This window comes from Hyla sarda, chromosome 12 (assembly GCF_029499605.1).
Source record: "Hyla sarda isolate aHylSar1 chromosome 12, aHylSar1.hap1, whole genome shotgun sequence".
NCBI lineage: Eukaryota > Metazoa > Chordata > Amphibia > Anura > Hylidae > Hyla > Hyla sarda.
Window position 1 is genome coordinate 64870942 of NC_079200.1, and position 144179 is coordinate 65015120.

Consider the following 144179-nt stretch of genomic DNA (forward strand, 5'->3'; position numbering starts at 1 on the left):
GTCATTACGCACAGAGCGAACTCGCTCTGTGTAGTAATGAAAGCACAGTGCTGCAGCAGTGATCCCGGGGGTCCCCAGCAGCAGGACCCCAGCGATCTGACATCTTATCCCCTATCCTTTGGATAGGGGATAAGATGTATAGGGGCGGAGTACCCCTTTCAACTTTAAACATGACTATGGGATTCTACTAGGGAAATCATGTTTTATAATAAATGCCCCTTCCTGGATCCTTCCACTGCCCTATCTTCAGCAGCAGATCAGCACACAAACTGTTCAATACAGTAGACTGTTGGCTTCCCAGCCAGTAGTCCTGTGGTAATGACATGTATGTTGCCTTTCTTTCCTTCAAGGAATGTATAAAATACATTCGCATATTAATACAGAGGAGTCGGAGTCGGAAGTACAGAAAACTCTGGAGTCGGAACATTTATCTACCGACTCCACAGCCCTGATGGGAACATCCAAGAACAAATGCCAAAGAGCTGCAAAGAGAGCTTATCTTCTTACATTCTGAGTGACTTTGGTATATGAATTGTAAGTTCCTGATACAAGAATAAAATGTTTCCAGTTCCCACATTTCTAGATACATGATTTAGCAAGTGGCTTTCTGACTTTGAACTTCTTTACAAATTTTATTTGCCAGTACTTAATAGATTCTATTCTTAAATAGGAGTGAACACACGTTTATTGCATACTATAGTGAGGAATGGACAGCACCTGCTCCTATTGACTACACGTCTGAGGGATAGACAGCTGTCGGGATGGCATGGTGTGATCAGAAAGATAGCCAGGCTACTAAAGTGCCATAGCCTGGCAAGCCTTACTGCTTGCTCAAACACCCAAGCCCCTCCTTGACTGATATACAGAGCCCTGGGTGGTGAGAAGAAGCAAAGAGGCTGGTCAGGCTGTGACACTTGAGCAGCCTGGCTCTGCCTCCTTGACACTTGACTGAGTAATAAAAAAAAAGAAAAAAGGAGAATTTATAAGTATGGCAACCACTATCAGCTGCTGCAGTGGCACAGTTAGCTTCTTAATATATTTTCTTTTGTTATTGTTTCATGTATGAAAGTTTAATGCATTACTGCATCGTATGTCTTAGGGGGGATTAAACTGGCAGAGTCACTGGTAGAGAAGGATCTGGGTGTACTTGTAGATCACAGACTACTGAATAGCATGCGATGTCAGGCTGCTGCTTCCAAAGCCAGCAGGATATTGTCATGTATCAAAAGAGGCATGGACTCAAGGGACAGGGACATAATACTCCCCCTTTATAAAGCATTGGTACGGCCTCACCTGGAATATGCTGTTCAGTTTTGGTCGCCTGTTCATAAAAGGGACACTGCGGAGTTGGAAAGGGTGCAGAGACGTGCGACTAAACTAATATGGGGCATGGAACATCTTAGCTATGAGGAGTGATTAAAGGAGTTACAATTGTTTAGTCTTGAAAAGAGACGTTTAAGGGGGGATATGATAAACGTATATAAGTATATAAATGGCCCATACAAAAAATATGGAGAAAAACTGTTCCAGGTTAAACCCCCCCAAAGGACGAGGGGGCACTCCCTCCGTCTGGAGAAGAAAAGGTTTAGTCTAAAGGGGCGACAAGCCTTCTTTACCGTGAGGACTGTGAATTTATGGAACGGTCTACCTCAGGAACTGGTCACAGCAGGAACAATTAACAGCTTTAAAACAGGGTTATATACATTTCTGGAACAAAATAACATTAATGCTTATGCAGAATTATAAAACTACATCCCTTCCCCTTATCCCCTTACACCCTTCACTTCAATTCCCTGGTTGGACTTGATGGATGTCTTTTTTCAATCATACTAACTATGTAACTATACTGTGCCTTTAAAATTGTGAGAAGCAAACCTCATGTGACCATGTGAGCCAATAAGACCCCAAAAGTCCCCTCTGTATAGTGAGGTACAGGGGAGGAGTTAGTCAGTTCACTCTAGAGTCTAGTTCAAGCTAGTTCACCCAGTGTTTGCTCCTGAGCAACAGCCAAGCTCAGGTGTTGCTCGTGTGTCCTGAGTTGAGGCCTACTTCAGTTTACTACTGGTCATCCTACAAGTTATCACTCGCGAGAGAACTACATACTCCTGCAGAATAGTCTACAGTGCCTTGGAAGGACCCTTGCTACCAGAACCACAAATTATACAATTCTGTCTGGTGAAAAGCACCACAAGTCTCAGAACGGCAACAAGGCTCGCAAGAGGTAAGCTGAACTCTCACACTTAGACCAGCTGTTTGTGTTATACCAACTTCACAAGCTCAGTAAAAGTTAACCGTAACCTGATGTCGGTGTGTTTATTGACACATCGTGTCTGGCCCAAGAAGACTGCTTCCCACCTTCAGACCATGGATCAGATAAACGGTGCCCTGGTGTCACAGAGTGAACAAGGTATGTCCTACTAACACCCAGTGGACGCCACATCTACAGCTCTTGGAAGCAAATACAGCTGAAAGGTTCCCAGTAAGGATTGCTCAATGAACATGTTATGAGGGGTTACTGACTTGTAAGGTACGGATTGACCAAATTTCATAAAAATGTGTTCAATAGTCTAGGAGCTAAAGCCTCCATCAAGTGGGCACCCTGTATTTATTATTACTTGGGTGTAGGACTAATCAATATATACAGATTCTGATACACCAGGACCTGTTTGTGCGCTAGACAGCAAAGCAAGACAAAACAAAGTGTAAACATCACAATGAAGGGTGCCTACATTTATCCTCTGTGCCACTATTATTATGGCATCACAATTGATGATTGATAAACAGTTGTAGATCTTCTTTTCTGTCAGGGCAATCCATACATGGCTTACAATGGATAACAATGGTTTCATGTCAAGAACAAGTGAAGCCCGTTTTTATTTCAAAACCATAGAAATCTGTCGTAAGCTGAGTGCACTTTTTGCTATGCAGTTCTCGGTCATGCAGGAATTACCACACACAACAACTGCGTGTATAGAAACCCTCATACGGATCAATTACTTTTAGGATTGCTCAGAAAAACAAGCAAATCATAAAAGATTTTTGGGGAGTGTAATTGGGCCTTTACCGGGGGTGTATTCACACTTCGTGCCAAGGGCAGTGTGAGTTGGCTATATGGTAACATCACAGCAGACTTTGGTGCTCTGGTTGTCGGTCCAGAAGTGTCCTTTGAAGGTGCCTCACCTGAGCTTCAAGTTCCTGCACCTGAAACAGAACATACAAAACTAAGTTTCAACAGATTGACCTATAGGGGTGTTTCAGGCCATGAAGCATTATCTCATTCAAGTCTTATCCCATTACCATGCACTGCCCCTTCTAATAGCACCTCATTGCAATAGTAAGCAGCAGTAAACTACAGCGGCATCTACACATAAGCATCAGGGTCCTGTCAATCATTTCAGTGTCGGGAGTTGGGACCCCACTGATCTCATATTCTTTCCCTGACAATAAGCTATTCATTTTTTAACGCTGGAAAACCACTTTAAAAGGTCCTATCCAGGATAGAAAATATGGCTGTTTTCTTTTACAAACAGCACCCCACCTTGACCATGGGTGGCATCTGGTACTACAGCCATGTTTTTCTAATTCTGGACAACCCCTTTAAGCCCGATTTCCACATGCTTTTCTTCCTTTTCGATGTTGCTGGCTACTGCTGCACAACAGGGGCTCTGAGACCCCAACCAACTATTTATAGGCAATACCATATGGATTACAGATATTACATACATTTCTGTTCTTGGATTACCTATTTAATATAAATGTTCTGCACAGTGGAGAGATGTAAGTACTCAATCTATAGTGCACAGTGACCACTTTAACAAACAAAATAAGTTTGAAGTATTCCTATTTCCTGGTCGTGACAACTTTACATACAGTGGGGGCAAAAAAGTATTTAGTCAGCCACCAATTGTGAAAGTTCTCCCACTTAAAAAATATGAGAGAGGCCTGTAATTTCCATCATAGGTATACCTCAACTATGAGAGACAGAATGAGAAAAAAAAATCCATAAAATCACATTGTCTGATTTTTATAGAATTTATTTTCAAATTATGGTGGAAAATAAGTATTTGGTGAATAACAAAAGTTCATCTCAATACTTTGTTATATACCCTATGTTGGCAATGACAAAGGTCAAATGTTTTCTGTAAGTCTTCACAAGGTTTTCACACACAGTTGCTGGTATTTTGGCCCATTCCTCCATGCAGATCTCATCTAGAGTAGGGATGTTTTGGGGCTGTCGCTGGGCAACACGGACTTTTTACTCCCTCCAAAGGTTTTCTATGGGGTTGAGATCTGGAGACTGGCTAGGCCACTCCAGGACCTTGAAATGCTTCTTACAAAGCCACTTATTCGTTGCCCAGGTGGTGTGTTTGGGATCATTGTCATGCTGCATGAACGAGCCACATTTCATCTTCAATGCCCTTACAGATTGAAGGAGGTTTTCATTCAAAATCTCACAATACATGGCCCCATTTATTCTTTCCTTTACACAGATCAATCGTCCTGGTCCCATAGCAGAAAAACAGCCCCAAAGCATGATGTTTCCACCCCCATGCTTCACAGTAGATATGGTGTTCTTTGGATGCAACTCAGCATTCTTTCTCCTCCAAACATGACTGTTACGCCGAGCGCTCCAGGCCCCTGCTCCTCTCCGGAGTGCTCGCGGCGTTCTCTTCTCTGCAGCGCCCCGGTCAGACCCGCTGACCGGGAGCGCTGCACTGACATTCACGATGGGGATGCGATTCGCATAGCGGGATGCGCCCGCTCGCGAATCGCATCCCATGCCACTTACCCGTCCCGGTCCCCGCCTGTCATGTTCTGGCACGCGCGGCTCTGCTCTCTAGGGCGCGCGCGCGCCAGCTCTCTAAGATTTAAAGGGCCAGTGCACCAGTGATTGGTGCCTGGCCCAATCAGTCTAAATTAGCTTCCACCTGCGCCCTGTCCATATAACCTCACTTCCCCTTCCCTTCCTTGCCGGATCTTGTTGCCTTGTGCCAGAGAAAGCGTTTAGTGTTGTCCAAAGCCTGTGTTTCCAGACCTTCTGCTATTGCTATTGACTACGAACCTTGCCACCTGCCCCGACCTTCTGCTACGTCTGACCTTGCCTCTGCCTAGTCCTTCTGTCCCACGCCTTCTCAGCAGTCAGCGAGGTTGAGCCGTTGCCGGTGGATACGACCTGGTTGCTACCGCCGCAGCAAGACCATCCCGCTTTGCGGCGGGCTCTGGTGAAAACCAGTAGCAACCTAGAACCGGTCCACCGACACCGTCCACGCCAATCCCTCGCTGACACAGAGGATCCACATCCAGCTAGCCGAATCCTAACAATGACAAGTTGAGTTTTTACCAAAAAGTTCTACTTTGGTTTCATCTGACCATATGACATTCTCCAAATACTCTTCTGGATCATCCACATGCTCTCTAGCAAACTTCAGATGGGCCCGGACATTTACTGGCTTAACCCCTTAAGGACTCAGCCCATTTTGGCCTTTAGGACTCAGACAATTTAATTTTTACGTTTTTTCCTCCTCGCCTTCTAAAAATCATAACTCTTTTATATTTTCATCGCCAGACTAGTATGAGGGCTTGTTTTTTGCATGATCAGTTGTCCTTTGTAATGACATCACTCATTATATCATAAAATGTATGGCGCAACCAAAAAACACTATTTTTGTGGGGAAATTAAAAAGAAAAACGCAATTTTGCTAATTTTGGAAGGTTTCGTTTTCACGCCGTACAATTTACGGTAAAAATGACATGTGTTCTTTATTCTGAGGGTCAATACAATTAAAATGATACCCATTATTACATACTTTTATATTATTGTTGTGCTTAAAAAAATCACAAACTTTTTAACCAAATTAGTACGTTTATAATCCCTTTATTTTGATGACCTATAACTTTTTCATTTTTACGTATAAGCGGCTGTATGAGGGGTCATTATTTGCGTCATGATCTGTACTTTTTTTGATACCACATTTGCATATAAAAAACGTTTAACCCCTTCCCGCAGAATGTCATATATAAACGCCGGGTTGTGCAGTGCGTTCGCGCATCCCGGCGTTTATAAATGACATGCAGTTAACCCGGCGATGCGCAGCATCGCACGGGTTAACTGGCAGAAGTCCCGCTGTTTCCAGCAGGGGACAACTTCTGCTTCACCCCCAGGACCATCAATTGATGGTCCTGGTCAGCGATCACTGTGATTGGTCCCTGTGGACCAATCACAGTGATCTGGGGTGAAAGTTCAGATCCCCCGCACTGCCCGCCCCTGGAAGTCGGGCAGAACGGGGGACGATGGCTGCAGGGGCTCGCGGGGACCTGCGGCATTCGGGGGGAACACGTGGGGATCGGCGGACTTACCTGATCCAGCAGCGCGGGACCGGCCACGTGGACGAGCAGCGACGGGTAAGTATGTAGTCCTCAGAAGCAGCAGTGAAGATCTTCACTGCTGCTTCTAGGAGTCTGAAAACTACAACTCCCAGCATGCCTAGACAGCCTTTGGCTGTCCGGGCATGCTGGGAGTTGTAGTTTTGCAACATCTGGAGGGCCCCAGTTTGGAGACCATTGTATAATGGTCTCCAATCTGTGCTCTTCCAGCTGTTGCAAAACTACAACTCCCAGCATGCACTGACTGTCCAGGCATGCTGGGAGTTTTAGTTAAGCAACATCTGGCCCTTCAGATGTTGCCGAACTACAACTCCCAGCATGCCCTTCAGCTGTCCGGGCATGCTGGGAGTTGTAGTTTTGCAACAGCTGGAGACACACTGGTTGGGAAACATTGTTTCTAACTCAGTGTTTCCTAATCTGTGTGCCTCCAGCTGTTGCAAAACTATAACTCCCAGCATGCACTAAAAGACCATGCATGCTGGGAGTTGTAGTTTTGCAACATCTGGAGGGCCCCAGTTTGGAGACCATTGTATAATGGTCTCCAATCTGTGCTCTTCCAGCTGTTGCAAAACTACAACTCCCAGTATGCACTGACTGTCCAGGCATGCTGGGAGTTTTAGTTCAGCAACATCTGGCCCTTCAGATGTTGCCGAACTACAACTCCCAGCATGCCCTTCAGCTGTCTGGGCATGCTGGGAGTTGTAGTTTTGCAACAACTGGAGACACACTGGTTGGGAAACATTGTCTGTTTCTAACTCAGTGTTTCCTAACCTGTGTGCCTCCAGCTGTTGCAAAACTATGACTCCCAGCATGCACTAACAGACCATGCATGCTGGGAGTTGTGGTTTTGCAACAGCTGATGCAAGCCCCCCCCGCCCCGCCACCCCCGTGAATGTACAGGGTACATTCACATGGGCGAGGCTTTTACAGTGGGTTTCTCGCATCTTGAGATGCAGCAAATTTTGCGCTGGGAAACTCGCTGTAACCCCCCGCCCATTTGACTGTACCCTAAAAACACTACACTACACTAACACAAAATAAAATAAAAAGTTAAAAACACTACATATACACATACCCCTACACAGCCCCCCTCCCCCAATAAGAACGTCCGGTACACCACTGTTTCCAAAGCAGAGCCTCCAGCTGTTGAAAAACAACAACTCCCAGTATTGTCGGACAGCCGTTGACTGTCCAGGCATGCTGGGAGTTTTGCAACAGCTGGAGGCACCCTGTTTGGGAATCACTGGCGTAGAATACCCCTATGTCCACCCCTATGCAAATCCCTAATTTAGGCCTCAAATGCACATGGCGCTCTCACTTTGGAGCCCTGTCGTATTTCAGGGCAACAGTTTAGGGTCACATATGGGGTATCGCTGTACTCGGGAGAAATTGCGTTACAAGGTTTGGGGGGCTTTTTCTTCTTTAACCCTTCATGAAAAGGAAATGTTGGGGTCTACACCAGAATGTTAGTGTAAAAATTTTTTATTTTTTACACTAACATGCTGATGTTGCCCTATACTTTACATTTTCACAAGAGGTAAAAGGGAAAAAAGCCCCCCAAAATTTGTAACGCAATTTCTCCCGACTACAGAGATACCCCATATGTGAGCGCAAAGTGCTCTGGGGGCGCACAACAAGGCCCAGAAGGGAGAGCGCACCATGTACATTTGAGGTGATTTGCACAGGGGTGGCTGATTGTTACAGCGGTTTTGACAAACGCAAAAAAAAAAAAAACCCACATGTGACCCCATTTCGGAAACGACACCCCTCACGGAATGTAATGAGGGGTGCAGTGAGAATTTACCCCCCACAGGTGTCTGACGGATCTTTGGAACAGTGGTCCATGAAAATGAAAACTTGTACAGCCCACTGTTCCAAAGATCTGTCAGACACCAGTGGGGGGCAAATGCTCACTGTACCCCTTGTTACGTTCCTCAAGGGGTCTAGTTTCCAAAATGGTATGCCATGTGTGTTTTTTTTTGCTGTTCTGACACCTTAGGGGCTTCCTAAATGCGACATGCTCCCCGAGCAAAATTTGCTCTCAAAAAGCCAAATATGACTCCTTCTCTTCTGAGCATTGTAGTTCGCCCATAGTGCACTTCAGGTCAACTTATGGGGTACCTCCATACTCAGAAGAGATGGGGTTACAAATTTTGGGGGGTATTTTCTGCTATTAACCCTTGCAAAAAGGTGAAATTAGGGGGGAAACACACATTTTAGTGGAAATTTTTTTTTTTTTTTTTACATATGCAAAAGTCGTGAAACACCTGTGGGGTAATAAGGCTCACTTTATTCCTTATTACATTCCTCAAGGGGTCTAGTTTCCAAAATGGTATGCCATGTGGGTATTTTTTGCTGTTCTGGCACCATAGGGGCTTCCTAAATGCGACATGCCCCCCGAGCAAAATTTGCTCTCAAAAAGCCAAATATGACTCCTTCTCTTCTGAGCATTGTAGTTCGCCCATAGTGCACTTCAGGTCAACTTATGGGGTACCTCCATACTCAGAAGAGAAGGGGTTACAAATATTGGGGGGTATTTCCTGCTATTAACCCTTGGAAAAATGTGAAATTTGGGGGGAAACACATTTTAGTGAAAAAAAATATTTTTTTTTTACATATGCAAAAGTCGTGAAACACCTGTGGGGTATTAAGGCTCACTTTATTCCTTGTTATGTTCCTCAAGGGGTCTAGTTTCCAAAATGGTATGCCATGTGAGGGTTTTTTGCTGTTCTGGCACCATAGGGGCTTCCTAAATGCAACATGCCCCCCAAAAACCATTTCAGAAAAACGTACTCTCCAAAATCCCCTTGTCGCTCCTTTGCTTCTGAGCCCTCTACTGCGCCCGCCGAACACTTAACATAGACATATGAGGTATGTGCTTACTCGAGAGAAATCAGGCTACAAATATAAGTATACATTTTCTCCTTTTACCCCTTGTAAAAATTTAAAAATTGGGTCTACAAGAACATGCGAGTGTAAAAAATGAAGATTGTGAATTTTCTCCTTCACTTTGCTTCTATTCCTGTGAAACACCTAAAGGGTTAAAATGATGACTGAATGTCATTTTGAATACTTTCGGGGGTGCAGTTTTTATAATGGGGTCTTTTGTGGGGTATTTCTAATAAGAAGACCCTTCAAATCCACTTCAAACCTGAACTGGTCCCTGAAAAATAGTGAGTTTGAAAATTTTGTGAAAAATTGGAAAATTGCTGCTGAACTTTGAAGCCCTCTGGTGTCTTCCAAAAGTAAAAACTCGTCACTTTTATGATGCAAACATAAAGTAGACATATTGTATATGTGAATAAAAAATTTTTTTATTTGTAATATACATTTTCCTTACAAGCAGAGAGCTTCAAAGTTAGAAAAATGCAAAATTTTCAAATTTTTCATCAAATTTTAGGATTTTTCACAAGGAAAGGATGCAAGTTACCAAAAAATGTTACCACTACGTTAAAGTAGAATATGTCACGAAAAAACAATCTCGGAATCAGAATGATAACTAAAAGCATTCCAGAGTTATTAATGTTTAAAGTGACAGTGGTCAGATGTGCAAAAAACGCTCTGGTCCTTAAGGCCAAAATGGGCTTGGTCCTGAAGGGGTTAATACATTTTTTTAAATATAAAATGTATTAAAAAAGTAGCAATTTTGGACTTTTTTTTTTACGTTCACGCCGTTCACCGTACGGGAACATTAACATTTTATTTTAATAGTTCGGACACTTACACACGCGGCGATACCAAATATGTCTATTAAATTTATTTTTTACGCTTTTTGGGGGTAAAATAGGAAAAAAACTGACGTTTTACTTTTTTCTTGGGGGAGGGGATTTTTCACTTTTTTTTTTACTTTTAATGTTACTTTTTTTTTTTTTACACTTGAATAGTCCTCATAGGTGACTATTCATAGCAATACCATGATTGCTAATACTGATCTGTTCTTTGTATAGGACATAGAACATATCAGTGTTATCGGTTATCTTCTGCTCTGGTCTGCTCGATCTCAGACCAGAGCAGAAGACACCGGGAGTGTGACAGAAGCAGGTGAGGGGGCCTCCGTGCGGCGTTCTGAATGATCGCGGGCGTCGGCCATTGCCGGCGGGTCCCTGGCTGCGATCAGCAGCCGGGATCAGCCTGCGGTTATGTACAGGACGTAAATGTACGTCTTGGTGCGTTAAGTACCACCGCACCAGGACGTACATTTACATCCTGCGTCCTTAAGGGGTTAAGCAGGGGGACACGTCTGGCACTGCCTGATTTGAGTTCCTGGTGGCGTAGTGTTACTGATTGTAGCCTTTATTACTTTGGTCACAGCTCTCTACAGGTCATTCACTAGGTCCCCGTGTGGTTCTGGGACTTTTGCTCACAGGGTGACAGCTTGCATGGAACCCCAGATTGAGGGAGATTATCAGTGGTCTTGTATGTTTTCCATTTTCTTATAACTGTTCAAACAATTGATTTATTCACACCAAGCTGGTTGCCTATTGCAGATTCAGTCTTCCCAGCCTGGTGCAGGTCTACAGTTTTGTTTCTGGTGTCCTTCGACAGCTCTTTGGTCCTGGCCATAGTCGAGTTAGGAGAGAAACTGAGGTTGTGAACAGGTGTCTTTTATACTGATAATAAGTTCAAAGAGGTGCCATTAATACAGGTAATGAGTAGAGGACAGAGGAGACTCTTAAAGAAGAAGTTACAGGTCTGTGAGAGCCAGAAATCTTGCTTGTTTGTAGGTGACCAAATACTTTTTTTCCACCATAATTTGCAAATAAATTCTTTAAAAATCAGTCAATGTAATTTTATGGATTTTTTTTCTCATTATGTCTCTCATAGTTGAGGTATACCTATGATGAAAATTACAGGCCTCTCATCTTTTTAAGTGGGAGACCTTGCACAATTGGTGACTGACTAAATACTTTTGTGCCCCACTGTATCTTCAAATGTCACTGCCTATGAATGCAGGTGGTTTTATGGTAAATTGATATTGACTGACATCACCTTGTTCTGCAGTGTAGAGATCACACTCTCCAGTCTGGGCACATGATCTTCTGCAGAATAGTCATCAGGCAGACCGTGCAGTCTGTAATTAAGTTAAAGAACATAAGTGGGATTATGATAATAATTCTCTTGTGATGTCATCAGGGTAAAGAACACGACCCACTAATTTCCTTATACACCAGTAAGGCTGGGTTCACATATCAGGTACAGTTTCCCTCCGGCATGCATCGGAGGGAAACTGATGCTAGAACTGATCCCATTCATTTGAATGGGACAGTTCACAATCATCTAGTGTCTCAATTTTGCCACTAGATGGTTGGACACGCTTGCTGTGTTCCCCTGTCCACTGTCCAGAAACAATGGACGCCAGATGCCATACAACTGAGGACAACTTGTCATCAGTTATGGCATCAGGTGTGTTAAGATCTAGGCTGAGTTCACCTATGCCGGATGCCAGCCATATGTGAACCCCAGAAAACTCAATGATATTAGACAAGAGAGTGCCCTGTCTGTACCAAGTTCTGTAGAGATTTGAAGGGTCACTCTGGTTAGCCCCCTGTGGAAACCATATCAGGGCACCCCTGCAGGGTCCGTATCAGGGCACATACTCTATGAGAATAACTCTACATGATTCATAATGCATTTTATTGTCCAAATAACAGTGCTATACAGAACCTCAGTAACATAACTTACTTAGACTCCTCCGAACTGGATGTGTGAGAATTATCTTCAGGGTAACTGAACTGCTGCTCCCTCCGGCTTCGGAATTGTAGAGAAAGAGCATCAAACTGACCTTTGTTCCCACATCCTGAGTAAATATACAAACATGCAAGGGACAGGCCATAAATAAAGTGTCAGAATAATCTGTTATTGCTCCTTTATTGTTGCATGTGGTATGCCAAGTCGCTGATCTTAGTCTTCCAAAACATAGGCAAAAAAATTTCTAACTCCATCCTGCTCACCATCACAGCACTCCTTCCAGAAACTTAGGTCTACCCGCGGGATGTCCTCACATTTCTGCATGCCATGAGGAAAGGAGGCTACACGAAAAACATCATTTTGCACATGGTGGATGTTGTCCCCATTATCACAAAGAATCCGAGCCAGTGACGTCTGCTTTATCTGGGTGAGCTGAGCTGGAGCGAAGACACCTGGGTTACTATACCAGAATCTGCAGGAAGCACAATGAGCAGAAATCCAAACAAGTTAATAAACTACAAAGAACTTCATAACAACCTAAAAAGGTAAAACTGTTTTCTAGTATTTATATTCCTGCACAGAACCTTGCAAAAGTTTTCACCTTCGATTTTTCTAAATTTTGTCATGCTATAACCACAGATTAAAATGTATTTTATTCCAAATAAACAGCAGCATGAAGACCAAGGAGCTCAGTAAACAGTTTAGGAATAAACCCGTGGAGAAGCACAAAGGCACCATCTCATGAAGCACCACAAAATCCATCCTCAAACCTACCAAGCAAACCTACGAAGGCAAGGCCGTCCACCAAAATGGACAAGCCGGGCAAGAATAAAGTTAATCAGAGAAGCAACCAAAAGGGCCATTTGTAGCTCTGGAGGAGCTGTAAAAATCAACAGCTATGGTGATAGAATCTAAGATGTTCTCCACAAATCTGGCCTTTATGGAAGAATTATTCAAAATAAGCCTCAAGGAAACCTGTGTGGAGTTTGCTGCAAGCAAACTGAGAAGACGCTGTAAACATGTGAAGGAAGGTGCTTTGGTCAGATTCAACTTTTTAGTCTCAGTGCAAAACACTATGTGTGACAGAAACCTAACACTGACCATCACCCTGAGCGCACCATCCCCACAGTGAAACATGGTGGTGGTAGCATCATGCTGTCTTCAGGGAAACTGGTCAAAATTTATAGAAATATTTTAAAGTACTTAAAATCAACATATAAACATATTCTTTATTACTCAGGTGCTTTTCCTATCAAAGAGCCATAACATCATATTTACCTGTCTCCATCTCTGAGTCTTTTGAACTGAGTCACTAGCAGGCACATTAATGTGAGTCCAAGACGACTTCCTGGCACCAAGTCCTCCACGATTAAGGCAGGGAAAAGGTCTACATTTTTAGGTGTCCCATATAAGCTAAAAATGACAGCAGTGAGGGTTCCATTACCAAAAACCTAACGTACATGAATAAATATAAAATATTAGGGATGCACCGATATATCGGCGGCCGATACATATCGGCCGAAAATAGCCATTTTGGGGAAATGCCGAAACAACAAAAAATTTGCCGATAATGACCCACAGCACAAGTTACAAACACTGCACCGGCCACAACATCTGTGGCTGCAGGCGGGGGCAGGCCAGAGCATATAAAAACTAATACTGTATGTATACTAAAAACCAGGGGGCCTCCAGCTGTTGTGAAACTACAACTCCCAGCATGCCCGGACCGGCAAAGTCTGTCTCGGCATGCTGGGAGTTGTAGTTTCACAACAGCTGGAGGCCCCCTGGTTTTTAGTATACAGTATTATTTTTTATATACTCTGGTCGGCCCCCGCCTGCAGCCACACACGGGAGCCAACCCGGGCACATAAAAAGAAGTATTCCTATCCCGGACATCCCTGTGTCCCGAAAAATCTTTTCGGGACATAAGGATGTCGGCTGGTCACTCACCATTCCCCGGCGTCCTCCTTCGGTCCTTCGCCTCTATGGTTGTACGCACGGGACATCACTGACGTCCCGTGCGTACAACCATAGAGATGCAGGAGGAGCGCAGGATTGTCGCAGGAGAACGCGCGCTGGCCGGGGCCTGGTAAGTGACCGCGTCATCTTCTTCAGTGTTCCGGTCACCGCTCCCCCGGTCCCGGAACCTACTGCTATGGTCCATAGGCCATAGCAGTATATGTGACCCTGGGCCGGAGGAGCGGTGACCGGAACACTGTGGGGGCAGCAGTACAGACATACAGCCTCCAGCCATACACTGTATATGGCTGGAAGCTGTATGTCTGTGGGGTGGGGGGAAGCTGCCTACTATTGTGGGGGAACTGCTGACCTAATGTGGGGGGAGCTGCCTAATATTGTTGGGGGGGAGCTGCCTAATATTGTGGGGGGGAGCTGCCTACAAATGTGGGGGGAGCTGCCTAATATTGTGGGGAGGAGCTGCCTACAAATGTGGGGGGAGCTGCCTAATATTGTTGGGGGGAACTGCCTACTATTGTGGGGGGGGGAACTGCCTACTATTGTGGGGGGGAGCTGCCTACAAATGTGGGGGGAGCTGCCTAATATTGTGGGGGAACTGCCGACCTAATGTGGGGGGGAGCTGCCTACAAATGTGGGGGGAGCTGCCTAATATTGTTGGGGGAGCTGCCAATATTGTGGGGGAACTGCCTACTATTGTGGGGAACCTGCCTACTATTGTGGTGGAAATGCTGACCTAATGTGGGGGAGCTGCCTACTATTGTGGGCAAACTGCTACTATTGTTGGGGAGCTGCCTAGTATTGTTGGGGAGCTGCCTATTAATGTGGGGGAACTCCCGACCTAATGTGGGGGAGCTGGCAATCTAATGTGGGGGAATCTAATCTAATGAGCGGAGCGCTGCATTTTACCAGAAGACGGGGAGAAGTCATTTTCGGTATCTGTTTCGGCTGGACATTTTTTTTTTTTTTTTTTTCGGTTTAGTTTCGGTTTTGAAATTTCCATTTCGGTGCACCTCTATAAAATATCATAAGTAATCCTATACTATTGCCCACCCATAACGTTTATAATGTTGTGTGATACAGCTTAAAATGAATATACAAGACTGGAGTAAACAAGACAGAGAGGATATGATAGAAACTTTTATATACATAAAAAGAATCAACACTGTAATGGAGTAAAGTATATTGAAAAGAAAAATTAGAACAAGAGGACATAGTTTTATACTAGAGGGACAAAGGTTTATACAGTAATATGAGTAAATATTACTTTACTGAGAGAGTAGTGGATGCATGGAATAGCCTTCCTGCAGAAGCGGTAGCTGCAAATACAGTGAAGGAGTTTAAGCATGCAGGGGATAGGCATAAAGCTATCCTTCATATAAGATAGGGCCAGGGACTATTCATAGTATTCAGGATATTGGGCAGACTAGAGGGGCCCAATGGTTCCTATTTGCTGACACATTCTATGTTTATATGTGATTTGATTTTGACATTATTTCCATTGTTCCCTGATAGAGCTAATGTCATCGACCTCTTTGAACAAATTTACATGAAGTTAACCACAAAAGAGAGCACTAAGGCTTGGGTTAGAGTCAGCATTGTGTTTGGCCTAAGGGGTAAAAATTGTAAAGCTTGTGGAATCAACCTAATATTAAGTCTGCATATTAAGTCTGAGTGCCTAGAAAAGCACCAGCTGAAAACACAGCCCTGACTATCTTATGGTATAAGATTTTGGGATTGTTTAAAAAAAAATATTTCTCACCTACGAAGCTTCTCCCTTATATCTTGATTCTTAATTTCGTCCTTAAAATCCTCAAAGTCCTGGGCTGATGTAAGATTGCAGAAAACTCTGTAGTCATTGTAGGGGGGAATACCATGGTCCCGACCACGTTGGATATTAATAGCAGCCAGATCTAAGGACACAGTATGTACAGAAGAGAACAGTTTCTCTGTAAGCTCCAAGTTAAGTAGTTCTGTGGGTTCCCTCATCTTCCCAGGTACCCCATAAAGTCCCCGAAGCACTGGATCAATTCCTCCTTCCTGGACTAACCTAAAGGGACTAAAGAATGTCTTGTGCAATGGAAGATGACCTTGCTCAATGGGTTGAAAGCTTTCATTCAGCCGATAAAGAATAGGGTTAATCAATGTGTGTCCAAATCTAAAGGCAGCAGTGGCAAAGGCATTAAAGATGGCACTATTGACACTGGGGTCATAGCCTTTGTATTCCCCCAGCATGCTCATTCCAGTTTCTCCTAAGATTTTAGGAAGCCAGTGTTCGTAGGTGATGTGCTGCATTTGTGCACCTACTAACTTCCGGGCTTCGTGGTAGACCTTGTCCCCGTTCCAGTGAGGATTGATTTTCAGCAGCTGTTCTGCTATACGATTATGTTCCCGAAACCAGAGCGTGTGCATAGAGGTGAGGCCAAGTTGTTCATTTGCTCGATGGTCTCCTGCAAGGAAACAAGGAATAGAACTTTCCCTTTCATCCCTCATACACTCTGTTGGAGGTCCACTGGCAGAAGGCATCAAGTGCTTTCCGGATGTAGGCACCACTTGGCCAACTTTTAACATTCCCTTCTGGTTACTGAGGTCTCTTAACTCATGGGATTCCTGTTCCATACTTCCATAAACATTGGAGGCGTCCAAGTATGATGTCAACATGTTTACCTGTTCTCGATAATAGGTAGAATCCATTAGAAGGGAAGTCACTCCACTCCCACAGACCGGACTGGATCGGGCAAAGAACATACATCGTCCACTGCTCCCACGTCGGTCATTTTCAGGTATACTTATAGGAAGGCAAGGAGGGTCATTTGTGCAAACTTGGCTGCAAGGTAAAGAATCAGAAAACCTGGACATACTCAGAGCTGGGATAGTTTGGTCCAGATCATGATCCAAGAATTGCCCCCATTGCATGAGCATGTGTGTATACTGAGAATCTGGAGTGATGGTCTCCGAACCAATCATGGTTGTGGACACCAGACGAGGTAGAGGTAAAGGTAACGCCCCTGATTTTTCCGAGGCTCCAAGTCCACGAGGAAGATTGAATCCATTTTGGTAGGTGGGTTTAAGAAGACGCTGGAAGGCAGTGAGCGAGGCACCCCATGTTGGATGTTGGATGTTGTTACAGGTTCCATCATGCATCCGATAGTGTTGGTGAAAACAGATATCAGAGCAGTTAGGAGTCCGTCTGTGAGCAGAACAGCCGGACACATTTGAGATCATGCTGATATAGTGTGGGGAGACCAGTTCACTGTAGTGGTAGCCTATAGAAACAATTAATAGATGAATAAATAATCAGTCCATAGCCACTGCTAAAGAGAAAGTCCACCCATGATATATATAGGGAGATAAAGCAAAAATGGACAACAATCAGTACCAGGTCAAACAGTCACATGACCGGACTGAACAGGTTAAGATACTTAAAAAGATCAAAAACGTAAGATCACTTAGAGAAATGAAGCTTGCCTATAATCCATAAGATAATATATATATATTTTTTAAGCAAAATAATAAATGAACATTCATTAATAGAAAAACATGGATCACAAGAGTAATCAACCGATTTTGGTGTTCCCGGCACCCGAGACACATTTAGACTACAGTAGCAGACATGGACCAAATGCGATGAATAGTTGAAAGAAAAACAAGACGGCACATTTCCGAGCGGCCCTAGCGCCAGCATGTTGGGAGACTGTCCACATGGAAATTTTCAGTGTGGACATTCTCCCGTGTGAACATTCTTTAGGGTGAAAGCTGGTCTGTAGATTGTATTTTGTCCTTCAGAAAAACATTCTTTTGGAGCAGATAACAATTGTTCGTTATGATATTTTTGATCTGTGCTGACTTGCTCTAGGTGGAAATAAAAATTGACACAATTGTGATCTTGTGGATCAGAGGTGGAAAAATGTTATCTAACTCTAGGCAGTCCTCCTTCCTGCAGTTGGTGACTCTTTTATACACTTGAGTGATACATTTTTTCATTATCGTCTCAACAAGAATCGAAAAAATATTAAAATCGTACACACAGTGTACTGGAATGCTGCACCTTGGAACACCCAGGAGAACCAGTTCCTTTAACTATCTTGCCCATAGATCAAATCCCTGTTGAGGTCTCCAATAGATTTGAACAACTACAAACGTGAGAGGTGTTCTGGATATTTAAAATGGATATGTTCACTTCTAAAGGGCTTAATAAAGTTGTGGAAACCATTATAGAAACCCTTTCTGTTACCCTTTGCATTCTTATTGCCATTGTAATACATAGCTGCTTACCATTTTATCAGTGCGAGCCTACTGTTGCATTGCATGGATCTGCGCAGTGTGATTTTTGGTCCATGCCAGCTTCTGTAGTCTTAACATGTCTCGTGTACCGAGCATACCAATATTAATGATTAATATTGTTATCCAGGGCAATATTTGCCTATTATTGTTTGTTCGTTTATACATTCATTCATTTATCTATCATTATTTAGTAAAAAAAAAAAAAAAAAAAAAACTGAAATATTATCTTATAGATGAAAAGCAAGCTTCTTTAAATATTTATTTTACTCTGATCATGTGACTGACATTTGACCGGGTAGTGATGATCTTCTTCTCCCTCTCCCTCTCCATATATACATATACTGAGCTTTTGATGTATACAGCATATCCATGTAATTATTTTGTGTGAAACGTGTTGTTGTTTTATGGAATCAACTTCTTTTATATGCATGTGGAATAAGCGCCATTATTCACCCATTTTTCTTTACAGATGATGACCTGATGAAGAGGCGTATAGCCCTTCGAAATACGCTGTCGACAATTCTACCAATTGTTAACAATGTTGGTACTGTACTCCTTGATTCCATTCTTGACTGGCACTAAACCAAAAGGTACCCTGCTTTTCCATGTGGTCTGAGGAGCGCTGCTCTGACAAGCTCTTCTATATTATCTTATTTTTCTTCACTCTGGTTTTACCCCATTTAGTTTCAATTGGCAACCGGTCTTCACTGAGGGTGAAGGAAGACAGAAGGCTTGCAAACCCATCTAAACAGTGATTCTATGTGCCTGCAGAGGTGTTGTGTTCTAAACACAACACCATTTGGTAAGCTCAATACTTTACTTGCATGAACAATCAGGACCATCAGTGTTACACTAGCAGTGCCCCCCAATTTTCTAAATTTTTGTACAGATTTCCTCCAACAGTAGCTCTTCTCTTTTGATACCCTTAAGATCGGTTATTACTTAGAACTTCAGTTATCTTCTGGCTGGATGCTAAAGTAGAAATTATAACAAGGAGGAGGGAGCGGGGAAGCTCTCAATACAGAAATCTCTGTGCATCTGACTTCTGCTAAAGGTTTCCACATCTGCCGATGGTATAAAATCCACAGCAAATTATATATATATATGAGAACATACCTTATAAAGTTACCACTTACTTGTAGTGTTAAGCTCTTTGGGAAGTCCGTGCTGAACGTGTTCCTCTATGAGTTTCAGCGTTATTTCTAATATTTCTGCTGCTCTTACCATTTCGATAGCTTGAGGATCTCTGGGATAGCGAGAAAGTGCCATAAGATCACTGGGAGACTTGGGGAGCCTGTGTGAAAAAAGGAGTTTTGTTGGAAAAAACACAACAAAAAACTATATAGTGATAGGACCACCACTAAACATGTGAACTCAACAAAGAAAATATGGAAATTTCAAAATGTGTGAATTTTCTACCCATTGAGATGCCTAAGAAGCAACTCTCCTACCAGCTGAACAGATGTCTGTGGGTTGAGTTGAAGCTGGCATTGACACTTTGTATAGCTTCTTGTATGGACATCTCTACATAAGCATCTCCAATGCGCACCATGTCTGACAGGAAACAGATTGTTAACAGACTGTTATAGAAAGTCTTGGGATTCTCAAGGAAACACATTCTTTCTTCTGGACTGGACAATCTTACCTTGTGACTGTACGTGGAGCTGCACTGACACTGAGCTCACCCCCATTGAACTTGTAGCATGACACTCATACTGGCCTCCATCACGATGGCTGACCCTCAGTATCTGGAGAGTCCCTGATTCCTGAATTATGTGCCTGCCATCATTCGGCAATTCATCTCCTGATGAGAAAGGAACAGAAACTGGTTGGATTTTCCTTACCCATTTATGGGTAGTCTTGATATGTTAGCTCTCTAAGGCCGCGTTCACACAGCGGAAATTCTGAGCAGACTTCCGCTTGGAATGTCCGCATAGAATTTCCTCTGCAGCAGAGTCCCATTGAATTCAACCGGATTCTGCTGCTCTGTGCACACGGTGGAATTTCCATGCCAGATGTTTCTGCATGGAATTCTGCATAAAGATTCTGCATGAATTTATAGCCAATTCACTTCAAGGAAATTCCTGCAGCAGAAATTCTGTTGTGTGAATGGGACAGCAGAATCCCATTGAAGTGTATTGGCTATAAATTCATGCAGAATTTTCATGGAGAATTCCATGCAAAAATATTGGCGTGTGAACATAGCCTAACACTTTTCAAGGTGTTTAGCTCAGGCTGCAAGTCTAAAACATTTTAGAGATGTAAGCGACTACTCATTTTACTTGCAGTTATTTCAGGACACTGCACTGTATCATGTGCCTTATACCCTACCGAGGGCCGGCTGACCTAAAATTCTAAAACTTGTGGCTCAAAGCCCAAGCCGGGATCAGCTGAGATGGGCTCCATGCCAGAACAGCAGTGTTATAGTGTAACTCAAAGAATTCCACCAGTATGGGCTTATTGAAGAGAAATTCTAGGTTCAGCACAAAAAATTGTTATTTAATTTTCTTAAATATTTTGTGTAATAATTATTCACAATTTTTGATAGCTCTGCTTGCTTTTATGGAAAAGTAACCCTCCCCGGTCATGTGATGATCACAGGGGTGCAGTCATAGTACATGTGAGTTCTTCATATGACCAGGACAGAATGTTATCCACTGGAAACAGAGAAAGCAGAGATAAGTGTGAATGATGTAGACTGTATAGTTGAAGGTTGTATAATTATTGCCAAAAGACCTATGTTCAGGTGGTAAATGTTGGAGTTTGCTGTATGGCATAGCACAGGCAGCAGTGCTATTCCATATAGTTCATAACCAAGACTGAAACACTATAACAAGATTGATATAAATTAATAGAAATCCCTCTTTACTGAAAAAATAAAGAAAACAAAAGTAAAAAACACAAAACAACAAAACAAAAGAAGGCACCAAAAGTCATCTGTAACATGATGTAATAATACACTATCAACAGGCTCAATATAAAGAAAACATATCCTGGTAGAAATATTCAAAATAGCTGTAACAGTAAGATATGACCCGAAAACAATCCTTGAATGCTGACCAAAGAAAATGAAGCATGGTTAAAGAATGGGAGCCCCAATATCTGCCATGTACATAACCCTCACTAGGGTGTGTGCAGACCCCAACATAGATTTTGCTCCTGCTGTATTTTTGTTTTTGGAGTTATATTCCATATAGCTGTAAACAGTGAAAAACAGTATACATACTTTATAATATGGGTGCTGATGTATGACAGATGGCACTCACATCTGCTTTGGCTGCCCCAGCATGCTGGGAGGTGCAGCTTTGCAATAGCTGGAGACCTATAGGTTTGAGGACACTGATCTAAAGAAATTGTCTGCAACCTATTGCTCTCCGGGGGGCTGTCAGCGCCCAGTAGGCAAAGCGCTCGCATGACCAGCGGCCATGAGTATTGAAATCCAGCTGGCGGGTCCGCCTCCAGCACGCAATTCATCAAAGACAGAAGAGGATCTTTAGAGGGACACCGCGCTGGACTGCAGGTATGTATATTAGTCAGAGAACCCGCATCGGTCTCCTGTTCACCCGCACTATAACCCGGTGTATTGGGTTTAGTGTGGGTGAACGAGTGACTGTTTTCCTTTAAGCAATAGCCTCCAACCCATTGTTTTCTGGTGGGCTCTAGATTATGATGGGAGTTGTAGTTGACAACAGCTGGAGAGACAAAGGTTGGAAATCTCTGAGGAGAAAGGATGATTTAGTTACCTTGTTTGGTCCAGGTTATGACTGGAGCTGGTCGACCACTTGCAAAACATGGGAAATGGGCATCTTGACCCTCAGTCAAGGTCTGGTCTTGAGGAACCACAATAAACTTCTGCTCTTCTAGAAACAGGGGTTAACGCAGTAAGTGTTTTTACCCCTGGCAGTAAAGCAATAATTTTCATATTGTACTTTATCACAATTTATTAAGGAACAACAGTAAAACTGGCGCTGTCCAAAGAATAAAGAGTTGAAGTATACCTTAAGAATATAAAGTTGATAGTTGAAGTAAGAATATAAAGTTGATAGTTGAAGTATACCGTCCGTCTGCTTATTTTTACCTTGCACAATAATAGAAGCAGACGCCTGTATGGAGCCTTCACTGTTGCTGGCATGACACCGATAGAGCCCCTGTTCAGAGAAGGTGACGTTTTGGATGTACAGACCTCCAGAGCTGGTGATGGTAATGCGATTATTTGTGGAAATGGGATCTCCTGTGTCTGTGGTCCAGGTAATACGCGGCTGAGGATCTCCGGAGACGCCACATTCAAGTGTTACACTGCTGCCTACTAGGACCTCTGTGTTCTGGGGCTGAATTATAAAAAACGGCTTTGCTGTGAGAAAGAGACAGATCTTGAACAAAGTATTGAAGACCCTGGCTGTTACTTAAAAGAGAATTTGTGATTCTGAGAAAGTTGAGTGAGAATCAATATGGTAGCCATTACAGTTCACACAGCTATTTTGGGATATTTTTTCATCAAAACCGGCAATATTATGTTCAGGACTTTAAGAAAGCCTAGTGACAACTCATACTGGTATAGGTTCTTCACCTGCAATTCTCCCAGTCTTCAATCTATGTTACTCACAATGGCTGCTGGAGTAGCGCAGAATGGCTTCCTGTGTGCGCACCTCACCGGCTATGTTTTTGGCTGCACATTGGTAAATTCCTTTGTCTGATTCCTGTGTATTCTGGATCATCAGGGTCCCATCATGTAAGAGATTCAGACGTCCATCATAGCTTGTATCAATCTCATTTCTATGGAAAAAAACATACGACAAAGTATATGTAGAGCATAACACCCATGCCCTGACAATACCATACACACTCCCCTCATCGACATTCCATGCAGTGCAGATAGATGTATTATAGAGTAACAAGATAATACCGCCACACAATGCCCCAGTGATAACATATTGTCTCAAACAGTGGCATCAAAGAGGCAAATAGTACAACAAAATAAAACTATCATGCGTATATCACTAAACATTATCATGCAGTGTCCAAATACCACCAAACAGTAGACAAAAACAGTAAATACAGTTCTTAAATAATAGCACCATATGCTATAAATATAATGTCCTTATACAGTGCACAAATAACTATTATAAACTGCCGAAGTAATAACACAATATGCGGCTGTTGACTACTATTATACAGAATGAAAAAGTTTACTATCCAGCATATTAAATAGTACCTGTCACCAAACTAAACTTTTAATATATGGTTTGTCATATAATTATAAGACACTTTGCTATTTACTTGCTGTTAAAATTCTCAACCTTTATATGCATTATCCTTTTTTAATGTGAAAATTGCCACTAGGTGGCTCTGTTCTGTTCCCTGCTGAAGCCAAACAATTAGTTTGGTCTCCTCCGGTCCTGGCAGGAGACCAAACTCACCATGCGGGGCATGGTGACGCACAGCTCTCGCAGGCTTCAGTGACATTGTGCGTGATGGGAATGCCCATTTTCTCCTGCCAGGAGCTCACACAATGTGAGCAAGGGGAAAGGAATGATACACAGCTTTTTAAAGCTCGGAAAAAATGTTTAAGGGCAGGAGGGGTGTTAGGAGTAGTTAGGGAATATAATCTAAGTTAGTTTAGAAAATATGGCTTGATGACAGGTACTCTTTAACAGTATTATCATGCAGTGTTCTAACAACAGTGCCCAAATATAATACAATATAGTGCACCAAAACATTGCCCAAATAATACTACTATGACACCCTATAGTGCACCTTAATAGTACAGCCCCAAAGTGAGCTACTACCATCATGAAGTGTACATTTCTTGCATACAGCTCATAGTACAGACTCACTTATTGTGTAGCCAAATAATATCTGGTTTAGGGTTCCCTTCTGCCCGACAGGTGAAATAAACAGTGTTCCCAAGAATGAAATCTGCATCTTTGGGTTCCGATATAATACGAGGTACCTCTGAAATGAAAATATTTTCTATTAACACAATTATAACCCAACCATCAAGATGAGAAAATCACTACTAGCAGCCATAACAGTGCCTACAAGGGAAATCTATGATTCTATCACTGATTCTGATCCATTCTAAAATTCTATTCATGAACCAGGCAACTCTGGATGATGGGTAAGATAGGTATCTAACTTAATATGTAATAAAATCTTATGGCTAACCGCAGTTGAACTGGTCCTCAGACAATGAGCTCACCGACGTCCCTCGCAGGTGGACAGGGTGTTCGCATGTTGCGGCTGTGTGCGTGCTGCTCCTCTTTTTAAACGTACGGAGAAGATCCACCAGCCACATGAGTTCACAGTCACAGAACAGAGGATTGGAGTCCAGCCGTCTGTCCATACAGAAAAGTCAGTAATGTCTCATCTAGAGATGAGCGAACTTACAGTAAATTCGATTCGTCATGAACTTCTCGGCTCGGCAGTTGATGACTTATCCTGCATAAATTAGTTCAGCTTTCAGGTGATCCGGTGGGCTGGAAAAGGTGGATACAGTCCTAGGAAAGATTCTCCTAGGACTGTATCCACCTTTTCCCGCCCACGGGAGCACCTGAAAGCTGAACTAATTTATGCAGGAAAAGTCATCAACTGCCGAGCCGAGAAGTTCGTGACGAATCGAATTTACTGTAAGTTCGCTCATCTCTAGTCTCATCCCCTCATTACACATACAATACAACTGTATTAATCTAACACTTACAACCGGGTCAGAGACGAAAGCTTAGAGAAGGTTCCTGGCTGAATCCTGGTGATTCGATTATTGTGCAAGAACCTGTAAAGGAAGCATTAAAGTGGAGTTTAGGGGAATTGAAACTAATTATATAACAAAGTTGCACATCTTCTCATTCGTGTTATACATAGTGGAGGTCTCTAGAAGGCAGGGCATGTCACAGCAACACTGAAAACACCAAAGAAAATCACTATGTCATGTTCCTTCCCCAGAGTCCTATCTAGACTGTTCCTTTAAACAAGAAAAAATTGAACCTAGCAGCAACTAATCTCCTCCAAAAATAGGGTTGTCTTCTGCTGCACCTCATTCAGCTAGAACCAATGGCATTTTATGGTAAAGTGGTCCCTCAACATCCTTTCCAAATGGACCATCGTTTGTTAAAACCATCGTATGTTGAGGGATCTGTGCAATGTAAAGTATAGGACAGTGGCCTACAACCTGCGGACCTCCAGATGTTGCAAAACTACAACACCCAGCATGCCGCATGCTGGGAGTAGTAGTTTTGCAACATCTGGAGGTCCGCAGGTTGAAGACCACTGGTATTGGAGGTTGTACTCACGTGTCCCTGCCGATCCGGACCGTCACCGCTGCCTTGGATGTCGCCTTCCATCACTGTTGCCGCGTCCCCAGGGTGTCCCCGACCCTCCAGCAAGGCCTCTGCTTCCCCGGCATCCTCGCTCTCCGTCACCGCCATCACGTCGCTACGCACGCCGCTCCTATTGGATGATAGAACAGCGTGCGCAACTACGTGATGAGGACGATGGAGAGCGCCGGCGATGCGGGGGATCCTGAAGAGGATGCGCCGGGGCCCCGAGAACAGGTAAGTGATCGTCAGCGGACCACATGGGGCACCGTAAACGGCTATCCGGTGGCAGCTGAAGCAGTCTGCGCTGCCGGATAGCCGTTTATGCGATGGCCCCGACATACAAAAGCATCGTATGTTGATGCTGCCTTCAACATGCGATGGCCTCTGAGAGGCCATCGCATGTTGAAATGATCGTATGTTGGGGCCATCGTAGGTCGAGGGGTCACTGTACACCATTGTGCAGTAAACATATGACTTACAGTCTCTCCAGTTTAGGAAGATCTCCAAAAGTCTCAGCATCAAGGGTATCCAAGTTATTGAAGTGAAGATACCTGGTGCAGGGAAAAATACATAAAGGTAATACACATTAAGAGTAGTGGAGACTCCATAGGTGAGATGTGTGTGACTCATTGCTTCTTTAGCAGTCTTATACACAACGGGGTTCATTACTGGACTAGATTGGGAAGGTGGACTTACAGCTGCTCCAGCGATTGAAGTCCATTGAAGGCATTCCTCTGTATACTGCGGATATCATTCTTGTAAAGATAACTGCATCAAAAGAGAGCAGAACATCACAGCAAGCAGGTACTGCATATAGTAGAGAACAGGACAATCAGTATAAAGTAGAACAGCTACAATAAAACCTAATATTGTGTAAGTTCCCTTAAGCTGACTTCTCGAGTAGTGTTGCTTGCGAATATTCTCAATTCGAATTTTATTCGTGAATATCACATATTCGCGAATATAGCACTATATATTCGAAATGATGAATATTCGTTTCCCCCCCCCCCCCTTCACAGTACATATCACAGTGATCATCCCTTTCTGCTTCCAGCTTGTGTGGTGTAAAGAAGGCTCTAATACTACTGTGTGAGACCGCCGGGCGAATATTCGCATATGCAAAAATTTGCATATGCGAATATTGATCCCTCCCTTCTGCTGCTTCTATCAAGTTACACTGGTATACTTGCTATAAAGTTCATAAATTTTCACATATGCAAATTTTCGCATATGCGAATTGTTACGAATATGCAAATTTAGCGAATATATGACAAATATTCGACGAATATTCGTCCATATATTTGCGAAATATCGCAAATTCGAATATGGCCTATGCCGCTCAATACTAAGAGTCCTTGACTCCACTAACTGTAAAGGGGTCCTGTTGTAATTGCACAAAGACTTCAGAAGCAGATCCTGCAAGAGGTGGCACCAGCACAGAGAGTGAGTGACATTTTGGATTCTGAGCTCTCACAGGCGATGTCACAGTTCTGACAGGCTTACCCAGGTACCCCGACCATCCTCCAAGGAAGCTCATAATGTCCGTCATAACACTCCTGGTGGAACAATTTGAACTACCTGTGGTTTCCCAGTACCAGAGTGCGTCCTGTCAGGTAAACATTGCTTCAGGTGCCTGGGCTAAGCCCTGCTGCTCAGGTGATGCTTTAATATTCATTGTAATCTTTGCCTGTTAATTTATATTGTGCTGCACTGTACCTTTAAGAAATGTACAGGATATTTGTGAGGAGGTATGATGCAGAGTACTCATGTGACCCTGATTGCCCAATGGAGGGGGGTAGGGGGGAGGAGCTATCGAGTTCACGTTTAGTTTCAGTTTAGGAGTTGTTGGAAAGTATGTGTTCAGTGTAAAGCTCAGTATGAGCTGCAGTGTGGAGAAGAGACAGCAGGAGTATGAGGGGATTCCAAAGAAGCCTAAAATAAATCTTCAAGCAAGAGACTGTGCCATTCTGCAAGTGTTCCATAGACAGGAGGATTCCGAATTGAGAACGTAATAACCGGTGAGTTGACGGGTCAAACAGAGATAGTACATACCCTGGTAGTGTAACATTAATTGGACACTATCAGAACCCTAGTCAGCGTGGGAGGCCCCAGCCTCAAGTCTAAAATCCCAACCACAATACTGCAAGTCTACAGGGCTCCCAAGGGTTACACTGCATCTCCTCTACTCTAATCTGCGCTGTGAGGATCGTAACATCTACTCCTGCCTAAGTAAAGACAGCTACCCATAACCTGGCATTGGTGTATTTCTTATCCCATGCCTAGCCCAGGAGAAGCTGTCCCATCCTCAGACCGTGTAGGTTAACGGTGCCCTGGCATTACGATCATACACATCCACCCGGTACCCCCAAATTGGGGGCCACAATTCCACAAGACCTTACATTCTGTAGATGCTTTGATCCAGTTGTCTAGTAATCTCAATCCGCCCCAGTTGTCTAGTAATCTCAATTTGTCACAGCAGCCTAGATCCATACTCTCACCTATTTTGCCTGCTTCCAACATCAGATAATCCATGTTGTTAAATTTAATGTTATGGCTGATCAGTGTGTAGAAGAGAGCAGTATAGATGATAGGGATCAGTAATATGCTAAACTCACTGTCTGGGCTCTGTAATGTGATTGGCATAGCCAGGCTTGTCACATTGTTTGTAACAAGAAAAGCCTGTGGTTAAATCATGTTTTGCCAGCTGTTGCTTATAAAACACAATCTAATTCTTATTGCAATGCATTTTTTATGCATTTTCTCTGCAGTTCTCAAAAGCAAATGTGGAAACACAGCTATGCAATATGAGGATGTAACAGGTGATGCTAAAATCTGCACATGATCAAATTTTCAAGCACCTAGTTCCAGTGGATGAGATGCTTCAATGGTATAAAAGCTAGATGGAATGCAATATTTTAAGCTAAACATTTTTTTTTTAAATGCTTCCTGTTTGTCGACATGCCAGTTATTGCCACTTGTTGCAAACTGAGAGGAACAGAATCCTTAACCTGAGAGGCCTTGGTTTATTACTCCGGCAGATTGTAAACCGAGATGTTGGCACTGTTCAAAGTTGCGTGTCCTAATTGTTGAGACAACAACAAACTAAAATGACAGAATGAGGTGCCCAGAGACAGAATGGCACATTTTGTACTGCAAGTGAAACTGGATTTCACATACCAAGCCCAGGGTGTGGAGCAGTGTCTACATCAGGCATAGGCAACCTTCGGCACTGCAGATGTTTTGGACTACATCTCCCATGATGCTTTGTCAGCATTTTAGCTGCAAGAGCATCATGGGAGATGTAGTCCAAAACATCTGCAGTGCAGAAGTTTGCATATGCCTGGTCTACACAAACCATCTGAAGGTGCTTGCAGGACACTTGGATACGAGCCAAATCCCCTGCTACAGGGGTTTCATTGACCTCATCACTCTCATAGGCTATCATGGTGAAGAGCAAGACAGCAATGGAGGCTGGAAAGGAGGCCTATACTCTTCAGCAATGAGTCCCACTTTTATCTTGAAAGCAAATAGCCAGAGATTGGTCTGAAAACCACATAAGCAATGCCATAAAGAGGCCTTCACAAGGGATCATCACACAAGTTCTATGCCTGACTATGGTGTAGGGTGGCATCCTGTATGGTAGTTCCACCACTTCTCTGAACTGTCCCACGATCCATTTTTCAACTTGACAACACCAGGGCACCTGTTGTCAAAAACATCTATATTTGTTTAGTATTGAGTATGAATATGTGTATGTACTTGGGGTTCATACTTAATACTAAACAAATATAAATGTATGTAATTTTATGCATATCATTAGCATGTCTATCGATTCTGTGATTTCTAAAAAAAGACAACTTTTCCTTTTTCAAGTTGCAATTTCAAAGTCAAGGAGTGTATATAGGTGTACAGGATAATCATTCACTCACTTTATTTATACACATATTTCTTTCACACATACCGTATGTGCTCACTCTACATTACATGTTCATCATTTATTATGATTTTTTTTATTTTTAGATTCATAACTTTTTATTTTTCATAGGGTTCCGGTTTTGTTTGCCATTGTCGGTGGTGGGTGAGTGTTCTATCTTTTCTTTGCACCTCTTCCATAACTTTCTTCATTGACATTGGTGCTCTATTTGTTATCATTATTACTTACCACTATTGTGTATTTAGTTGCTGGGCAACTCCTTCAGTGACACACAGCATCGGCGCACCGGTTGACTCCTGTCACGTGATGCGCTGATGTTACATGTGTCCTGCAATGCTGCGCACAACCACGGCGCTGTGCTAATACTAGCGCTGCTGCCGGCGGGAGTCTCGTTCATCGAACTGTCTAGATGACGTGCATGTCAGGTGATCACGTGCACGTCATCAGGAATGCAGGCAGTCGTCTCTGGACCGCGGTCACAGGTACAAGTGTGGATACACGTGAATTAATTATGCTATGTTGCGCAGCGTTATAACCTCAATGGCGAAACTCACATGGTACAAAACAGTGTTTCTTATTGGCTGTCTTTGCACATTTATGGTTGCCCTTCCCCATCCGAGACACACCCCTTGACAAAGTCATCTGCGAAAACGCATTCGGGGTGAGGTGAAGTTTCATGAGTGAGGGTGCATGGCTTGGCATTTATGTTGCTTTATAATCCCATTTTCCTTTAGCCAGCATTCCTCCTGGTGAACACCTAGTGTTGTTTAATATCCCAGCCTGATACACACAAGAGCATCATTGTCTTACTGATAAGTGATCTCACGTATATACTTACCTGTTCATTTATCATCATTTAGTTTTTTTTGCATTTATTTCCAACAGGCTCAGTTTAATTACTTGAATTACTTGAATGTGATATACTCACCTCTTTTTCTTCAGTATGTGTACCCTGTTTTACCAATACCTGTTCAGTATCTCGTATGTTTTTTTTTTAACATGTGTTTATAAAGATTATCATTATTGTTACCATATTTGGCCTCATTGTTTGGGGAGAGTGTGTATAGCGTAAAAGGTAGAACTCACAGATGTTTGAGACCTTTAAGAGCTAGAAATGAGCTCTGGGAAATCCGTCTGATTTGATTGTTGTTCAATAATCTGCAAAAATAGAGGGTTAGTTTAGACAATGTTTGCTATGTAGATGACTGATAGTTGCCAATATAAGGAGGGTCTTACAAGGTATGGAGGTTTGTCAGCTTCTGAAGAGTATCAGAGTTTACCTCTCGGATGCGATTGAAACGCAGATCACTGTAGAAACAGAAAGCGTGAAGTGTCATGGATTTACATAATTGCTTCTTCTGCAAACACTTTTAGAGCTGTATTCACTTTTCTGTTGGCTGTCACCTGAAATTGGTCATCCATGAGCTGAGTGCTACATCCATGATAACTTTGCATTGTGAGAGATATACAGGTTACATCTCCCATGAAGTGCGAAAGCAGAACAAGTGACACTCAGTGGGGGATCCTTCAACATGAGAGCTAGTAAGAATTAGGGCTTGTTCACACTTTTTAGCAATCGATCCGCACCATTCAAAATGGTCTGGAATTAGCACTTATGTTTGCTGCAATTTGCCCCATCCAATTGACAAAACACTGATTATTCTTCCAGTAGAATCTGCCAGAGAAACATGTTTAATCTTCCTCCAGAATTCAATTCTTTGTCTGAAGTTCTGCTATGGAATATTAAATGTGTGAACTAAGCAGTGGAATTCCTATTGAGATCAAAGGGAGCCTATTGCAAGCAGAACATCTGTAAGGTGAGCAGTATACAGTGGAAAAGAAGCGGAGGTGGCGCCGGGTGCGGTGTAGGTCTTAAGCCGGTATAGGGAGGTACCCAGGTGGGGGTAGCGTATCCCTTGCCGGCGATGGTAGCTTGGTATGCAGGCCTGCAGCATGTGGACAGAGCCCAGAAGGTAGGTCCGTATGGAGCATGCAGAAGAACAGGAAAAAAAAATGTGCTGTGGCGCTCCCAAGGAAGTAACCAGAAGTCGTGGGTATATGGTGTAGGTAATTAGTTTATTTTTACAGCATAAAGAAATCAAAGAAAATAAAAAACTTAATGCAAGACACGTTTCGGGAGTCAAAGCTCCCTTTCTCAAATGCAGGTGGCGGGTTACTTCCTTGGGAGCACCACCGCACATTTTTTTCCTGTTCTTCTGCATATCTGTAAGGTGACCAGACCCCTAAAGAGGAATTTTGAAAGCAGCTTCGGATGCAACTGAAGTACAAGATGTAGTGTAATTTTTAGAAAAAGTTACGCAAACTATTTGAAAAATTACCTTATCATGATAGGTAGACTGCACCTATCACAGGGTTGTACAAGTAAACTGATCTGCCATGGATGTACAGCCAGCCCCATAACCTCACATCATCATGAAAGAACATCTAGAGACTATTGCATGGAACATTAGCATCCAAAGCAATGTTACTGTGTGACCTGTCCGCTCTTCAAGTGATTCAACTATTCCTGGAACACGACCCAGACAATAATTTGTGATCATCGCGGGGCACGTCATTGTGTACAGACAGCACCCTGAACAAGTCATGATATCACTCCTGAAAAATTGCAACCAGAGGGTCTGCGCACGAACATGATCTCTGTCAATTGCAGACAGATTATACCGCTAGCCAACTAATATTAAAAGGGTGGCCAAAAGTCACGGTGGACATAACTTTCTGCCAAAACTAACATTTTCAGCAATGTTTTCCAACCTGTGACTATCCAGCTGTTGCAACAGCTGGAGAGAAACAGGTTGGTAAATACAGATTTACAGATTCTTAGGCCGGGTTCACACTATGCAAACTCCAGAAATTTAGTAGCCAGAGTTTCCAAGGGCGGACGATCTAATTCAATTGGAGCTAGGACCAAGCAGACATTGTCAGTCCCTATAGATGTACAGTGACCCCCTGACCCACGATGGCCCCGACATACGATCATTTCAAGATACGATGGCCTCTCAGAGGCCATCGCATGTTGAAGGCAGCATCAACATACGATGCTTTTGTATGTCGGGGCAATCGCATAAACGGCTACCCGGATCGTCTGGGACACCCCAGGGACGCGGCGACAGCAATGGAGGGAGACATCCAGGGCAGTGGTGATGGTCCGGAGCGGCTGGGACACGTGAGTACAACCTTTAATACCAGTGGTCTTCAACCTGTGGACCTCCAGATGTGGCAAAACTACAACACCCAGCATGACCGGACAGCCGTTGGCTGTCCGGGCATGCTGGGTGTTGTAGTTTTGCAACATCTGGAGGTCCGCAGGTTGTAGACCACTGTCCTATACTTTACATTGCACGGATCCCTCAACATACGATGGTTTCAACAAATGATGGTCCATTTGGAACGGATTACCATCGTATGTTGAGGGACCACTGTATAATAAATGTATTCCACTGGAAGAACGAACAAGATCATTGTTTTGCTAGAGACATTTCAGTTAATTTTTTAGTGTGCAATGTGCAGACGAATCTTTTTGATGAGACTCTTCCGCACCAGAATTGCTGAAAGGAATTTCAGTCTGCTCCAAAACCCAGCCTCATTGATCATGTCTGACATTATCTATAAGCTGCTGAAGAAAGGACAGTTGTCCTGAAATGCATCCAGCTGTTTGATATTAATACCATCCTGAGACCACACTTGCTTTTTTACAAAGTATCTTTGGTAACAATCATTTGAAAGCTCCCGCCAAAAAAAACCCACAAGGTTCGGCGTTCGGAACGAGCCACTACCACCCTGCACCAATTACACAGGGAAACCGATACTGGGAGCCTACTCCTGCTGAAGAGGGCTAACTAAACGGCTACATACAGAGATCGATAATGCAGAGGATTGCAATAGAGACTGTTTATTTACATCTAACAGCCAGCGCACTGCTCCTACCGGAGAAGGATAACTAACTCACCATATACGGTAAACGATCCAGCAGGGGATCACAACACAGACTGCATTTACTTACAATTTCCATGAGTCGGCAGTGGGGTAAAAGGTGATGACACACCATACCATTTAATCTAAGAACAATTTCAACAACTTTAAATACTGAACTGCTTAAAGAGGTACTTGGGTGGAAAACAACTGGTGCCAGAAAGTTATTTGTAAATTATATTTGTAAATTATGTACAAAGGAAGAATGAAGGATGGCACTCACCCAGATGGAAGCTTCACATGTTCTTTATTTTACAAACACGGTGGCGGTGGCGGTGTCAGACAGGTGAACAGACCGGAACGCCGAGGGCCTCATCGTGTACGCTGAGGCCCACGGCGTTCCTATCTGTTCACCTGTCTGACACCGCCACCATGTTTGTCAAATAAAGAATATTTGAAGCTTCCATCTGGGTGAATGCCATCTTTCATTCTTTCTTTGTACATATTTGGATTTATCTACCATTTCTCGATTGAGCACCGCAAGATTTGGTATTTGTTTCTCACTCTCCCCTGTAGCTGCCTATTTGCTGTATATACAGCAGTGCCGGATCGTGTATCTACAACTTGCTATATTTGTAAATTACTTCTATATAAAAAATCTTAACCCTTCCAGTACTTAGCTGCTGTATGCTCCACAGGAAGTTCTTTTCTTTATGAATTTCTTTTCTTTCTGACCAGTGCTCTCTGATGACACCTCTGTCCATGTCAGAAACTGTCCAGAACAGGAGCAAATCCCCATAGCAAACCTCTCCTGCTCTGGACAGTTCCTGACATGAACAGAGGTGTCATCAGAGAGCACTGTGGTCAGACAGAAAACAAAAATTCAAAAAGAAAAGAACATCCTCTGGAGAATACTGATCAGCAGCTGATATGTACAGGATGGATAAAGATTTTTTTAATAGAAGTAATTTATAAATCTGTAACTTTCTGGCACTAGTTGGAGTTAAAAAAATGGTTTCCATCGAAGTACCCCTTTAATAGTCACTGGTTATTGGCAATTTGAGTCACAGGACTTCACCCGGATTACTACATTTGAAACAGGACCTTTTATCCTTTTGTTCATCATTTAAGTTTTTATGTCTAAATACATGTGTTAGTCCTATTTGTAATACTTTTATATTGCATACAGTATCGGTAATTTGGAGTCGCAAGGGCCCTGCGATCCCTATTTACATAAGCATACTATATTACATTTTATAAATAAATCCATATATTCTTGAGGACTGTTATTTTGTTATGTTATAAACCAGTTTTACTGAAGTTTCCTTTTGCTGAATCATTTGTTTTGATAAAAAATGATGCCTGTGAATTAGCCAGAGAGGGTCAAATTATGGAGTTTAGCTTTCTATTACACGTTCACAGACACTTTTATAAGGACTTGCTGGAACTTTTAATGCAACAAAATTCTTGTTTTGCAGCTGCTATTGCAGAGCTAGCTACACGGAAAATATACGCTAATCATACTGGCTCCCTATCAACAAGAATTTCAAGTGACAGAACGCACATTTCCAGCCACCTTACGTCATGCATTCTTTTACATATTTGGCCTCAGGACACAAAACAAGCAAGTCCAATGGCAGTGGGCGTCTGTATGTAATCAGGATCTCTAGGCTGAGAGAGGACAATCTGTGGGAATTTATGGACCATCGCGTGCATTTCTACACTTACACTATAGATCTGGAGCTAAGAGTCAGGATGCAGCTCTCGGAGAATACCATATTTGACTATAAGAGCAGGACAACAATGCACACGAATATATCTATTATTATACTGTACTCAATGTACAAGAATATAACTTCTACAATACTGCCTCCTATGTACAAAAATATACATTACTAAAATACTGCTCCCTATGTATAAAAATAAAACTACTATAATACTGTCTCCTATGTATTAGAATATAACTACTATAATACTGCTATGTACAATACAACTACTATAATACTGCCTCCTATGTACAAAAATATACCTCTACTATAATACTGCTCCCTATGTATAAAAATACAACTACTATAATACTGTCTCCTAGAATAGGAGATAGCACTAGAATATATCTACTATAAGTGTCTCCTATTAATAAGAATATAACTATTATAATATTGTCCCTATGTATAAGAATATAACTACTATAAAACTGCCTCCTATGTACAAGAATAAAGCTACTAAAATACTACCTCCTATGTATAAGAATATAACTACTATAAAACTGCCTCCTATGTACAAGAATAAAGCTACTAAAATACTGCCTCCTATGTACAAGAATATAACTACTATAATACTGCCTCCTATGTACAAGAATATAACTACTATAATACTGCTCTATGTACAAGAATACAACTACTAAAATAGTGTCTGATATATACAAGAATATAACTACTATAAGTGTCTTTTATTATCCCCCATCTACAAGAACTACTAACATACTGCCCCCTCTGTACAAGATACAACCACCTTTCTTTATGTGAATAGTGAGTGTTGTCACATGCAATAAATACATTATTACACAGGATTATATAGAAAACATTTCCTATATACCTATACACACACATATACCATGACTAATAAATAGTAATGACTCACAGTACAGTGGTCTGTATGGGGACATCTGGGATTGAATCCAGCATCAAATGCATGCACCTGACAGTGGTCCGAAAGCACAAGCACCTGCTGGGACATGCTACCCCCTGCTGGAGTGGTAAAAGCAGGAGAAGCATCCCATATAATCCCCACTGCATGCTCATAACTGTGTAATGTCCCAATGTCTGATCAGCAAGGAGCAAACAGAGCCTTCCAAAATCTCTGTAGGAGGGAGTGGAGAACATGTGTTTCTTGTTAATATCACTCACACCCCTCTACCCAAACACATGCTCCCTCCTCCTGTGTTCTATGGAGTTCTTCATATTCCAATTTGTGCTTGGACTGATGTCAAGTAATTTACTAAGACTGTCAAGCAGACTTCCCCTGGATTAAGGGGGGGGGGGGGGGTTTAGGTCTGTTAATGGGAGTTTTCTGCTGCAGTCTTTTTTGGATGCATTGCCCACTTTTGGGGCTACTGATGGGGGGGGGGGGGCCTCTATATAGATGCCCTTTGTAGTCCTTTATACACGTACACTACACAAGAGAGCAATTACAGCTTTTTTTCTTTTTTGTGTATATTATATTTTTGAGTTTAACAAATAAAAAGACTATCATAAAAGGGCAAAGAACAATCCCAATCCTTCCCATAACCACTAGCCACCCCTTTCAACATGCCCTTCAATGTTTTATTGAACCTTTTAACCAGGCCATTAGTTTGTGGGTGATACACAGAGAAACATAGATTTAACATCTCAACCATCCCAGATCCAGCGGGACATTCCCGGTTTTGGGGTGATGTCCCGCCGTCCTGACACGGCCCCATATGTTCTGCATTTAACTGTAAATGCCTCTTTATGAGGAGTCTACAATTAAATGAGGCACTCAGTGAGAAGTTGGACAGGGTGAAGAGTCATTGGCTCCTCACCCTGTCAATCACTCACAAGAGGCCAAACCCTTCCTCTGTGCACACAAGTGACGTCAGACGCCAGAGCGCAGAGTCAACTCTTCCCCAACACACCAAGGGGGCATCATTATGGTTTGAGGCATTATAGGTGCTGGAAAAGTGCGGAGCCTGAAATTTTTGTCTGGCAGGTTCTGGAAGAAATCATCATGACGGATGGAGGAGAAAAAGGAAAGTAAACAACGTCACCAGCTGTTACTGTATGTAATGACTGTAGTGGTAATGATGGTGACTGTTGTCAGTCTGTTACCTGTGTATCAGAGGTCCTCCTAAAAACTTAGGCGCCATCAATCTGACGAAGGGGGATTTAATCATGTTCAATCCTCAAGAGCTTCCACATTTCTTTCATGATCAGATGTGTTGCATTTCATAGGCTCAGTTGTCAAGGGACTAATTGCAGCTATATGCCCAAGTTCACAAGTTGGCGCATAAAAAGTTGCACATGTTGGCACAATGGTTTAAAAAGTCACACAAAAAAAGTCACAGAATAGGAAACAAAGTAAAAAATATATAATAATTTGTGTGGACATGCTGGGAGTTATAGTTATGGAACAGCTAGAGTGTCATAGGTTGGAATTTTCTGCCCTAACAAGTGTCTCTCTATATGGTACAAAAGTACAACTCCCAGCATGTCCTAAGTTTTAATAAATGGGAAAAAAGCCCCTACCCCTAAAGAAAAATCGGTTACCCTCTTTTCCCATTTTACAAACAAAAATAAATAAAAACAATATTTTTGTATCACTTTGTGCAGAAACTATAAGTAAAAGTAATGTCCAAAATTGCTGATTTTTGGTCACATTACATTAAAAAAAAATGCAAAAAAAATGAACAATGTCACATACAGGTGAAACTCGAAAAATTTGAATATCGTGCAAAAGTAATTTTTTTTCAGTAATGCAACTTAAAAGGTGGAACTAATATATGCGACTTATTACATGGAAAGCAAGATGGTTCAAGCCGTGATTTGTCATAATTGTGATGATTATGGCTTACAGCTCATGAAAACCCCAAATCCCCAATATATTATATGATTTGGGGAGCCATGTCATCTGCTGGTGTTGGTCCACTGTGCTTCATTAAGTCCAGGGACAACATATCAGTCTACCAGGAGATTTTGGAGCACTTCATGCCTCCTTCCGCAGACGGGTTGCCTTACTGAAATAAATGAACTTTTGCACGATATTCAAATTTTTCGAGTTTCATCTGTATACGCAAAAATTGTAAAGTTAAAAACTACAGATCATGTCGAGAAAAATGATCCCTCATACAGCCCCGCATGTGGGGAGAAAAAAAAAAAAGTTATAGGTGGTCAGCAATGCAATACAATACAACAACACACAGCACTTTACACAGCCACCTTTTCCTTTTAGTGTACAACTGACTAGTGTTGAGCGGCATAGGCCATATTCGAATTCGCGAATATTCGCGAATATATGGACGAATATTCGTCATATATTCGCGAATATTCGCATATTTGTTATATGGCCGTTTTATTTTCGCATATGCGAAAATTCACATATGCGAAAATTCGCGTATGCGAAAATCAACATATGGGAAAATTATCATTCGCGATAATTCGCATATGCTAATTTTCGCACATGCGAATTTTCATGCGCCAGTCTCACACAGTTACAGCCTTCTTTACACCACACAAGCTGGAAGCAGAGAGGGGAGATCACTGTGATGTGTACTGTGAAAAAAAAAAAAAAAACAAAAAAAAAAAAACGAATATTCGTAATTACGAATATATAGCGCTATATTCGCGAAATTCGCGAATTCGCGAATATGCGATATTCGCGAATAATATTCGAATTGCGAATATTCGCGAGCAACACTACAACTGACTGTGCTGAGGTAATTTCCCCAGCTGTCTCTTGCTCAAATTCTATCATATGTTGTGTGCCATTTTATAAAATTGACACACGTCAGCACTTTCACAGCAGAAATTTGACTGTAAAACACGTTTACCACAGACAATAATTATTTCCCCCCGTATGTGGCTCTAGTCTCTAACTTGAGACCTAGGTTATTGTTTAAATGTCTCATTGAGTCTGGGCCTAACTGCATGCTTTGAGGATCTCTGGGTTCTAAAATCCCATGGACAAAAAAGCAGGGAGATTCTTAAAAAGAACCTGGGACACGGCAGGAGCAGCCTTAAAACCCAACATAGCCGGTACATCTGTAGCCCGTTCTATGATCTTATGGATTGACCAGCTATCTGCGGATATTTAAAATGACACTAGCAAGGATCAATTGTTGGCATCCCTACCAACCATTAGGAAGGCAGCCGCATTTCTGGTGGACTCTTCATCAGATGCCCTAAGACTTTCCGCCATATCTTCAGCTCTAGCAAACTCCGCCAGAAGGGCAGGGGAAAATAGTTCTAAAAACAAATTGTGTGCCATCCCATGTGAGGGGGAATTACTATTTGGTTCAGTACTTACGCACATCTTAGAAAAAGCTGGAGACAGGAAGAAGAGGTTCCCCTTTTCCCAAGCCCCTAGACAGAATCGGCCCTTTCGTTCTAGGGGGAGGGGCCAGCAATACAGAGGGGGTCAGTCGGCCAGGTGGAAGTTTTCTAAAAGGAGTTCAGGCCTCATGTTCAACCAACCCTCCACCTCAAAAAAAAAAAAAAAACTGTTCTCAATGACAGGTTGCCACGAGTCGGCGGCAGGTTGCAGGAATTCTTTCCCCAATGGAAGGAGATAGCCGGAAGCTACTGGGTTTTAGAGACCATAAAAAATTGTCTCATTCCAGAATTCTCCAGCCTGCCGGCATCTCGTTTTGTAATAACAAAATGTACATCAGGTCCTACAGGATAATGTCAACTTCAGAGGTTTTATCTCTACTTCAAAAACAAGTCTTAGTGCCAGCTCCCTTAGAGGAACTGGGTCAGGGGTTTTATTCATCCTTTTTCTCATAAAAAAAAAAAAAACACTTTCAGGGTCATAATAAACCTAAAACCCCTCAACAAATACCTCAAATACAAGAAATTCAAGATTGAGACACTAAAATCAACCATAATTCTCCTACCAAGCAACAGTTTCATGGCATCCTTAGACTTAACAGATGCCTATCTTCATGTACCGATTCACAAAGATCAAAAATATTTAAGATTGGCCGTTCATAGACTCTCAGCTTCACCACTTTCAATTCTGTGCTCTTCCATTTGGCATATCAGTCGCCCCAAGGGCGCAACACATCAGAGAAGGGAACAGAAAATTTGTACCCTACCTGGATGACTTTCTACTGGTAGCAGAGACAAAATGAAAAAGGTACTGTCCTTTTTAGAGCATATGGTTAACATCCTTAAAAAGATGAATTACTTACTGGTAATCTGTTTTTCGAGAACCCATGACAGCACCCCTGGAGAGGACCTCCCACCGTGGGGCTGGAAACCTGGATAAATTTGGACCTCCTCTTCTTCACCCTCAGTTCAATTATAAAATACTCCTACGGAGCAAGAAAAATACTAAATATACAAAGTAAAAAGGGGAGGGATATCCGAGGGGTGCTGTCATGGGTTCTTGAAAAACAGATTACCGGTAAGTAATCCATCTTTACCCTATCACCCATGAACGCACCCCTGGAGACTAGAATAGAAATAACTGGGAGGGGGGGGGGGGGGAAGAGTCTGAAGAACCTTGCGACCGAAACTTAGATCGGCAACTGGTTCCAGGTGCAACCTGTAGTGTTTCAGAAAAAGTATGGCTAGATGACCAGGTGACTGCCATACAAATTTGGTCTATGGAAGAGTCAGCTTTTTCTGCCCAAAATGCTCCAACTGTTCTTGTGGAGTAAGCTTTAAAGAAAGAAAGGGGGGGGGGTCCTGATTTTTGGTCTCATATGCCATGCTATTAGCAAGTTTAATCCACCTACTAATAGTGGATCTAGAGGCAGCTTTACAGCTATTAGGGCCAGAAAACTGTAAAAGAAGGTTTTCAGATGAACGAAAACTTTTAGTGGAATTAAACACCTTCTTGCATCTAAATTATGAAAAAAAAATTCTTGATCATTAGCAGGATTATCACAGAAAGAAGAGAGAATAATGTCAGACACTACCTTAGGTAAGAAGTGTGGTAATGTTCTCATTACAACTCTATCCTCAAGAATTTTGGTATAAGGAGTAAAGGCTGAAAGGGCATGCAATTCCCCCACCCTTCTTGCTGTGGTAGTGGCCAAGAAAAAAGTAAGTTTAATTGTTAAAACTTTAACGGGAACAGATTCCAAAAGGCTCAAATGGAGGAGCCATGAGGGCGTGTAGAACTAAAGTAAGATCCCATGGAGGGACTAAGGACCTAGTCGAAGGATGGAGTCTGGAGGCTCCTACCAGAAATCGTTTAATAAGAGGTCAGCCAACTTAAAATTTAAAAAAAAGTCGAGCAGAGATTTGAACTTTGAGAGTATTGGGACTGAGGCCTAACTCTAATCCTCTCTGTAGAAAACTGAGAATAACAGGGATATTAGGTTCACTCAGAAGGGTAAACCAGGGTCTCCTGGGCCAGAAGGGAGCAATGAGCAAGACTTGGGCATGGTCCCGTTGACTCTCTTAGGACTGCTGGGATTAGGGGGAGGGAGGAAAAGCGTACCCTATTCCCCTTGTCCAGGACTGAGAGAAAGCATCCACTGCAGATGGATGATCCAGAGGATTTAGAGAGTAGAACTTGGGAAGCTTTTTGTTTAGTTTTGAAGCAAATAGATCTACTGAGAAGGCTCCAAATCTGTGATTTATCATGCCGAAGACCTCCGGATTCAGTGACCATTCTTACTGGCTCATCTTGTTTCGGGTCTCTGCCCAGAGAAAGATCTGAGATTTCAGGTCCATAAGTTGTTTGGACCTTGTTCCCCCCTGCTTGTTGAGGTATGCCACTGTGGTTGTGTTTGTATAGATTAAGACATCCTTCCCCCTTACTTGGTGTGACAGGCAAAGAAGCACCTGAAAAACTGCTGAGAGCTCTTTGTAATTTGAGGAGGAAGAAACCAGATGTGGATCCCACTTCTTCTGAAGAAGACTGCGATCCACATGAGCTCCCCAGCCCCAAGGACTAGCATCTGTTGTAATTCTCACCAGTCAGGAGGGAAACCAGGGAAATCCTTTGGAAAGATTTTGTGGGTTTAGCCACCACCTGAGGGAGAGTCTCGTTTTTGAAGATAGAAGGAACTTTTGGTTCAAGGATGAACTTTCCCCATTCCAATTGGGTAGGATGTCTAGCTGTAGCTCTCTTGACCTGAACTGGGTCCACCTTACCACAGGAATTGCTGCTGTCATGAGACCCAGGACTGACATTGCCTCTCTGAAAGAAGCAGTGTGGGATAGAAACAGATTTAGTGCCTACTCTTGGAGCGATAGCTGTTTCACTTGAGGCAGGGTTGACATTTGAGAAGTTGAGTTTAGGAATATTCCCAAAAACTGACAGGTCCTGGAGGGAACAAGACGGGAATTTGAGGATTGAACTTATAGACTGTATTTGTGGGGTAAGCAGATCTTCTGAACTCGCCACAATAAGAAAGTCGTCCATATATAGGACTATAAGAATGTCCTTTGTTCTGATGAAGGCAACTGTCTCTGCCATCACTTTTGTAAACACTCTGGGTGCTTGAGATACCCCAAAGGGTAGAGCTGTATCCTGAAGGTGGACCCACTCAGAACACCGCCACTCTGAGAAACTTTTGATGTGAGGAATGGATTGGGATGGGATAGTAAGCATCTTCTAAATCGATCGATGCCATCACAGTGTTTGGGAAGAGAAGACCGATAGTTGACTTGATTGATTCCATGCAGAATTTTTTGTAGGTTAGGAACTTCTTCAGGGCTTTGAGAGTGAGGATTACCCTGAATGCTCCTGAGGGTTTTTTCACTAGAAAAAAGGGGAGTAAAAACCCTGCTTCTCTTAGGATTAGGGAACTGGGACAAGAACTCTCTTTTGCAAGAGGGACTTGACCTCCAGACACACTGCCGATTGTTTCAGCAGATCAGTCATTACTCCAGTAGGGAAAACTCTGTCCGGGGGAATTGCTTTGAACTCCAGAAGGAGTCCCGAGGAGATGGTATTTAGGACCCAGGGGCTTGAAGATATAGTTCTCCAAGCTTCCACAAATCCGGACAGGCTCCCCCCACTGGAGTAAAGGCGTCATTGTTGAGAATCTTTGGGGTGGGAATCACTATTGGTATTAAAGAGGAAACCCTTACCTCTCCCTGACACTTTTTATTTTGGTTCCCTTGAAAGGAACGCTTACCTCTGCCTCTATCCCTAAGGGAAGATTTAAGGGAAGATTCGGACTGTTTGGGGGGGGGGGGGGGGGGGGAGACAGGAAATCCTTTCTTTTATCAGAAACCTTTAGGAGAGTATAGTCTTATGGAGGCCCAACGAGGTCACCTGCACAAGGGATAGCACAGAGTTTACACTTGGATGTGACATCCCCTTTCCAAGTTCTAAGCCAGGTGGCTCTGCTGGCTGAATTTGACAAAGCTGCGGACCTAGCAGAGGATTTAACAAGATCCACAGAGGAATCTACTAGGAAAACAGCAGCTTTGGAAATCACAGGAAAATAATCTAGAATTTCCTGTCTAGGAGATTTATTCTCTATATGAGATTTAAGTTGTGCTAACCCTACCCTTACGGACCTAGACACACATACTGAGGCTCTAAGAGAACCTGCTGCTACTTCCCAGGTTTTTTTATTGAGCAAAATCGGCTTTCCTATCCATAGGATCGGAGAAGGAGCCGAGATCTTGAAAGGGTAAATTTTTTTTAGAAATCAATGCCACAGGAGTGATATATTGATATAAGGGGGGGGGGGGGGTGCTCTATCCCAATTTTTTGTGACTTCTTCCAGAAAAGGATATTTTCTCTTTAGAAGTTTAGTCAGGGAAGAATTTTTTTGTTGTCTGGTTGACTCAACTCCTTGTCAATGAGGGCTTTCACTTTATTATGGAGACTGAAAGTGAGCCTATCTTTAGGACTAGACCCTCAGAGCACATCCTCGGCTGACAAAGGCTCTTTACTTTCCTCCATATTTGTGGTAATACGGATAGCCTTAATAAGTTGCTCCATATCCTCCCGAGTAATCCAGGATATGGAATCTGAATCTTTAATCTCTTCATCAGAAGACAAGACCTCCTCTTCTCCTATAATGGATTCATGAGAGGTGGATTGGGATATCTGGGCAGGAAGGGCGGCGGTATCCTTCTGGTTTGTTAGGCCTAAGCCCCCTAAGTTCATCCTTAATCATCTTTTTGATGGTTAGCACTAATGAAGAGGATTCCTGGGCAACTAAGGAGTATATACAGGATGGACAGATAGCTCTCTTATAAGAGGAATCTAGCGGGTTTCTGCATTCTACATTCCATATTATTAGCTTTAGATGACACTTTCCTTGGGGCCTCAGTAGAGCTTTTATCTACCTACAATAAAGCACATGATAACCCCAATTAGCCCTTAAAACATGGAAAAGGTCTCACCCAAGGAAGCTGTAGTACCGGGCTGGAGCTCTTGGATTTAGCGCATCCACATTCTTTCCCAGGATCAGGCATGCTGGAAATGGTCTTCGGTCTGGAAAAACAAGAATGCAGGCACCAACACAGGATACACTGCAGAATAGAAAGCTGCACGGATACAGGAGCTGGCTGCTGCAGTCAGTGGGATCTCCGGACGCAGGAGATGCGACAGACGCTGGCTCCGGAATTAGTGTCTTTATAAACTTTCACGTGCACGCCACCTGAGTCCCCCGGAAGTGACGTGTCCCCTAGGGTTACTGGGCCTCACGTCATCACAGTGTGCTGCGCACACACGCGGAGGACGCGCAGGGACGGGAGAGCTGGCCACCTGACCCGCAGACTCCACGGTGTCTCCCGAAGGAAACAGTGCTGAACCCGGAGCCTGCCAGACCCCATAGCAGTTATGCCGGCCGGGAAACCCCTCACAACGTGAGGCAACAGGGGCCCCGCAGCTCAAGATACCGGAGAAAAAGAGGTCAGAATATACTTCCAGGTCTCCTATCCGTAGGACAGGAAACCTGAACTGAGGGGGGAGAGGAGGTGGTCTGAAATGTATCCAGGTTTCCTGTCCCACGGTGGGAGGTCCTCTCCAGGAGTGCTGTCCTGGGTGATAGGTTAAATTGGGAGAAGTCCTCTCCTACCCAGCAAAAGATTTTTCTGGGTATTGATTTTCTGATCTGATTCTGTCCAGCAAAAATCTTTTCTACCATCTCAAAAGATTGATAAATAGATATCACTAGTTCAGGAAGTGTCTGCCTCTCCCTATATATCTATTAGGAAGGGCATGTCATTACTATGGTTGTTTACCTCTTCCTTCCCTGCAGTTCCCTGGGCTCAGATTCATTCTAGACCCCTTCAACTGGAACTCTTGAATCCTTGGGATGGATCTCAGGTGGATTTAGATAGGAAAATCTCTCTCTCTCCCTTGGTGCGCCAGTCCTTTAAATGGAGGTTGGATGTTAAAAATCTCACTATAGGTTTGGATTGGAAATACCCTTCTCCTGTACTAATTACTACAGATGCTAGTCTATGGGGATGGGGTGCCCATATGGGTTCTAGTGATGTTCAGGGTTCCTAGGATTTAGATATCGCTAACTATTCCTCAAATTATAAGGAATTACTAGCTATCTTAAGTGCCCTTCAGTCTCTAGGTCCTTCCATTCAGGGGACAAATTTAAAAATGAGGTCTGACAACACTACTGCAGTTTCCGCTATCATTAGACAAGGCTCCACAAAGTAATAGTTTAATGGAGTTGTCTTTTCAGATTATATCCTTGGCAGAAGCACAGCTAAACTCCATCACAGCGGTTCATCTCAAGGGAGATCTGAACTTCAGAGCGGATTATCTCAGCTGTCACCAAATATGTCAAGGGGAATGGCAACTGGACCCAAAAGGTATTTTGGAAAGTTGTCTCACTCTGGGGGAAACCACAGATACTTATTTGCCACAAGAAAAAACTGTCAAGTGAGGAAATTCTACTCTCTGTCCCCAGCGGACAAGCCTCTAGCAGTAGATGCTCTATCACAGGTATGGACTTAGGATCTAGCATATGCCTTTCCACCCTTAATTCTTATTCCCCGAGGGAGGACAAGGCTACAGTAATTCTTATAGCCCCCTTTTGGCCTCAGAGAGCATGTCTAAGGAATAGGTCAGTCACGAATCCTTGGGTGCTTCTGGATCTAAAGGCTTTACTAGTACAGGGCCCAATAGTTCACCCAGAGAAACAAAATTTACACCTCACGGCCTGGCTTTTGAGAGGAGGATACTTAAAGCCAAAGGCCTTTCAGAAGCAGTAATCTCCACCTTTCAAGCAAGTAGGAAGCCAGTCACCAATAAAAATCTATTTTAGAATATGAAAGAAATATATTGAAGTATGTAATCTCTCATCAATAGATCTCAAGAAACCTTATATTGCATCCATTCTTGAATTCCTGCAAAAAGGGTTTGAAAAAGGTCTGAGAGCGGCTACATTAAAAGCTCACATCTCGGCTCTAATAGCTTTGTTCAGCCAGAAAATCATAGACCACCCATGGGTCGTAAGGTTCATTGTCAGTTAAAAGATTACAGCTAACAAAACAAGTTCGGGTTCCTCCGTGGGATCTTAGTTGTTCTTAATTCTCTATGCTTACATCCATTTGAACCTTTATCTTCAGTCCCTCTTTAAATATCGACTAAAAAAAAAAAAAGCACTTTTAGCGGCTATAACTTCGGGTAGAAGAGTGGGGGAGATTGCAGCTTTATCCGCGAATCCACCTTATACTCAAATATTGTAGGATATAGTTTTGATGAGACTGGACCCTTCTTTCATGCCTAAGGTAGTGTCTTCATTTCACACTTCTCAAGATATAGTTCTATCCTCCTTTTGCAACCATCCATCCAATGAGACAGAAGAAAAATTTCATATGTTGGACATGCGTAGGTGTATCATTGAATACCTTCAAATGACTAAGCCTTTTAGGAAGACCGACAGACTTTGTTCAAATTTCTGGTCCAAATAAATAAAGGAGACAAAGCCAATCTATCTTTAGCTGGATTAGACAAGCAATAACTTCAGCCTACATTTCAGCAAGGTTAACCCCTCCTGCTAGATTGAGGGCACATTCAACTAGAGCCATGGCATCATCCTGGCCAGAGTTTAGGGGAGCCTCTATTCAGCAAATATACCAGACAAAAATGAAGAGATTCCCACTCCAGAAGCTGCATATCACCATCCTCACTTATGACACCTTGTTGATGAGATTCCTGCAATCGACACGAGTGCTGAAATTTTGGTCCTGCTAGGAAGAGGCATTCTCAGAGTACATAAAGTACGTGAGCAGTGTGATGGATCTTATGACAACCCTTATGCACAAAGACTTGATCTAGGCTGGGTAATAGTGGGCGATGTATGCTTGGGCAGAAAGAGTGTCATCTGAGATCCGCTCCTTCAAAACTTACGTGTTGGGGAATGGACGCGCCTCCCACTTCAAACAATGCCCTCACCATTATGAAGTAAAGGAGAAACCTCTTGACATCATCCAAGTACAGCATGCTACTCCTGTCCTTTGTTACCTTTATGAAAAGGATTTTTGACAATGATCACGCTGAACCAGCGCCACCACTTCAAAGACACGATGAATGCTGGTACCTGCCTTTCTTCGGAGTGTATCACCCACGCAAGCCTATAAAAATCAGGGTAGTATTTGACTCCAGTGCCAAGCATCAAGGGGTATCCCTTAAAGACGTTCTACTTACAGGAACTTCCTAAGGTCTCTGTGGCACTGTAACAACAACATGGACAATGATATCATGGAATACCGCATGAAAGTGCATGTATTGGGAAATAGTCCCTCACCCCTGTTGCAACATATGGTTTAAGAAGGACTGCCCTTGTTGGAGAAAAGGAGTATGGCGTGAACCCTCGACACTTTGATGTTGACAATGGGTTTAAGTCGTTACCTATAGATTAAGAAGCCATAAATCTGTTCCAAAGGACACAAGGACTACACAAGATAACCTCAAATCGTGTTGCCGTTATAAAAGCCTTTCAACCGGACGATCATGCCAGTTTAAAGACCTAAACCTTGGGATGGACATTTCCACCTGAACAGAGAAGTCTGGCCTACGATGGGACTTCTCAAAAGGACACTTTAGTCTTTCAAGTCAGTTCTGCAGACAAGCCATTTACCAAGGTTGGTGTTCTGTCAGTAGTGAACAGCCTATATGATCCAATGGGATTTGTGGCTCCCACCACCATACAAGGCAAATCCTTGCTTAGACAGTTCTCAGAGACTATTAATCTCTTAAGGACACAGCTCATTTTCACCTTAAGGACGCAGCCCTTTTTCGCACTTCTGACCACTGTCACTTTATGTATGCATTAATAACTCTGAGATGCTTTTCCCGATTATTCTGATTTTGAGATAGTTTTTTCGTGACATTCTACTTTGTGTTAGTGGTAAATTTTTGTCCTTACTTGCATCCTTTCTTGGTGAAAAATCCCCAAATTTTCATGAAAATTTCGCATTTTCCTAACTTTGAAGCTCTTTGCTTGTAAGGAAAATTGATATTCCAAATAAATGTTATATTGATTTACAAATACAATATGTCTACTTTATGTTGGCATCATAAAATGGACATATTTGTACTTTTTGAAAAAATTAGAGGGCTTCAAAAGTATAGCAGCAATTTTCAAAATTTTCATGAAAATTGCAAAATCTGAAGGGACAGATGTTACAGAACTACAACTCCCAGCATGCCTGAGCAGTCTAGGCATGTTGAGAATTTGTAGTTTGGCAACATCTGGAGGGCTACCGTTTGGAGACCACTACTACAGTGGTGCCCAAACTGTGACCCTCCAGATGTTGCAAAACTACAACTCCCAGCATGCCCAGCCCAGTAGTTTGGCAACCACTAGAAGGGCATCAGTAAAGATCGCTTTACTGCCACCTTCCTTCCCCCCCCCCCCCCCACTTCCCTACCTGTGCCACTGATCTCCGCTGTCTCCAGCGATGATCGGCGGCCCCCACGGCATCTTCTCCCCCCGTTCTGCCCGACATCCAGGGGTGGGTAGGGCGTGGGGGGTGGGTTTCCATGGCAACCCCGTCGTGCACTGCCATTGGTCAGAACTAATTTCTGACTAATGGCAGGGGATAGGAGGAGATCGCAGCGCCGCAACCTCGCTCCTATCCCTCAGGATGATCGGGGCTGTCACTGACAGCTCCGATCATCCCTATTTTCCAGGTGATCGGGTCACCATAGACCAATCAGCCCGGAATAGGAGAAAATTGCATGTCTGAATTGACATGCAATTTTCTCCGATCGCCGACATGGGGGGGGGGGGGGTCTCAGGATCCCCCTCGGTGATGTGCCGGGATGCCTGCTGAATTGAATGATTCAGCAGGCATCCCGGTCCAGTCCCCAACAGTCTAGCGGCGGGGACCGGAATTCCCATGGGCGTATCCATACGCCCTACGTCCTTAAGGACTCGGGATGCAGGGCGTATGCATATGCCCTACGTCCTGAACAGGTTAAAGACTGGGACACTCCACTGCCAACAGACAAGCTTTCCAAGGAAGTCCTTGGAATAATCTCTGTGCCTTAGATGGAATCTGTATACCACGCTGATACACTTCAGCTTCCCTTGCTACAAGCTAGAAAAAAAAAGAGCTTCACATCTTCTCATCTACTGAGGCCATAGCAGCGGTTTCTTATCTCAAGGTAAGATACTCATTTAAAATCAAACCCACATAGGGTTTCTGTTTGTGAAAGCTAAGTTAGCACCTAAGCCAGAGCAAACAATCCCTAGGCGTGAACTTTGTGGGATTGTTCCATCTGTAGAAATTGCAGATTTCATACTACACGAGCTGGACATTCTGATAGATGACACCATATTCTACACAGACAGCAAAGTTCTTACAACCAGACTAAACGTTTATATGTGTATGTCAGCAACAGTGTTGAAAGAATCAGGCAATCATCTAAACCTGAACAGTGGCATTATGTCCAATCTGAAATGAATCCTGCAAATCATGTCACCAGGCCAGTGTCTGCAAGTGCCTTCTCTAGATAACAGGTCCTGAATTCCTGCTGAATCATTCAGAAGAAACCACAGCTGATGTTTTCAGTATTCTAGAACCTGTCAAAGATCCAGAGAACCCAACTATCCTTACCCCAGTTACTCTGCTTACCCAGAAGCTTGGGTCCATTCCTGTTCCACCTGGAAACGTTAAATCAGGAAACCTGTGCTATGACCAGAGAGTACAACACCTCACCAACTGCTTCTTGAACCATTGGAAGATGGAGTATATTTTTACTCTGCAAGGACGCAGGAAATGTCAACGCCTGAACCCTAACATAACAATTGGAGATCTCGTTCTGCTCAAGGATCAACAAGCCGAAAGAATCGAGTGGCCTATGGGACTTATTGTAAAGAGTGTTCCTAATGATGACGGTAAAAGTACGCAAGATGGAGGTGAAAGTTGTAAGACAAGCGACCGTAAAAACTTTTATCAGACCTATCACGGAACTTATTTTGTTCTTGCTCTTTGGAGAATGAACTTGCCTGCGTATGCTGTTGACTTCAAGAAGAGAGCCCTGAACCTTATATTGTTATAAAACTTTTAGCACGTTAACGACCATGGACATGTTTACACGTCCAGGCAGGATGCACATCCCGGCACCAGGAAGAGTATACACGTCCATGATTCTCATGGGTGCTGCCCAGTGCACCCACGAGATCGCGGCAGGGACTCAGCTGTAACACACAGCCGGGACCCTGCCACACTGGCAGGACCAAAGTAAACTTCAGTTGCGGCAGTTTAACCCTTACAGCAGTGGTCGAAAGTGACTGCGGACTGAGAGTGTTTTGACAGAGGGAGGGGGCTCCCTCTGTCTCTTTCCTGTAGTGCCCCACAATGATTGCGGGGTGCTGCTAGTTACCTGGGCAGCCGAGGGTCTTTACAATACATTTATTAAATATAATGAATAGTGTTGCTCGCGAATATTCGCAATTCGAATATTATTCGCGAATATCGCATATTCGCGAATTTCGCGAATATAGCGCTATATATTCGTAATTACGAATATTCGTTTTTTTTTTCTTCACAGTACACATCACAGTGATCACCCCTCTCTGCTTCCAGCTCGTGTGGTGTAAAGAAGACTTCAACAATACTGTGTGAGACTGGCGTGCGAAAATTCGCATATGCGAATATTAGCATATGCTAATTTTCGCATATGCGAATTTTCACATATGTTAATTTTCGCATGCGCGAAAATAAAACGAGAATATAACGAATATGCGAATATTCGCGAATATATGACGAATATTCATCCGTATATTCGCGAATTCGAATATGGCCTATGCCGCTCAACACTAATAATGAATAAAAAAAATGCATAATGTGTAAGATCACGGCGTGCACATTCGCAGCATATTACATGCTGCGGATGCCCGCCAGCAGTCACAGTAATGAGCTCCCTGCTGCAACTGGGTAGCTTTGTGTGTCCACTCATAGCGGCGGATTTCCCGCCGGCAGTCATGAGCGGACACACTGAGCTACCCTCTGTGTGATCCTACACTGCATCCCGTTCATAATGCAGTATGTTAGAGGTATCAGTCAGCATCATGTAAAAAAAAAAAAAAGGTGATGCTGACGTATACTGTAGCAGCTCCATTCATTTTTGAATGAGACTGCTACAGTATACATCGGCATCCTTTTTTGACATGACAACAGACACATACAGTGGGGATCAAAAAGTTTGGGCACCCCAGGTAAATATTTGTATTAATGTGCATAAAGAAGCCAAGGAAATATGGAAACATCTCCAAAATGCATCAAATTACAGATTAGACATTCATATATGTCAACAAAAGTTAGATTTTATTTCCATAATTTACACTTTCAAAATAACAGAAAACAAAAAAATGGCATCTGCAAATGTTTGGGCACCCTGCAGAATTTATAGCATGCACTGCCCCCTTTGCAAAGCTGAGACCGGCCAGTGTCATGGATTGTTCTCAATCGTCATCTATGAAGACCAGGTGATGTCAATCTCAAAGGTTTTACATGCCCAGACTCATCTGACCTTGCCCCGACAATCAGCACCATGGGTTCTTCTAAGCAGTTGTCTAGCAATCTGAAACTGAAAATAGTCGACGCTCAGAAAGCTGGAGAAGGCTATAAGAAGATAGCAAAACGTCTTCAGATGTCAATATCCTCTGTTCAGAATGTAATTAAGAAATGGCAGTCATCAGGAACAGTGGAAGTTAAAGCAAGATCTGGAAGACCAATTAAAATATCAGACAGAAAAGCTCACAGGATTGTGAGAAAAACAATTCAAAACACACGTTTGAATGCACAATCCCTCCAGAAAGATCTGGCAGACACTGGAGTTGTGGTACACTATTCCACTATAAATAGATACTTGTACAAATATGGTCTTCATGGAAGAGTCATCAGAAGAAAACCTCTTCTACGTTCTCACCACAAAAATCAGCGTTTGAACTTTGCAAACTAACATATAGACAAGGCTGATGCATTTTGGAAACAAGTTCTGTGGACCAATGAGGTTAAAATTGAACTTTTTGGCCGGAATGAGCAAAGGTACGTATGGAGAAGGGGAACAGAATTTAATGAAAAGAACCTCTGTCCAACTGTTAAGCATGGGGGTGGATCAATCATGCTTTGGGGTTGTATTGCAGCAAGTGGCCCAGGGAACAGCTCACGAGGTAAAATGGATTCAATAAAATTTCAGCAAATTTTGGATGCTAACTTGATGCCATCTGTGAAAAAGCTGAAGTTAAAAAGAGGTTGGTTTCTACAAATGGATAATGATCCTAAACACACCTCGAAATCCACAGGGAATTACATCAAGAGGCGTAAACTGAAGGTTTTGCCATGGCCTTCACAATCTCCTGACCGCAACATAATTGAAAATCTATGGATAGACCTTAAAAGAGCAGTGCATGACAGACAGCCAAAAAATCTCAAAGAACTAGAAGACTTTTGTTAGGAAGAATGGTCAAAGATACCTCAAACAAGAATTGAAAGACTCTTGGCTGGCTACAAAAAAAAAACGTTTACAAGCTGTGATACTTGCCAAAGGGGGCAGTACAAGATATTAACTCTGCTGGGTGCCCAAACTTTTGCAATTCTTTTGTTTTCTGTTATTTTGAAAGTGTAAATGATGGAAATAAAAATCAAACTTTTGTTGACATATTATAAGAATATCTAATCTGTAATTTGATGCCTTTTGGAGAAATAATTCCTGCCAAAAAACGATTTCTGCAAACCTTACATAGCACATAAAAAAAAAAAAAAAAAAAAAAATTTACTTTTCAAACTTTCAAAATTTAAAGTAAAAAATTGTTAGGCTTCTAATTCATTTAAAATGTTAATTAAAAACAAAATAAATGCTTTCAAAATAAAGTAGACATCTGAAAGTATAAGTTTCATAAACTATTTGGTCAGAAAGTATAAATATATGCAATCTATTAGTGTTAAAATAGCAAAAAAAATTTTTTTAAATGTCATGATTTTTTGCATTGTATTTTTTATTTTTTTTTTACAAAATGATATCGGCTTATTTTACTATGTACATGAAGAACAACTTGTGGACAAAAAAAAAAAAAAAGAAAAAGTGTCAGAATTATTGTGATTGGCAAAACGTTACGAGTTATACTCTAATAAAGTCAGACATCCCCAATTTGAAAAAACAGGCGTGGTATTTCAGCGGCGTACAGGTTTACTTGTATTGGTCCTTAAGGTTCTCAAGCCATCAAGCAAATTGCACTGTTTATTTGCAATTGTATAACTACATTATGGTATAAAATAGTGATATTTACAATGCCAGACAAGAAGTGTGCTGTTACACAGTTAATATTCTCATTATTGTAGATGGAATTTATAGTTTATTCTTTGATCCATTTCCTATGGATTTTTCTATGGTTAGTTATTTGCTGCTCATATTTTTCTCTCCTGAAATGACTAATTTCCTTTGTATGTAACCACACCCCTGCTTAGTGCATCACTTCCTGTGTCATGGATGCCTGTATCTGCCACATGTAACAGGGACTCACATATTTTGCATGCTAAGCTAAGGAAATAATCATCTTTTGACCGCATAATGCTGAGATCACTAAAGGGTATTGGACAAATTTTGTCCAGTGCCACTTTCTGCACAATTTGGCCTGGGGCCTTTCTCAGGCTGGAACCATTTTTTCCACGAGATGGATTAGGGAATTAATTTGTTACCTTGGTGGCAAAGTCAAAAAGCCCAGGTATGCATCCAGCTTTTCACACTCTAACTCTCTCAAAAATGATCAGATAGGCCTCCATAGTATCTGTGGCTGCCATCTTTTGGGGTGAAGCTTGCTTTGTGGCTGAGCCAACATTGTCTCATTCATCTTTTCCTTAAAAAAGCCTATTGACTTCATTATGCTGCTGTTGAAGCCTGTCTTGGGTTTCTCGCTGCTGTAGATGTATTGCACAGGTTTTTTTTTACTGCTGTAGTAGGGCCTGGGTATACAATTGCTGCTGTTTTTAGCCAGAATCATCATTTGCTTCACCAGGTCCTACTTTGCTGCAGCCTCTTCGTGCTGCCCCATGCAGCTTTTACCCAAGATATAAACTGGTATAAAATAGCTTTTCAGTGTGTCTCCAAGATTGTGTTGAAATCAGAGACTCTTCCTGTCTCTTATTTTTCAGTAACAAAAGTAAATGCAGCTTTCACATTCAGACAAACACAAAAATAAAATTCAGCTTGCCCTGTCTATATAGGTGGCTTACTACCAGCCAAACACCACAATAGTCAACAAATGTGTTACACACACAGGTTACAATTTCGAGATTGACGAGATAAGCGCTTCCTGAAACATGGTATCCACAGACGACAGGGAGCTTGGGGAAATATAGCGATCTCTAACCACCATTCCTGTCACTGTTTTAGAGAATGCATAGTCAAACCCTTTCATACACAGTGTTCATATCCCAGGTTGGTACTAAGTTGACGATTGTTGGTTTAACGGAAAAAACTCTAATACAAACCTCTGGATGCATCTGTGTCCTGCAAAGTCAAATATGGCTGCTAAGGAAATCTGTACTGGGCCTTAGGCATTTATTCAGACCTAATTGAAATAGAGGATCACCAGCACAGCATTGCTCAACTTCCTCACAAACACTGTTCAGACATGTATGGCTACACACAAGACCTTCTTTTAGATTGCAAAACAATGTTGCTTCCTGGGAGATAGGCACAGAAAGCTTAACACATTGCGTAAGAGCAAAACAAAACAAAAAAAAAAAAAAACACAACTAAAAAACTGCACTCGCCCTGGTAGCTTCTTCAACCACTTTTTTTTTCACTGCAAAATTAGATAAGCCACAGGGACAGGTTTGCACAATGTAGCAGGATGGAACAGCATCAGAGGAGTAAATGACACCCCCCCCCCCCACTGTTTCATGCAGCACCCCTGCGCAGATGATTTTAGTACTTAACTGCCAGACAGTTATAGACAAGCTTAGGAAGGGTCCATGCTTGTTTTGGGGCTAAATGGCTGTGTGGGGCTCTTTTTGAGGGATGTCTATTTCTTGTTGATGTTCCCTCCTTTCAACTACAAGTCCCAGGATCCCTTGTTTGCGAGTTCACTTTTCTTCCTACCACACATCAGCCACCCCACCTGGGACAATTCTCTACAGAAATGGAGAATGATCTCCCTTCAACTCAGCAGTCACCTCACCCATTGAATCAGACAGGCTCCCTTCCAACACCTGACTAGTGATGTAATGTCTCGTGTCACACTGCAACCAGGGAAAAACTCATTTTGTATGAGCACAGGTACAGATACTATATAATCAACTACACTAACTTTACAGCCCCTGTAGCATAGTCAAATAAAAAAAAAAATCTGGAATACCCCTTTAAAGCATTATCTGGCTATGGGCTATTCCTTGTAAGCTATGCATGCAGTGTTAAAAGGGAAACTGACAGGCTCTCCACCCGCACTTAGAGTATTTGTTAGGATTGATTATCTTGTTCCTGCCCTTTTTTTTTTTTTTTTTTTTTTTTTTACCTCAGAGCTCTGCAGGGAAGGGCAGTCTTCATAGTTGGTAAAACTACATAAAAAGGAGTTGGATACCAGCAAAAGGCAGCAACATAATGGTGGTGGTATAATAGCTGGTCACTTACATCTCCCCCCCCCATATTAGATGGCAAGGTTATGTGGATGCCTTCATTAAGCTGTGAGAGCTCTCTTTTTATGGGGGGGTATTACTCATGCATGGATGGATGGATGAAATAAAAAGGTAAAGTTAGGCTTCTTTTTCCCCTGACCGTGATTGGCCAGATTCTATTGACCATCATGGGTAGTATTGGAGACCTAGCACACTGCAGCAGAAATTCTACCATGTGCACAGTGCAGCAACATCCCACTGAAAATAATGTTACTCCGCTGCAGCCGAATGTGCGCAGTTGCCCATAGCAACCAATCAGAACAACTTAATTTTTGAAAAGGCCTCTGAAAAATGAAAGTGATCTGATTGGTTGCTATGGGCAACTCAGCAACTTTTCCTCTGGACAGGTTTTCATAAATCTCCCAAATGGTCTTTAAGGTTACACAATACACCTACCAAAAGTGCACCTGCCACCACTAGAGCCATACAGAAGACACCCCCCCCCCCCCATGACATCATGCAATATCACCAGAGAGCTCATAAAGTAGAGTACAGAACAGCATCGCAGCCTGTATACTATGACAGCACCTATATGGACACTGGCTTGACACTGTGGGTATTTAAGATCAACGACCCGCAGTGGTGCTAGGAAGAGTAGTAAATAGCAAATTAAGAATCAATAGTAGCAGAGCATGAAAGCAATCCTGCACTTACCGCAAAAGTATAGGTCATCTGGCTCCTACCCAAGGTTTCCAACAGACGGCAGACAAGGCTGGCATGGGGCGCTCAGGGGAGATTGACGGCTGTTTAATGCAGCGTGGTGCGCTTCGTCTTCCAACTCTGGAGGCCGGAAGAAGCGCACCACGCTGCGCAAAACCGCCGGCAGTTGCCTCTGAGTGCCCCATGCCAGCCTTGCCTGCCTGTCTGTCTGTTGGCAGCCCTGGGAAGGAGCCAGATGACCTATACTACTGCGATGAGTGCAGGATTGCTTTCATGCCAATATCACCAGAGTCCAACTTTTTTTTATCCCCTCAAAGTGCCAGCACAGAAATTAAATCAGAATACTGGAGGTTTAAGTTTAGAAAAAAACAACTTCGGTAGGCAGTATGTTCCCCCACATTAGGTGCAGTATAGCTCCCCCACAGCCATACAGCCTTCAGTCATATACAGTGTATGGCTGGAGGCTGTATGTCTGTGTACTGCCTATCAGTGCTCCATCCACCGCTCCTCCAGTCAGGGGTCACGACCTACTGCTATGGCCTATAGGCCATAGCAGTAGGTGCTGGGACCGGAGGAGCAGTGGTCAGAGCACCGAAGCTGAAGTTTAGCTGGTAACTTACCATGCCAGCCAGCGCACATCCTCCTCTATGCTCCGTTCCTACGGGCGCATGCACATAGTGATGTCCCTGTGTCCGCTGCCTCCCCGCAGCCCCTGAGTTTTTAAAGTTAATGCAGGGCCGCAGAAAGGTAACCGGGATATTCATGTGTCCTGAAGAGATCTTTCGGGACACAGGGATGTCCCAGATTGCCTAGCCTGGCGAACTATGGCTGCGTGCCCACAGAGGGGGCTCGGCGTGCCATAGGTTCACCATCACTGCTCTAAAACGACCAAGTCAACACTAAAAGGAACCGTACAAAACCTGACACTGTCACAGGAAGAGGACTCAGAGCCACCAACAAAAGCCTATCAAGGAGAGGAGAATTTCATTTCTTATGGCAGTTCTTTAAAAAAATAAAAAATAAAAAATAAATAAATAAAATAAAAACACACCCACACCCCACTGGTTATGAATTAAAGGGGAGGAGCTTATAACTTCATGCGTTTTGTCCTATCCCTTATAGGGCCAATGTGCATACTCCTATGGTACGGTCATGGAGAGAAAGTGAGGAAAAATTTCATATTTCTTCTGCAGCTTTCATGTATTACAATACCCTGCAAGCTTCTTAATTCTGTGTAGACTCAGTCCTGACCGCTAGTTCGTTTTTAGTTTCCAGCCCCACTTTTTTTTTTTTTTTAATTTAAATTTAATACATACAAAATCCATTATTGCTTACATCATTATAAAAAAAAACAAAACAAAACAAAACACCCCCCTCCCTTTTCCCTCCCTCCCCTTAAGACAGCCTACCCGAAATCCATTAACTTCCTTCCTTTCCCTACTCCTCTCTTACTCTTTTCTCCTTTTCACTATCTCCTTTCTCCCAGGGTATCCATTTATTCTCGATTTTTTTATATTTCTTTCACTGTCCTTGAACCGCAACAACTCATAAGTTCTAACCTTATTTGTACCTTCTAACCATTCTTCCCTTGATGGAACCGCTAGGGGCCAACCATTTCCTAAGAATCAAATTCTTTGCCACTCCTAGTACTCCAAGTATAAGATCAGTATGCTTAGTTCCCAGTATCTCTAGTCCATAAATTGCAACCTTAGAATAGGGGTGGTATTGCTCTTTGAACCTAACTTTAGTAGTTTCAAACACTACACTCCAACATTTTAGCAACTTTGTGCAATTCCATATCATATGTAACCAATTACTTCCCTCAAACCCACACTTGGGGCATTGTGCATTCTCCCTAGCATTAATTTTGTACAAAAATTGCGGTGAGTACTGTGCCCGATATACTAACATAAAAAAAGACACCCTATTATTTGCATTGATCGTCGTTCTAATATTCTTTAACACCAGTTTCCACTCTTCTTCTGAAATTCCACCTCTATCACGTGCCTGTCCTAACCGTTTGACCACGTCCTCCCAACCCTTCTGACCTAACATTTTATATAAAATACTCTCTTTTTTCCCCCCTGTGCATTTTAAATATATTCTGTAATGTGATAACACCCAACCTTTAATTTTCCTTTCGGTTCTTCTTGTCCCAAGGAGTCTTTTAACTGTACATAAACGAAATAGTGTTTTTTAAATTAAAACGTTCACTCAAACACTCCCAATCTATTATTTTCCCATTTGTACAAACCTGCTCTAACAACCTAATTCCTTTCTCTTCCCAATTCACATATTCTGCAATTTTCTTTATTTCCGGTAAGTTCTCATTTTCCCATAAGGGGGTACACCACACACACTACTTATTATCCCTGTTGCTGACTTCATGCTATCCCACACTTGTACCAAATAATTCTTTAGCCATGTTCTCCTCTTCTACACCCTTCTTCAAACTCCCACTCTCCAATCACTCTCATATGGACCCGTATTTTTAGGCCCCCTTTCCAAATAATCCAACAATGTTTGTTGCTCTTGAATAACCAATGTTAATTGGGATGCTATGAAGTATTGATGAAAATCAGGGAGACCCAGTCCTCCTTCCTCTAAGGGATGGTACAGATATTGACTCTTGATCCTGACTCTTTTTCCACCCCATATAAGATTGTTTAATATACTTTCCAATTTTTTAAACCAAGTATTTTTAATCCATATGGGAGAAGCTCTCAAATAATGTGTTATCATGGGGAGTAATACCATTCTCAGCAGTCCTATTCTGCCATTCCCAATTACATTTTCCTCCACATATTTATCTTTCCCCTTACCTTCGCCATCAGAGGTACCAAGTTTAATCTCCTAAAATCCAAGACAGCGCTAGAGATCTTAATACCCAGATATTCCAAACTATCATTGAGTCTTAATACTTTTACCGGGCCAATAGGGACCTAAATTTCTACATCCAAAAGGCATAAGACCGGACTTCTGCCAATTGATTTTCATTCCTGAGAAGTATCCAAATTTTTCCACTAACCTAATCACTTCCTGTACTTTCTCTACCGGATTCCTAACAAACAAGAGCACATCATCATCATCATATAATTACATTCTTTATCCCCTTGTACCCCAAACCCTTGAAAGACTTCTGTGCTCCTAACCATAGCTGCTAGTGGCTCTATAAAGAGTTCAAATAATAAAGGTGATAACGGACATCCCTGTCTTGAACCTCTTTTTAAAAATATTGTGTTAGAGAATTTCCCATTAATACTAATTTTTGCTATAGGAGCTGAATAAACCGTTTATAGCTTTTAAGAATAAAGTGCCCAAACTAAATCTTTCCACCACCCCAAAGAGGAAGCCCCACTCCACCCTGTCAAACACTTTGTTTGCGTCCAACGACAGGATGGAGCGGGGATCCCCTCCACGTGTTTAAATATTAAGGAATGTCCTGTGTATATTAGAAAACATATTCCTACCTACCATAAAACCCCTTTGTTCTTCCCCTAGCATCTCACCCAAAACCTTTTTTAATCTTCCTGCCCATAACTTTGCAAAAATGTTGTAATCCGTATTCAATAGTGATATAGGTCGATAATTCTCCATCTTTTCCGTCGCCCCCCTTCTTGGGGATCAATATCACTGCTTCAGACATTGAAGGGGTCATAGCCCCTCTTTCCAAGGATTCATTAATAATCTCCAACAAGCCGGGTAACAGAGACCCATGAAATCTCTTAGAAAAATCAAATGAGAACCCATCAGACCCTGGGGCGGAATTCCCCGCGCATGTTCTCAATGCTTCTTGGACTTCCCCCAAGCTAATCCCCTCATTCATTTTCCTCTTCCCCTCCTCATTTAAACTTGGCAGAGCTAAGTTTTGTAAGAATGTTTTAATCTCAGATTCTGATTTTACCCCCTCAGATCCATATAATGTTTGATAATACTCCATCCCTATCTTCCTTATCTCCTCTGGATCTGTTACTATTATTCCCTGCTTATTTTCTAAATTTGTAATTTCCCTATTTTCCCTTTGATTTTTTATTATACAAGAGAGCCACTTATTGGATTTCCCTCCTTCCACATACCATTTTTGTCCCCAGAAAAAAAAATCCTATGTTGTGCCTTCTCAAGCATTAACTCTTTATATTCTTTTTGAGCTTGTTCCAGTTTTTCCCAGTTCTCATCTTGGGCATCGTTTGCGTAAACTTCCAATTTTTTAATCTGATCTACCAAGTTATCTTCTTTCCTCCTTACTTTCCTCCTAAACTGGGTTATATTTCGGATCAAAATCCCCCTCAAATATGCTTTCATAGCATCCCAAACCATAAATATAATCGGCAGAACCTTTATTAGTAGCCCAAAACCATTTAATCTCCTCCTCTATACCCTTTGTCACGTCTTCCACCTCAAACCAATGCGGATTAATATTTCTATTCTTGTTCTGGGGGGGGACCCGATCTCCACAACCAAAACTACAGACCACCATGGAGTGATCAGACAGGCCCTTAGGTTCGTAAACAATATTTTTTTTAATACCTCTTGCTCCACTATCATTGGTCAGAATCATATCGATGCGTGATGCGGTTTTATGGCTCAGATTAAAACAGGAAAAATTCTCGCAAAGGATTCAGGTTTCTCCATACATCTCTCCATCCTGCTTCTTTACAAAAATCTGCCAGGATATTCCTCCCCTCCCTCAATACTCCTCCTCTCCGGTCCCTTTTGTTATCCATTACCGAGTTAAAATCTCCCATAACATATAAGTCTTTGTAATTTTTATCACTTAGAAAATTCACCAGATTAACCAATACCTCTGTTTTGAAAGGGGGAGGAATATAAACAAATGCAAGAATAACTTGTACCATATTCCACACTACGTGGAGAAAAACAAATCTCCCTCTATCACAGCAAGCATTTTTGACCTGCATATTCATTTTACCATGAATCAATACCGAGACCCCCACTGAGTAGTTTGTTCCAAACGAGTGGAATTCTTGGGCAGCCCATTTCTTTTTAATTAAATGGACCGATTCTTTTGTTAAATGTGTTTCTAACAAACATACCACTGCAGGTAGATAATTTTTAACCCTATCCATAATAGCTACTCTTCTTCCTCTCCTTAATACCTCTAATATTCCATACTAACACTACCTCCTTGACTACCCTGGGTCCCCATACTCTTTTACTCCACCATCTACTTCTAACCGATTTCCGGGCTGTCTTCCCACCCCCCTCCCCCCCTATCCCCCACATCAATCCGCTTCTATCCATGGATCCCTTCACTTTTCATTTAACTCTTCTACTCCTCCCTCACCCCTCCCCCCCCCCCTTTTTAAATATAATTAATAATCTTTACAGAACTTTTACAACCCCTGACTTTCCATCCATCTTCCCGCCTCTACTGCGGACAGGAAAATTAGTGTTTTTCCCTCATGAACCACCCTTAAAAACTGGCTGGGAATAACAGTGAGAAAGCAATATTCAAATTATGGAGTCTTCTTAATGTCTCTATACTCCATTCGTTTCCTTTGAGTCTCTTTTGAAAAGTCCGGATAAAAGGACACCCGCACTCCCAACTTCAATTTTTCCCCTCTCCCTTGATATTTTCAATAGGGTGTCTATCTTTAGCGCACATAAATTTTAGCAGTAAAGTCCTGGGCAGAGCTCCGGGCGGTGGTTTGATATATGGTATCCTGTGGGCTCTTTCTAACACATAACAGGTTGAAAAAGTCCGTTCTCCAAAAGTGTCAGCTAGCCATTTTGTGCAGAAGGCAACAGGGTCCGCTCCTTTTTCCCCTTCCGGAAGGCCAATAACTCTTACATTAGCCCTCCTTGATCTATCCTCTAAATCTTCTATCTTCCTTTTTAAAAACCTAATTTTCCTTTGTGAGTTCTTCCTGCGCTTTCTCGATGCTTTGTAGTTTACCGTCCATCTGGGGCACCATGTTCTCTATTTTCCCCACTCTCTTTCACCTTTTTTATATATTCACAGATAAAACTCACATCTGAGCTGAGACTACCCACTTGTAGTGTCAAGACTTCTAATGCTTTATTACTTTTTTCCACACCACTTAATATGGAAGTTAGCATAGAGTTATTAACATCTTCACTCTCTCCCTCCTCTGTTACTCCTTCCTCCTGGAGGGAGAGAGCCCTGGAGCGGACGGAGCTGACTAGATCACATCCTCTCGTCACGTGACCCACGGAAAGAGTCTCGGGTCTCCAGCCCCATTACTTCTCCACTAAAACACTAATCTAAAAGAAAGTCAAATTTCATATAGCCGACAGCCAAACACTGAAAGTCTTCTCTTTATTCCCACATACCAGCTTGATTGTGCATGCATTCTAGAAGAAAGCGGTGGGTAGAGGGGACACTCCTCGTGACTTATCTCCCTGAGAACACAAGGATAGGACATGTTGAAACTCAAAATACCAGACTTTTTTGCTCAATCCAGCCCCCACCCACCGACAACTACCACCATACTCATGCAGTCAGCGGATCCTGACAAATTCAGCCAACGTATACAAGTGTGGCCACATTAGAGGGGCTCTACTGGATTAGAAAAACAGTGCAACACCTGCCCAAAGGTTATATACTGCATTGAGCTACACGCAACAACTTATAAAAAATATTTATTATTTAAAGACCAATATAAAGACAGAAAAAAAAACTATTTTAAACAGAATACACAAGAATGCATCAGTTGTAACATTAGTTTTAACCAACAGCACACAGATACAATACAAAAATAATAATGATAATAATAATTGCCATTTGGCTTTTAGGCAAATCTTGTAATAAACTCAATGCAAAGCAGAAGAGATACCAGAACCTACATCCATCCTGTCTTCATACACTGCCCACTATTACTGTAATAACGTGGTTCACCATAGGAGTCCTGTGTTATGACACTAGAGAGAGAGAGATATATCATAACCAGTGACAATTTAAACAGCATTATACTAGTGTTATATTTTGACACTAACATTTTTATCAACAAATTTTGCAGTATCATAATATATTTCTCCACACTTAAAGCTATGTTTTTCAGTTGAATGTGGCTTCAATATGCAAAATGTTGAAGACTTCTTATGTTGAGTTTATCCTCAAAAAAAAAAAAAATAAAAAAAAAAATACAAATATCAATATTGACTTGCAATAAAGAGTGTCCCTTCATTAAGTTTTTTTTGGCAGAAATATGTCAAAATGTTTTGATTGGTCGGTGTCCAAGTGATCAGACCCCAATAATTTGTTACCTTTTTTCTAAGGACATGGACACAACGTTGCAAAGATATTAAGAGGAAAGCACCTTCTCAGATTTAGATAGATCCCTTTAACACAAAATCACATATTACATACCGCCCACTGCACTTTGATGCTTTATTTATACATACCTTAGCAATGACCTGTGAACCACACAAAACCTAGTCACCCATAGTTTAACCTAGGATCCTATAAAACATAGAAAATAGCCTTACTGCTGACTTGTGGCTCAGTTCCATCGTCTCCTCCACCGTATTAAGCCGTGTACCCTAGCTCCACCTCATGGTTACATTGAAGTACAGCATATAGCATTCCCATCAATTACACATTATTCAGGTTTAACTATCCTGCCACTGGAGCTTTTATTGATTTTTTTTTAGCAATGATTACCAAAAAAATATAAATTTATAAAACAGACTTCTACAAGTGACTCAGGATAAGATGGGACACTTGCACATTTAATTTGGTCGAACAAACAGTTGACCTAGGATCAGTTTTAACCATCGAAGTAACTAAACTCCCATCATGTCCTGATAGTCTATGGCCATCACTATATCAGTTTTCTCCCAACCTATAGCTCTGCAACAACAGCTAGAATGCTACATGTTGGCAATAACTGCTCTTGAGGAAACATGACCGATGCCAGAGGTTTGGCATGGCATTTAAAAGGGCATGTGAGTTTGCTGAATGATAGTTTGGTCTGTTCAGTATTATCAGAAGGTACAGCAGAGAGTGGTTATAACATGGAAGCTGTATGTTATCCAGTGATAGATCTAGGCCTGTACTTGCAGATCAGATCGGTCGAGTATAGAGCAAGATCTCACGTGCAAAATGTTGCATAGTTTGCATGGAGTCAGCCCAGTAAATTTGCAACCAAGAAACTCAATTCTGCATACCCTGAATTACAAGTTACTCAGTTTTTTTTTTTTATCCAAAAAGCTGCAACACATAAAAGGAAGCTCCAATACTGTAAGCCTACGTATCAGTCTACGGCTCCATCTATGCAGAATGCAATATGAATTCGATGTCTTCTAGTATTACCTGGAAGAGTAGATCATGAAGTAGCACAATAATCATCAAGTTGGTCAAAACATTTTCGATGCTGGAGAAAAACCACCACAGATGAAAAAAAGTTACTCTAATGCTACACCAAGCGGAGGATAGATGGTTGAAGCAAGGCTTATAAAAGGGCTCCTCTGCTGGATGAAGCACCAGAAGAGTTTTTTAGAGAAATACAGGCAATTCCTTATAAAAAAAGAATTCAGAATGGAAGAGACAGGAGACCATTTGGTCACAGAGCTGGAGAAACAATGGTGAAAAAAAGGCAAAAATTGCATGGTCAGAAGGCTGCAAGGTTGTCCTGGGGTTTACTTCTCTCGGTAGTAGAGTAGATAGTATTTAAGAGGATCTGGAAGAGGCAGACTCAGGATCTTCTCTCGGAGAAAGTTAACAGGAGGGTCTGGCTTTGTCTCACTGACCACCTGCTCCTCCTCCTCTCTTGGATCTTCCTCCGTGTCTTCGCAGTTGTTGTTGTCATCAAAGGGGTTTGGGATGCGGCTAGCAAACACTTCTTTGTCCAGAAAGACTATGGTCTCCATCCGACGTCTGTGCAGGCGCCTACGTTTCAGGCAGAGTGGGTGCTTTAGTGCTCTTACCCTTCCTCTGCAGGAGGCCTCCTGTTTGATGGCCTTCTTAATACATCTCCTGATGGTGATTCGAGACAAATCTTGCAATGAGCGCACCTTTGGAAGAGCTGAAGGAGAAAACAAAATGGGATTGATTTCAGATTTAAAAAATAAATAAAATAAAAAACAAAGGGAAGTTGCTAGAATGAAAATTTTAAACTATGAAATTTTTCCTGTAAGGGGGAAGGTGTCATCTTCCTCACCATTAAGTAGCCTGAAGGCTCTATGAAGACATTCACTAAGGGTGTATTCACACGTACAGTATCCTGCACATATTTGATGCACAGGATTTGAAGCTGAAGATTTATGCTGCAGAGTTCAAATGTAAAAAAAATTCTAAAAAATAAAATGGGAGCTCAACATAGAACATGAATTACCAAGCCGAGGATACTGTGTTGCACATAAACCCAATGTGCCAAAAGGAACCAACAATAAATATAGGAAAACAGTCCTACTAGGCAAGGGATGAAGGTAAAAATATAAGAATGTAAAAGAATAAGAGGAATAAAAGAGTAAAAATGAAGTAGTGTCCAATGATTAAATTATATTTAATAGGTACATGCACAGTCTTCAGCAGGGTCCTTGCCTCAGACTGTTTATAAATAAAAAACAACACCGAATTCACAATTTGTAATTCTTCGGAACCTTGCTAGTGCCCGGAGGCACAGGGACAAGTGCGCGGGGTTCCCAATGAGCTGTGATGTGGCACTCTGTGCCTCTTACCGGCTTCTTCGCTGTAGCTAGCCAGCAGAGCGGGGTATGGTTCCTGATGAATTTTGGAATCCGTGTCCAAGACATTCAGTTCTCATTGCTATTGAAAAAAGGGACAAGGCTCCCTGAAACGCGTCTAGCCCGAGAACACTCTTACCCTCACCCCTACTTGTGGGCACAAAGGAGGACTTTGAACCTAGGAATCTTCTGCACAGATTCCAAAATTCATCAGGAACCATCCCCCGCTCCACTGGCTAGCTACAGCTAAGAAGCCGGTAAGAGGCACATAGTGCCACATCACAGCTCATTCGGAACCCCGCGCACTTGTCCCTGTGCCGCCAGGCACTAGCGAGGTTCCGAAGGATTACAAATTGTGAACTCTCTGTTATTGTGTCTAACATCATTGCGCTCAGATCCCCACACATTGGTACATTGGTCCCTACGCCGTCGGTGGTAGCGAGGTTCTGAGGCTATTGAACAGAGCCTCCGATTACACAAACAGTAAACCCCCAGCTTTAAGACAGCTTACACCTAGCCCTGTGCCGACTGGGTAAAGTGGGCTTCCAGCGCTGCATAAATTCTGCCACCAAATACTTTCAACTGATATTATTACAATCCAGACACATATAGTCATTGTTTTATCTGCAAAGACAGCTATCAAGTGAATTTTAATTGTGGAAAGATTATACTAACTCCAGCACTTTAAGTGCCTAAATTGCCGAATGTCCTATATTCCCTGACCTGTCCCAAGGGTTAGCATCTAGTATTGCATGAACATTCTTATATATTTTTACATTAATCTTTTAGCTTATTTTATAGCATTCTTATTTATAGACTGTCTGAGGCAAGGGCCCTGCTGAAGACTGTACATGTACCGATTAAATATTTTATCATTGGACACCATCTCTTCTTTACTTCATTCTTACTCTTATTCTCTTTTACATTCTTATATTTTTATCTTCATACCTAGCCTAGTAGGACTGAGTTCAAATGTAGACAAAATGACTGAACACAGCATCAAATCTGTAGATTTAAATCCTGTACATCAGATATGTGCAGGATACTGTACATGTGAATACACCCCAAGAGGTCATGAAGAGAAAATAGTGACCCCCCCCCAACCTACGATGGCCCCGACATTCGATCATTTCAACATAGGATGGCCTCTCAGAGGCCATCACATGTTGAAGGCAGCATCAACGTACGATGCTTTTGTATGTTGGGGCCATCGCATAAACTGCCATCCGGCAGCGCAGACTGCTTCAGCTGCCACCGGATAGCCGTTTACGGTGCCCCGTGTGGTTCGCCGACGATCACTTACCTGTCCTCGGGGCTCCAGGCCTCCTCTTCGGGATCACCTGCATAGTCTGCGCTCTCCATCATGGTCATAACGTCGCTGCGCACGCCGTCCAGTCATTCAATAGGAGCGGCAGCAACGTGAAGACGACGACAGAGAGCGAGGATGCCAGGGAAGCAGAGGCCTTGCCGGAGAGTCGGGGACACCATGGAGACGCGGCAACAGCGATGGAGGGCGACATCCAGGGCAGCAGTGACGGTTCGGAGCGGCGGGGACAGGCGAGTACAACTTCCTCTACCAGTGGTCTTCAACCTGCGGACCTCCAGATGTAGCAAAACTATGACTCCCAGCATGCCCGGACAGCCTTTGGCTGCCCGGGCATGCTGGGTGTTGTAGTTTTGCAACATCTGGAGGTCAGCAGGTTGAAGACCACTGTCCTATACTTTACATTACACGGATCCCTCGACATACGATGGTTTCAACAAACGATGGTCCATTTGGAACGGATTACCATCGTATGTTGAGGGACCACTGTACTGTATATGGAAGACAGGGGGTGGGGCAGATGCAACTACAGCCTCCTTTTGTGCAGGATAGAAGGCTTTAACAAGGGAGGAACAGCACGAGGATCATGACATATGATTAGCAAGGACATTGAGGGAGATTTATTAAGGGATTTAAGCAGCTTTTTTTGCTTACAAAAGTCGCACAAAAAAAAAAAATCGTACAGGCGCCTAAGCAACTTTGTGCGACTTATGTGGGTAAGCAAAAAATACCAATCTGCCCTACTTAAAGTGTATCTGTCAACAAAAACTTTTTATATAATGTAGATAATACCATTATATGTAGGTTTGTAATATACATTGGTTAAAAATTATGTATATTTTTTGTCCCTGCAGCTATTGCATGTGTGTCTCTATGAGGAGTCCAAATACAGGAAGTGAGGATGGACAAGCAGGGGCTCTGTGCAGTAAGAAAATACAGAACAGTGAGCACTGAGGCTCTAACACATGTTCCTGGCTTATACATCAGGATGATTGACAGGCCAGGAGTCTGCACAGAGCCCTGCTTGTCCTACCCTCATTTCCTGTTTTTGGACTCATCATAGAGACACACAGACAATAGCTGCAGGGACAGCATTTTTTTCACACCAAAAGATACACAATTTTTAATCAATGTATATTACAAATATACATATAATGTTATTATCTACATTATATAAAAAGTTTTTGTTGACGACGGGTACACTTTAAGCAATTTTCAGTTTTTACTTTGCAGTGGTCCAGGATTTATCATTGCGAAAGTTGCATGTAAGCAAATAAAAGTTGCAAACCCCCTTCAAAAAGTAGCAAGTGTAAGCAAGGTTAGACCTGGCTTACAAACTTGCCTATGACAGCATTTTCAAAAGGTTGCACAAAAAAAATCGCGTGTGTGTGTAAGATGGGCGGATGGCAAGCTGGTCACCCGCCCACACAACTACAACTCCCAGCATGTCCTTACTGTAAGGTGCAGGTGACAAGCTTGTCATCCGCTTGCACATCTCTCCCCTCGCACTGCTGCACGACTACAACTCCCATTATTTACTAAGGTCATGCTGGGAGTTGTAGTCATGCGGTGCGGTGCTGGTGGGTTACAATAAATGTACTAACTTATTTTCCTTTTTCCCCCCTTCTCATTTAAGATCCATGTATCCTGTGGACTACGACGACGACCAGTGTTTTTTTCTTTTCTTTGTTTAATGTAAAATAAAATGGTTAACGAGGGCTTGTGAGGGAGTGTTTTTTGGAATAAAAGTTTAGAATTTTTTTGCTTTTGTTTAACCCCTTAACGACGCAGGACGTATATTTACGTCCTGCGCCGGCTTCCACGATATGAAGCGGGGTCGCATCACATCGTGTCGCATCGGTCCCGGCACTCATCAACGGCCGGGACCCGCAGCTAATACCACACAGCGCCGATCGCGATCCAAAGTCCAAAAAAGCGTATTTTGGTCACTTTATACCATTAAAAATTGAATAAAAAGTGATCAAAAAGTCCGATCAAAACAAAAATCGTACCGATAAAGACTTCAGATCACGGCGCAAAAAAATGAGTCCTCATACCGTACCGTACATTGAAAAATAAAAAAGTTATAGGGGTCAGAAGACGACATTTTTAAACTTATACATTTTCCTGCATGTAGTTATGATTTTTTCCAGAAGTGCGACAAAATCAAACCTATATAAAGTAGTAGGGATCGACCGATTATCGGTATGGCCGATATTATCGGCCGATAATCACGATTTTGGGCATTATCGGTATCGGCAATTATCTTGCCGATAAGCCGATAATGCCCCGCCCCCACCACACCGCGACCGCCACCCCCTCGACCCGCCACACCGCACCCCCGACCCACCGCACCGTGTCGCACCCCCCACCGTGATGCTAGGCGGTATACCGGTATGGATTTTTGCCCATATCGCTATACCGGTCGGGCCCCTCCCCACCCTCCGAGTCAATAAAAAAATTAAACTTACCTGTAATGGGGGTGGTCCGGGCCATCCATCCTTCCTGTAGTGTCCGGGGGCGTTCCGGGTGAAGGGTGAACCGGTCCGGGCTGTCCTTCTCCCACGGTCTTCTTCTCCACTCCGGGCAGGCTGCGGCCTAGTACGCTGCATAGACGCCGCTACGTCAGGTGCGTCTATGCAGCGTACTAGGCCGGAGCCTGCCCGGAGTGGAGAAGATGACCGCCGGAGGACAGCCCGGACCACCCTCCACCCGGAACGCCCCCGGACACTACAGGAACGATGGATGGCCCGGACCACCCTGACAGGTAGGGGAGAGAAGCGGGTGGCGGCGGCCTATGGCCCCGCAAAATCCACTGCAGATCATTGATTTAAAGCGCCCGCTTTATCGGCTATCGGCCCTAACCTGCCCCGATTATCGGTATCGGCCCTAAAAAAACGATATCGGTCGATCCCTAATAAGTAGGGTATCATTTTAACCGTATGGACCTACAGAATAATGATAAGGTGTCATTTTTACCGAAATATGCACTGCGAAGAAACGGAAGCCCCCAAAAGTTACAAAATGGCGTTTTTTCTTCGATTTTGTTGCACAATGATTTTTTTTTTCCGTTTCGCCGTGAATTTTTGGGTACAATGCTGCAAAGTCACTGCAAAGTAGAATTGGTGACGCAAAAAATAAGCCATAATATGGATTTTTAGGTGGAAAATTGAAAGGGTTATGATTTTTAAAAGGTAAGGAGGAAAAAACAAAAGTGCAAAAACGGAAAAACCCTGTTTAAATACTTTACAGGCTTAGTAGTGGAAGTTGTCTTATAGACTGAATCCATTACTAAGCTGGGACTTGGCGTTAGTACCAAAAACAGCTAGCACTAACCCCCAATTATTACCCAGGTACCCACCGCACCAGGGGTGCCAGGAATAGCAGCTACCAACAGGCCCAGAGCGTCAAATATGGCGCTCCTGGGCCTAGGCGGTAACAGGCTGGCATTAAGCTGGGGACAGCCAGTAACAATGGTCCTTGCCCCCCCCCCCTGGTAATGTCAGGCTGTTACAAAATGGCGTTTTTTCTTCGATTTTGTCAAACAATGATTTTTTTTCCGTTTCGTCGTGAATTTTTGGGTAAAATGACTGATGTCACTGCAAAGTAGAATTGGTGACACAAAAAATAAGCCATAATATGAATTTTTAGGTGGAAAATTGAAAGGGTTATGATTTTTAAAAAGGTAAGGAGGAAAAAGTGAAAGTGCAAAAACGGAAAAACCCTGAGTCCTTAAGGGGTTAATGACATCCCTCATTTTACTACCAAATCTACAGTCAAACAAAAAAATGTAAGTTAAAAAATAAATAAAAAAAATGTGTTTCTACGGAAGGTTTTATGCAGTGCACTTTTCAGTAACCATGACACATCTATATTCTGTATGTCCATACAATTACATGATACCACACATTTTTCTGTTTTAATTTACTACCTAAAAATTCTGGGGGAGATTTATCAAAACCTGTGCAGAGAAAAAGTGGTGCAGTTGCTTCTAGCAACCAGATTGTTTAGTTTTTAAAAGACCTCTGAAAAACTTAAAGAAGCAATCTGATTGATTGCTATGGGCAACTACTCTATTTTTCCTCGGCATGTTTTGATAACTCAGACGGGACCTGACCGGAGGAGGGTGGAACACGCTGCAGCACAGGTAGTACTGCAGTCTCCCCATGCTTCCTTCAGCAGCCAGGGACACGAGGGAGGAGGAGGCAGTGTCGTGCCGTAGAGAGCCGGCAATACTAAATAATTCAATATTCCCATCACACCCTGTACCCTTTATACACATATCGTGTTCCCGCTGGTACTTGGCGCTTACTGCACGTCTTCAGCCGGACTTGTCTATATAAGTTCCAAACCACGCACAAGATTGATGTAATTGCTATGGATAACTGCATTTAACTATTCAAACAACAAACATCAGATCTCAGATGTCAATCATACCTGGCAGACGTCAGCAGGCATCTGCCGGTTATGATGCGGACCTGCGCCATATTCCCCTCACCCAACCCATGACAGTGGTATGTCAAGGGTCGGGAAGGGGTTAAAAAAAAATAAAAATATTTACATACAGAAGCAAAGCAGAGCTATGTAAAAGATCTTCAATATGCAAGTTAGACAATATCTGGCTGCACATAATCTACAGATGCCCAGGGTGCAATTGTTAAAAGAAATCATACAACTGCACTTACGCAGGTGGAGTGGATGTCTTTTTCCATTTTCTGATTTACTTGGTTGCACTAGAGGAGCGAACGATACAGCCAGGATCTTCTTGGTTTCCCAGGTTGTTGGGCCTGTACGGGTTATCTTTGTAAGCTGAATCAGAGAAGAGGAGACTAAACAAATGAAAAACCTTAGACATCAGTACTTACAACAAATATTATAAATAGAAGAAGAGGTCATGGTACCTCAGATATAATCTACCAGACAAAATGGAATAGCAGTGCCCTCTGACTATATGGTGGGAAACTACTGCAAAGCAGCAACCCACACAATACTTGTGCAAGTGCTGCAGCATTTTTTAAATTTCACTTGCAGTCACTTTACATGTAGCAATGATGCAAGGTACTGCAGAGCCGTTAACTGAATGGCTCGGGCTCCTGAGCCCGTGCCCTTCTGGGTGACCCTCAGACGATTCCAGTAGCTAAGGGTCGCCGCTAATAGCCGGCATGTGGTGAATGCTGCAGCTGGCTATTATCACTTTTAAAAGGACCCTGGTAGTCTAGTAGGGTGATTCACCCTCCCCCCCATCCAGCACGATCGCTGAGGTTACAGTGCTGGCTGTGGCTCTGTGATTGATAAAGCCCGGTCCAGCCAGGCTATCAATCGAGTACACAGATCAACATAGTTCTATGGAACTGCATTGATCTGTAGGAGGAATCTAATGATTTATAAAGTAAGGGGACTTATAAAGTAAATAAAAGTTGACTAAAAAGTTTAACACCCATTAAACCCTTCCATATTTAAAGTTTAAATCACCCCTTTTTCTCCCATTTTACATTTGGTATTGCCGAGTGCGTAATTGTCTAAACTAATATAATATTTATCTCGTACGGTGATCCGTGTAAAAATAAGAATTCCAAACCCCACAATTTTTAATAAAAAAAAAAATTATCATATTATACCACAGGAAAAGTAAAAAGCGATCAAAAAGTCCGATCAGTAGTAAAATGGTACCGATTCAAACAACAGATTAAGGCGCAAAAATGAACCCTCAAACAGCCCAGCATACGGAAAATAAATAAAAAATTATAGGGGTCAGAAAATGGAAATTAGAAAAAAGAATTCTAAAAAGTTAGAATTTTTTAAGATTAGTAAAACCTGATGCAAACTATACAAATCGGATATTTTAAATCGTGCCCACCGAAAGTATCAAAATAACATGCTAGTATGACTGCACAGTGAATGGTGTAAATAGGAAACCACAAATTTGCTAAAAATTGCCCCCCCCCCCCCCCATTTTAGAGTATATGCTTTTGAAAAATGTATAAATACATTACAAAGTACAATTGGTCCCACACAAAAAATAAAAAATAAAAAAAAACACACAAGCCCTTATATGGGTGTGTAGATGAAGAAATAAAGGAGATATGGCTATAAAAGGGCGAGGAGGAAAAACGAAAGGGCAACAATGAAAATTGGCCTGGCCCTTAAGGGGCTAAGTGAATAGGGTAAACAGAGGAGGTTGCAGCGTTGAGATAAGCATCTTGGCCAATTTAAACAGCTCATCAGTGGAGATGCTGGAGTCAGACCGTTGCAATGTAATTAGTAGTTAGCTAATCCCTTTAAGAAGTTAAAGGGGTACTCCGGTGGAAAAAAAAAAAATGTATTCATATGAACTGGCTTCAGAAAGTAAACAGATCTGTAAATTATTTCTATAAAAAAAAAAAAAAATCTTAATCCTTCCAGTACTTATCAGCTGATGTCTAGTACAGAGGAAGTGGAGTTGTAATTTTCTGTCTGACCACAGTGCTTTCTACTGACACCTCTGTCCATGTCAGGAATTGTCCTGAGTAGGAGAAAATCCCCATAGCGAACCTATCCTGCTCTGGACAGTTCCTGACATGGACAGAGGTGTCAGAGCACTGTGGTCAGACTGAAAAGAAAACCACAACTTCCTCTGTAGTAGACAGCAGCTGATAAGTACTGGAAGGATTAAGATTTTTTAATGGAAGTAATTTACTAATCTGTTTAACTTTCTGGCACCAGTTGATAAAAAAAAAAAGTTTTCAAAACTCCTTTAAAAGTAGTCCTATGTAAGAAAATGTATCCCCTGCTCTGTGCGCCATGAGAGCTGGAGTGCCTTGCGATCAAACCGTTATCTTGGATAAAGGATACATTGGTTTCTACATGGGACTATTAAGCAGCACAGAAATTATAAGCATATTAAAGTGAAACTGTCAGTGTCCTAAGCACTAACCTGTTGGTACTGGGAGGTAGTGCGGGTGACACGCATTATAAACAATACTTTTTGTTATTATAAACCACCTGATCTGTGGTCCTGCTTGTTATCTTCTTCAATACAGATCCTGCTTGCAGCAGACCACTTATCGGGGGTAGGCAAGTATCGTAATAATCAGAGTAACCAGAAATACCTGCTTGTACCAACAGGTTAGTGCAGGTGACACTGATGACAGCTTCACCTTCAACCTTTAAGACACCGGCTTTATAGGGGTACCTTCTCTTCGAGGGGCATCACGAGAATCCCACCCACTTTAAGCAGGTTCTTCATGTATTCCTCATGCTCTTTCTGTACTCCAGCTCCACAGTACACACGGTCATAAGACGAAGATTCCATAGAGATCTCCAGGCAGTTTCCAGCCACAAAGCATGGTTCACAAAAGTCAAATCTTGGGGAGGAATTTGTTAAATGAAAAAAAATAAAAGTTAGAATGAATTTCCACAAGGGGAAAATGTATGTCTGGTTCTAAAGTTGGTGGCAAGGAAACTCATGCAGAGGTTTATGCTGAACCACTAGTTAAACTTAAAGGGGCCTTTTCCTCTTATACAGCAATGGCACATTGCCAGAATATGCCATCATTTTATGAATGGTGGAAGTCCAACCTCTGGAAATGCCATTGATATGGAGAATAAAGGGGCTCTTGCACTGCTTTAGTGCTATGGCTCTTGCACAGTCTTTCCCTGCACAGTGGCACTTGGTCACCTGCTATGCCAGTCCCATTCTAGGGAAGGAGCTGGATGACCTGGAACACCACTGTGCAAGAAAAAGCAGCACTCCAGTCCTTTCTCAGAATGGGTGGTCCCAGAGGTTGGACCACAGGAAATCATAAAGTGGATGACAAATCCTAGCCATATAGCTTCACTTTATGTGATGGGAGTACTCTTAACCCTTTCCCGATGTACTGGTACATCCCCATGAGTGAGGGGAATATGACGCGGGCCCAGAGATGGCTCCGATGTCAGTCACTGAAATGGTTAAATTCCATGATCAATAGCGATCAGGGCATTTAAACATTAAACGCCAGTAATCCCTGTGGTCTAGAGGACCCATCTGCAGCTCCACAATGTAATTGCAGTCTGCAGATGGGTTGCCGGGGAAGAACGGGGACTTACCTGTCCTTCATGGACCAATGATTGCTTAAGGCTGCCTTTGGCAGCCCTTAGCAATCAGGTGTCGATAACACAGATCAATGTAATGCAATAGCATTACATTGATTATGTAAGCCATTTAATGATGGTTTATGATAAGCTACTAAGGAAGCTGTAAATAAAATGTATATATGATAGATCTACACAAAGTGAGACCACAGAAACTTAGTCATTGTATCTATGGAATAAAGCTGCAACTTTTTTACTGAATACTCTGGTGTGCTGCAGTCAACCTCATATATATATATATATATATATATATATATATATATATATATATATATATATATATATATATATATATATATATATATATATATATATTATAGTTAATGAACGTCCATTAGTGGCAGGGGGTAAGTGTGTGGGTAGATTAGATGTGTGTGTAAGTATGTATGTGTATAATATACACACACATTCTGCAAATGGACGTTCATTAACGTCCATCTACGGCTCCCGCTTTAAAAAACAAAAACAAAAACAGAAAAAAAATCAGATCAAAGAAATGGTACCGATAACTTCAAATCACGGTGCAAAAAATGAGCCCTCATATTGAAAAAAGTTTTAGGGGTCAGAAGGACATTTTTTCAACATATTAATTTTGGTGCATGTAGTTATAATTTTTTTTTGTAGTACAATAAAATCAAACCTATATAAAATGGGGTATCCTTGCGACTGTATGGACCTACAGAATAAAATTTTCTGGTTTCACTGTAGATTTTGTATTGAAATTATTAATGGTATTACAAAGTAAAATTGTTGGCACAAAGAACAAGCCTTCATATGGATTTTTAGGTGGAAAATTAAAAGTGTTAAGAAAAAAAAAAAAGTGCAAAAATTTCACACACACACACACACACACACACACACACACATAATTTTGCATATACATGCGCGCACATATATACATACACAAATATAATATATACACACATACACTCACACCAAACAAAAAATGGGCTGGTCAAAATTATTGGCACCCTTTTAATATTGTGGAAATATAAGATTTTTCTCAAACATGTGATGCTCCTTTAACCACAGACGCAAGTGTACGTCCTGGTTTGGCGGTACTTCGTGCACCAGGAAGTACATTTATGTCCGGTGTATGCCCACGAGCATAGGATGTCCGCCATTAACCCCTCAGATGCCGTGATCTGTACAAATCACGGCATCTGCGGCAATGCGCATGTAAAAAAATAGATGATCGGATCGCCCGCAGCGATCCGATCTGTAATGGCGGACGGAAGTCCCCTCACCCTGCCTCCGTCCTTTTTCCGGTGTCTCCTTCTCTGGTCTGAGCAGGAGACAGACCAGAGAAGGAGATAGCCGATAATACTGATCAGTGCTAAGTCCTATGCATAGCACTGAACAGCATTAATCAAATGATTGCTATAGATATAGTCCCCAATGGGAACATCAAAAAGTTGAAAAATGTAATAAAAAAGTGAAAAATTCCCTCCCCCCCATAAAAATTGGCAGTGTTTCCCATTTTACTCCCAAAAAGCGCAAACTTTTTTATTAACATGTTTGGTATCGCCGCGTGCGTAAATGTCTGAACTATCAAAATATAATGCTAATGATGCCCTACGGTGGACGGCGCAAAAAATGAGCGCTCATACCACCCTATATACGGAAAAATGAAAAGTTATAGGTGGTCAAAATAGGCCAATTTTAGATTACTGATTTTGTACAAAACGTTTGATTTTTTTTTTTAAGCGGTACAAAAATATACAAAGTATCTAGCCATAGGTGGTATTTTAATCGTATTGACCCACAGAATAAAGAACACGTCATTTTTATCGTAAATTGTACAGTGTGAAAACTAAACCCTCCAAAATGTGCAAAATTGTGGTTTTCATTTAAATTCCATCGCAAATTTTTTTTTTTTGGGGGGTGCGCTGCACATTTTATGGTAAAATGAGAGGTTTCATTACAAAGTACAATTGGTCACGTAAAAAACAAGCCCTAATATGGGTCTGTAGATGGAAATATAAGAGTTTAGAAGGCAAGGGGGAAAAAACGAAAATGCAAGAATAAAATTGGCCTGGTCATTAAGGTGAAAATGGTCTTGGTCCTTAAGGGGTTAAACACACCTGGGGCAAGCAACAGGTGTGAGCATTATTAAAAATCACACCTGAAAGCAGATAAAAAGGAGAGAAGTTCACTTAGTATTTGCATTGTGTGTGTACCACACTAAGCATGGCCAACAGAAAGAGGAGAAGAGAACTGTGAGGATTTGAGAACCAAAATTGTTTAAATTAAAAAAAAATAAATAAATAAAAAACAAACACACACACACACAATCTCAAGGTTAAAAGTCCATCTCCAGAGATCTAGATTTGCCTTTGTCCACAGTGCGCAACATCAAGAAGTTTGCAACCCATGGCACTGTAGCTAATCTCCCTGGGTGTGGACAGAAGAGAAAAATGTATGAAAGGTGTCAACGCAGGATAGACCGGATGGTGGATAAGCAGCCCCAAACAAGTTCCAAAGATACTCAAGCTGTCCTGCAGGCTCAGGGAGCAGTGTCAGAGTGAACTATCAGTCGACATTTAAATGAAATTAAACGCTATGGCAGGAGACCCAGAAGGACCCCACTGCTGACACAGACACAAAAAAAAACAAAAAAAAACGCAAGACTACATTTTGCCAAAATGAACTTGAGTAAGCCAAAATCCTTCTGGGATAAAGTCTCGTGGACAGATGGGACCAAGATAGAGCTTTTTGGTAAAGCACATCATTCTACTGTTTACCAAAAACAGAATGAGGCCTACAAAGAAAAGAACACAGTACCTACAGTGAAATATGGGGGAGGTTCAATTATGTTTTGGGGCAGTTTTGCTGCCTCTGGCACTGGGTTCCTTGAATGTGTGCAAGGCATCATGAAATCTGAGGATTAACAATAGATTTTGGGTCACCCTGTACAGCCCAGTGTCAGAAAGCTGGGTTTGCGTCTGAGATCTTGGGTCTTCCTGCAGGACAATGACCCCAAACATACGTCAAAAAGCACCCAGAAATGGATGGCAACAAAGCGCTGGAGAGTTCTGAAGTGGCCAGTAATGAGTCCAGATCTAAATCCCATTGAACACCCGTTGAGAGATCTTAAAATTGCTGTTGGGAAATGGAGCCCTTCGAATAAGAGACCTGGAGCAGTTTGCAAAGGAAGAGTGGTCCCACATTCCGGCTGAGAGGTGTAAGAAGCTTATAGAAAGCGACAGATCTCTTATTTTTCCCAAAGGGTTTGCAACCAAATATTAAGTTAAAAAAAAGGTGCCAATAATTTTGTCCAGCCCATTTTTGGAGTTTGGTGTGACATTATGCCCAATTTGTCCCCCCCCCTCCCCCCTTTTTTGTTTTAGTTCCAGTATAGACAAAGGGAATATACATGTGTATAGCAAAACGTATTACTGCAAATCCTTCATTCTCTTGAAAAATTTCAACATTTACGGCCATGACTATCTCTCTCTCTCTCTCATCACAGTGTATGTAATTGTCCGAACTATTGAGTTATGATGTTTCCGATGCTGCAAAATGTTTCTGATGTAGGAAAAAGGCGTAAACGCAAAATTGTGCCAAATGCCAAAATTGCTCATTTTTGGTCATACCAGAAAAAAAAAAAAAGGGGAGCAAAAATACATTATACACAAATGTGGTATCATTAAAAACTACAGCTCACAATGCAAAAAATAAACCCCAACATAGCTCTATAAGTGGAAAAATAAAGTTATAGGGGTCAGAACATGGCATTGAACACACACTCTCTCCTTTTCAAGTTCAGTTTTTTTTTTTTCTACCTTAAAACAAAACAAAAATGACCCATGTTTGGTTTCATTTTAATCGTACTGACCAATAGAATAAAGATGGCATGTCAGATTGTGAACCCTAATAAAATTATTTCCCCACAAAGGGTCATGAAGGGGTTAAAGGGGTAATCCGCCGAAAAACATCCAAAAGGATAGGGGATAAGATCGGCGGGATCTCCAGCGCGGCACCCAAGTCATCCGTGCACAGAGTGAACTCCGCTCCATGCCGGATGACTGGCGACGTTCCATGCCGGATGACTGGCGACGTTCCATGCCGGATGACTGGCGACTACAGCAGCCATGCCCCTCCATTCACGTATATGGGAGGAAGCTTGACAGCTATGTAGACATGAATGGAGGGTGCACAGCGTGAAGTCACGAACACGGAAGCTCCAAGCTTCCATGTTCCGGACACCGCCGTTGCCAGCCCGGAGATTGCGGGACACCTGCGATCAGACATTTTATCCCCTATCCTTTAGATAGGGGATAAGATGTTTTTCTGCAGAGTATCCCTTTCAGCATTGATCCAGTAGCATCACAGCATAGCTCTGACCTTCCAGCAGATGACACAGTTTGTTTATAAATATAACAGGTCACAGATACCCCTATTAAAAGTGCTAACTCCTGTAAATCTGCACCATGCCAGTACCCCTGTAGGCCAAGACAGCAGTCTTACTTGTCGAAGTAGTCGCTTGTGCGAACAAACTGATCCAACTTTTGCTTTGCATATTCAATGACATCTGGGTGAAGCTCAACACCATGGTTCACTCCAAAAGGCCCTGATGACAGAGATAAAGCTTAGTGCAAGCACCAAGATTACAACAGCATAGGTGCTTGTTTCAGAATAAGTGCCACACTTGTCCATAGGTAGTGTCCGGTATTGCAGCCCTGTCAAAATGTGAATGGGGTTGAGCTGCAATCCCACACACGACCTGTGGATATTGGTGTCGCTGTAAAAAACAAGATAGTGGCCTTTATAGTCAGACAGGGGGGGGGGGGTCACATTCCTGTATAGAATGGTAATATACCCCCCATGTTGTGGAGATATAGGGCTTGTTAGCACATAGGATAGTCTAGCTACGCCATCAGATAGGCAGGGGTAGCATTATACAGTGCACTGTACTAGGATTTGGGGGGGGGGGGGGGGGGATATATTCTTCCCCAGCCAGCACTCAGTGAACAGCATCTCATAAGTAGGGAATCGACCGATTATTGGTTTGGCCGATATTCACGATTTTGGACATTATCGGTATCGGCAATTACCTTGCCGATAATGCCCCGCCACTGCCCCATTGTCTGCCCCATCCCCGGTTTTATAATTACCTGTTCCCGGGGTCCGCGCTACTTCAGTCTCCTGCGACATTTGGATAGGTGACGTCCTCAACGCGAGCCAGAAGTAGCGCAGACCCCGGGAACAGGTAATTATAAAAGCTGGGATGGGGAAGGCAATCGGGCAGCGGCAATGGTTGGACTCAGAACTTGTAGGGGGACGGAAGCCGGCGGCAGCGGCGGTCTATGGCCCCACAAAAGCTGCTGCAGTTCATTGATTTAAAGCGCCCGCTTTAAACCACTGATCTGCAGCGGCTTCTGCGGGGCCGGGTGGGGGGACGGGAAATAGACGATAACTTATACCGTTATCGGCTATGGGCCTGAAAGGTCACAGATTATCGGTATCGGCCCAAAAAAAATAAAAAATAAATAAAATTTAAAAATTGGATATCGGTCGATCCCTACTCATAAGCACTAGCTAGTGTTTCATACATGCATCTGCCATAGAGTATGCATGCCCAATGTCCTAGTACTGCACCCATACACTGGCCATATCATACTACAGTAGTGTAGTATAACCATAATGTAGTATAGCCATACTACAAACAAGTATTTGTCAGCCCCAATCTATAGATGCCACTGTCAAGTTTTTATTTTTTCTTTACAAAGACCACATAGACCTGCTTTAACCTTTGTTAGACAACTTTCTAGTAGATTTTTTTGCTTAAATTCTTCACTGTTTTCAACATATCTGCTTGCTTTCCAACCAATGCTTCTATCCCAATTGCAAAACCAAAACAGCCATCAGATCATGCTGGAAATTGTACTTTTGCAAGAGCTGAAGAGCCACCGGTTGGAGAGCACATTCCAAGTGGCTCATCTTAGAGTGTTTGCACATTTTAAATGGGTGCCGTCATAAAAAAAAAAAAAAAAAAAAAAACTTGTGAATGTCAGATTAATCAAACATTTTGAGTGAGTGTTCAAACCCAGACCAGTCACAAGAACAACCCAGGATAAAAGTGTGGGCTTGACAAGTTCTCTCCAGGATCTGTTATGTGACCGTCACGGGAGAAAATAAAGCTTGTTGTAATGATAAGTCAGGGTTTTATCAAAACTTATGAAGAGGAAAAGTCGACAAGTTGCCTATAGCAACCAGATTGCTACTTTTATTTTTGTAAATGCCTCTGAAAAATAAAAGCAGCAATCTGGTTGGGTTGCTATGGGCAACTTTTACTCAGCACTGGTCTTGATTAGTCTCTGACCCAAGCGATGTCTCTAGGAAATGGCAAGTTTTTATGCCCCCCCAACATGTTGCTCTCAAGCTGTTACCAAACTACAACTTCCAGCTGAAGGCTGCCAGAGCATGTCAGAAACTGTAGTTTTAAGGCCCATTCACACATTGTTTGCAATGGATTCTGCTCCATCATTCACACTATGAAATTTCCACAACGTTCCACTAAGTAAATTCTGGATGCTAGACTCCTAAAATGATGAACATTTTTATTCTTTCTGCAGATTCCGCTTAAAAATGCATTGTTACTAAGGGTGGAATCTCAGTCCAAAGTGTCTCTGGGCAGAGATTCTGTAGTGTGAGTGGGCCCTTACAACAGCAGAAGAGCCACAGGTTGGGGATTAAAGGGGTATTCCAGGCAAAACCTTTTTTTATATACACATCAACTGGCTCCGGAAAGTTAAACAGATTTGTAAATTACTTCTATTAAAAAATCTTAATCCTTCCAATAGTTATTAGCTTCTGAAGTTTTCTGTCTAACTGCTCAATGATGATGTCACGTCCCGGGAGCTGTGCATGATGGGAGAATATCCCCATAGGAACTGCACAGCTCCCGGGACGCGAGTCATCAGAGAGCAGTTAGACAGAAAACAACAACTCAACTTCAAAAGCTAATAACTATTGGAAGGATTAATATTTTTTAATAGAAGGAATTTACAAATCTGTTTAACTTTCCGGGGCCAGTTGATATATGAATAAAAGTTTTGGCCTGGAATACCCCTTTAATTCTTTGACTGAATGGAAGGATCTATATAGTTTTGACAATTCTCTAAAAGATAAACCCAGCAGCACCAAGATCCCTCATGTCCTGGAATTGTAACTGATAGCTTTGACTTACACATATATTGTGACAAACCCTAAGCAGAGCAAGAAGGCAGATCTTGAAAACATTGTTAAAAGGGGTACACCCCTGGAATAGATTTTTTTTTTTTTTTTTTTAAATCAACTGGTGCCAGAGTTACAGATTTGTAGCTTACTTCTATTTAAAAATCTTAACCCTTCCAAAAATGGACAGTTCCTAAAATGGACAGAAGTGTCAGCAGAGAGCACTGATCAGGCAGAAAGGAAGTTAAAAAAGAAAAGAACTTCCTTTGGAAAATACAGCAGCTGATAAATACTGGAAGGGTTAAGATTTTTAAATAGAAGTAATTTACAAATCTGTTCAACTTTCCGGCACCAGTTGATTAAAAAAAGGTTTCCAAGTGGAGTACCCCTTTAAAGAACAAAACAGAAACATTTGTATTACTCACCCAAGATGAGTCCCACCATAGTGCTTAGATATCCAGTTCCGCTGCCCAAGTTCAAGAAGGACAGGCCCGGCTGTAACTCCAAAGCCTCCATCACCTCAGAATATATGCAGGGGGCAGACAAATGGATATTTCCATGCTTCCAGGCTAAGTCTTTATACGCAATTCCTTTAAATTCATCCAGGTAGTAATCTGCACGGTCAATAGCGCGAAAAGCCTGCTCCACCTCTTCGGTTCGGATGTACTGAGCCTCCTTTAAGTTGTCAATCAGGTCGTCATTGTCCTCTCCCGCACTCACTGCCCCTCCCATTTTGGATAGAACCCCTTTTCAGCTGTTCAAGAAGGGTAAAAGCAAAACAGATTATGTAAGCATTTACAATACACAAATCTCATCTGCTTTACATCACTAAACATCACAGCCAGTTGCAAAATTATAACTCCCATCATGCTTTAACAGCATGAAGCCTCACTTTGATTTATCAAGACCGTCTCACTTGAGAGACCGCCACCACCACCACTAGCTTGTGACAGGGAAGCTGCTATGTCTAAATGCTCACTGTAGTCCCTGGATCACTTAATCCATACAGCAGCTGTGACATCAGGAAGTTCCGCCCATGCCCCAAGTCCACTACCAGAACGCAAGATATGGAGCAAGATAGCGGGACAGCAGAACCATGGAACAGGGACAAGTATAGTTGTCATCAGTGTCGCCTGCACTTTACACCCACATCAACAGGGTAGTGGGATAACACTGATGACAGTTCTCCGCAGCGCGCACAGCATTCGGAGCTAAAAGTTTCAAATGCAGCCGGAAGGAGTACCCCTTCAATTTTCATTGTTGTGTTTTTGTTTTTCTTTTTTCTCACCTACAGACCCATATGAGGGCTTTATTTTTGGGCGACTGATTGTACTTTTGTAATGACCTCATTTTACCATAAGATGTACCATGAAACCAAAAAAATTATTTGCGGGCAGAAATTTATAAGAAAACTGCAATTTAGCAACTTTTGGGTGGTTTGGTTTTTACGCAGTGCACTTTATGGCAAAAAGGATATTGTATTTATTCTGTAGGTCAATGCGACTAATACAACACACAATTTATATACACTGCTTTAAAAAAAAAAAAAAAAAAAAAAAAAAAAAAAAAAACACTTAAAGGGGTTCTCCGGTGCTTAGACATCTTCTCCCCTATCCAAAGGATAGGGGATAAGATGCCTGATCGCGGGAGTCCTGTCGCTGGGGACCCCCGGGATCTTGCACGCACGGCACCCCGTTTTTAACCCCTTAAGGGTTTTTCCGTTTTCTCATTTTCAATTTTCCCTCCTTAACTTTCAAAAATCATAACTAAAATTTTCACCTAAAATTCTATATGATGGCTTTTGCGTCACTAATTCTACTTTGTAATGACAGTCGTTTTACCCAAAAATCTAAGGTGAAACGGGAAAAAAAATAAAAAAATCAATGTGCGACAAAATTGATGAAAAAAAAAAAAAAAAAAAACACAATTTTGTACGTTTTGGGGACTTCCGTTTTTACGCAGTACATTTTTTGGCAAAAATGATACCTTATCTTTATTCTGTAGGTCCATACGGTTAAAATGATACCCTACTTATATAGGTTTGATTTTGTATCCCTTCAGAAAAAAAAAAATCATGAATCCATGCAGGAAAATTTATACGTTTAAAATGGTCATCTTCTGACCCCTATAACTTTTTTATTTTTCTGTGTTCAGGGCGCTATGATGGCTCATTTTTTGCGTCATGATCTGAAGTTTTTAGCGGTACCATTTTTATTCTGATCAGACTTTTTGATCACTTTTTAGTGGTATAAAGTGATCAAAAATGCGCTATTTTGGACTTTGGAGTTTTTCTGCGCGTACGCCATTGAACGTGCGGTTTAAAAAGTGGTATATTTTTATAATTCGGACATTTTCGCACGCGGAGATACCACATTTTTTATTCTTCGAAATGCCGGGTGATTCAAACTTTTATTAGGGGAAGGGATAATTGAAAGGGTTAATGTTTTATTTTTTATTTTCACTTTTCTTATGCAATATTATAGCTCCTATAGGGGGCTATAACATTGCATTAACTGATCTTTTACACTGATTGATGCATCTCCATAGGAATGGATCAATCAGTGTTTTCGGCGATTGAATGCTCAAGCCTGGATCTCAAGCTTGAAGCATTCAATCGGCGATCGGACAGCGCAGGAGAAGGTAAGAAGACCTCCTCCTGTGCTACAGCTGTTCGGGATGCCGCGATTATACCGTGGCGATCCTGAACAGCTCCCTGAGCAAACCGGCAACTTTCACTTTCGTTTTTAGCCGCGATCAGTGCTGCGCGCTATTAGAGGCGGGTCCCGGCTTCACTATGACGCCAGGCCCGCCGCGATATGAAGCGGGGTCACCGTGTGACCCCGTGTTATATCGCAGGACCGGGACCCAGGACGTACCCATACGTCCTGGGTCCTTTAGAGGTTAATCGTCCCCGGAGCGTCCCGCCCCCATGTGACGTCACGCTCCGCCCCTCAATGCAAGCCTATGGGAGGGGGCGTGACAGCTATCACGCCCCCTCCTATAGGCTTGCATTGAGGGGCGGAGCGTGATCAGGCATCTTATCCCCTATCCTTTGGATAGGGGATAAGATGTCTAAGCACCGGAGAACCCCTTTAAACAACACAATGTAACTCCAAGTCAATCACACTTCTGTGAAATCACACTGTCCACTCTTGAAGCAACACTGATTGACAATCAATTTCACATGATGTTGTGCAAATGGAACAGACAACAGGTGGAAATTATAGGCAATTAGCAAGACACCCCCATTAAACGAGTGGTTCTGCAGGTGGTGACCACAGACCTCTTCTCAGTTCCTATGCTTCCTGGCTGATGTTTTGGTCACTTTTGAATGCTGGCGGTGCTTTCACTCTAGTGGTAGCACTAGAGGGCGTCTACAACCCACACAAGTGGCTCAGGTAGTGCAGCTCATCGAAGATGGCACATCAATGCGAGCTGTGGCAAGAAGGTTTGCTGTGTGTCAGCGTAGGGCTGGGCGGTATACTGGTTCATACCGAATACCAACATTTTTGTCCTGCACGATATGAATTTTTCCCCATACCGCAATAACGGTTTGTCCCCATCGGGTTAAATACTTACATATCACCCGCAAGCGCTGCCCTCCTCGTCCTCCTGTTTGTTGCGGGCCGCCGGCGCTGACTCTATACTGTACGCTGTATCCCTATGCCCGGGCTGCAAAAGGTAAACAAAATAAAACTTTAACTCACCTTCCCTCTCGGTCCAGACCCGCTTCCTAGGGAATGGTACGTCAGACAGCCGTCAGCCTATCACTGGCCGCAGCGATGTTCCACCTCGACTGGTGATAGGTAGAGCGCACTGTCATGTAAGAAGCCGGCTGGCTTCTTACATGACAGTGGGCTCAGCCCATCACCAGCCGATGGGGCCGGTGATAGGCTGACGGCTGTCCGACGTTCCATGTCCTAGGAATGTCAGCGGCCTACAACAAACAGGAGGACGAGGAGGGCAGCGCTTGCGGGTGATATATAAGTATTTACCCTGATGGGGCTGGGCTGATAATTTTTTTTTTTTGTGGGGGGGGGGGGGGGGGGTGCCATTATATACCGTGGAACCGCCTTAAGTTACAAAAATACCGTGATACACATATTTGGACATGCCGCCCAAACCTATGTAAGCGTAGTGTCCAGAGCATGGAGGTGCTACCAGGAGACAGGCCAGTACATCAGGAGACGTGAAGGAGGCCATAGGAGGGCAACAACTCAGCAGCAGGACCGCTACCTCCGACTTTGTGCAAGGAGGAGCACTGCCAGAGCCCTGCAAAATGACCTCCAGCAGGCCACAAATGTGCATGTGTCCACTCAAACGTTCAGAAACAGACTCCATGAGGGTGGGGGTTGTGCTTAAATCCCAACACCGTGCAGGACGTTTAGCACTTGCCAGAGAACACCAAGATTGGCAAATTTGCCACTGGTGTCCTGTGCTCTTCACAGATGAAAGTAGGTTCACACTGAGCACATGTGACAGTCTGGAGAAGCAGTGGAGAACGTTCTGCTGCCTGCAACATCCTCCAGCATGACCGGTTTGCAGGTGGGTCAGTAATGGTGTGGGGTGGCATTTCTTTGGGGGCCGCACAGCCCTCCATATGCTTGCCAGAGGTAGCCTGACTGCCATTAGGTACAGAGAGGAGATCCTCAGACCCCTTGTGAGACCATATGCTGGTGCGGGTGGCCCTGGGTTCCTCCTAATGCTAGACCTCATGTGGCTGGAGTGTGTCAGCAGTTCCTGCAAGAGGAAGGCATTGATGCTATGGACTGGCCCGCCCGTTCTCCAGACCTTAATCCGATTGGGCACATCTGGGACATCATGTCTCGCTCCCTCCACCAACCACAGACTGTCCAGGAGTTGGCAGATGCTTTAGTACAGGTCTGTGTGTGTGGGGGGGGGGGGAGGGGAACACATCCCTCAGGAGACCATCCACCTCATCAGGAGCATGCCCAGGCGTTGTAGGGAGGTCATACAGGCACGTGGAGGACGGGGACACACACACACACACTCATTTGACTTGATTTACGGACATTACATCAAAGTTAGATCAGCCTGTAGTGTGGTTTTCCACTTTGTTTTTGAGTGTGACTCCATAGCCAGACTTCCGCTGCCTGGATCACCACTGCCTGTCATTAGCAGTTAGAGTCCAAAACTTACTGTTCTGAAGCAAGCACAGCTCATGCACTCGCTTCAGAGCCCCTTAAAAGGGGAACTCCGGTGGAAACAAGTAGAAAACAAATGTTTTCAAATCAACTGGTGCCTGAAAGTTAAACAGATTTGTAATTTACGTCTATTAAAAAAATATTAGTACTTAGCTGCTATAGCTGCTAAATATTAGTACTTAACTGTATAAAAGATACATTTGTGAAATTTATTTTCTGTCTGACAACAGTGTTCTCTGCTGACACCCTTTTCCGTGTCAGGAACTGTCCAGATTAGAAGCATATGCCCATAGAAAACCTCTCCTGCTCTAGACAGTTCCTGACACTGACAGAGGTGTCAGTAGAGAGTACTGTGGTCAGAAAAAAAAAAAGCACAAATTTCTCTGTAGTATATCTGGAGCATACAGCAGCTGATAAGTACTAGAAGGGTTAAGAATTTTAACTAGAAGTGATTTACAAATCTGTTTAACTTTCTTCCACCAGTTAATTTGAAAACTTCAAAAACATTTTTCCCATAAAAATAGATTAAAAAAGTTTTATATGTGCATCAATAAAAAGTACAGAACACGGCGCAAAAAATTATCCCACATACCACCGCTTATATGGAAAAATTAAGTTATAGGTCTTTAAAATAGAGGGATTTTAAACGTACTAATCTGGTTAAAAAGTATTTTTGTTTTTTTAAGCACAACTGTAATGGAAAAGTATGTAATCATGGGTATCATTTTAATCGTATTGACCCAAAGAACAAACACGTCATTTTGTACAGTGTGAAAACGAAACCTTCCAAAATTACAGTTTTCTTTTTAATTTCTCCACAGAAATAGTATTTTATTGGTTGCACCATACATTTTATGGTAGAGTGATGGCATTACAAAGGACAACTGGTCGCGCAGAAATCAAGCCCTCATACTAGTCTGTGGATTAAAATATAAAATGATTTTTTTAAAGGTAAGGAGGAAAAAACAAAAGTGTGAAAAATTAGATTGTCAGTCCTTAAATCCAAAATGGGCTGAGTCCTTAAGGGGCCCAGGACACAAGGGCATACCTGTAAGCCCGTAATCCTTAACAGTGTTTTTTTTTTTTAACCCCTTCCCGCAGAATGGCATATATAAACGCGGGGTTGTGCAGTGCGTTCGCGCATCCTGGCGTTTTTATATGCCATTCAGTTAGCCCGGCGATGCGCAGCATCGCACGGGTTAACTGGCAGAAGTCCCGCTGTTTCCAGCAGGGGACAACTTCTGCTTCACCCCCCAGGACCATCCATTGATGGTCCTGGTCAGCGATCACTGTGATTGGTCCCTGTGGACCAATCACAGTGATCTGGGGTGAAAGTTCAGATCCCCCGCACTGCCCGCCCCTGGAAGTCGGGCAGAACGGGGGACGATGGCTGCAGGGGCTCGCAGGGACCTGCGGCATAGGGGGGGGGAACACCAGGGGACCGACGGCCTTACCTGGAGCAGCGGCGGGACCGAGGAGCAGCGCGGGACCGGCCAGGTGGACGAGCAGCGACGGGACCGGCAGGTAAGTATGTAGTCCTCAGAGGCAGCAGTGAAGATCTTCACTGCTGCTTCTAGAAGTCTGAAAACTACAACTCCCAGCATGCCTAGACAGCCTTTGGCTGTCTGGGCATGCTGGGAGTTGTAGTTTTGCAACATCTGGAGGGCCCCAGTTTGGAGACCATTGTATAATGGTCTCCAATCTGTGCTCTTCCTGATGTTGCCGAACTACAACTCCCAGCATGCCCTTCAGCTGTCTGGGCATGCTGGGAGTTGTAGTTTTGCAACAACTGGAGACACACTGGTTGGGAAACATTGTTTCTAACTCAGTGTTTCCTAACCTGTGTGCCTCCAGCTGTTGCAAAACTATAACTCCCAGCATGCACTAACAGACCATGCATGCTGGGAGTTGTGGTTTTGCAACAGCTGGTGCACCCCCCCCCCCCCCCCTGTGAATGTACAGGGTACATTCACATGGGCGAGGCTTTTACAGTGGGTTTCTCGCATCTTGAGATGGGAAACTCGCTGTAATCCCCCGCCCATGTGACTGTACCCTAAAAACACTACACTAACACAAAATAAAATGTTAAAAACCACTACATATACACATACCCCTACACAGCCCCCCTCCCCCAATAAGAACGTCCGGTACACCACTGTTTCCAAATCAGAGCTTCCAGCTGTTGAAAAACAACAACTCCCAGTATTGCCGGACAGCCGTTGACTGTCCACGCATGCTGGGAGTTTTGCAACAGCTGCAGGCACCCTGTTTGGGAATCACTGGCGTAGAATACCCCTATGTCCACCCCTATGCAAATCCCTAATTTAGGCCTCAAATGCACACAGCGCTCTCACTTTGGAGCCCTGTCGTATTTCAGGGCAACAGTTTAGGGCCACATATGGGGTATCGCTGTACTCGGGAGAAATTGCGTTACAAGGTTTGGGGGGCTTTTTCTTCTTTAACCCTTCATGAAAAGGAAAAGTTGGGGTCTACACCAGAATGTTAGTGTAAAAAAATTAAATTTTTTACACTAACATGCTGATGTTGCCCTATACTTTACATTTTCACAAGAGGTAAAAGGGAAAAAAGCCCCCCAAAATTTGTAACGCAATTTCTCCCGAGTACGGAGATACCCCATATGTGGGTGCAAAGTGCTCTGGGGGCGCACAACAAGGCCCAGAAGGGAGAGCGCACCATGTACATTTGAGGTGATTTGCAGTGTGGTGGTTGATTGTTACAGCGGTTTTGACAAATGCCAAAAAAACAAAACCCCACATGTGACCCCATTTCGGAAACGACACCCCTCACGGAATGTAATGAGGGGTGCAGTGAGAATTTACCCCCCACAGGTGTCTGACGGATCTTTGGAACAGTGGTCCGTGAAAATGAAAACTTGTACAGCCCACTGTTCCAAAGATCTGTCAGACACCAGTGGGGGGCAAATGCTCACTGTACCCCTTGTTACGTTCCTCAAGGGGTCTAGTTTCCAAAATGGTATGCCATGTGTTTTTTTTTTTGCTGTTCTGGCACCTTAGGTGCTTCCTAAATGCGACATTCTCCCGGAGCAAAATTTGCTCTCAAAAAGCCAAATATGACTCCTTCTCTTCTGAGCATTGTAGTTCACCCATAGTGCACTTCAGGTCAACTTATGGGGTACCTCCATACTCAGAAGTGATGGGATTACAAATTTTGGGGGGTATTTTCTGCTATTAACCCTTGCAAAAATGAAATTTGGGGGGAAACAAACATTTTAGTGGAAAATTTTTTTTTTTTTTTTTTTACATATGCAAAAGTCGTGAAACACCTGTGGGGTAATAAGGCTCACTTTGTTCCTTATTACATTCCTCAAGGGGTCTAGTTTCCAAAATGGTATGCCATGTGAGGGTTTTTTGCTGTTCTGGCACCATATGGGCTTCCTAAATGCAACATACCCCCCAAAAACCATTTCAGAAAAACGTACTCTCCAAAATCCCCTTATCGCTCTTTCCCTTCTGAGCCCTCTACTGCGCCCGCCGAACACTTTACATAGACATATGAGGTATGTGCTTACTCGAGAGAAATCGGGCTACAAATATAAGTATACATTTTCTCCTTTTACCCCTTGTAAAAATTCAAAAATTGGGTCTACAAGAGTGTAAAAAATGAAGATTGTGAATTTTCTCCTTCACTTTGCTTCTATTCCTGTGAAACACCTAAAGGGTTAAAATGATGACTGAATGTAATTTTGAATACTTTGGGGGGGTGCAGTTTTTATAATGGGGTCTTTTGAAGGGTCTTCATATTAGAAATATCCCACAAATCCACTTCAAACCTGAACTGGTCCCTGAAAAATAGTGAGTTTGAAAATTTTGTGAAAAATTGGAAAATTGCTGCTGAACTTTGAAGCCCTCTGGTGTCTTCCAAAAGTAAAAACTCGTCACTTTTATGATGCAGACATATTGTATATGTGAATAAAAAAATTTTTTTATTTGTAATATACATTTTCCTTACAAGCAGAGAGCTTCAAAGTTAGAAAAATGCTAAATTTTCAAATTTTTCATAAAATTTTAGGATTTTTCACAAGGAAAGGATGCAAGTTACCACAAAAATTGACCATGTTAAAGTAGAATATGTCACGAAAAAACAATCTCGGAATCAGAATGATAACTAAAAGCATCCCAGAGTTATTGTTTAAAGTGACAGTGGTCAGATGTGCAAAAAACGCTCTGGTCCTTAAGGCCAAAATGGGCTTGGTCCTGAAGGGGTTAAAGAGTTTATTTATAACTTTTCACAAAACTATACACATAAAACATGGAAGACAAGATAGTCCGCCAGAGGCAGCCCCACTGTAAGGGGAAGTCAGTACAATACAACGGTAAAAATCTGAGGTCAGCCCGCTACGGGACATCAACGCGTAGACATGACAGAAGGAGAAAAAAAAAAAAAAAAACTGTCACTCACCACACGCACACTCTCTGAAGCCCCCCCCCCCCACCTCCTTAAGTCACAGAACTCCCACTGGTAAACTATTCCGGAGAGGGGACCCGCTCCAGAGGAACCACCGATTCCTCAATCAGCAACCACGGCATCCATACCTGATCAAATTTCTTTGGGCATTTACGGCTAGTATATAGGGTCCTATATAAGGGGACATAGGTATTAATCATATTAAACCACCGAGCCAATGGGGAGGGGAAGACGTATCTTTCCAGGCCATGATTAGCACCTTACAGGCACAAAATAAGAGAAAACGAATAAAGCAGCCTCCGATGTGTACCCGAGACCAAATCATTAATTACTCCCAGCAGACACACAATAGGAGAGAACACAAAGTGAAAACCCAGATGATCTGCCAATAACTGCAACACCGACCGCCAAAAGGGCTCAACACAGGGGCATGCGTGTGGATTAGGGTACCCGTCTCCATCCCACATCTAAAACATAGGTCTGAAGAAGAGATGCCCATCCTGCACAATTTCACTGGAGTATAATAGAGGCGAAGTATCAGTCTAGCCTGAATCAGTACATCCCTTGCACTAACCCCCATAGGATAATAGGTAGTAGTGATTTCATGCCACTGTTCCTCCGACAGACCTGGAATATCCACCATCCACTTAACATAGGCTAACTCAAAAGGGATTAGGACCTACCGATTGCAACAATGTATATGCCCGAGTCAGGCCTGGCAAGGTCAGCAGTGCCCAGAAGCAGCTCCACCTCCAAAAATGCTGGAGCAACGTCAAGGGTGCCAAACTGCGCCATCACCGCGTGTCTCAGCCGGAAGTACTGGAAATGAGCACCCCGAGGGAGACTAAAGTGATCTCAGCTCAGTAAGTGTCGGGAAAGAAGGGAATTCCCCAAAAACATGCATGGCGAACTTGACCCCATAACCACTCCAGAACCCAGCAGACTCCAACCCCTGTAGGTGTTCCAAATGAGGATTACCCCACAGAGGTGCTCCAGGAGACACCGCCGGCACCGGAAAATGTCTGGAAACCACCGACCAGACCTCAGCCACCGTTTTAATAGGTAGTAGAATCCTAGTGGAAGGGACATATCGATATAAAACATTAGGCAACATTTCATACGAACCCATAAGAGCTCCCGCCAGAGCAGTTGCCGCATTCGCCAAATCCAAGTCGATCCACCAGGCCGCATAGACCAATTGGGAAGCAAAAAATAATTATGCATATTCGGAGCGGCTAAGCCTCCCTGCAATTTGGACGCCTGAAGAAGCCTGACTCAAGCGCGGCGGCTTATCCTGCCAGTAAAAGGATCTCAGTATACCATTCAGACTCAAAATATTTCTTAGGGGTGGGGAACTACAGGGGAGAGGTGGAAGAGATACAAAAACTTAGGTAAATAGATCATTTTAAAAACATTAATTCTACCCATTAGAGACAAGGGCAGGGAATTCCACGCCCGTAGCTTTGTATCAACTATGTCCAGAACTGGAGTCAGATTCAACCTCATGTAGTCTGATATACGGGCTGACACCTCCACCCCCAGGTACCTGAACTGGGACACCACCTGTAACCCCTGAAGGGAGGAAGGAACAGTCACCGATCCCCCCGCCAAAGGCATGAGTGAGGATTTGCTCCAGTTGACCCTCAACCCTGAGAGGGAACTGAACTTATCAAGGAGAACATACAGAGAATTGAGGGAGTCCCCAGTATCAGCTAGATAAACCAGAGTGTCGTCAGCATACAGAGACTCTCTTCAATAGACCCCCTAGGCAAGCCCCTAATTCCCACAGATTGGCGAATACCCGCCGCCAGCGGCTCTACCGCTAGTGCAAATAAGAACGGGGACAGCTGGCAACCCTGTCTTGTTCCCATGCCCAGTTGGAAGGACTCTGACACTTCCAAATTAGTGCGAACCCTAGCTCTCGGGTTATCATAAAGTATGCGGAAACCGGGGACCAAACCCATGAACTCCCAAGACCCCCCAAATATACATCCATTCTACTGAATCAAAGGCCTTGCATATATCTAGGCTAACCACATAACCCACAGAGTTGTCACCTTCTGCGTCCGCTATATTCAGATGTAAACGTTGCACATTAACGTCTGTAGCCCTACCCGGGATGAACGACAGCAGCTATAACCTTTCTGCCAGGAGTTTGATATCTACATTTAGGAGCGAGATGGGTCTATATGAGTCAGGCAAAGGATCCTTTCCTGGTTTGGGAAGGACCACAATCAGGGCCTCCCTCATGGAATCTGGAAGTCTCCCAGACTCCAAAATTACACTAAATAACTGTTGCAAAATAGGTATGAGCCGCTCCTCGTTCGCCCTATACCAGTCCCCAATCATTCCATCTAACCCTGGGGTTTTTCCGTTCTGAAGGGAAGAAATAGCCATAGCAATCTCCTCACCCGATATCGGGGCATCCAGAGCTTCAGCCTGGGCCAAGGTCAGTGGGGTAAGAGGCAAGCCCTTCAAAAAAAAGGTACTAAGCCTTCCGGTATACCTGACTGCTGAGAGGTGTAGAGATTGCTATAAAAGTCTTTAAACACAGTATTAATGACAATAGGATCTGACTCCAACACCCCAACAGGCCCTCGAATACATGGTATGGCAGCCATCGATCTACTCTCCCTCGCCAAGTACGCCAACAGTCTACCGTTTTTGTCCCCAAATTCAAATATAGCAGCTTCTCTATCCACCAATCTCTTTTGAATGCGTTTCTTCTGTAGTATCAGCAGTGTCCTTTGAGCTACCAACCATTTACGTTCATCATCAGGATTAGGATCGCTCACCACCTCTGCCTCCAGAATGCCAATCTCTGACTGTAGAGAGATTTCCCTAGCGGCACATAACCTCCTCTGCCCCGACACTCCCACCATAAAGGCTCCCCTGACATGCGCCTTATATGCACCCCACTGAACCAATTTATCCGCATGAGAAGAATTGTGCTCCCAGAAACAATTGTGAGCCTCTAACAGGGATGCCGACACCACCTCCTCCCGAAGCCAGCCAGGGTGCATCCGCCAGAGTCTGGAGGAGAGGTGTGGGCCTAGACACAAAGATATTAAGAGGGCCGAATGATCAGAGATCCCACTAGTGGTATATCTGACATCGCTCAACAACGGCAGAAGATCTGAGGAAGCGTAAGCGAGGTCAATTCTAGAAAATGTCTTATGGACCGCTGAAAAAAATTAAAAACACCCGGTCAGACGGATGCTTCCAGTGCCAAACCTCAGTAAATGATCATTTCAAACAGCAATCAATCAGTCTAGCGGATCCCGGGTCAGCTGCTCAAGTGCGATCGACCGTTGGATCTGGGACTGCGTCGAAATCTCCTACGAATAATACAGGGAGAGAAGGAAAAGTTAGTAATTTAGAAACCACACTATCCAAGACATCCAACTGAAAGGGAGGAGGAACATAGAAAAAAAAAAAAATAAAATAGAAAATGTGCCGCATGCAGGGAACACTGAATTATCACAAACCTGCCAAAATGATCACATGCTACTTGATCTATCACTATAGGAAGAGATTTAGTCACTAGAACAGAAACCCCCCTTGCCGAAGAAGAGTAGGAAGAATGAAACCCCCTCACTATCCAAGCCCGTTTCATCCTTAACAGGTTAAAGGGGTTATCCAGGAATATATATATCAACTGGCTCCAGAATGTTAAACAGATTAAACAGATTTGTAAATTACTTCTACTAAATCTAAATCCTTTCAGTACTTATGAGCTTCTGAAGTTAAGGTTGTTCTTTTCTGTCTAAATCCTCTCTGATGACGTGTTTCGGGAACCACCCAGTTTAGAAGAGGTTTGCTATGGGGATTTGCTTCTAAACTGGGCAGTTCCCGAGACACGTGTCATCAGAGAGGACTTAGACAGAAAAGAACAACCTTAACTTCAGAAGCTCATAAATACTGAAAGGATTTAGATTTTTTAATAGAAGTAATTTACAAATCTGTTTAGCTTTCTAGAGCCAGTTGATTTAAAAAAAATAAATAAAGTTTTCGTGGATAACCCCTTTAACGACGCAGGACGTATATTTACGTCCTGCGCTGGCTCCCCCCGATATGAAGCGACCCTGCATCACATTGCGTCGGTCCCGGCGCTCATCAACGGCCGGGACCCGCGGCTAATACCACACATCGCCGATTGCGGCGATGTGCGGTATTAACCCTTTAGAAGCGGCGGTCCCTATGGGACCTATAACACTGCAAAAAAAAAGTTTAGAAAAGTGTTAATAAAGGTCATTTAACCCCTTCCCTAATAAAAGTTTGAATCACCCCCCTTTTCCCCCCATTAAAAAGAAAAAAAAAAAAAAAAAAAAAAAACTGTAAATAAAAATAAACATGTGGTATCGCCGCGTGCCTAAATGTCCGAACTATAAAAATATATCATTAATTAAACCACACGGTCAATGGCGTACACGTAAAAAAATTCTAAAGTCCAAAAAAGCGTTTTTTGGTCACTTTTTATAAAATTAGAAAATAAAAGAAAATGAATAAAAAATGAATAAAAAGTGATCAAAACAAAAATCTTACCGATAAAAACTTCAGATCACGGCGCAAAAAATTAGCCCTCATACCGCCCTGTACGTGGAAAAATAAAAAAGTTATAGGGGTCAGAAGAGGACATTTTTAAACGTATACATTTTCCTGCATGTAGTTATGATTTCTTCAAGAAGTCCGACAATATCCAACCTATATAAGTAGGGTATCATTTTAACCGTATGGACCTACAGAATAATGATAAGGTATCATTTTTACCGAAATATGCACTGCGTAGAAACGGAAGCCCCCAAAAGTTACAAAATGGCGTTTTTTCTTTGATTTTGTCGCACAATGATTTTTTTTTTTCGTTTCGTCGTGAATTTTTGGGTAAAATGACTGATGTCACTGCAAAGTAGAATTGGCGACGCAAAAAATAAGCCATAATATGGATTTTTAGGTGGAAAATTGAAAGGGTTATGGTTTTTAAAAGGTAAGGAGGAAAAAACTAAAGTGCAAAAACGGAAAAACCCCGAGTCCTTAAGGGGTTAAGGCCCCTTTCACACTACAAAATTCCTTTGTTTTAACTCCTTGGGGACGAAGGGCGTATGCATACGCCCTCGCGTCCCGTCACTTAAGGATGGAGGGCGTATCCATACACCCTCCGTATTTCCGATCACTGCCGCTCGCCGGGCGGTGATCGGACCAGGATGCCTGCTGATATTTATCAGCAGGCATCCCGTGACAATGCCTAGGGGGGGTCCTGAGACCCCGCCCATATCGGCGATCACAGCAAATCGCAGGTCAATTCAGACCTGCCATTTGCCGCGATCCAGGCAAATCGGGTCACTGGTGACCCGATCTCCCGGAAAATAAGACTGCTCGGAGCTGTCAGAGACAGCTCCGACCAGCCTAAAGCATAGGAGCGGGGTGGCAATGTAGCCACCCCCTTCAATCCCCTGCCATTGGTCGGTCAGGCTGACCACCAATGGCAGGAGGGGGGCGGGGGGTTACAGTTCATTTCCGCCCGCTCTGCGCACCGATTAAAGTCGGTACAGAGCGGGGGGAACACGGGCGGCGAGTGGGGGGACATGACCCCGGCGGCGGCATCCAGGAGCAGCGGTGGCAGGCGGAAGAGCGACGGACGGAAAGTGCGGCAGAAAGGCTGCAGTGAAGATCGCGATAAGTGATCTTCACTGTGGCCTTCTAAAAGCAGCAAAACTACAACTCCCAGCATGCCCACACAGCCAAAGGCTGTCTGGGCATGCTGGGAGTTGTAGTTTTGCAACATCTGGAGGGTCACAGTTTGGAGACCACTGTAGTGGTCTCTAAATTGTGGTCCTCCAGATGTTGCAAAACTACAACTCCCAGCATGCACTGACTGTCTGGGCATGCTGGGAGTTGTAGTTTTGCAACATCTGAAGTGGCACAGTTTGGAGACCACTATATGGTGGTCTCCAAACTGTAGCCCTCCAGATGTTTCAAAACTACAACTCCCAGCATGCCCAGACAGTCAGGGATGCTGGGCGTGTTGTTCTGCAATATCTGGCTCTTCAGATGTTGCAGAACTACAACTCCCAGCATGCCTGGACAGTCTGGGCATGCTTGCAGTTGTAGTTTTGCAACATCTGGAGGGCTACAGTTTGGAGACCACTGTTCTTCCCCAGTTGTTGCATAACTACAACTCCTAGCATGCCCAGACTGTCCAGGCATGCTGGGAGTTGTAGTTCGGCAACATCTGAAGGGCCAGATATTGCAGAACTACACGCCCAGCATCCCTGACTGTACGGGCAACAGCTGTAGGCACACTGGTTGGGAAACACTGAGCTAGAGTCTGTTTCCTAACTCAGTGATTCCAACCCGTGTGCCTCCAGCTGTTGCAAAACTACAACTCCCAGAGTGCACTGACAGACCGTACATGCTGGGAGTTGTAGTCTTGCAACAGCTGGAGGCACATGGGTTGGAATCACTGAGCTAGAGTCTGTTTTCTAACTCAGTGGTTCCCCACCAGGGTGCCTACAGCTGTTGTAAAACTACAACTCCCAGCATGTACGGTCTGTCATTGCATTCTGGGAGTTGTCATTTTGCCCCAGCTGAAGGTTTGGGGTGCCCCCTCCCTTGGGGCGCCCCCCCATGTGAATGTACAGGGTACATTCACACGGGCGGGTTTACAGTGGGTTTCCTTCAAGGAAACTTACTGTGAACCCCCGCCTGTGTGAATGTACCCTAAAAACACTACACTACACTAACAAATAATAAAAAGTAAAACACTACACATACACCCCCTTACATGTCGCACCCCCCCCCCAATAAAAATGAAAGACGTCTCATACGGCAGTGTTTCCTAAACGGCGCCTCCAGCTGTGGCAAAACCACAACTCCCAGTGTTGCCGGACAGCCATAGACTGTCCTGGCAGGCTGGGAGTCTTGCAACAGCTGGAGGCACCCTGTGGGAGACACTGCTGTAGGGTTTTGGTGGAGACAAGCCCCATCCTTGTAATCGGGTCCATCCCTACTGCAAATTCCTTATTCAGGCCTCAAATGCGCATGGCGCTCTCTCACTTCAGAGCCCTGTCGTATTTCAAGGCATCTCCGTACTCGGGAGAAATTGCCTAACAAATTTTGGGGGGATTTTTCTCCCATTACCCTTTGTAGAAATGGTAAATTTGGGGAAAAAAACCTGCACTTTAGTGAAAACATTTGCTTCTTCATTTACACATCCGAAGAAAAAAATCGTCAAACACCTGTGGGGTGTTAAGGCTCACCTGACCCCTTGTTACGTGCCTTGAGGGGTGTAGTTTCCAAAATGGTATGCCATGTGTTTTGTTTTGTTTTTTTGCTGTTCTGGCACCATAGGGGCTTCCTAAATGCGACATGCCCCCAAAAACCATTTCAGCAAAATTCACTCTCCAAAATCCCATTGTCGCTCCTTCCCTTCTGAGCCCTCTACTGCGCCCGCCGAACACTTGACATACACATGAGGTATTTCCATACTCGAGAGAAATTGGGTTACAAATTTTGGGGGGCTTTTTCTCCTTTTACCCCTTGTAAAATTTCAAAAACTGGGTCTACAAGAACATGAGAGTGTAAAAAATTAAGATTTTGAATTTTCTCCTTCACTTTGCTGCTATTCCTGTGAAACACCTAAAGGGTTAACAAACTTACTGAATATCATTTTGAATACTTTGAGGGGTGCAGTTTTTATAATGGGGTCATTTATGGGATATTTCTAATATGAAGGCCCTTCAAATCCACTTCAAAACTGAACTGGCCCCTAAAAAATTCCGATTTTGAAAATTTTGTGAAAAATTTGAAAATTGCTTCTGAACTTTGAAGCCCTCTGGTGTTTTCCAAAAGTAAAAACATGTTAAGGCTGGGTTCACACTACGTTTTGTCCCATACGGGAGCGCATACGGCAGGAGGGAGCTAAAACCTCGCGCTCCCGTATGTGACCGTATGCGCTCCCGTATGCCATTCACTTCAATGAGCCGACCGGAGTGAAACGTTCGGTCTGGTCGGCTCATTTTTGCGCCGTATGCGCTTTGACAACCGGACCTAAAACCGTGGTCAACCACGGTTTTAGGTCCGGTTGTAAAAGCGCATACGGCGCTCCCTCCCTCCTGCCGTATGCGCTCCCGTATGGGACAAAACGTAGTGTGAACCCACCCTAACTTTATGATGCAAACATAAAGCAGACATATTGTATATGTGAATCAAAATATTATTTATTTAGAATGTTTATTTTCCTTACAAGCAGAGAGATTCAAAGTTAGAAAAATGCAAAATTTTCATCAAATTTTGGAATTTTTCACCAAGAAATGATGCAAGTATCGACAAAAATTTACCACTAAAATAAAGTAGAATATGTCACGAAAAAACAATCTCGGAATCAGAATGAAAAGTAAAAGCATTCCAGAGTTATTAATGCTTAAAGTGACAGTGGTCAGAATTGCAAAAAATGCTCCCGTCCTTAGGGTTATAATGGGCTCCGTCCCCAAGAGGTTAAAGATCTGTTTGAAGTTACGTCTGAAAATCTGCTGAAAACGTTAGTTACAAAATCTTATACGGCAGCTAGAAAATCCCATTATAGTCTATGGGATTTTTCTAATAGCCGTTTTAACCCGTTATTAATAACGGATGTTATTTTGTGACTTAAGATAGTAACGGGAGCACTATTTTTCCCGTTACTATCTTCCGTCACAATCGCTGCGGATGGCTATTAACCCTTTAGGATCACCGCTGTCAAAGATGACAGCAGTGTCTAAAGGGATCTTTTAACCATCCCTGGTGGTCTAGAGGGGTGGATCGCCCCCCGCAGCCAGAGGGCTTACCTCTGCATCCATGGCTGCCCCCATAGATCTGCATTTGATTGAGCCTGCCTTGGAGTTCCATAGAACTGCATTGATCTGTATGAGGAATCTAAATGATTCCTCCTAAATAAAATAAAAAAAATTATGTTAAAAACACCCATTAACCCCTTCCATATTAGAGGTACGTTCACACGGTCGGATTTGCGGGTTTCCCGCTGCTTATTTGAAAGGGGGCAGGCTCTTCTCGGCTGAATGAATACTCATAAGCGACGCTGACGTCAGTGCCAGTTAAGCGCCGAAGCCCCGCCCGTGCCAGTTACAGGAAGATTTCAACAGATAATAAAACTACAATTACGGGAGAACGGCGGCGCAGATCCGGACAAGGTAGGGCTCATTTTAATCAGAGTCTCCCGCACTATCCACCAGTACCTGTGGATAGTGCAGGAGAATTCAAGTGACAGTTTTCCTTTAAAAGAGGTACTCCAGGTACTCCAGTGGAAAACTTTTAATTTTTAAATCAACTGATGCTAGAAAGTTAAACAGATTTGTAAATGACTTCTATTAAAAAATCTTAATCCTTCTTGTACTTATTAGCTGCTGAATACTACAGAGGAAATTATTTTCTTTTTGGAACACAGAGCTCTCTGCTGACATCATGAGCACAGTGCTCTCTGCTGACATCTCTGTCCATTTTAGGAACTGTCCAGAGCAGCATATGTTTGCTATGGGGATTTTCTTCTACTCTGGAAAGTTCCTAAAATGGACAGAGACGTCAGCAGAGAGCACTGTGCTCATGATGTCAGCAGAGAGCTCTGTGTTCCAAAAAGAAAAGAATTTCCTCTGTAGTATTCAGCAGCTAATAAGTACTGGAAGGGTTACAATTTTTTAATAGAAGTAATTTTACAAATCTGTTTAACTTTCTGGCACCTGTTGATTAAAAAAAAAAAAATAAATACCCCTTTATGTGTGCATTAAGTGATACCTAAATAAGCAGATAAGCCATTCAGGAGCATGAAAAAGCTAGGTGAGATATCCCCACCTTGCTTTTCTATGCTTCTAAACAGCATAGCCACTTATAGCAGTATCACTTTTTTGCACAGGTAAACTTTAGAACTCATAATAGCCCCTGTAAATTACTAGCAACCATGTAGGTTTCTGTACTAAGCAGATGTGCCATTCAGGTACCTGGAAAAGCTGAAGAATAGTGTTCAGCTGTCTTCAGCTTTATCACTTTAGAACTAGACTATAGGCTGTGTGCTGGAGAAGGAAATGGTAAGAAATTCACAGGGAGCAGGAATAATAATATTAAAAATAAATAAATGTGTCCTGTGCAGGGCTCTAGTACAGGCTCAGACCTAAGTGCTGTACAATGCCCCATATGGCACTAAGAATAAGTCAACACATCAGAGTGGTGTATAGTCTCCCCCTGCAGGACACTTTAGGGTAAAACAAGCTCAGGTCTAAGAGCAGTATAGGGCAGCGTTTCCCAACCAGGGTGCCTCCAGCTGTTCCAAAACTACATCTCCCAGTATGCCCAGACAGCCTTCGGCTGTCTGGGCATACTGGGAGATGTAGTTTTGCAACAGCTGGGGGCACCCTGGTTGGGAAACCCTGGTATAGGGTCACCCAGCACTATGTATGTAGCATGTCCCTAAGGCACCCCTGGCAAGGATCTTCATAGAGAAGACAATACACATACTGGACAGCAGTATAGGCTCACCCTGCACTATGCAGCACTGTGTAGTGCCCCCTACTGGACACTAGGATAAAAAAAAATATAAAAATAAAAAAGAAGCAAGCCTTGCAGACTCTCCCTGCAGCATTGGTAATGCCTGGTATTTAATTCCCTGTAGGGGGCGTGTTAAGACAACACAAATAGCAGCGATGCAATAGCTCACACTGCAATGCCCCATAATACACAAATACAGGGAGCAAGACAAGGCACCTACTGGAGAGCTGTAGAGTCTCACAATACGCCCCCCGCAGGATGCAAGAGGCACTGCACACTATGACATACCTTCACACCCAGCACCACCAGAGATATGCGTCACAATATGCTGTACAGAGATAAAGCTCCCCCTGCAGGATACAAGAGGAATCACGTCGGCTGGTGGGTGATATAATGAACTACTATGAGTTAGTTACCCTAAAGCGCCCTCTGCAGGAGAGAAGCGGCATAGCTCCAAGCCCAGACTGAGTGGGGCGCTACATAGCGGGCCTGAGTCTAGAGTTTGCCCCTGTGCTGCTTCCACACACGCGGCGCTCCCGGGGTTGCAGGAGTGTACACGGCGTGTTACCTCAGTACGGCCCGGAGAGAGGCCGAGGCTGCAGTCGGTGCTCGGTAGTGACGCGCTTCCCACACTCGCTCACCTCCTGCTGTAAACACACAACCACCTGACCGCACCTTACGTCACCAGACAGGCTAATGAGCTGGGCGGGACTCCACCGAAACACCGCCCTCCTAACTGCTCATGCGCCGACATTTGCCTTGTGATGGCCATTTGATGCGGGCGCTCTGTGGGCGGGAAACTCTTCAGGGTCTGAGCGGAGTCCTGTCATGGAGATGGATTCGGAGATACACGAAGCCAAAACGACAGTGTCTACGAGAAACTACACATACCATATTATTCTGTTCACTTGTGACTGAAAGGTCGTGTTCAGCTCTGTAGTAGCCTATCTTAGGCTCTGTTAGAGGGATGCCACCCTAAAAGTATTAGTGCCATAGCTGCCATTGCGTTTTTGCATCTTAAGAAGACATTGAGGGGCATTTATCAATGGTTTTTGTGTAGGGGTTTGACAAAAAAAAAGCACATATTTAAAAAAAAATCTATTTATATTTTTGAAAAAGTTGGCAACTTTTTCACCTAAAATGAGAACACTGTGCAAACATTTGTAACTTTTTCACGTCAGTTATCTGGTATTGATAAATTCCCACTATTTGCCCTTATTTGCTTCCATTCAGAATGTCATACGTGCCTTGGCGTTTCTGTAACTGGTAATGTTCTCATGCAGCAGCCTTTCTCACTGATCTACAGCAGCCATAGGAATCTACGAGCCTGGCCCATACTTCAGCACGGCCTTAATGTTCTGTTTTTTTTATTCACAGATTTGCGTGAAATTTATGAGGAACAGTATTATATGTCCTAAGGCTTCTTTCACACTAGCAAATTACTCCGTTTAGCAAGTTCCATCGCTAGTTCCATCCTAAAATCGGCTGTCACCGGCAGTAACCAAATCCTATACGTCCGTTAGAAAATCCCATTATAGTCTATGGGATTTTTCTAATATCCGATTTAATCCATTATAGTCCGTTATTGATAATGGACGTTATTTTGTGACAGAAGATAGTACGGAAGAAAATAGTTCATGAAATGCAGCCGGAAGATCGGGTCATTTAATATGAAATACCTCATATGTGTATGTAAAGTGTTCGGCGGGCGCAGTAGAGGGCTCAGAAGGGAAGGAGCGACAATGGGATTTTGGAAAGTGAATTTAGCTGAAAAGGTTTTTGGGTGGCATGTCACATTTAGGAAGCCCCTATGGTGCCAGAACAGCAGAAAACACTACATGGCATACCATTTTGGAAACTACACCCCACAAGGCACGTAACAAGGGGTCCTGTGAGCCTTAACACCCCACAGGTGTTTGAAGATTTTTCGTTAAAGTCGAATGTGCAGTGCAGTTTTTTCCCTAAATTTACCATTTTTACAAAGGGTAATGGGAGAAAATGCCCCCCAAAATTTGTAACCCCATCTCTTCTGAGTATGGAAATACCCGATGTTAGGACGTAAAATGCTCTGCGGGCGAACTACAATGCTCAGAAGAGAAGGAGTCATATCTGGCTTTTGGAAAGCAAATTTTGCTGAAATGGTTTTTGGGGGGCATGTCGCATTTAGGAAGCCCCTGTGGTGCCAGAACAGCAAAAAAACAAAAACATATGGCATACTATTTTGGAAACTACACCCCTTAAGGAACGTAACAAGGGGTACAGCGAGCCTTAACACCTCACAGGTGTTTGATTTTTTGTTAAAGTTGGATGTGTAAATGAAAAAAAAAAATTTTCACTAAAATGCAGTTTTTCCCCCAAATTTTACATTTTTACAAGGGCAGTAGATAAGCAATTTGACCTTGTGGTAGGAGATGTCGGTGCTGGATGAAGGAACCAGGAGGAGTGCAGCATAAAATCAAGCTGGGTTTATTAGATGCAACGCGTTTCGCTGCGCATTTCGCTGATGAAGCTGCGCATGCGCAGCAAAACGCGTTGCATCTAATAAACCCAGCTTGATTTTATGCTGCACTCCTCCTGGTTCCTTCATCCAGCGCCGACATCTCCTACCACACGGTCAAATTGCTTATCTACTGCCTCTGAGGAGGGCTGCGGATGAGGACACAAGCATTTACAGGCGCTTCCCATTGTTGTGTGTGTGCACACAACCAACTCTGGTAAGCGGCGTGGGATAGATCATTTCCCTATGGACCTGACCTGCTGATCCCGCACATGGAGCACCTTCTGCTTTCCTTTTAGATTTTTACAAGGGGTAATAGGAGAAAATGACCCCGAAAATTTGTAACCCCTTTTCTTCTGAGCACTACAATGCTCAGAAGAGGAGAAGCGTCATTGAGCTTTTGAAAAGAGAATTTGTTTGGAATGGAAGTCAGGGGCCATGTGTGTTTACAAAGCCACCCGTGGTGCCAGAACAGTGGACCCCCCCACATGTGACCCCATTTTGGAAACTACACCCCTCACAGAATTTAATAAGGGGTGCAGTGAGTATTTACACCCAACTAGAGTTTTACAGATTTTTGGAACAGTTGGCTGTTAAGGGATCACTGTTCCAAAAATCTGCCAGACACCTGTGGGGCATAAATGCTCACTGCACCCCTTATTACATTATGTGAGGGGTGTAGTTTACAAAATGGGGTCACATGTGGGGGGGGGGTCCATTGTTCTGGCACTATGGGGGCTTTGTAAACACGTGGCCTTCAATTCCGGACAAATTCTATCTTCAAAAGCCCAATGGCGCTCCTTCTCTTCTGACCATTGTAGTGCGCCAGCAGAGCACTTTACATCCACATATGGGGTATTTTCTTACTCAGAAGAAATGGGGTTCCAAATTTTGGGGGGCTTTTTTCCTATTTTCCCTTGAGAAAATGAAAAATTTAGGGTAACATCAGCATTTTAGTGAAAAACATTTTTTTTTTTCATTTTCCCATCCAACTTTAATGAAAATTCGTCAAACACCTGTGGGGTGTTAAGGCTTACTATACCCCTTGTTATGTTCTTTGAGGGATGTAGTTTCCAAAATGGGGTCACATGTGGGTATTTATTTTTTTGCATATATATCAGATCCGCTTTAAAATCAGCCACCCCTGTGCAAATCACCAATTTAGGCCTCAAATGTACATGGTGTGTTCTCACTCCTGAGCCTTGTTGTGCGTCCGCAGAGCATTTTACGCCCACATATGGAGTATTTCCGTACACACGAGAAATTGCGTTACAAATTTGGGGGGTCTTTTTTTGCTTTTACCGCTTGTGAAAATAAAAATTATGGGGCAACACCAGCATGTTAGTGTAAAAATGTAAATTTTTTTACACTAACAGCCTGGTGTAGCCCCCAACTTTTTCTTTGCATAAGGGGTAAAAGGAGAAAAAGCCCCCCAAGATTTGTAGTGCAATTTCTCCCGAGTACGGAAATACCCTATATGTGACCCTAAACTGTTTCCTTGAAATACGACAGGGCTCCGAAGTGAGAGGGCGCCATGCGCATTTGAGGACTACATTAGGGATTGCATAGGGGTGGACATAGGAGTATTCTACGCCAGTGATTCCCAAACAGGGTGCCTCCAGCTGTTGCTAAACTATCAGCATGCCTGGACAGTCAGTGGCTGTCCGGAAATGCTGGGAGTTGTTGTTATGCAACAGCTGGTGGCTCTGTTTTGGAAACACTGCCGTACAATACGTTTTTCATCTTTATTGGGGGGGGACAGTGTAAGGGGGTGTATATGTAGTGTTTTACCCTTTATTGTGTGTTAGTGTAGTGTAGTGTTTTTAGGGTACATTTACACTGGCAGGTGTTACGTTGAGTTTCCCGCTATGAGTTTTCGCTGCGGCGAAAAATTTGCCACAGCCCAAACTTGAAGAAGGAAACTTACTGTAAACCTGCCCATGTGAATGTACCCTGTACATTCACATGGGGGGGGGGGGGGGCAAACCTCCAGCTGTTTCAAAACTTCAACTCCCAGCATGCACTGACAGACCGTGCATGCTGGGAGTTGTACTTTTGCAACAGCTGGAGGCACACTGATTGGAAAACCTTCAGTTAAGTTCTATTGCCTAACTCAGTATTTTCCAACCAGTGTGCCTCCAACTGTTGCAAAACTACAACTCCCAGCATATACTGATCGCCGTAGGGCATGCTGGGAAATGTAGTTATGCAACAGCTGGAGGTACGCAACTACAACTCCCAGCATGCCAAGACAGCTGTTTGCTGTTTGGATATGCTGGAATTTGCAGTTTTGCAACATCTGGAGGGCTACACTTTAGAGACCACTGCATTGCGGTATGAGGGCTCATTTTTTGCGCCCTGATCTGAAGTTTTTAGCGGTACCATTTTTGTATTGATCGGACGTTTTGATTGCTTTTTATTCATTTTTTCATGATATAAAAAGTGACCAAAAATACGTTATTTTGGACTTTGGAATTATTTTGCACGTACGCCATTCACCTTGCTGTTTAATTAATGATATGTTTTTATAGTTCGGACATTTACGCACGCGGCGATACCACATATGTTTATATTTATTTTTATTTACATGGTTTTTTTTATGGGAAAAGGGGGGCGATTTGGACTTTTATTAGGGAAAGGGTTAAATGACATTTATTAACTTTTTTTTTACACTTTTATTTTGCAGTGTTATAGCTCCCATAGGGGGCTATAACACTGCACACACTGATCTTATACACTGTTCACTACAAAGCCATAGCTTTGCATTGATCAGTGTTATCGGCAGTCGATTGCTCAAGCCTACATCTCAGGCTTGGAGCAATCAATTGCCAAAGGCACACAGGGAAGGTAAGAGGACCTCCGCTCGTGTCCCAGCTGATCGGGACACCGCATTTTCATTGCCCCACTGAGCAGCCGGGAAGCTTTCACTTTAGTTTTTGACCCGGCGTTCAACTTTGAATGCCCCGTCTAAAGGGTTAATAGCGTGCGGCACCGTGATCGCTGCCGCGTGCTATTAGCCCCGGGTCCTGGCTTCAGGTACATGCCGGGACCGACCCGATATGACACGGGGTCACCACGTGACCCTGCGTTATTTCGCCGGAGTCGGCCAAGGACGTAAATATACGTCCTTGGTCATTAAAGGGTTAATATTTTTATTAGTGATATTGCAGAAGGTCTTCATGGTAAGGTGTATCGTTTGGCTGATGACATAAAGATTTGTAACAAGATAATGTACCTTGGGCAGACCTAAGGTAGTTGCTACATTATGCACTCCGACCGCACAAGCTGGCCATGAGCGCATGATCCCGTTGCCTGCTGCTGCCGGCGGGGCAGGGACTCGCATTGCGGGACGCGCCTGCATGCGAGCCCCAGTCCCGTCACTCACCTGGTGCTTCTCCTGCCCCCGCCTCTGCCTCTCTGCTCAGACACGCGTGTCCCCATCCCATAGGGTGCTCGTGCACTGGAGCTTTAAGATTTGGTTATATACCAAGCCATGAGTAAAAGAAAGGCATGAGCGTATGAACAGTATGAATGCTGAGAGCGTATGGACAGTGTAAATGCCGTGAGCGTATGGACGGTATGACAAGCCATGACCATATGAACAGCCTAAATGCCATGAATGTATGAACAGAATAAATGTCATGTGCGTGTTAACCAATATGACACCATGCCACATGCTTGTAAACGGTAATTCAATGAATTTGATTAGTTTAATACCTCTGTTTGTGGTATGCGTCAGGAAGTGTTGTAATGGATTGTTTTTTTTTTAGAGTACAGTAGAAATGCGTGAATGCAGAATAGATGCTAAACACTTGTGTGCAGAATAAACGCTAAGAGTGCATGTACCGTGTAAAGCTATGAACCGTGTGTACCATATTGAATGCTGCACAGGTTTTTTTTTTTTTTGCATGAGTGCTATGTAAGTACCGTGTAATTCTATGAGCGTAATTCCTGAATATATGCTATTAACGTAAGTCCCGTGACATGCAATGAGCGCGAGTCCAGCATGCTAAGAGCGTAAGTCTCCCTTATTGAATATGCTACAACCGTCCCAATTACCGTGTATAGAGTATAGATGTACATCACTAATGCTATGACACTGTCTTTCTCCCTTCTAACGGCTCCCCTTCCCCCCTCAGTAATTAACGGAGGCTCCGCTTCCTGTTCACCTGCAGAGCAGGGGACAGCTGTGGACACATAGCCCCGAACCCGCATCGTAACAACAGGCACACATGCCGGCCTATAAGCGGAACATGCAGTAACACATATAAGCCCCAGGGACGCTCTCCTGTGACGAAGGAAGCATATGGCGCACATAGAGGCCCCGCTGCTAATGGAGGGTATTCTGATATAATATACATTGCTTACCCAAAGCTGAAAACAACCTGCTGGCTGCCGAGACTGCCAGCACCGCGGGCCGAACCGGTCCGCAGCGCTACCACCCCCGATACCTTACCATGCTGGTGGTGGGCAGCGTGTTATCAACGGATGCCAAGACTGCGCCACCTGACCTGGACTCGAAAACCGCGAGCTCCGATAGTTTGAGCGGCCATCCGAGCTACAAAAGTAGCGGGAGATTCAAACGCCAGCTGCTCCCTGCCAGATACCGTGACGTCCGCAAAACGTCACATATGCCCCTCCCGTAGGAGCAGGGGCGTTATATACTCCCTACCCACAACTACTTGATGCCCTGCCTGAACCTTTGGGGGGTGGAAAACTCCCGCCCCTCACACAAATTCAGGCAATAGGCTTCCCACATACAATTTTTTATCCCCTAAAAACACACAGAGAAACAACATTGACTTATTGTTGATCCCTACGGCCTAATCTCCCCCTTTTTTTTCCATGACTTCCAAACTTCAATTGGTGTGAGAGGTTGCCTTGCACCCCAGGGAATCGATTGCTCCAAAGCAAAGGCCAAAGGCTGGGTTTCTGCCATTTGTCCTGTACATCAAATCAAAGAACAAGCTGCAAAAAGGTTTGTCTGCTACAGGGAAGATCAGTTTCCCATGAAAATCCTTCTCATTTCCCATATGTCACCTCTCCTGCCCTCTCCTGCCTGGTGAATACATTAGCACCAAGTTATTACCAATTGCTGTCACAAAGGTTAAATTTCCTCTTTGTGTCTGAGTCCCTAACTGGGCTTGGTTAATCCTTGGTGCATAGTTTATTGCTTTGTAAAAAAAAACAAAAAAAACTTGACTGATAACAAAGACAATTTGCTGAATCTGTGGTGCCGAGGACTTTTGTGGTCTGTTTTCTTTTGAGTAGAGTATTTTTCTGTGCTAAAAACATTTGTATTTGCAGTTATTGCATTATTTTCAGCAGTTTGAAGAGCATTTCATACTAAAAGAAAGTGAGCTGAGTTGTTCCCTTCTTTGACATAGAATTTGGAGTTGCCATTGGAATAATCAGTGACAGTGAACGAAGAGTAGTTATTATTCTACATGATTTTACAATCTTAACTGGATCCCTTTCTTGCAGCCTCTTAAAAGGAAACATTACTCTCTTTCTAGCTTAACCACAAGTTATAAATCGATACAGCTCTTCTCCCATGGACCTTCATTGGCTTTATTTCTCCTGAAAAAAAAAAAAAAAACACTTACGGTATGTAAATGTTTGTATTCTTTGTGATACAATTTTGTGGCATTTTTTACATGCTTGAAGAAAAATCCACAAATCATATGATTTTAATAGAAAAACACTACATAAACAAAAGCAATAAAACTACACATTATTAGTGTAAACTCACAGTCTTCAAATGCACCAGATTTATGACAAAGCATCACTTGGTTGATAAAACTGGCATATCTGCTGACAGATCTAAGTTCTTGCTAACTATTACTTCCCTTTCAACCTAAACAGCAGCACAAGTGGTAAGTTTCTCCCCTGTGAAGCTGGCAGGGCAAATAGAATATTTATTAATTTCTAGCCCCAAGTATTTAATAAAATTATTAACAGTCCCCAATAAATGACTCCCCTCCCACAGGCAAGGTGCTTTTTTCTGCCCTGTGCAGACAGCAGGACGGATGCAGGTTTCTATATAGGAGCCTGCTTATACTTTCTTTCCAACTATGTTTCCAAACAACATTTTTTATTGAGTTTAAAAAACACAAGCTGTGTAACAGTAATTTATGAAAAGCATAATATGGTACTTATGTAATGTACTAACAGTAACAGGTGCAATACTCATAATAATGGAACCCTGCTATAAACACAGAACAGCTGGGGTAAAGACTAGGGGCACGAATAACCAGGAAAAAAGAAAGAAAGAAAGGTGGGGTAATAAGAAACAGAAGAGGTGGAGGGTGTGTATAGGAGGTAAAAAGGGGAAGGGAGAAGATCAACAAATACACAACATGTACATGTGGTACGGTAACCCCCTTTAGATTTTATCTCACCATTTTTTTAATCTCTTTTAAGATCCTCCTTTTAGTGATCCGCATACCAAACCTTGTAAGTCTGCTTCCAAGAGAAGACATCTTACTTGTGCGGATTCTGGGACACCTTTACCAGACTCCTATCCGTTCAATAGATGTCCGAGTTGTCGCCCACACCCAAATCCTGCAGATCCTACAGTCTAGGACATGATTATATGGGTAAGGAGTTTATGGGTAATATTTTAAGTTCCCCTGTGCCTGGGCTGCAAAAAGTAAAAAAACAAACTTTAACACACCTTCCTACGTTTCCCGATTGCTCCGGTATCAGTGTCCCGTTCCTCCGGTGCTGCTCGGCTTCATGCTTCTTAGGCTCGAAACCTAACACTGCGGTCAGCGTATCGCCGGCCGCACCGATGTCCTGCCCCAGCCGGTGATAGGCTGAGTGCACTGTCATATAAAGAGCTTGGGGATCGAGGGATCAGGATGTCAAGGGAAAGCTCCAGCATTCACTACTAGAGGGTGAAGGGCCTTCAAAGTGGAGGAGTCTCTAAGAAAACTTATGCAGGTGAAGTGGAAACATCCTGAAAAAGCACCAGTTCTCACAAAGAGATTGAAGTTGATGTTCCCTTTGACAGAGAAAGAGTCGGAACTATGAATTCCACCACTGAAGGTGGACATGGCTATTGCTAAATTGTCAAAAAGAACTCCAGCTCCTTCTGATGATGAGAGTAACCTCCAGGACCCCTTAGACATAAGAGCTGAATGTACCCTGAGGCTTCATTATTCTGCCACCTCCGCTTAGGCTTCTGTGGCCATTGCCTCATCAGTAGTGGCAAAGTTTGTTTGTGGCGGTCTTCTACATGTGCAATCTAACTTCGACAGTGGCGTTTCTGGAGATGATATCCTGGATCAATTTAAGACCCAGCAGACTATTTGTGCTATGGGGCTGAGCAACACCTTAAAGGAGTATTTGGCCCATAGACATCTTATCCCCTATCCAAAGGATGAGGGATAAGATGTCTGATCGCGTAATGTCGTGTCTCCAGTCCTGGAAACTCAGAAGTTTCTGAGATTGGAACAGCAGCCCAGCACTGAATTCCATCTCACAGAGATTGCGGGGGGCCTACCACTGGGACCCCCTGTGATCTCCATGCAGCACCTGGCCTTCCAGCACCCAACATTCCTTTGCATAGGGGATAAGATGTCCATGGGCGGAATACCCCTTTAAGTTATTGTCCAAAATTATGGCCCTTTCTTTAGCTAGCAGATGCCCTCTCTGGCTGTGTCCCTGGGTTGTTGACAATGGCCCTCATTTACTAAGAGTGGATTGTTTATTCTGGAGTGATTTCAATATCACTTATTGAAATCACTCAGCTTATTTACTATTCTGTCGCACATTTCGGCTTTTTTTTTTGTCGCACGGTTTTTTGTGTCGCACTAGTCAATTGTGTCGCACAAACTCCGAGCTAAAGAAAATAGTTGTGTGAGTCAAAATGGTTTAGACTTGTTTGTTTAAATATGTTTTCATGAATCAAAAGTATTCATGTGTTATACCTTTTCAAACATTAAGCAATCAAGGGGCAGTAGATCTCAAAGGCCTCTAGATTCCTGAGACATCAGTCGAATCAGAAAAGTGGAGTGGGACTCAAAGCAGACCTATGACTCTACTCTTCCCCCTCCCAGATCTTCAAGGCAAAGATCTTTTCTACAGTTTTCCTCCAGTGTTATTAGAAGTGAACAGGTCAGGTTACAAAATAGCGTTTATTTCTCACCTCCATAAAGTTTTTCCCTGCCAGCATTCATCCTCAGCCAAAACAGTCTGTTCTTGAGAACTCAGTTCTTCAATACATGCAAAAGCATGCATTAGAGGAAGTTCCCCCCTTGCAGACAGAGCTGGGAGTCTACTCCCTGATATTTCTGGTTCCAAAACCATCAGGCAACTGGCGCATGATCATAGATCTCCACTATTTAAACCGCTTAATAAAGAAAAGACAGTTCAGAATGGAAACCATTCAGTCTGTGGTCAGTATACTAATACCAGGGGATCACGATAGACCTGAAGGAAGCATACCTTCATGTTCCTATCTATCCTGCGCACAGAAAGTAGTTAAGGATTACTGTCTCCATAAAAGGTTTGGTAAAGAACCTCCAATTTGCAGTACTGCCCTTTGGTATCTCTTCTGCTCCAAACACCTTCACCAAAGCAGTGGCGCCGGTAATCACAGCCCTCAGACTTTGAGGCCTAGAGATCGTACCTTACTTAGACGAATAGCTTAAAAAAGACACCACTCAAGACATTTTAGAGTCTCTTCTTCATCTGGCTCTGGATATTTTTTTCCAGCATTTGGGCTTGGTGATGAATCAAGAAAAGTTCGAAATCCTTCCTTCCACGTCCATTAGATTTCTAGGGTTCATAATCAACTCTTCTTAGATTACCCTCTCTCCAGGAAGACGGGATCCAGTAGTAAGAGCTGCAGTGTTTCTCATGGTCCCTCGACAGATAAAGATGTTAGGCCATATGTCAGATGCATTCCCTTGGGCCTTGTGGCATCTTCGCCCTCTTCAAGAAGAAGTTCTGGCATTATGGAATCGCAGCCCCTAGGGGTTGGAAGGGAAATGCTCCTTGTCTCCTGAAGTCTGTTCCTTCCTCAGGTGGTGGAGGAATCTATAAGATGTGAAGTCCTAGATTCAACCTTGTTGGATCAAGTTGACTACAGACACCTCCCTTCTAGGTTGGGGAGCCTATCTGGAGGAAGATCCTATACAAGGTACTTAGAGAACAGATAAGACTTCTCTCTTCCAACATGAGGGAACTGAGAGCAGTTTGATTGGCTCTTAACAACATTGTGCCTCTTGTTCAGGGAAAAGCTATGAAAGTCCGCTCAGACAACACGACAATGGTGTCTTACATCAACAGACAGGGAGGTACAGCATCTCCTCAAGGAGGCAGGATTAATTCTTTCTTAGGCAGAAGACAATCAAACTCACCTATTAGTGGTTTACATAAAGGGAGATCTCAACATGGTTGCAGATCGTCTGAGCCATGATCTTCTAGTTCCAGAGACATCTTTATGACGATACACACTGGTGGGGCATGCCAGAGATCGATCTAATGGTGACTTGTCTGAATACCAACTTGGACAGATTTTTCTCCCTGTACAAGAAGGACAATCCAGTGGTGATAGATGCCCTGTCCATTCCATGGAGGTTCAGGCTGGCTTATATGTTCCCTCCAATTTCCATGATACCAGGGGTATTGGTGAAAATCAGACAAGACCAGACCTCAGTGATCGCCATCATACCTTTCTGGCCGAAGAGGTCATGGTTCATCCAGCTCATGCAGATGAGCCGAGGGTCTTATTAGAGACTTTCCCCTATTGCAGGACCTGGTGTATCAGGACACAGGTCCCTACCTAGATCTGAGGAAACTCACTCTGACAGCCTGGAGCGTTGTCTGTGGAGGTCTTGAGAACTATTGCGCACTACAGGGCAGAGTCCATATTTTTTTTGACATATTCATTCACCTATAGGTCACTAATTATAGTTTATTCTTTTTTTGCTTTAGTTATTCTTATTTTAAAGCATATCATTAAAGTATATATGTTTTAGAAAAAGGTTATTTTTAGTTGCTGTGATACATAGAGAGGAACCTTTAATCTGACAGTTCTTTGCTGCTGTGAATAGCTAATGCCAGAGTAAACCAAATTTTCCTTAGTGTGCTGTGAAAGAGGTTGTAGTCTCAGATCCTCCTCTTTCTGCAATTCTACAGTTTCTGCAAGATGGCCTAGACAAGAGTCTTAGCCCATCCCCTTTAAAGGTACAAATTGCTGCTCTTTTTTCCCGTTTGGGCAGATCTTTATCTCCAGAACCCCTAATCAGGAGGTTCCTTAAGAGAGCTGAGAGATTCAAACCTAGCATTCTGAGACCTATCCCTGTGTGGGATTTATCTATTGTTCTTAGGGGGTTATGGTCCCCTTTGAACCACTGGAAAATGTTGACCTTAGATTTTTATCTTTAAAGGTCACATTTTTTTTGCCCATTACTTCGGCCAAAAGGATTGGAGAAATTTAGGTCTTGTCGGCCTTTGAGCCTTACACTCTCCTTCTCCAGGACAGGGTTCTGTTAAGATTCTTACCAACCTTTGTTCCAAAAGTCTCATCTTTTTCAAATATTAACCAGATCATTTCTTACCGGTGTTATGTCCATCTCCTTCATCACCCAAAGAAAAGGCTATGCATTCTTTAGACATTTCTAGGCTTCTATAAATCTATACTGTATAAATAGGACCAGTAGCTTCAGAAGATCCTTTTCATTGTTTTCTCAGGTAAAAACAAAGGTCTTAAAGCCCCTAAACCTTCTCTGAATAGATGGGTCAAGGAGGCAATACATGAAGATTTTGTAGCTCAGGATTTGGCTCCTCCTCTCATTGCGGAGAAGAGGTCAATTCCTTTTGAGCAGATTTGCATTGCTGCATCTTGGAGCACTCAAATGGGGAGTTTCTCCCCTGTGAAGCAGGCAGAACTGCAGAACTGATGGAATATTTATTAACTTCCAGACACAAGTATTTAATAAACTTATTAAAGGGGTATTCCAGGAAAAAACTTATATATATATATATATATATATATATATATATATATATATATATCAACTGGCTCCAGAAAGTTAAACAGATTTGTAAATTACTTTTATTAACAAATCTTAATCCTTCTAATAATTATCAACTGCTGAAGTTGAGTTGTTCTTTTCTGTCTGGCAACAGTGCTCTCTGCTGACATCTCTGCTTGTCTAGGGAACTGCACAGAGTAGAAGAGGTTTGCTATGGGGATTTGCTTCTACTCTGGACAGTTCTCGAGACAGGTGTCATCAGAGAGCACTTAAACAGAAAAGAACTACTCAACTTCAGCAGCTCAAAAGTACTGAAAGGATTAAGATTTTTAAATAGAAGTAATTTACAAATCTGTTTAACTTTCTGAAGCCAGTTGATATATATATATATATATATATATATATATATATATATATAAAAGTTTTTTCCTGGATAACCCCTTTAACAGTCCCGTATAAAAGACCACCCCCCTACAGGAAAGGTGCTTTATAGCAAGAATAAACAAAAAGAGACAGGGTGGGAAATTTGTGTGCTGCTGTCAGGACTAAGGGGAAAAAATTACGTTAAAAATTAACGCTTGGCTTATTTAAAACGAAAATGCTGTAATGTTGGTGCATGAAGGCCACGCCACTTTTGTCTCTAAAGTGCTTAAAACTCGTCCACACAATAAAGCTATGTTCATACAATTGAATTTCTGTGTGGAATTCCACAGAAGAATCCCGCACAGACATACCGCAGCAGCAATTGATTTTGATGGGGTTCTGCTGCACTGTGCACACGACGGAAGTTCCTGTAAAATCCTGATTCCTGAGTCTGCAGAAAAAAATAGAGTCCACATCGAATTACATTGCCGTCTATGAGATAGCACATTTCCGAGCGGTCCTAGCACCAGCATGCTCTGTCTGTGCGGACATTCCACCATCTGAACATCGCCTATAGCCTCGTCCATAGTGCAGATATTCAGCCAATGGAATGTAGTCCCAGCAGAATTCCACTCAAAGAATTAAAGGGGTACTCCGGTGGAAAACTTTTTTTTTTTTTATCATCTGGTGCCAGAAAGTTAAACAGATTTGTAAATTACTTCTATTAAAAAATCTTAATCCTTCTTAATCCTTCCAGTAGGATTGTCAGGTACAAAGACGTCATCTTAATAATGAAACGTATCAGAACAATGTAAATATAGCAAACTAGGTTTATGGTAAGAATCAGTGACGCTCTAATGCATTATCATATTAGACATAAAAGAAATTAAACAAAATAATAAAGGGGTTGTATATATAAAGAAAATATAAAGAGATACAACAGATAGGTTAGAGAAGGAGGAGGGGACATAGAAGTCTAAAGAAAGAATATGAAAAGAAGGGAAAGAAAATTAGAAAATGGGAGAATGAGGATCACAGTCCGGGGTTGCCTGAGGAAGGGGACGACTAAGATGATTAAATAGCTTCCAATGAGTCCCATGGCAGTTAAATATTGTGGAATATAGGTAACTTGTTGGCTATAAGGGCAGAGAGGTACTCCATCCTTCTTATCTCCCGTATTCTATCCATCAGTGCTTGAAGAGAAGGGGTATCAGTTCTTCTCCATCATTTGGATAGTTTGGATAGTTTGATTTTGGTATTGGAAAGATTCTCAGGTGGAAGATTTAATAAGTAGATTTCCGGGAGGAAAGGGACTGCCCTACCCATAAAGCTTCCCAAGTAATGACTGTACTTCTAACCAGAAGGGGCGTAGTAATGCGCAGTCCCAGAATATATTGGTAATAGTACCCACCTCATTATTACATCTCCAACACATGGGAGACAGCCCAGGCATTAAGAGTTTATACTGACTTTCTCTATGGGATATACAAAGTGAGGATTTAGAAGCATGTAGCCATATAGAGTGCCATTGATGTCCTGAGAGTGGTCTGCCAAGGTATGTCTCCCATTTAGTCATGTATGGGTGCTAAACAAGGTTATCTTCTTTTGGTGTCATTAAGATATTATAAATATTTGAAATTAGTCCTTTTGTCCCAGTGTTGTTTCTGCATAATAATTAAAATTGGGTCGGTCGAGGAAAGATTGTGGTTATAGAATTTTGCAACAGAATGTGTGTTATGTCCTGATAAAAGACATACGTTGAGGCGGGGAGATCGAATTTCTTCTGTAACTCTGAAAATTGTAGAATAGTACGTGTGAGTGGGTCAACTATATCTGCTAGATGGAAAATTTTAGCCGTAATCCAGGGGATTATAGTCTCTGATACATAACTACTTGGAATAAGAGGGTTAAATATTAGAGGTGTAAGTAGAGAAAGAGGTGATTTTAAAGGGAATGTGGAAAGGGATTTTTCCCAAATGGAATTTGTCAGTCTTATAAGACCAAGAAGATTTCTGGGAGTTGGAAGTGAGGCATGAGTCCATATGAGAGAGGATGGGTGGCTGGGTGATATCCACATTTTCTCAATCTCGGTCCATTTATTATAGGCTAGAAAAGAAGTCCAAGAGGGGATCCTGCGAAGGTTGGAAGCTAAATAATATTTATATAGGTCTGGGAGCGCCAAGCCTCCATATTTCTTTAAAGAAGTCAGGACCGAGATCGACAATCTATGGGCTCCCCCCCCCCCCCCCCATATAAACCTCAGGACATGTGTTTGAATTTTTTTTTAACGCATCCTTTGAAATGGGAATGGGCAGGGTTTCGAAGATATATAATAATTTTGGCAGAATAGACATTTTTACTGCTGCAATTCTTCCCAAGAGTGATAATGGTAAAGAGGACCATTTATCCAAAAGGGATCTTATCTCCTGGGTAAGTGGAGGTATATTGTGTTTAAATAAGGATTTATAAGTGTACGTAAGTTGGACTACCAGGTATTTCAAAGATGTCTCACGCCATTTATACGGGTAGTTCCGTTTCAAATTTTTTAGATCAGTTGTGGGTATATTGAGAGGGAGTGCCTCGGTTTTACTAGGATTTATTTGTAGCCTGAGAGTGCGCTGTATTTGTCCAGAGTAGAATGTAGGTGTTACGCCGAGCGCTCCGGGTCCCCGCTCCTCCCCGGAGCGCTCGCTACACTTCCCTCACTGCAGCGCCCCGGTCGGTTCCACGGACCCGGGGCGCTGCGTTACCACCTCCGGCCGGGATGCGATTCGCGATGCGGGTAGCGCCCGCTCGCGATGCGCACCCCGGCTCCCGTACCTGACTCGCTCCCCGTCAGTTCTGTCCCGGCGCGCGCGGCCCCGCTCCCTAGGGCGCGCGCGCGCCGGGTCTTTGCGATTTAAAGGGCCACTGCACCGCTGATTGGTGCAGTGGTTCCAATTAGTGTTTACACCTGTGCACTTCCCTATATCACCTCACTTCCCCTTCACTCCCTCGCCGGATCTTGTTGCCCTAGTGCCAGTGAAAGCGTTCCTTGTGTGTTCCTTGCCTGTGATTCCAGACCTTCTGCCGTTGCCCCTGACTACGATCCTTGCTGCCTGCCCCGACCTTCTGCTACGTCCGACCTTGCTTCTGTCTACTCCCTTGTACCGCGCCTATCTTCAGCAGCCAGAGAGGTTGAGCCGTTGCTAGGGGATACGACCTGGTCACTACCGCCGCAGCAAGACCATCCCGCTTTGCGGCGGGCTCTGGTGAAAACCAGTAGTGACTTAGAACCGATCCTCTAGCACGGTCCACGCCAATCCCTCTCTGGCACAGAGGATCCACCACCTGCCAGCCGGCATCGTGACAGTAGATCCGGCCATGGATCCCGCTGAAGTTCCTCTGCCAGTTGTCGCTGACCTCACCACGGTGGTCGCCCAGCAGTCACAACAGATTGCGCAACAAGGCCAACAGCTGTCTCAACTGACTGTTATGCTACAACAGTTACTACCACAGCTCCAGCAATCATCTCCTCCGCCAGCTCCTGTACCTCCTCCGCAGCGAGTGGCCGCTTCTGGAATACGACTATCCTTGCCGGATAAATTTGATGGGGACTCTAAGTTTTGCCGTGGCTTTCTTTCCCAATGTTCATTACACTTGGAGATGATGTCGGACCAGTTCCCCACTGAAAGGTCTAAGGTGGCTTTCGTAGTCAGCCTGCTGTCTGGAAAAGCCCTGGCTTGGGCCACACCGCTCTGGGACCGCAATGACCCCGTCACTGCCTCTGTACACTCCTTCTTCTCGGAAATTCGAAGTGTCTTTGAGGAACCTGCCCGAGCCTCTTCTGCTGAGACTGCCCTGTTGAACCTGGTCCAGGGTAATTCTTCCGTTGGCGAGTATGCCGTACAGTTCCGTACCCTTGCTTCAGAATTATCCTGGAATAATGAGGCACTCTGCGCGACCTTTAAAAAAGGCCTATCCAGCAACATTAAAGATGTTCTGGCCGCACGAGAAATCCCTGCTAACCTACATGAACTCATCCATCTTGCCACTCGCATTGACATGCGTTTTTCCGAACGGCGTCAGGAGCTCCGCCAGGATATGGACTCTGTTCGCACGAGGCGTTTCTTCTCCCCGGCTCCTCTCTCCTCTGGTCCCCTGCAACCTGTTCCTGTGCCTCCCGCCGTGGAGGCTATGCAGGTCGACCGGTCTCGCCTGACACCCCAAGAGAGGACACGACGCCGCATGGAGAATCTCTGCCTGTACTGTGCTAGTACCGAACACTTCCTGAAGGATTGTCCTATCCGTCCTCCCCGCCTGGAAAGACGTCCGCTGACTCCGCACAAAGGTGAGACAGTCCTTGATGTCTACTCTGCTTCTCCACGTCTTACTGTGCCTGTGCGGATGTCTGCCTCTGCCTTCTCCTTCTCTGCTGTGGCCTTCTTGGACTCTGGATCTGCAGGAAATTTTATCTTGGCCTCTCTCGTCAACAGGTTCAACATCCCGGTGACCAGTCTCGCCAGACCCCTCTACATCAATTGTGTAAACAATGAAAGATTGGACTGTACTATACGTTTCCGCACGGAGCCCCTTCTAATGCGCATCGGATCTCATCACGAGAGGATTGAACTGTTGGTCCTCCCCAATTGCACTTCTGAAATCCTTCTTGGACTTCCCTGGCTTCAACTCCATTCCCCAATCCTGGATTGGTCCACTGGGGAGATCAAGAGTTGGGGGCCCTCTTGTTCCAAGGACTGCTTAAAACCGGTTCCCAGTAAACCTTGCCGTGTCCCTGTGCTTCCTCATGTAACCGGTCTCCCTAAGGCCTATATGGACTTTGTGGACGTTTTTTGCAAAAAACAAGCTGAGACTCTACCTCCTCACAGGCCTTATGATTGTCCCATTGACCTCCTCCCGGGCACTACTCCACCCCGGGGCAGAATCTATCCTCTGTCCGTCCCAGAGACTCTTGCCATGTCTGAATACGTCCAAGAAAATTTAAAAAAGGGCTTTATCCGTAAATCCTCCTCTCCTGCCGGAGCCGGATTTTTCTTTGTGTCCAAAAAAGATGGCTCTCTACGTCCTTGCATTGACTACCGCGGTCTTAATAAAATCACGGTTAAGAACCGCTACCCCCTACCCCTCATCTCTGAACTCTTTGATCGTCTCCAAGGTGCCCATATTTTTACCAAACTGGACTTAAGAGGTGCTTATAATCTCATCCGCATCAGAGAGGGGGATGAATGGAAAACGGCATTTAACACCAGAGATGGACACTTTGAGTATCTGGTCATGCCCTTTGGTCTATGCAACGCCCCTGCCGTCTTCCAAGACTTTGTTAATGAAATTTTTCGTGATCTCCTATACTCCTGTGTTGTTGTATATCTGGACGATATCCTGATTTTTTCTGCCAATCTTGAAGAACACCGCCAGCATGTCCGTATGGTTCTTCAGAGACTTCGTGATAATCAACTCTATGCCAAAATAGAGAAATGTCTGTTTGAATGCCAATCTCTTCCTTTTCTAGGATACTTGGTCTCTGGCCAGGGACTACAAATGGACCCAGATAAACTCTCTGCCGTCTTAGATTGGCCACGCCCCTCCGGACTCCGTGCCATCCAACGTTTTTTGGGGTTCGCCAATTATTACAGGCAATTTATTCCACATTTTTCTACCATTGTGGCTCCTATTGTGGCTTTAACAAAAAAAAATGCCGATCCCAAGTCTTGGCCTCCTCAAGCGGAAGACGCCTTTAAACGACTCAAGTCTGCCTTTTCTTCGGCTCCCGTGCTCTCCAGACCTGACCCATCTAAACCCTTCCTATTGGAGGTTGATGCCTCCTCAGTGGGAGCTGGAGCTGTCCTTCTACAAAAAAACTCTTCCGGGCATGCTGTTACTTGTGGTTTTTTTTCCAGGACCTTCTCTCCGGCGGAGAGGAACTACTCCATCGGGGATCGAGAGCTTCTAGCCATTAAATTAGCACTTGAGGAATGGAGGCATCTGCTGGAGGGATCAAGATTTCCAGTTATTATTTACACCGATCACAAGAACCTCTCCTACCTCCAGTCTGCCCAACGGCTGAATCCTCGTCAGGCCAGGTGGTCTCTGTTCTTTGCCCGATTTAATTTTGAAATTCACTTTCGGCCTGCTGATAAGAACATTAGGGCCGATGCTCTCTCTCGTTCCTCAGATGCCTCTGAAATTGAACTCTCTCCTCAACACATCATTCCTCCTGACTGCCTGATTTCCACTTCTCCAGCCTCCATCAGACAAACTCCTCCAGGAAAGACCTTTGTTTCTCCACGCCAACGCCTTGGGATCCTCAAATGGGGTCACTCCTCCCATCTCGCAGGTCATGCGGGCATTAAGAAATCTGTGCAACTCATCTCTCGCTTCTATTGGTGGCCGACTCTAGAGACTGATGTGGTGGACTTTGTGCGAGCCTGCACTATCTGTGCCCGGGATAAGACTCCTCGCCAGAAGCCCGCTGGTTTTCTTCATCCTCTACCTGTCCCCGAACAACCTTGGTCTCTGATTGGTATGGATTTTATTACTGACTTACCCCCATCCCATGGCAACACTGTTATTTGGGTGGTCGTTGATCGATTCTCCAAAATGGCACATTTCATCCCTCTTCCTGGTCTTCCTTCAGCGCCTCAGTTGGCTAAACAATTTTTTGTACACATTTTTCGTCTTCACGGGTTGCCTACACAGATCGTCTCGGATAGAGGCGTCCAATTTGTGTCTAAATTCTGGAGGGCTCTCTGTAAACAACTCAAGATTAAATTAAATTTTTCTTCTGCATACCATCCTCAATCCAATGGACAAGTAGAGAGAATTAACCAGATCTTGGGTGACTATTTACGACATTTTGTTTCCTCCCGCCAGGATGACTGGGCAGATCTTCTACCTTGGGCCGAATTCTCGTATAATTTCAGAATCTCTGAATCTTCCTCCAAATCTCCGTTTTTCGTGGTGTACGGCCGTCACCCTCTTCCCCCCCTCCCTACCCCCTTGCCCTCTGGTCTGCCCGCTGTGGATGAAATTTCTCGTGATCTTTCCACCATATGGAAAGAGACCCAAAATTCTCTCTTACAGGCTTCTTCTCGCATGAAGAGATTCGCAGATAAGAAAAGAAGAGCTCCTCCCATTTTTTCCCCTGGAGACAAGGTATGGCTCTCCGCTAAATATGTCCGTTTCCGTGTCCCGAGCTATAAGTTGGGACCACGCTATCTTGGTCCTTTTAAAGTTTTGTCTCAAATTAATCCTGTCTCTTACAAACTTCTTCTTCCTCCTTCTCTTCGTATCCCTAATGCCTTTCACGTCTCTCTTCTTAAACCTCTCATCCTCAACCGTTTTTCTCCTAAATCTGTTCCTCCCACTCCTGTTTCCGGCTCCTCGGACATCTTCTCTGTCAAAGAAATCTTGGCCTCTAAAAAAGTCAGAGGAAAAACTTTTTTTTTAGTGGATTGGGAGGGTTGTGGTCCAGAAGAGAGGTCCTGGGAACCTGAGGACAATATCCTGGACAAAAGTCTGATCCTCAGGTTCTCAGGCCCCAAGAAGAGGGGGAGACCCAAGGGGGGGGGTACTGTTACGCCGAGCGCTCCGGGTCCCCGCTCCTCCCCGGAGCGCTCGCTACACTTCCCTCACTGCAGCGCCCCGGTCGGTTCCACGGACCCGGGGCGCTGCGTTACCACCTCCGGCCGGGATGCGATTCGCGATGCGGGTAGCGCCCGCTCGCGATGCGCACCCCGGCTCCCGTACCTGACTCGCTCCCCGTCAGTTCTGTCCCGGCGCGCGCGGCCCCGCTCCCTAGGGCGCGCGCGCGCCGGGTCTTTGCGATTTAAAGGGCCACTGCACCGCTGATTGGTGCAGTGGTTCCAATTAGTGTTTACACCTGTGCACTTCCCTATATCACCTCACTTCCCCTTCACTCCCTCGCCGGATCTTGTTGCCCTAGTGCCAGTGAAAGCGTTCCTTGTGTGTTCCTTGCCTGTGATTCCAGACCTTCTGCCGTTGCCCCTGACTACGATCCTTGCTGCCTGCCCCGACCTTCTGCTACGTCCGACCTTGCTTCTGTCTACTCCCTTGTACCGCGCCTATCTTCAGCAGCCAGAGAGGTTGAGCCGTTGCTAGGGGATACGACCTGGTCACTACCGCCGCAGCAAGACCATCCCGCTTTGCGGCGGGCTCTGGTGAAAACCAGTAGTGACTTAGAACCGATCCTCTAGCACGGTCCACGCCAATCCCTCTCTGGCACAGAGGATCCACCACCTGCCAGCCGGCATCGTGACAGTAGGTTAGGTAGGGAAATATGTGGGCATGACAGGGTAAGGAGGACATCATCTGCGAATAGTGATATTTTAAATTCTCTATCCCTTACTGTGTGATACCTTGAATAATAGGGTTGGAGCGGATCGTAGAAGCTAGGGGTTCTATACTAAAAATAAAAAGGAGGGGAGATAGGGGGCAACCCTGTCGAGTGCCATTGGGAATTTGGAATCTTCAGGATGTGGCATGGGGTAAACGAATTTGAGCTGACGGAGATGTGTACACGGCGGAGACAGCAGAGAAGAAAGGTCCAGATATTCCATATTCTGGCAAGACTGAGAACAAAAAGCACCAATTGAGTCTGTCGAAGGCTTTTTCCGCATCTAAACTTAAGAGTAGACCGGATGATTTAGTTTTATTAAGTATATCAATTAGATCTATGTTTCTTCTGTTGCTGTCCCCGGCCTGTCTGAATCGGGTGAAGCCCACTTGGTCTTTATGTATGAGGTTAGGGAGTAAGTCGCTTAATCTATTAGCTAAAATTTTGGTGAATATTTTCAAATCCGAATTCAATAGGGAGATTGGACGATAGCTGGCACAATATGCAGGGTCTTTATCTGGTTTTAATATCACTGTGATATAGGAATTCAACATTGACAAGGGGATCCGGGCATCTGATAAAAACGAATTAAATAAAATTTGAAGGTGAGGATTTATAATCTCAGGGTATGATTTATAATACAGATATGGTAGGCCATCAGAACCTGGTGTTTTTCCATTAGGAAGAGCTTTAATGGTATTTTGTATTTCTTCAATCATGATTTGAGTGTTCAATAGTTCTAAATCCGATCTCCCCACCTTAGGCAAGTTGCAAGATGCAAGGAAGTCTTTAATTAGTGACATTTTGGTTGCTTGACTCATGGAGGGGAAGGGGGGGAGGTTATACAATTGTCAGGATCCGGGCTGGTAGCGGAGGCTGGTGGTGGATCCGCTGTGCCAGAGAGGTGATGATGTGGGCCGTACCAGGGGAACGGAGTCTAAGGAGTTATTGGTTTTCACCAGAGCCTGCCGCAAAGCGGGATGGACTTGCTGCGGCAAGTAACCCCCAGGTTGTTCCACCCAGTAGCGACTCAACCACTCTGGCTGCTGAGATAAGGCAAGGTACAAGAGGATCAAGCAAAGGCGTAGTCAGACGAAGCAAACGGTTGACAGGTGGTAGTCAGTAGCAATGGGTACGGCAACAGGCAGGGTAACACAGGAACAAGGAATGCTTTCTCTCAGGCACAAAGGCAACAAAGATCAGGCAGGAGGCTGTGGGAGGAGACGGTACTTATAGGCAGTGCACAGGTGAGGCCTAATTAAGCCAAAACAGCACTCCCTCTCACAAAGCTTAACCCTTAATGAAGCACATTGGACCAGGCACCAATCACCTGTGCACTGGTCCTTTAGATCTAAGAGTCCTGGTGCACGCGTGCCCTAGAGAGCGGGGATGCACACGCTGTGACGCCGGAGCGCTGCCTGGGGACACACAATGTGAGCGCTCTGAGGCCAGCAGGGGGCCCGGAGCGCTCAGTGTAACAACAATAAGGAATAATAATCGTGAAAGGTCTCTGCAATTCTATTCGGATCATAGGAAAGTGAGCCTTTATTTGTTTTAATTGCAAATGGATTGACTTGGGCAGTTTGGAAATTTAGTTGAGATGCTAATTAGACATGGGGCTTATTAGCATTAGCGTAATACCTATATTTGGAGAATGAAATTTATTTTCCCGCTCCTTTAATGGCCAAATCTTTTAGTTGGTTGCGCAGATTTGCGATTTGTCTTAGTGTAGTAATAGTAGGATGGGAGGACATTGTACCTTCTAATTTTTCAAGTTTAGTTTCGAGGTCTCTGGATTTCCGTAAAGAATCTTTTTTAAGGTATGTGGACAATGTGATACAGTGGCCTCTAAATACGGTCTTGTGAGCTTCCCACACAGTAGAAAATGAGGGTACTGAACCAAGGATTTGGTCAAAGTATTCTCTAAGACATGCTCCAAGGTTCTCTCTATGTATTTTGGTTTTTAAAAGTGATTCATTTAATCTCCAGTGACAAGATCTACGTGGAGTATTAGGGTCCAGAAGATCTAGGGTTACTGGAGCATGGTTGGACCAAGTTATACAATGTATATTAGACATTTTCATCAATCTTAAAGCTGGGAGATTGCCCAGGAACATGTCTATTCTGGAGTGGGTGGTGTGGGGATGGGAATAAAATGTGTACTCTTTAATATTTTGATTAGAGATTTTCCATAGGTCAAATGAATGGAATTTGCTAATTAATTGTCTCAATTGGGATGACAAACGTGTCAAGGAGGAGGAAGGTTCAGGGTGTGTAATGGAAAATCTATCCATGGACATAGAGAACGGTAGATTAAAATCACCACCTAGAAATAATGTGGTAGAAACATGAATTCTAAATGCAACTCTGGAGTACAATACAAGATGTAACTTGGGATCAGTACAAGATAAATAATGTAATGCAATTACAAATTAATTCAAATCTATAAATGAACTAGCTAAGTACCCGACATTGCCCATTTTTTCTTTCCTAATCCTTGTTGGGGAGGAAAAGCAACAAAGGAGGAAACTTTTGACCTCATATCCAGTCCTCATATATTGTCCTCATATCCCGACCACATATCCTGTCCTCATATTCCATCCTCATATTTCTTTCTCATATCTCGACCTCATATCCCGTACTAATATTGTCCTCATATCCCGACCTTATATCCTGACCTCATATCCCGATCTTTTATTCCGTCCTTATATCCCGACCTCATATCCCATTCTCATATCTCGTCCTCATATCTCCTGACGGATTTTTCTGCGTATTTGCTGCTGTGTATTTTCCTACCCAATGAAGCCAATGGGTAGCAAAATATGCAGCTGATTTTTCTACCCTTTGACTTCAATGGGTATGAAAATACACAGAAAAATATAGCACATGTGACCCTATCCTAAGGGTACGATTACATGTGCATATTTTTGCTGCACATTCGCTGCTTCAGATTTTGCTGCTCATTGACTTCAATGGTTAGCAAAATCTGCTACAGCGAATCTGCAGCAGGTCTGCAGCACACATGTACTATATTTTTCTGCGTATTTTCATACCCATTAAGGTCAATTGGTAGCAAAATCAGCTGCATATTTTGCTAACCATTGACTTCAATTGGTAGGAAAATACACACCAGCAAATAAGAAGCAAAATACATGTGACCCTACCTTATAAGGGTGTATTCTTACATACCGTATTTATCGGGGTATACCACGCACCGACCTATAACACACACCCTCATTTTACCAAGGATATTTGGGTAAAAAAAGTTTTTACCCAAATATCCTTGGTAAAATGAGGGTGCATGTGTGTGCATGTGTATACCCTGATACACTGTTTCTGACCCCGCAGAAGCCCCCCAGGAAAGGCTGGGGGAGAGAGGTCATCGCTGCCCGCTTCTCTCCCCCTGCCTTTCCTGGGGTCTAGAGCCCTGCTGCTGCCGCTTCTCTCCCCCTGGCTATCGGCTCCGCTGCCCCATTGCCTCCCCCCATTCCCAATTTTATAATTACCTGTTGCCGGGGTCGGATACGTGCTGCTTCTGGCTCTGGTGCCGGTCTCCTGCGTCGTTGCTATGCGCTGCATGGCGCAATGACGAGTGAACTCTTCAATGCTACGTCACTCGTCCTTGCGCCTCGCAGCGCATAGGAACAACGCAATGTATTATAAAACTGGGGATGGGGGAGGCAATGGGGCAGCGGCGCCAATAGCCAGGGGGAGAGAAGCGGCAGCATCAGGGCTCTAGACCCCAGGAAAGGCAGGGGGAGAGAAGCAGGCAGTGACGGCCTCTCTCCCCCTGCCTTTCCTGTGGGCTTCTGCGGGGTCAGAAAAACCAGGGATGGGGGAGGCAATGGGGCAGCGGCGCCGGCAGTCTCTGGACCCCAGGATAGGCAGGGGCAGAGAAGCCGGCAGCAACGGCAGGTCTCTGGACCTGCAAAAGCCACTACAGTTCATTGATTTAAAGGGCCCGCTTTAAATAATTGAACTGCAGCGGCTTATCGGCGTATAACACGCAGATAGACTTTAGGCTAAAAATTTTAGCCTAATAAATGCGTGTTATACGCCAATAAATATGGTATATTGATGCAGGATTTTATGTGCAGGATTTTATGCTGCAGATTTCAATGTAAACTAAATGACCGAATACAGCTTCAAATCCTGTGCAGGATACTGTACGTTTGAATAGACCCTAAAGGGGATTTCCCAGAATCAATATTTCGTGGAGCTATCCACCCTTTAATTTAAATAGGCGGCCCAAATGGAATAAAATAAAATGAAAACTGTTTCATGCTATCTTAATCAATGGAGATACAGTGCAAAAACTCCTAAAGGGTATTGGCCTCTGTTTACAAGCTTTCACTTGTGACTGCTGCAGCCAATCAGTGGTCCAGCTGAAGCTGCTTTTCTGCTGCCTGAGGCAAACTGTTAGGATTCGGCTAGCTGGATGTGGATCCTCTGTGTCAGCAAGGGATTGGCGTGGACTGTGTCGGTGGACCGGTTCTAGGGTTGCTACTGGTTTTCACCAGAGCCCGCCGCAAAGCGGGATGGTCTTGCTGCGGCGGTAGCAACCAGGTCGTATCCACCGGCAACGGCTCAACCTCGCTGACTGCTGAGAAGGCGAGGGACAGAAGGACTAGGCAGAGGCAAGGTCAGACATAGCAGAAGGTCGGGGCAGGCGGCAAGGTTCGTAGTCAATGAGGATAGCAGGAGATCGGGAGCACAGGCTTTGGACAACACTAAACGCTTTCTCTGGCACAAGGCAACAAGATCCGGCAAGGAAGTGCAGGGGAAGTGAGGTAATATACACAGGGAGCAGGTAGAAGCTAATTAGACTGATCTGGCCAGGCACCAATCACTGGTGCACTGGCCCTTTAAATCTTAAAGAGCTGCGCGCGCGCGCGCGCTAGAGAGTGGAGTAGCGCGCGCCAGAACATGACAGCCGGGGACCGGGACGGGTAAGAGGCTTGGGATGCGATTCGCGAGCGGGCGTGTCCTGCTATGCGAATCGCATCCCCATCGTGAATGTCAGTGCAGCGCTCCCGGTCAGCGGGTCTGACCGGGGCGCTGCAGAGAGGAGAACGCCGCGAGCGCTCCGGAGAGGAGCAGGAACCCGGAGCGCTCGGCGTAACACAAACATTTAGATAGCAAACCCTTTCTGTCCCACATCTTTCATAAGAAGGTGTGTGTGCAGAAGGTCTACAGCATGAAACAGTACAAGCAAACAGGGCTACATATCTCTAATAGTCATAGTTACTAAAAAAAATACCACTATAAAAGGAACAAATACCACCATACATATCATACATCATACTGTTACTTAACAAATCCTGCTGTACCTTGACCAACATTATATTAAAGCTAAATAATGCAGTCACACCATGACCAGAAATTATCACCACCAGTACTAATAACTTTATATAAGAGACAAATACTACAACATCCTGACCAGATATTGTTACTACCTTAAGACTGAAAAATACCACTCGTAGAAATAAATACCACTATACACAGAATAACATTACCCCCACATAGTAAACATCTTGGCTAGCTGTGGTCACAATACATGCCCTTCTAATAAACACCTATATCAGCTCTGCTGCGTCTGACGCTTTTGTTAGAGTCAGTTTGCCTCATTTTGCCTGTCTGGCCAGCTGCCACTTGTGGCACAGTGGGTCCACACCAGTGGGGCGTTACACAGCCATTGACTCACAGTTAATGTCTTCTCTTATCAGGGCAATTTTTTGTCCCTTTTTCTTCTCCATCCAGTCCAGACAGTCTTCATGATTTCTTCCAGCCCAGCCATTACCCATCTCTATAAAATCTAATTTCCAATACCATCCTCACATTTTCTCTGTCGATAGTATCCTAAATGGTAATAATGTCCCCCTTGGTAGATAGGTTGCCCCCCCCCCCCCCAGTAAATAGAGAGTTTATTCCCTAGTAGTTAGTGAGCTGCCCCCAGTAGGTAGTTGTTTCCAGTAATTAGAGGTGTTCTGCTGTAATTAGAGCTGCTCCCCATTAGGTATTGATTTGCCTCCCAGTATCTAGAGCTGCCCCTAGTAGGTATAAAACTATCTAACCCACCCCTCCCCAGAAGGTATAGTTGGCTGGGGCTGCAGTATAGTAAGTACTGCAGCCCCATCCATAGTGTCCTAATATGTCTCCTTTGGTAGATAGGTGCCCCCCTCACAGTAACTAGAGAGTTTCTCCCCCTAGTAGTTAGTGAGCTTCTCCAGTAGGTAAAGGTGCCCTGTAGTAATTAGAGCTGCCCCCAGTAGGTATAGATTTATCTCTCAGTACATAGAGCTGTCCCTAGTAGATATAGATTTTTCACCCAGTAGGTATAATTCCCCTCCCAAAGAATAGATTTGCCCCAATCCTCCAGTTGGAGTAGTCTATCCCAGTAAGTAGAGATTCCTCTTGTTGAAGTTGATATAGTTACTCCCAGTAAGTAGAGCTGCCCCTAGTAGATATACATTTTTCCCCAGTAGGTATATTCCCCCTTTCAAAAATAAATAAGTATCCTCACCTCCATGGGTCCATTCCTCCTATGCTGTGCAGGCTATGCACAATGACTTACGTTATTTTACATGATTCACAATTTCCTGCTTTTGGGTCTATTCAGATGTACAGTATTCTGCGCAGATTTGATGCGCAGATTTGATGTGCAGGATTTCAAGCTGTGTTCAGTCATTCAGTTTACATTGAGATCTGCAGCAGAAAATCCTGCGCATCAAATCTGTGCATCAAATCTGCACAAAATACTGTACGTGTGAATAGACCCTTAAGGGAGAAGAGGAAAACTGTCTGACTGTCAGTAACTGATAGTGTCACAGTCTTCTTTGTTCGTCCACATACCCCTACCACCATCACCAATGGTTTTGTAACGCTCACAGCCGATAGTCTGTCAGCTGTGACTGTAAAAGTCAGTGTGGGCAGCGGGGATAAATGGTGCAGTGGCAGCACCTTGGGCCTTGCCCTTCAGGGACCCTGAAATCTGCTGCCTGAGGTGAGATGCTCTCTTGCCTCAGCGGTCACTTGCTTCACTATTGGCTCCCATTGCTGATCAGTGAGACCACTGATTGGCTGTAGCAGTCATATGTTGCCCACTAGTAAATAGAGTCCTGGATGGCTACTGGAGCTTCTGTGCTGGCTGGATCAGCAGAGTTGGACACAACATACAGTATGTTATAATATAAACTTTGGGCTGCTTATTTAAATTTATTGGAAGGATGGATAACTTATTTTAATGTCTGATTGCTTGGAGCCACATGACTGGAACTCCCATTGATCATGAAAACAGGGGTCTCATGGTCCCTGTTCTTTCTCACCATATGACGGCCGTGACAAGGAGTCTGAATGGAGTGGTGATCAAGAATGTGCGCTGCCCCTTCATTCAAAGTCTATGGGAATAATGATAGGGGAGTGCTGTACTTGGCTATTTCTGTCTATTCCATATACTTAAAATGCAATGGCACCATACATGCTTGACTGACACTCCAGTCAAACTCCTCTTTTTCACACATACACTATTAGATAGAATGGAACCCAGTTTTTGTGAATCATGCTCGTCACAACAGTGAGTTACCTAGCAATCACACACTAAAGCCTATGTTCACAGGTCCAGAATATGCCGGCACTGGAATGCGCTGTTTCATAGATGGCTATTCATTGCGTGCAGAGTGTGCAGAAAAGAATGAACAGGCTCATTCTTTCTGCGGACACAGAAAAACAGAATTTTCTGGCATGGAAATCCAGCTGTGTGCACAGCGCAGCAGAATCCCATTGAATTGCTGCTCCAGAATCTCCGTTGGAATTCCAATGTGGACGTGTGAACATGGCTTTATAGGTTATCCCATGGATAGATGATGAATGTTGATTCAAAGAAATTGCATAGATGTCAATTGTTCACCTTGAAGTAGCAGGTTCAGTTTATGCACATAAATGTAGATTCCATGAAAAACCATTTTGAAATAATATGGTAAACTGCAGTGAGAGAATTTAATTAATTTTATAAAGTTATTATAATAAAACAATGCTTGAATATTTTATTTTCTTAAAGTAAAATAAACAGTTTTGTGCCAGATTTTTCACACTTAATAAGGACTTGTTGTCATGAAAGGTTCTCATTAGTGCTCCTCCAAGTTTATAAGAACATGATAGAGCAGAATGTTCCTTATTCAAGGGTCCACATGCCTAGTTCTTGGGTATATTCATTCTGGGCTCCAAAAAATCAGAAAGATCCAATCTCTCGCTGCCTCCGTTATCAGGATGTTTTCCTTAGTGCTGGAAAGATTCACATTGTCCTCTCCTGCTGGTATCTGGCAGATGGGACTGTGTACAGAACAGATAGGTTCTTTTTTTTTTTTTGTTATTTAGTTGAACAAACATGACATTTACTGTACTAATATAAACAATAAAGTAACTGATTAATATTTTATTTGAAACAGAATGCTGTCAGCATTAGGTAATGTGCTGATATTATACGTGAGGTCTACACTGAAACATGTGATGTTAAAAAGACGTATTAATAATTTACGTACTCCATAGCATAAGTAATCTCCGGGTTTATATCCAATACCCACTATTGCAATGACAGCCAAATCTCTCATGTCTGGTAAAATGATCTTATTTGTCTAGCTATTGTTGGTAGCTGGTAATGCACTGAACCTAGCCAGTATTGTCAAGTGGTTTATAACATGAAACCTACTACAACTAAATATGGTGCAGAATGGTAATATACAATACCCCAATATTGTTGCCTTGGGGCATTCTAATGCATACAGTAGTAATATTTAGTTCCCATTCAAAGCCAGTAGTGTGATCACTCTGTCTGGCTCGGTGTCCATAGTCCCTTCAAAATCAGTGCATTAAGGTAAAGATTAAAGCTATTGTCATAACACTTCTAATATTGCCGATTCCAGCATTCACATCTGGCATTGTCACAATACTTGACATAAGGCAATTTTTCCTTTTACTATAAATTTATTCTGCTTAACAAACAGGGCAGACGGTAGTATACATAGAAAAAATGGGCTGAATATTCAACTCATTTTGTCCCAGGGTTAGCGACTCATGATAGAAGGTTCTGCTGTTTTTATTATGCCTTCCATACCTTTTTTTTATAGCCGGTGGACCAGTTTGCCCCCCTTTTGCTAACAGTGTATTTCCTTTGTTATTGGGAATCCCAAATAAGTTATTGCCACCCAATAGCAGGGTATTGGACCAACAGGGATGGGCTACATCTCTTTAAAGACTCATAATACAACATAGTATTTGCATTCCAATGATGTCCCTTTCCCATACAAACTGGTCTTTAATTGGCTGAGCAGGATGGCACAGGAAAATCTGACAGTGGGATCAATGAGGTTATGTATGTAATTGGGGTTAAGTATTTGATTGCTTTAATGCATGGGGTGCAGTTTTATATTTACCCAGGATGATGTGCAGGATTTAAAGCTGCAGATTTGAAGCCATGTATTTTACATTGGAATCTACCACATACAATCTGCAGCTTCAAATCCTGCGCATCAAATATAAAGGAGCCTTCTCAATCGTTCATGCAGCCCTTTACTTTCATCTTCATTGGCTGCTCATACATTGTTTACATGGGTGGCCAACCAACAATGATTTCTGGATAAATTATATGATCAGCCAATGCACAAGCATTTTCTAATTTGTTACTTGATCTTTGGTGCTTTTAGACAGGTCAGTTATCAGGAGCGTCCTAGGAACATTCACATGGCCGAAGATCGACTGTAAAAGCCCCCTAAGCCCTTGAATGGTGCTCAAAAATAATCTATTGTGGTTTTCCCAAGATTTGTATTTATCCTCTATCCACAGGGAATGTGGTGAAGATTCCTGGCATCCACACTGATGATAGGAGGTTAGTGAATGGGGTGGTAGCACGTATTCTTGGCTGATCCTCTCTATGGAATTTCCGAAGATAAATGAGTACTGAACTTGGATGTCCTTTAGAGAGTGAATGGATGGATGGCCGAGCATGCATGCTTCTGGTCTTTCAGGGCACAGATGACCGTTGGGATCGGTTGGGATCCAAGCAGTTGCCCCATCCCCCCCCCCCCCCCCCTAGAGATCAGTTACTTATCCCCTATCCTGTGAATAAAGCATACATTTTGGGGGAGATTTATTAAAACCTGTGCAGAAGAAAAGTTGTCTAGTTGCCCATAGCAACCAATCAGATTCCTTCTTATATTTTTGACAAAGACTCTGCAAAATGAAAGAAGCAATCTGATTGTTTGCTATGGGCAACTAGGCAACTTTTCCTCTGCACATGTTTTGATAAATCTCCCCATTTATTCTTTGAATAAATCCTTTAAGAGGACTGAAAGACTTTCAAACAAATGAGCACAACTCAAATATTTATTTCCCTCCATATAGACCATTAATCTGGTGACTCGCATTTCATAAATTTTTGACAAACTGCTTTATGTCCACACAGCTCAGTATGGACTTGTAACAACTCTATTTTGTAGTGTGATCATAAAGTATGTGTGTGTGTGTGCGGAGGCATATGGTGTTTGCACGGTATATCTAATTTCTATCAGTTAGATAGGTGTGTTATTTACTTCAGCTCAGGAAGGTCTTTGTAGGGTACTGAATGATGGTTTGCAGTTGAATTCAATCCCCCAAACTTTTTTTTTCTTTCAACAAAACAAAATAAAAGAATTGTTCGGTTGGTTTCCATCTGCCACCTTATTCCTGAGGGCCTTATTAGCATAATAACTACAAGAGCTTAAATCAAAGCATAAAACACCCAGCAACAACACAGCATTGTTGACTAGCAGATGACTGGTGGCATCAGATGCTTAAAAAGGGAAAAAAATTAAAATAAAACTCAAACAATTAGGGAAATGGGGAAAATTGTTTATGTTGAAGCATAAATTAAAAATACACATTTAAATTTTTTTTTGTCTGCTACATGAAAACAGATCATATTTGTCATTTGAGATTCAATAAGTATATAGAAAGTGCACAAAATATGTTTTATATGTAATACTTTACTACACAGAAGGGGTTTGACCCTTCTGTGTGCAGTCAGAATTTCTGAATTTTCCTATTTTTCCTCTGGCTAAATGTCTATAACAGGGGTCTCTAGCTGGCATTATGAAAACAGACAAAATTGCTGTTTTACACTGCTACTGTAACTCTTATTGAAGTGTATGGGAGTTACAGAAACAGCAGAGATTGTTGTACTATACCAGTAATGGCGAACCTATGGCACGTGTGCCACAGGTGGCACGCCGAGCCCCCTCTGTGGGCACGCGGACATAGTTCACCATGGATGCCTTATACAGTGGGTCGCACAATGAAGGGGCCGGCCGGGCCGCACGGGAGCAGACAATTAAACAAGCGAGCAGAGCCAGGCTCCGGCGGTAAGTTAGCTCCCTGCAGCGCGGTCCGGTCCCTTCACTGTGCGGCCGACTGTGACTGTCTCCTCCCAGCAGTGCGCAGCTCTGGGAGGGGAATTAACCCCACCACGGCTGGGAGCCATTAATAAACGGCACAGCCGTGCAGCGGGCGTATGAAGAGAGCTCAAGAGCTGAGCACTGTTCATGCTGGCTAATACCGGACATCACCAATTTGAGTGATGTCCAGCATTAACACTTTAGACGTGGCGATCAAAGCTGATCGCGGCATCTAAAATGCCGAAGTGACTGCTCAGTGGAGCTGATCCGAACACCGGCGGTATAATGCTGCCGGGTCCCGATCAGCTGAGAGGACAGGCGGAGGTTACTTACCTTCCTCCGTCCTGTCCCATCGGTGCTCCAATAATGCTGATAGCCTATGCAGGCTGTAGTAATGGAGCACCGATAACACTGATCAATGATGTGCCTATGGCACAACAATGATCACTGTCTGAAATGAATAGATTGCAGTGCAAGTAGTAGAACAGTCCCCATGACAGGTTTTTCCTAACAGGGCGCCTCCAGCTGTTGCAAAACTACAACTCCCAGCATGCCTGGACAGCCTTTGGCTGTCCGTGCATGCTGGGAGTTGTAGTATTGCAGCAACTGGAGACACACCGTTTGGAAAACACTGCCCTATGGGGACTAAAAAAATTTGCAAAAAAAAAAATGTTAAAAGAAAATGTTAAATAATGTTTAAAGCCCCCCCCCCCCCAATAAAAGGTTAAATCGACCCTCTTTTTCCCCATTTTTATATAAAATGTTACCAAAAATAAACATATTTGGAATCGCCACAAGTGTAAATGTCCAAACTATTAAAGGAAAACTGTCCGATTTCCCCCCCGTACTAATCAGAGGTACTGGCTGGTAGTGCGGGGGACACTGATCAGTTTGAGCCTTACCGTGCCCAGATCCGCCATGCCGTTCTGTCATAATCTTCTATTTTCAATATATGCAAATGAGGCGCTAAATGGCACTGACCGGGCTAATTGGCACTGTGACGTCAGCGTTTCTGGCCGCAGCGCCGCCCAGTTCATCAATATTCCTCTCCTCCCTTTGCCTCTCCCTCTTCTCCCCGCTCTGTAATGAAGAGAGAGGGGAGGAATATTGATGAGCTGGGCGGCGCTGCGGATAGAAACGCTGACGTCACAGTGCCAGTTAGCCTGGTCGGTGCAAGTTAGCACCTCATTTGCATATAGCGAAAATAGAAGATTACAGCAGAAACAGCGGCGGATCCGGGCACGGTAAGGCTCAAACTGATCAGCGTCCCCCACACCACCAGCCAGTACCACTGGTTAGTGCGCGGGGAGAAAACTGACAGTTTTCCTTTAAAATATAACATTAACGAAAACAAAAGCTTATCTAGGTGATGCACCACCAGTGTGTTTTCTTTACTAGAATTTATGTTTTTTCAATAAAATAAAAAAAGTTTGGATCATTGAACTCTGTTTTTGTGTTCTTTTAAAACAAAAGATGTTAATTAGTTATGGCAACTGTATGAGTTGTTTTTTCTAAACTTAAAGGACAACTGTAGTGGAGCACTTTTATATATACCCATGCATGGGCCTCAAAAATAAACAAAATAAACTCATACATACCTTCCTACGAGCCCCCGTTGATATGGCACAGGCCTCACGGTCCGGCAGTGCTGACCGTATTCCACTTCCTGGGGACGGGGACGCCGCAGAGCCGTCGGCGTATCACCGGCCGCAGCGATGTCCCGCCCCGGCCTGTGATAGGCTGAGTCCACTGTCATGTAAGGAGCTCTGGCCAGCTTCTTACATGACAGTGGGCTCAGCCTGTCACAGGCCGGGGCGGGACATCGCTGCGCCCGGTGATACGCCGACGGCTCTGCAGCATCCCTGTCCTCAGGAAATGGAATGAGGTCAGCACTGCCGGACCGTGAGGCCTGTGCCGGACCAACGGGGGCTCGTAGGAAGGTATGTATGAGTTTATTTTGTTTATTTTTGAGGCCCGGGCATGGGGATATATAAAAGTGTTCCACTACAGTTGCCCTTTAAACCTCAGTGTTCTGATTTATATTTCTGTGCTGGCACTTTGAGGGAAAAAAAGTTGGCGTGCATTACGGTTTGGGCACTCAGGCTCAAAAAGGTTCGCCATCACTGTACTATACTGTTTCTGTTAATTCTATTATTTACTATAATATGGACACAGAAGAACACAGCAATGTCGACTGTGTGTGTAATAACTGTGATGTATCAATTTATCCACCTGGATGTGGCAGCTAGTGGCCATCACACTAGGTGAAATGGGGCTGGCAGATCCCTGTTCTAAACATGAGTGCATAATACCAAGGTGGGATCACATCTATCCGACACTTATGGCAAATCCTGTGAATACACCATAAATGTCTAGGATGGAAATAAACTTTTTGGGTACATTTACGCAATCGTAATTCGCAGCTGGTTACCCACTGCGGGAAATCTACTATGACTTAAGCTACCATTAACTTCAATAGGTCCGCCGACAATCTTCAAATTTGTCACTATTGCTAACTTTCGGGGACACATTTAAGTATAGGGTAGCTTAACTGGCAGTGGTTACGATCACATGAACTACCCCTTAGGGTTATCCAGAATTATAAAAACAGCACCACTTATGTCCTCAGGTTGTGTGTGGTTGCAGCTCAGTTTCATTTAACTCCTTAAAGGGGTTATCCACCATAAGCTGATTTTAGTACATACCTGGCAGACAGTAATGGACATGCTTAGGAAGGATCTGCGCTTGTCTTGGGGCTAAATGACTGTGCTGTGAGATTATCATAATACTGTGGCTAGCTTTTTGTGAACTGGTATTTCCTGTTTGAATTTTCCTTTTTTGACTACAAATCCCATAATTCCATTTTTCTCCCTACCCCATTGAAACATAGATGAGCTGCATCCATTCAAAAGACCTGTGGTTTTCAATCAGGGTGCCTACATCTGTTGCATTAGTTGCAGTTTGATCTCTCTCCCACCAAGCGATCACTCCACCCATTGAAGCAGACAGCCTCTCTGTCATCAGCTGACTAGTGAGTCAGGTCTCGGCTGCATTGCAACCTGGGAAAAATCTGAGACAACAGTCATTTTGTATGCAGTTAAAAATAAATAGACAGGAACACCGGTGATGTGGATCCGCTGAACCTGTGTGGCAGATGACTCGGACCATACCAGGAGTCTAAGGTGCTGCTGGTTTTTCCCAGAGCCTGCCGCAAAGCGGGATGGACTTGCTGTGGCAGGCGGCACCCAGGTTGCTTCCCCTGGCACCGCTCAAGAGATGCGAGGCACAGGAGGGATAAGGCAGCTCATAGTCAGGATAGCAGAAGGTCCGAGTAGGTGGCACAGTAGCGTAGACAGGACGTAGCAGGAGGTCAGTAGGCAGGCTGCAGAGGAGCAAGGTCAGGTCACAGAGCAAAGGATCAGATACACCGCAAGGCAACTTTCAGGAATGCTTTCTCTCAGGCACAAGGCAACAAAGATCCGGCAGGGAAGTGTGGGAGGAGGAATTTATCAATGAGCCACAGGTGTACTACACTAATGGGCACACTGGCCCTTTAAATCTTAAAACTCTGTTGTGCGTGCACCCTAGGGAATAGGGACACGTGTGCCGGAGCAGAGAGGCAGAGGCGGGGGCAGAAGAACCACCCAATGAGTGACGGACTGGGATTCGCATGCAGGCGTGTCCCGCGATGCGAATCCCAGCTCCGCCAGCAGCAGCAGGTAACAGGACCATGCCCTCACGGCCATCATGTGTGGCCGGAACACATAACGTAACAAACAGCTTTTTTTGGGGGGCCCACCAATTTTAATTTGTAATGACATAAATTATTTCACCACAAAATCTATGGTGAAACAAACGAAAAAGATATATGTGGGGCGAAATTGAAAAAAAGCTATTTTTTTGTAAATTTTGGGGGCTTCCATTTCTATGTAGTGCACTTTTCGGTAAAAATGCCACTTTATATTTATTCTGTAGGTCCATACGATTACATTGATACCTAAATTATACTGGTTTTATTTTGTTTTACTTCTTTTAAGAAATGATAACTTTTTTTTAATAAAAATGAACATGTTCAAAATTGTCCTCTTCTAACCCCTATAACTACCGTACTTATTTTTTTTGTATGCGGGGATGTGTGAGGGCTAATTTTTTGGACTGTGATCTATAGTTTTTATTAGTACTGTTTTCATTGTGATGGGACTTTTTGATCGCTTTCTCTACATTCTTTTATATTATAGGAAATAACCAAAAGTGCGAAATTCCGGACTTTGGTAGTATTTTATTTATATATATATATATATATATATATATATATATATATATATACGCCATTGATTTAATTAACCCCTTCCCTCTTTGGCGATTTTTCATTTTTACACTTTAGTTTTTTCCTCCTCACCTTCTAAAAATCATAACACTTTTAATTTTCCACCTAAAAATCCATATTATGGCTTGTTCTTTCTGCTAACAATTTTACTTTGTAATACCATTAATAATTTCACCTTAAAATCTACAGCAAAACCAGAAAAAAATGATTTGTGGGGCAAAATTGAAAAAAAAAAAAAAGCCATTATGTAACTTTTAGCAGCTTCCTTTTCTACGCATTACCGTTGTCCCAAAAAATTGCACCTTATATTTATTTTGTAGGTCCATACGCGGTTGCAAGGATACCCAATTTATATAGGTTTGATTTTATTTTACTACACAAAAATGACAACTACATGCACCAAAATTAATACGTTGAAATATGTCCTCTTCTTACCTCTTTAACTTTTTTATTTTTCCCTATAAGGGGTAGTATGAGGGTTCATTTTTTGTGACGTGATGTGAAGTTTGTATTGGTACAATTTTTGTTTTGATCAGACTTTTTGATCACTTTTTATTCTTTTTTTATGGTATAAAAAGTGACCAAAATAAGCTATTTGGGACTTAGGAATTTTTTTTACGTGTACGCCATTGACCGTGCGGTTTAATTAACAATATATTTTTAGAGTTCAGACATTTACGCATGCGGCAGTACCAGATATGTTTATTTTATTTACACAGTTTTTTTTATGTGAAAAGGGGGGTGATTCAAACTTTTATTAGGGGATGGGTTAAATCACATTTATTAACACTTTATTTAAACTTTTCCAATGTTATAGTTCCCATAGGGGACTTTAACATTGCACACACTGATTTCCTACACTGATCACTGCCATGGCATTGATCAGTGTTATAGCCGCTCGACTGCTCTTGCCTGGATCTCAGGTACAGAGCAGTCATTCGTCGACCGGACAGTGAGGAGGCAGGTAGGGATCCTCTTTGCGTCCTGCAAGCTGTTCGGGACGCCGTGATTTCACCACAGCTGTCCTGAACAGCACCGCTGAGCTAGCCGGCAATGTTTGCTTTAGTTTTATACGCGGTGATCATGTTTGATTGCCGCATCTAAAGGGTTAATACCGGACATCAGCCCAATCGGCGATGTCCGGCATTAGCCGTTGGTCCTGGTTGCCTATAGCAACTGGGACCCGCCGGGTATGATGTGCACTAACCTGCTGAGCGCGCATTATACCTCGGGAGCCGCAAATGGACGTTAATAAATGTCCGTTTGCAGCAAGGGGTTAACATTATATTTTTATAGTTCAGACATTAATGCACGTGGCAATACCACATATGTTTACTTTTGTTTACAGATTTTTAATTTATTTTTTTATTGGAAAAGGGGGTTGATTCAAACTTTTATTAGGCAAAGGGTTAACTTACATTAATTAAAAAAAAATGTAAAATTTTTTTTTACAATTTTTAAGTCACCACAGGGGACTATTACTTGCAATCTTTAGATTACATACTGCATTGATCAGTGTTATTGGCGCTCCATTGCTTCAGCCTGCCATGGCAGGTAAGGGCCCTCCCGCCATCCTCTCAGCTGATCAGGACACCGAGATTTTCCACAGTGGTTACCGATCAGCCTGACTGAGCAGCCAGGATTCATTTCTTTTACATTTTAGATGCCACAATTTACTTTGATTGTGGCATCTAAAGAGTTAATGCTGGGCATCACCCCAATCAGTGATGTATGGCATCAGCCATGGGTTCATCCTGCTATGATGCATGCTCAGCTCCTGAGTGCGCATCATAGAAGGGGACGTTCTGTGTCCTTAAGGGGTTAAGGGAATTAAGCCAAGTTGTAATGCCACACACAACCTGAGGACAGGTGGGGGCTGTTTTTGGAAGACATTAGCTGTGTTTTTCTATTCTTGAATAATCCGTTCATTCATTGCTTGAAGAAAAGTACTTTTCATCTATAGCTTTAAATTTTTGTGTGTCTTTTGTGTTTTTGTTAAAACTATGTCTAAACCCCCAAATGTTCCAAATTACAGCACCATGTGCTTTTGTTGAGCTCAAAAATTCCTTCTCCAAGTGTTAACAATAAAATAAAATAGCACATTTAAAAAAAATGCATTCACAAATATGTAGCCTATGACCTAATTTTGCAGATGCGCACAAACAACCACTGTGCACTATATAGAGCTCATAATTGCTGGTGCAAAAAGTTTGCAATTTACTAATGTTCCTGTGGCAAAATGGAAGAGACTCCCCACAGTGATATGGTCATGAATAATAATGCCCATCATTTTAGAATTAGATGCCCAAGCACATATAGATGGATCGTTCATACCATGTTTTTATTTGCATAAAAAATACAATCTCCATTACTGCCCACCAGATGTCCCCATTGATGTGATTTCATATTAGATTTTAATGCTTTAAAACAATAAGATATGAAGCAGTGTCATCTCTACACACATTTTAGATTTGAGTTACACATGCCTTTTTGTTGCAGTTTATAATGCAGTTCCTAATGTATTTATTTAACCAAAGCCAGGAGTAAATCCTTAATATAGAATAAGCTTATAGGAAAGACTTAGGCTCTGTTCAGAATTTTGTCTTGCCATTTTCTGCATGGGTATCTATATTCTTACAGAAATAGTACAGTATGATGAATTATTTTTTCCTGTCAAAGACATTGGATCCATAATGGATCCTATTAAAAGTTAATAGGATCTGTCAGAATATATTCTGACTTCAGTCTTAAGGGTGTATTCACACAAACAGTATCCTGCACATATTTGATGTGCTGGATTTGAAGCTGCAAATTTGAAGCAGTGT

General features: G+C 43.3%; 2 protein-coding genes across 12 annotated transcripts; both read right to left on the reverse strand.

Annotated features, from left to right (window-relative positions):
* Positions 1–1818: 1818 nt before the first annotated feature.
* LOC130296615 (peroxidasin homolog) lies at positions 1819–63985 on the reverse strand. Of its 5 annotated transcripts, XM_056548343.1 has the most exons (21): positions 63807–63985; positions 63294–63362; positions 30814–30885; positions 30664–30735; positions 26340–26411; positions 26123–26194; positions 25028–25099; positions 24496–24665; positions 24165–24282; positions 22934–23103; positions 22409–22681; positions 22074–22190; positions 19976–20134; positions 19782–19884; positions 19467–19624; positions 15809–17312; positions 13351–13485; positions 12336–12544; positions 12067–12181; positions 11374–11455; positions 1819–3201 (listed from the first exon to the last, which is right to left on the reverse strand). In XM_056548343.1, the coding sequence occupies exons 1-21, from the start codon at positions 63983–63985 to the stop codon at positions 3121–3123; spliced, it is 4002 nt and encodes a 1333-aa protein (XP_056404318.1). In that variant the 3' UTR covers positions 1819–3120. The 5 variants fall into 5 exon arrangements, with proteins under 5 accessions (XP_056404318.1, XP_056404319.1, XP_056404321.1 ...); XM_056548344.1 differs by lacking the exons at positions 63294–63362; positions 63807–63985 and adding an exon at positions 36148–36308; XM_056548345.1 differs by lacking the exons at positions 1819–3201; positions 11374–11455; positions 12067–12181 and having other exon boundaries at positions 12341–12509.
* Positions 63986–64069: 84 nt separating this feature from the next.
* PCMTD2 (protein-L-isoaspartate (D-aspartate) O-methyltransferase domain containing 2) lies at positions 64070–104120 on the reverse strand. Of its 7 annotated transcripts, none has more exons than XM_056548352.1 (7): positions 103972–104120; positions 96108–96211; positions 83688–84016; positions 80554–80656; positions 75143–75314; positions 72657–72780; positions 64070–65986 (listed from the first exon to the last, which is right to left on the reverse strand). In XM_056548352.1, exons 3-7 carry the CDS (start codon positions 83992–83994, stop codon positions 65601–65603), a joined length of 1092 nt encoding a protein of 363 aa, XP_056404327.1. In that variant the 5' UTR covers positions 83995–84016; positions 96108–96211; positions 103972–104120; the 3' UTR covers positions 64070–65600. The 7 variants fall into 7 exon arrangements, with proteins under 7 accessions (XP_056404327.1, XP_056404330.1, XP_056404328.1 ...); XM_056548355.1 differs by having other exon boundaries at positions 104045–104063; XM_056548353.1 differs by lacking the exon at positions 103972–104120 and adding an exon at positions 103820–103965.
* Positions 104121–144179: the final 40059 nt, after the last annotated feature.

What these genes read in the sequence shown, in the direction of transcription:
- LOC130296615 (XM_056548343.1), bottom strand. Translation starts at nt 63,985, where the DNA reads ATGATACTGCAAAATTTGTTGATAAAAATGTTAGTGTCAAAATATAAC. An exon ending in GCGCTACTCCAGCAGCCATT is followed by an intron (nt 22,682 to 22,933) that starts GTGAGTAACATA and finishes TCTTTCTCACAG; the next exon opens with CAAAGCCGTTTTTTATAATT. An exon ending in CAAAGAGCTTAACACTACAA is followed by an intron (nt 17,313 to 19,466) that starts GTAAGTGGTAAC and finishes TTGTTTCTATAG; the next exon opens with GCTACCACTACAGTGAACTG.
- PCMTD2 (XM_056548352.1), bottom strand. Translation starts at nt 83,994, where the DNA reads ATGGGAGGGGCAGTGAGTGCGGGAGAGGACAATGACGACCTGATTGAC. An exon ending in TATGGTGGGACTCATCTTGG is followed by an intron (nt 80,657 to 83,687) that starts GTGAGTAATACA and finishes CTCTGTCATCAG; the next exon opens with GGCCTTTTGGAGTGAACCAT. An exon ending in ACAAGCGACTACTTCGACAA is followed by an intron (nt 75,315 to 80,553) that starts GTAAGACTGCTG and finishes TTCCTCCCCAAG; the next exon opens with ATTTGACTTTTGTGAACCAT.